At 44.3% G+C, this 144179-nt stretch overlaps 1 protein-coding gene across 1 annotated transcript; it reads left to right on the top strand.

Moving 5' to 3' along the window:
• Positions 1-37698: 37698 nt before the first annotated feature.
• PRR5L (proline rich 5 like) lies at positions 37699-136225 on the top strand. The gene is made up of 9 exons (XM_054971731.1): positions 37699-38033; positions 66643-66908; positions 68006-68086; positions 75631-75679; positions 88627-88684; positions 103343-103434; positions 108618-108758; positions 110596-110722; positions 134360-136225. The coding sequence occupies exons 2-9, from the start codon at positions 66745-66747 to the stop codon at positions 134734-134736; spliced, it is 1089 nt and encodes a 362-aa protein (XP_054827706.1). The 5' UTR covers positions 37699-38033; positions 66643-66744; the 3' UTR covers positions 134737-136225.
• The last annotated feature ends 7954 nt before the right edge of the window (positions 136226-144179 follow it).

Genomic DNA, 144179 nt, shown 5'->3' with positions numbered 1-144179 from the left:
GTATTGTTTTGAGGCTGCCTGAATAAACAGAATTATTGTCAAAATCGCCACCACACTGACAGTCTGTGATTTGGGAAGATAGTTTCAGCTGGGTAGCCATGTTTGTCTGCAGTAGAAGACCAAAGTCTGGGTCCAATAGCACTTAAAGGCCAACTAGATTTCCAAGGCATGAGCCTTTGAGAGTCAAAGCTCCCTTTGTCAGATATGAGGACTGGAAAACGGAAGGAGTCATTATACTCCAGGCAGAAGGTGGGAGGGGTATTGAACCGGGATCTTTCTCTGTGATTTGAGAAGGTATACCTTATGCTCACAGATGTTTGAGAGTGAGAGTGGTCCCATAGAGATGTTATGCTGGGGAAACATAGTCATAGAGCTATTTCAGATCGGGAAAATCACATGCATGTGTGGGTCAGACTAACCCTGATGAACACTCTCACTCTCAAATGCTTATGCTGAGATAAATGTTGCTAGTCTTTAAGGTATCACTGGACTCCTCTATAATTTTGCCGCAAAGAAACTAACACAGCTACTCCTCTCTCTGGCATGTTACATATTAAAGGATTGATGGGCAGGGTTTTGTTTCCTTTGGATCACTGGAGGCTTAACTTATCTTTTGTGATGCCTGCTTCATTTATAAACATACAAGCAGAGCAAACTGCATTCCTATGGACGATACCCTAATAGGCAACACAGAACCCAAGTCTGAATCCCAAGTTTTTGCTCATTCCAGCCAGAAATTCTCAGCTTGTTTGGTCTCATCAGTTTCCCAGATGTTCTGGTGATTATTTTCTGTTCAATAGATATCTGCGGTCATTAAAAGGCATTAATAATCTTTTGTCCACCATAGCAATCAGAGCAGTAAAACAGCAGCATTTTAAAAAAGCAATGTTATCTTCCTTTGGATGTTTTCAGTCAACCAAACCTATTTGTTAGCTTGTCAGACCCAGCCTTTGCCACTAGATGTCACTAGTCTGCCCCCATATGGGCCACACATGCGCCTGTAAATAATCTAAATTCAGAATAAACACCTGGAATTTTTTTTAAAAAGGGGAACTGGGAAATTGTTGATCATGAGCTATGAGGAATCAAATACCAGACACCATCAATTTTCATCTCTCCCCCCACCCCCAAGATAGTTTAAAATGAATTAGCTTAAGCACAGGGCCATACTTCAAAAATCGACATATCTCTGTGGTCAGAGACTTTCTCCCCATAATAACCGCTGAAGTTTTCAGTTGACTCTGTTTCCTCTCCCACTTAGCATTCTAACATTCTCTTCCTCCTGACTGAATGATTGAATGTTGCTATGTCTCTGCACCATCAGAACTAGCTGACAGGGACTGGTACATGACTCAAAGAAGGGCAGGTTTTGTTAGCCTGTCAATCCCAGCTTTTCCCAGCAGTGGCCCACATGCTATGAAAGGGTCTTCCTGAGAATGAAGGATCTTCATATCCTTCAGGAGTCTCCATACGAGCAACCTGGTTAGGATGGAATTTGAGGCAGTTAATAGTTACAGTGGCTTTTAGTTTTAACAACAAGGAAACCCTCAAGGACTTATGGGGATTGTCTCAATTTTCCTCCCCCACAATTTCCTTTTTCACATTGCCTGAAAGCTCCCTTAACTTTCCCCCTTTTCCTGCATTCTTCTCTTCTTTCCATCTGCCAGCCAGCCTACCTTTATCTGCCCCCGTGTCTTCAGCTCCCCCACAGCTGCCTCTGCCTGGGAAAACTATGGCCAGTTATGTGGCGCTGGCTGCCAAGCTCAGTTGCATGTTGGGGGACCCACAAGGACTTGTAGGAGTAGGTTTGCCATCCTCCAAGGCCTGGAGATCTCATGGAATTACAACTGATCTCCAGATGACAGAGATTAGTTCCTCTGGAGAAAATGCCTGCTCTGGATGGTGGCCTTTATGGCATTATGCCCTGCTGAGGACTCCCCATCTCCCAAATCACCAGGAATTTTCCATGGCAGAATTAGCAACCCTAGTGGAGGGGGACCTCATTTCCCCCTCTATCCCCTTCCTCACACTTTCTCCTCTTTTCTTCCTCCTGTCAGCCTGCATATTCTCACTTTTCCCCACTCCCTTCTCTCCTCCCCACCTACCTAATCTACCTTTTTACCTGCCACATCTTCACCTATATTTAATATTGATTTACTTCATTTATACACCTACAGTTCTCCATAATGGGAGAACATCATTTTCTTCTTCTCTATTTTATTCTCACAACCACTTTGTGAGGCAAGTTAGGCTGAGAGTATGTGACTGGCACCAGGTCACCCTGTCAGTTTTTGTGGCAGAATAGGGATTTGGACCTGGATCTTCCATATCCTTGTTTGAAACTCTAAGCACACCACCACACTGGCTTTTGTGGGGTGGCTACTATTGAACAGTAACAAGCAACCGGGTAAGTCATGCAAGCCAATTGGCAGCAAGTTGCATGGTGGTTGCTGCTGGACATAAGCCTGATGAGTCCTTTGTCAAAGGTCAAAATACCCCTGGAAATGGCCTGCCCCTCCCCCTGCATTTTACTGAGAGAAAGCAAGAATTGAAGGCTGGCAGTATTGTAGTGGTCGCTTAGCAACAGCCTCTAAAGCCGTTCATTTATTCAAGTACAGGTGCTGCTTCCATGGAGTGGCGGGGGGGGGGGGAGAGATTTTAAATCCCTCAATATATTATTTTTTTTTTACTAGACTTCAAATTTTTCTGCAAACCTGAAGCATTTTTCAGGTTTCTAGAAAGTGCTTGTCTGTCTATAGTTCCAATATCTGGATTTAAATATCCACAAACAGCACAATATTGAGAATTAGATATGTTGATTTTCTGGGTTTATGGCTTTTCTAGTTTTTTTTTCTGTGAGGGTTTTGGAAGAAAGACAAGCTACAATTTTTTTAATCAATAAAAATAAAGTGCTTATCTTTGACTGAATTTTAACGTCTGCATATTGTTGGGGAGGTATATAAATTGTGTCTGTGAATAAATACATTTGCTAGAAGACTTTTCTGCACCACTGCAATTGTTATGGAGCTAGTTAGACTTTACCTTTCAAAGACTACAATGTTTCCTAAACAGTTTATTACCCAAAGGAGCTGGTTCATTCCAGAGCAATGGCTAAAGTGTGCACATCTCTTCACCTTGTAACACAGAGAACTAATTATTTCTACAAAGGATTTAGCTTGTGTTAACATTAGGAAACTTTAGGAAACAGGCAGACAAAATCCATCTTCCAAATCTCTCCTGGCCTCTGACCAAACAGACACATTTGAAATATGACACCTGATGAAACAATTCCCTCTTTTTTTCAAAGGAAGCTCCTCTATGGATTACACCAGATGTTCTCGAGGATGTTGCATCCCTGACTGAACAGTCTATTACATAGCAAATGAAGCTTGCTTAGCAAAAATCAATACAATCATTTTCTTTAGAATGGATAGTAGTAACCACAGCATATCCATTCATTATCTATCCAAATCACGACTACTATCATAATGAGCAACAGCAGCTGCCTGTGTTCTTACAGAAAGCCAGTGATGATTCAGGGACACCAGGAATGTACATCAGCATGGTATAGCTGTAGGAAGTTATGGAAGGTGTGTCTACTTCCTCGCCCTAGCCCCTCAGCAAGACCCTTTCTCACACAGGCACACAGCCCCTTGCAGACAGATGCTAATGTTTTGTATTTCACACCTTTGCTCTATCAAGCTGATTACAATATGTATTATATCTAGCTTCTACCCTTCCCACCCTCTGTCTGGATTACAAAGACTCCTACCTTCCCCCCCCCATCATATATCTTATGAAAGAAGCTTTGACTCAAAACTCATACGTGGGAAATCTAGTTGGTCTTTAAGGTGCTGCTGGACTTGAATCGTGCTCTTCTACTACATACCAATACTGCTATTCACCTGAAAGCCCTTACTGGAACACTGAGTTTGGAAGTGCTTGCTTCTAATGCTTTTTAGAGATGGGATGCAGGGGTCTCTCTTTGTTACTTACCATCATCCCTGGATACTTGCTCCCCCCCTTCCATTGTGGCTGAGAACTGCCCAGAGGTACAGCTGTTTCCAAGGGGTACGTAGTAGCACAGTTGGAGTATGCAAGACAAATCAAGGCAATGTTCTTTAACTAATGTAGCTTTATTACTACCAAACCATAACTCTATGGTATTGCAAGGCTAAAGTACAGGCTTAAGGAAAACAAAGATACAAGGAATAGTTACTAGCTAAGAGGAACTTACAGCTTCTGAGCATCAGTGCCAGAGTGGAAACTGATGGGCGAATGCATTGTAGCCACCTGCAAGTCCATGCAGTCATGTCACACATACACCAAAGACAAAGGGATACCCCTTCATCAGAGGGCACCTATGTGGACCCCAAGATCAATTAAGCAACCTCCAGAGCCTGCCATTCCACTGGTCCAATAGAAAACCCTTAACAAATCAAAGGGGTGGTAATGTTTCCACACTAGTCTGTAAAGAGCAGCTATCCAGAGTTGCAGGTTGGTTCCCAGGCTGCCTGGCTCCAAGTGGATCCTTTGTCACCATAAACTGACAGTTCTGTCTCCCCCCCCCCCCCGCCATTTCCCTCAGCTGGCCTGGCTGCCTTGGCTCATACATGACAGTATGTGATAGAGGCCAGAATGGTGGGGTGAGGTCAGGTTGGATAGGAATTGAGGAACCATTTAAGTTAGTTCTGCAATTTTTGACTCATGGAGGAGGGAAAGGGTGGTGAAAATGAGTAGAGGTGCTGGAGAGGAGTGGCAGAGAAAGATGACGGCTTTGTTTGCAAACTTCGTTTGTAATATTGCACTGAGTCCAAGACTTGTAGATAAGGTGAATACCAAAATGTTTACAACTGGCCAGGCCTTAGATCTTTGGGCAGGTATCTGTATATTCTGGCCAGTAAAGATCAAGAGAAAAGATAAAAACATTGAAAAATGCTTGTAACATTCTTGGAATGTTACAAGTTATACTTTATGCCTTTGCTATCCCCAAAGAACAAATTGTTTCATTGCCTTCACAAAACTCACAAAGAAAATCAGTGTCAGAACAATTAACTGCCTTGGTCATTGGTATTATCTTTTGTATATCTGTCTGGAAATCCTGCATTTAAGGCAGGACTTTGAAAGAGCATAGTGTTTTGAATGGAAGAGTCTTGCAACACCTTGAAGGCAAATTAATTTATTGTGACGTAAACCGGCATGAGCAGCGCCACTTCATAGATGCATGAAGTGTTATGTAAAACTGGGCATTTGATGATGAGAGCTCTGACGCAAAAAAAAGTATGCCATAGTAAGTGTTTAAGGTGACATAAAATACTTTGCTGTTTGGGCTGCAACAGCAGATTAACAGCCCCTCGCTCGTCTCCCTTGTTTTGATCTCTCAGTATGAGGAGGTTCCTTGGGATGTTGCATTTTTGTTTTTTCTCTGGCTGGTACGTTCAGCAAAGAAGCTGATTTTGTTCCTAGTTCTCACAATGAGGGTATTATACTCTGGATGTTGATTCAAAACAGTATTCAACAAAGAGAATCTTGTCATACAGGGCCATGGCTTGAATTGAGGGTGATCTCAAGGCGCAATCAGCCATGTACGTATCTCTAGGTACAGAGGGTTTCTTTGCCCCCCCTGCCCCCTTCCCTGTTGAGGCTCCCATTCTTGTAATGGGAGACTGTATTTTTGCTGCACCTTCTAAATTATATCAAGGGTTCCTGTGTATGTTGCATTTTCAGTGCAACCTTCCATCCAGCATTTGCAACACTAGTGACTGACAAGGGTTCCTGTGTCAAGTGAATTTTTCACGTGGCATACAAATGAACCTCTTTAGCCCAGTCCTCTTTGATTTCGCTTCTCTAGACAGTAAGGCAAATTAGAAAGAATACATTCTAAGTGAGTGAAGAAAAGATGTTTAAAGTGATAAGTAAAAGACTATGTGTGAAGGAAGTGCTGTGTCCATTGAGGGCTATATGCATTCCAACACATACATACCATATAAACTTTTTTTTTTTTTGGCTGATGCAGGCATTTCAGTGAGCACAAACCTTATGGATAAATGTCACATGTTGTTTCATTTAGCTCAGGAAAGCTGAGTCTGTAGTCATTTTTCCCTTTCTTTCTTCCTGCTAGGAAATGTAAAAATAGCAATGGTGTCACCCTATTTTCTATAACTAAAAGTGAGCAAACATATGCAGCCATCTCTCTCCCAACCAAATATACTAGTCACACCCACACACAAATGACAGAGTTGCAGCATGCAAGAGAAAGCTAACTTGGAGTAGTGATTAGGATCTGGAAGACCCAGGCTTGAATCCCCACTGAGTCACGGAAGGTTGCAGGGTGAACTTGTGCTAGTTACAACATCTCAGCCTAATTTACCTTACAGGGTTGTTGTTGTGAAGATAAAAATGGAGGAGAGGAGAATGATGTAAGCTGTTTTGGGTTCTCATTGGGGAGACAGGTGAGGTGTACATAAAAAAATAAAAAATAAAAAAAAATAAGGCAAGCTAATGAGAATAAGATAACACATGTTATTCAAACGGGTATGTATGTGAGTTATTAGGCCATATTAGACTGTCCACTGGACCAAGTTTCAAGTCATGTGCATTATTTTAATACATTTTTTTATCCATTTTATGACATGCAAATATTTTCCATGTATAAAACATGAATTTACTGTAACATGAAAGGAAGAGTCATGGCTCAGTGGTAAAGCACATCTTTGCATGCAGAAGGTCTCACCTAAGATAACATTAAATATTAAAACAAATACACTGCACAATCAAAAATGGGGGCTGTAGGATCAATACTCCAGACCATGTTAGTTACAAAGAGCAAAGCATAGAAAGATCTGGAGACCCTGGAGAGCTGCTGCCAATGAAGCAAGAGACTGTATCAGTTTAAGGTGCCTTCAACATCTTGCAGTGTTTAATTCTGTATATGAAATGCTGGTCTTTGAGTTTCTCCTTCCTCTTTCAAACCATGTAGAAAAATCTTTTAAGGAACATTTCCCAACGTAACTCTGCCTACTATCTGCAGCCTGCAACATCTGCAGGAAACCATGGCTTGTATGATTAGCTGGAACTGAATCAGTGCCCTCAGAGAGAGGACAGGATACAGGAGGACTATATTACAACTTGGGTTTCCTGGATGGAAGTCTGGTCAAATGAGGTGGTGTGCATTTTTCCGGGGCTATTGTTCATTCCCAGACTTGAGCCTGGCCTTTCTTATTTACTTATCCAGACTGACCATCTGCTTGCATACTAATTTTTGTTTGTTCCATAAACAATGGCATTTCATTGTGATGGTACTGCATGCACTCTAGCTGTGCACTTCCTTAACTTTTCCCATTTATCTGGATTTCTTTTACCATTGCTCTCTTAGTTATCAGGCTTCCAAGATTAATATGAATACCACATAACTGGAATGTTTTAAATAACTATAAATAAGAATGTTCACTAGCAGGAAGAGCATTTGGGTTGTAGATAATAATAACTGTACTTAAATACTGTTTTTCTAGGCATATTAGTGCTTCACCCAGAGCAGTGAACAATTTAGCATTATTATTATCCCCACAATACAGCTGGGGAGCTGGGGCTGAGAGGAGTGGCTTACCTAAGGCCACCTGCTGAACTCATGACAGTGCTGGGATTTGAACCAGTAGAGTGCTAATTCACAGCTGAACCACTTAACCACTGTGCTACAGCAGCTCAGATGGATGGATCCCAACATGATCCCACAAGAATACAGTACTGAACTTCAACTTAGGATATCTATGTACAAATTCTTGTTCAGTCAGGAACCGAATGGCTAGACATCTCTGCTTCAGGTCTACACTACACATAACTGTGTATTTAAATCTGGGTATGCCCCTGTCATATGGAGCAAATGGAAGAATATGATTTTCAAAGCATAAAGAGTACATAGTCCAAGACTAGTACTACAGGGAAGTAAGTGTAGGAGGATCGAAGATTCATCACCTCTTACTTGCTTTCTTCTTTTGATTAAATTATGTCTCCATCTCTGCTTTCTTAGTGATGGGGCAGATTTGGGTTTAAACACATGAGGTTGGATCGCTAGGAGGGTTTCCATTGATGGAGTATGACTTCCATCCATGCACTCACTGGTTCCCAAAATACCATGCCCCAAATGCTGCTCCTTAGCGGGAATTGTTGAAAATTATCCCTTACATCCACAGAATTTAGTTAGGCCTACAGTTCTTCTCTCAAAACAGGAATGAGGGTCCTTAGGGTCGAACTGAGTTGCCATCAACCCAGAATAGGAGGTTTACATTTCCAATTTTAAGAATGTATCAGTGGGCATTTATGATTTTGAAAGTAACTTGAATAAGGCTGTTGTTCCATTTCTTACCATTAGAAATAGTTATAACATTTGGATATAATGTCCTGACTAACTGCAGTTTGATCCCTATCATCATTTATTGTCCCCTGAAGACCATTTATTGACAAGAACTGGGCTGAAGTTGGTATATTCATTTTACAGAACCCTGTAAAAGAAGATGATAAAACTTTATTAATGTTTGAAGTACCAAAGAGTAAATATAATTTAATGAATTTTAAAGGAGTTATTTCCAGTTGATTCAAAATAGTTGTCATGCAAAAATTTGGTCCTAATCATATAAGTAATTGAAACATTTCAGTTAACCACTATACCAGAATCAGATCAGAAATGCTCTGGCCAAAAATATTTCGCAATCATTAGTATTAAAGGACAGTCTAAGCAGTTTCCTTAGATGGGTCGAATCCACATTTACCCATTACCCGCATATTTATCGGATATCTTCTGTCTGCCTCCAATCCGCGATTTTTTCCTCTTCGTACACATTCCTGCTTCCAATCCGTCTTTCTCGCGCGTCCCTCCAGTCACACGGCCACTTGAAAACCGCTTTTTTGGGCGGGACCTTTTTTTCCCGCCCATTTTTTAAAAAAAATTTTGAGCGCACTTTTCCGTTATTTCGATCTTGCCTTATAAAGAAACATCATTGAAGATAATGATGCCTCTCTTTCCCCCACTGACAGCACTGATGGTTCTCTCCCGTTGGAAATTTGGAAGCATGTGGGAAGCTTTCGTGGGCATTTCCTATGCAGGACAGTTCAGTGCCTGAATTTTACTGAAGTTTCACTTCCTTGGAGTGTCATTATTTTGATATTTCGTAATTTCGATATTACAGTAATATAAAATAAAAAAAATAAAAAACAGTTAAAAAGGAAGTTTTGCGAGTCCGTTCTGAGGATGGATTCACCCCAAAATGATTTTTCAAACTACCAGATTTGATTCAGAAACAGCATAATCAATAAATCCAATGCTATGAAGTCAAAAACAGTCTTTTGCAGACTACGAAGCACTTGCAAGTTGAATCAGCCAATAGGAACTCTCGGAACGACCGGAGAGACAGGAAGGGGGGTGGTTTTTTAAAAAAACGCGTAAATTGCACATTGGCCCATTCACGGCCACCGTGAAACTCCCGTTGAAAACCTGTGACCACATATTCGGGAGAAATGCAAATGAAATGTGTCTGTTTAATGAGGTAATGTGACCGGCACTCGGGATTGCGTGGGGAATGCGGGGAACATGCGACTTAGAATGAGTAATGTGGATTCGACCATGGATAGCATGAAATCTGAACAAACGATTCTGTAACACAGATGCTATTGAACAATAAAGACACAAATTTAGATTAATTCATTTTTCATATACAGATACAAGACTAATATTTAGTCAATAAAATATGATAATCTATGTTTATCAGACTCCATTGCAATCAGAGCGTAGAATCCTGGGTAATTCAGATACATGTTGATGCTACAATACACTCATGGTCCAATTAACACTTATGCTGTGGAGTTGTCCTTTTATTATAGTATTATACTGGAAAGAGCTTCTTGATGCTCCAACTTTATTGTTTATTTTATTATTACTTTTATTTATGTTATTTATGGTCTGCCTTTCTCACTGAGACTTAAGGCGGATTACACAGTGTGAGATTAGTACAATCATTATCAAGGGCATTTCCATAAACAGTGCCATAGGGTAAATAAATACAAGTTTACAAAGACATAGCATTAACAAGAATCCAATATAGAGTTGAAGAAATGCTGAAACAGAACATAATCAGTTCTAGGACTGACATTAGATAACATGAAGCATAGGTAGTACATAGAAGTACATATTTAAAGCAACATAATACGTAAGGCAACATAGTGGTGAGGTCTATAATCCCTAACTCATTAGCAAAGTACCTGAGACTCTCTCCCTACAATACAGCCCTCCTATCTGAGTAAAAAAGCCTTTTTGAATAATTTGGTTTTTACCTTGAGTACCAGATACTCTTTTCTCTAATGCAAGTCATCTTGGGGGAATTTGCTGCAAAATTAGAATTATCAAATGAACACCAATTATGACTACTATGGAATTCCCTACCAGGTCATTTGGAAAAATTAGAAATCTAGAAATATGCCCAGTACTCAATTCTGGATTACTGAAATGTTAGGTTTAGATAGCTTTCTTTAAGCATGATGTCAGAGGTTTTTTGATTAATAAAGCCATGAAGTTCAAAAGAATTATTCACATTTATACATGCATATGTAGTTGCAGGTACACATTCTTTGTGTGCCTATTTTTAAGGGCAAGCATATTCTGTCATGAATCATAAAGGGGCATCATGTTCCTGTGGGGTGTGTAGTAACAGTGGTGTAGAAATGGCATCTTGAGGTTCTTAGGGCAGACATATTTTGTGTAACACCTTTTTAAAAAAGGATCCCAGCTTTTCAATTTTTGTAAAAATTCCTTTCTACAGTCTTTGTGTGCCTAATTGTATATAAAATTGATGCAGCAAATATTACAGGCTGTTCAGGAACTGGCTTAATGGGAACTTATTTAGTGGCAACAAACAAGTCTGTGAAGTGGCTATGCTATGGAGATAAGTGTGATGGACAAGGCAGAGTTTGCCTCTTCCAGGTATAGCCAATCACTTTTTAGTGTGGGTAGGAGGAACTGTGGTGTGGAATGTAAGGAAAAACAGTTTAACTGCTGAGCAACTGGGGAATTGGCTGAAGACTGGGTTTTGAGGGAGAGAAGTTAGGAGGTGTCTGGAATAGTCAGAGAGTCTGGTGGGGGCTTTAGCAGTTTATTACATAGTCAGGGTTTGCGCGTGTTTCTCTCTAGAACAGTTAAAACAAAACTATGTTTCTACTGTGATATTCATGAGCCTCTCAAAAATTTTAAACTATAAAGGTGTAAGCTTTTCAGATCCAACCTACAATTACTTTGTTATGTTAACCAGTTAACTAAACTTGTTCTTTTGTTTCATTCTCTGAGTCTCCAGTGAATAATATAAGCAGTAAAATAAATGCATGGGTAATAGATAAACAAAGGATCCTGGGCCGTTTCCACACTACTTACTTTCATCCAGAACGCTGCGGAACATCGCAAAAAAAAAAAGCGGAAGATAGCGCAAAACTCACGCAAGAAGACGCTATCATCTGCGGGCTTTTTGCAATGTTCCGCGGTGTTCCAGATGAAGGTAAGTGGTGTGGAAACAGCCCTGGTCAGTGATAAATCTGTCCAATGAAGATTTGTCTATCTAGAGAATATGACTTTTCTTCATATCTGAACATCTTGGTTCAGGTGAAGGGAAGGGTGTGGGTGGTGAAATGTAACAGCTGGATTCAGCCTGTGGGACTTTAGTATATAAAAAGATAAAAGATTTGAATAAAGGGGGAAGGGGTTGTTATAACAGTTATGAATGATCTTCCAAACCTGCCTGCCTGCCTGGCCACACAAAGCATACAGAGTTGGAAGCTAGGCAGCTGGGGAAGACATTTCAAAAATTATCTTGGATACCTGGACCAGAGGTCAGGAAGGATCAGCCTTGGGGGAATTTGAGTTTGCTGGCTGTGGGGCTTGTATTCGTCCTTCTTTGAGACTAGCAATGCCACCACGCCTACGAAGGTGAATTGAACAGATTTTCACACACGCAAAAATCTCAAGACTCTGGTACTCTATTCTCTTTGACCTGTATTGTCTACCATGAACTTTTTACTTCTCAGGGAAGAGAAGGAAACACAATATTGTCCTAAGGAGTGGATGTTTTGACAATTAACAGGAAAGGTTAAAAACAACAGAGATGACACCCATCTGAATTCTTTGGATTTAGCATTAATCCGCACTGTGAGATGAACCCAAATGAGAACCGTGGGTGATGCCATATGAAAGGGAAACTATACAGTCTAGTCAGGAAAAGGAATGAGACAAAAGCAAGTGGGAAGTTCCTGCAATAGTGTGTCCCCCCCCCAACTTTAACACGGCTTATTAGAAAAGTTGTGAACAGCAGGGAAGTTGTTTCTGACAACTCCCCTAACGTCATAAAATATAAAGGAATGTTCCCAAACTGTAAATTCTCTACTACAGGCAGGGTTGTGGATTTAAACAAACAAACAAACAAAACATATACACATCATCAAACAAGCAACAACCAACACTTGTAACAAAACGAACTCACCCCCTTAATTCTTATCACAAGGGATGTTTCAGAACTTTTCAGTCTAGCACATATGTACTTCTGTTGAACTAGGTATTCTTCCCCAGCACATGCAATAATTGTCCCCTGTGTTTCCCCTTTGGAGTTGCATGTTTATAAGGTGTGACAGTTTCATTCAGTGGATTACCTCTCATACTTTTCAACAGCCATTGCTCTGGTGATTCTATCCTTTCAGTGGCCTAGCATAATGGTTCCAGCTATTTGTAGAAGATTTGTAGACTTTTGTGTAAGTGGCAAGCATTTTTAGGTGCTTTTCTAAATAATAATCTTATGCTCTCAGCACAGGATTTTTCTACCTTCATTGAAAAACATTTATATAATCAAATTATTCATTTAAGGGATTAACCCACCCCCAAAATAGAAGCAGCACCCATACTATTAAGAAATGAATGTCCTCTGAAATCTCAGTGGTAATTGGGTTGCCAGCTTTCAAAACTTTGTAAAAGGCAGCCAGCAGGCCTCTTTTAAAGGCTGTTTTGGCTTTCCAGACTACCCATGCTCCATCTGTTCTGCGCTGAGGGGAGGACTCATTGGGTTCATGCCCAGCAGCAAATACTGGGCAACTTGCTACCTTGCTTACCAAGATGCAGCAGTGGCTATGACTTGATGCCATACAACTCACCTCATCTCTGCAACAGTTTCTGCACAGCTGGTCCTGGCAGGTGCTGCCACACACCTTACTGTTTGCAACTTGACCAGACTTTTCTGAGGGAGAGGCTTCTGGCAGGAAAGGAGGAGCAAAAACTGAGAGTCAGTTTTAGGGTTGCCATCTGGGTTGGGAAATTCCTAGAGATTTGGGGATGGAGCTTGGGGACAGCAGGGTTTGGGAGGGGAGGGATCTCATTTGGATTTCACCAACCATTCATTTTCTCCAGGGGAACTGATATCCATAGTCTCAAAATCAGTGGTAGTTTCAGATCTCCAAGCTCCACCTGGAGGCTGGCAACCTTAAGTGTGTTATACTGATAAAAGTGTTAGACTAGGATCTGGGAGAGACAGGTTTGAATGCTGCCATGGAAACTTGCTGGGTGACCTTGGGCCAGTCATTTTTTTCTCAGCCAAATCTATCTCCCAGAGTTATTGTAAGGATAAAATGGGGGAGATGGGAATGGTATAAGCTTCATTGGCTCCCCTTTGGGGAGAAAAGTGGAGTATAAATGAAGTAAATAAATAATATGTAAAGCTGAAGACTGGGGAACAGATAAAAGAAAAGTTGGTTGGTGAGTGGGAAGGAGAGGGAAAGGGGAGAGGATATGGGGGCTGCCTGGAAGAGAGAAAGAAGAAATAGTTTAGGGAAGATGATATATGGGGAAATGAAGTGATCCCTTAAAGTCCTTGTGGGTTCCCCATTTGTTATACTTAACAACCAATCCAGAACCGTGTTTAAGAAACAACAGTTACAGGTGTTTATCACTGTATGATGGTGATATATAATGTGTGCAGCAGGATGGTGAAAACTGTGAATTGGTACTCTGGTACTAAAGAAGAATAGATTATTAGATATGGCAAGTCATTTGTCAGGCTAAGGTACCAATATTGCAACATAGACAAAAAGATCATTAGGAAGTGAGGAATGCTTAAAATGATCACTGAGGAACTGTTGAACATCAACCTGTGTCATTGCAATAGTTTTCAAGAAAGTTATCCCTCCTTTGGCTAAAGAGCTCAGGAATACATGGTTTTCCTGTCCTCCATGTTGTGATGTGGCTGAGGAAGAGTGAATGGTCCAAGTTCACCTAATGAGCTTCATAGCTTGATTGGAGCCATCTAAATAAGACACTCTTCCAAACTGCAGAGCAAAGGACATGAAGTTGTTTCTGCTGTGCAATCATTTCATATCTCTATGTCAGCTTCTATGTCAAAGAAAACCAAATAGTATTGTCATCTGTGCTGAGAATTTATTTTTTGAGGCAAGCCAGGCTGAAACAGGAAACAGCCACTCTGTTCCTTATAACCAGAAAGCTTAATTTAACATGCATGAGCTATGGGAGTCTCTTGCTGCAGAGGCACAGAGTAAATAATCTCATAACTTTTTATACCTTTTTGAGACAAAAATAGTGGGAACAAGGAACCAATAGAAAAGTTACAATGTAACTATCTCTTTATATGGGATAATTGACAGTTGTCTCAATGTTGCCAGTTTTACCCTTGAGCCTGGAATCTGTGCCCTGCTTGCTTCAAGCTTGTGGCTCCACATCAGGGCCTCAGTTAAATTTCCCACAAAAATTCCCCTTTTTGTTGCAGTGAAGCCTCTGCCTCATTGCAACACCTCATTGCAGTAGTTGCTTAATTGCAACGACACCTTAAGGGACTGTCTTTGCAAGACTGGAATACTGCTGCAGCAAGTGTATTTTTTCTTCACAAGAGATGACATCTGGGCGAAGTTGTAGAGGCATTTGTTGGACAGGTTTGGGAGGTACATGGCACCAAGAGAATAAGGAAACACCATACTGCAGGCAACAAGAGAAAGCAATCAAACATACAATAATAACTATACTCATCAGGAGATTTTTCAACCAAGTAGCAGAGGGGAGCCAAGACCAGAGGGAATCCCACCTGCTCATTGAAGTATCATGACAGAGGTAGGCAGCTTGGGCAATATGATTAGTATGAGATTCAATGGCATCAAAAGGATCAGGCATATACATACAACACTGGGTTCCTACCAATGCACAAGTGCCTCGTTGAGCAGCAGAGAACATATCTAATGCCATATGGTTTTGTAAAACCATGGCTTGAGTCTGGCAGAGTTCTTTAGCAGTATGTAACTGAGCAGTAGCAGTCTCATTTGCTAAAATCTTAACCACTGCCTGTAGACAGGAGGAGAGCAGCACCTACTCTGCCAGAACCAGGGGAAACATAGCACTTTCAAAACGTTGGGCATCAGTAAAGAGTGTACTCTTTAACAATGGTGTGAAATAGGGCAAGATCTTGGTAATTCCAAACCTTTCCTGCTGGAAGCTGGCTATGAACTAGCAGAAGGAGAGAAGAGGGAGAAGATAGGCAAGGAAGCAAGAACCATACCCATTTCTAGGCAACCTATTGTAGGCTTGGTGGCCACAAACAAAATAACGGCCCACCAACTCTTCCCTTGTACAAACATTCCATGGTAGGACTGAAATTAGAGCTTGAAGGCCAGTCAGAAGAACCAGAGGAGATTAACCAGAGAATTAACCAGAGGAGAAGGACCGTTCACGGTAAGTATCCAATGGTCCTGAGGTGGAGGACATCTTGGTGGGATCTCCCAAAACAGTGTCCTAATTTTCTGGGTGCAAAAAATTTTGTAACTTGCATCAGCTGAGTTGCAGATGTTCATCTTGTAGTGCCCTACATTGTAGTACCTTACAAATATGAATATTGATAACCAGATAGACGCCCTGCAGATCTCTTCAACTGCAGTATGTCTGTTGAAGGCTGTGTGGGTTGTGGCACTGTGAACTGAATGGGTGGTAATCCCAGCTGATATGTCTAATTTTGAACTTCATAAGCTTTAATAATGCAAGCCTCAGGGGTAATGCTGATGGTCAATTTTGATGTCCTCATTTCTTTATTTGGTAGAGAGGTGGAAATGAATAAGGAAATAGATTTCCTAATATGTTCTGTTCAGCAGATGATGGTTTTTAGTGCATGTCTTTAGTGCATCTAATATATGCCACAACCTTTTCTTAAGATGAGTGGGATTCATGAGAAATGATAGAAGACAGATTTCATGAGGATTATGGAAAGATGAATTCACCTTTGGTTTAAAGGTTCGGTCTGTTCTCATGTCCTTATGGAAAACTCACAATTCAGGATTGACCAACAGCGTGCCTAGCTCTGATACACTACTTGCTGATGTGATTTGATAAGAAACAGTGTTTTCATCCTCAGCTACTTAAGAAGGATTTCTTTATTAGGTTCAAAAAGATATCTGGTAAAGGCCTATAGCACGGTGTGCAATTTCCTTGTTGGAAATATGTGGGTTCGTGGTGGCTCTTTTAGAATAGTACCCTTGAGAAAGCGACATATGTAGGGGTGTCTGGATAGGTTCAGTTCCTGGAATCACAGTAACACCATCATCAGAGCTGCTACCTGTTGTCTTAGTGTAGAAGAACTGAATCTGTTAACAGCTGTCTTGCATAAAAGATAGAATAGATTTGATCTTAGGTTTCAAGGGTCGACATCTTTTCTTCTCCTCCACATGATGAAGGCCTTCCATGATGATGATGTGTTGTATATTCTGTTAATAGAATGTTTCCTAGAAACTAGTAAGGTGTCGGCCATCTCCCCAGAATAGCCTAGTCAGAAGAAGTTGTTCTGCTCAGTCTCCAGACAGTTAAATGTAGCCACTCTGGATGTTGATGTCAAACTGGGTCTTGTTGAAGCATGTCTGGAGATACTGGAAGGGTTAGAGGTGACTGTGTTGACAGCTACTGAAGAGTAGAAAACCACTACCGCTGAGGCCAATATGGTGCTACTACTATGATGTCTGCCTTCTGTTCTTTGGTCTTCCTGATCAATTTTGGAAGAACCAGGATGGGAGGATAGGTGAACAGAAGATCACTTGGCTATTGGGATGTGAAGGTTTCAGTTACTTTGGCCTTGGGATGGTAATACCTAGTGAAGTACCTGTTCACTTGATGGTAGGTTGGTGGTGTGAATAGATCCAGCAGGGAAAGACTGAGGTTAGTCGTGATTAGCTGCAACAGATTTTTTTCAGGAACCATTCCCCCTTCTGAATGGTCTACTTGATGAGCCAATCTGCCTGGATATTCATCGATCCCTTGAAGTGTTCTACCTTGATTAATGCCAGGTTGAAAGCCTTAGCAACTGAACCTGTCAAAACATTTCCTTTAGCTTCCATAGAATCAGCAGTAGCATAAGCAGAATATTTAATAATAGCCAAGGAACGAGGTAAAAGATCAGTATATGGAAATGCAGCAACGTAAGGACTATTTTAATAGAAAAACCAAATGACGTAAGAAAACTGCACTGTTACCAGAGGGTGCCAAAATTATGAACAACCCCAAAGGCATAGAAGGAATCGGTATAGACAGTAAATCTTCAGGTAGAAAAATGAATGTGAGTGAGAGCAATGAGCTCTACAATTTATGCAGAGCCAACACTTGACAGAAGGGCACTTTCAAGTACCATGTGCAGAGAGAAGATGACAATCTGAAACGAATATATCATCAGAGAAACAGAAACAAAGCCATCAGCAAATAACATGAGATCAGGTTTTGTGAGAGGAGAATCAGATAAATTAGGATAAAGAATGGAGGCTAAGAAACAGTAGCCATTCAGTCATGAAACTGGCCCAAAACAGTTAGTGTAAATGATCGATTGAATGGGAAAGGAATAGTTCTCAGAGTTAAAGGCTAGGCTAGAAGAGAAGGAATGTATAAGATCTCAGGGCCTCTAATTACCTTTTTTTGTTGTTGTTTAAATTCATCCCAAAGGCTTCAATTCACACTGAGAACTTACTTGATTAATCATAGAATCTGCTCAGGAATAGCAATTTTCCACATAACAATACCAGAACTCATCTAAGGCCATTATTCTAGGGTTCAGGCAATTAGTAAATCTTTCCTTTCTCACATTCATTCTCATCCTTACTCTGCAAGTCAGGTTCTCTAATACCCATTTCACAGAATGGAAAACTGAGTCCAAGAGTTAATATTTAGTAGTGCTTCAATCAAAACAAAAGTTCAGCAGAATTAGAGAATGAGAGGCTCAGAGACCTCAACAAGGCATGCTGCTCCAACCAGGATAAAGGTAAGCAGGAAAGCTAGTGCAACAGAGTCAAGCAAAGTTGAATACTAAGACTGTTCATGACAGCAGGGAAGGTTTAAAATAATCAGGAGACCAAGAATTGGATTCAGAAGTTAAGAGCTTGTTTAAAGAAGCAGTTTCTGGAGGCCAAGAGTAAAAGCACGCATAAGATCTTGCAGTGGTTTGCCAACTGAGCAAAATTAGGAATCCATTGATGACTGTAACAAGCAGAGCCAAGAAACTTATGAACTTGCTTTTGCCTAGCAGGAAAAGGAAAAGAAAAAATGACTTGAGCACAAGAAGTAGAAAGAGTTTCTTTTCTCTTAGAAAGAGTAAACCCCAGATAGGCAACAGATGCTTGACAGAGCTGGAATTTAGATCAAAACTTCTTTATAACCCTTGGTAGCAAGGGCTGTAAAGAAACAGAAGAGTCAGTCATGAAAGCCTCAATAAACCACAAAAAAATCATCAAATCATTCACATCACATCAAGACATAACCAGCAAGAACGGTTGTCAATTAAATAATGCCAATGAGCTTGAAAGATTTAGCATTGCCTTGTAAACAGAGATATCCACAAACTCTTCACACAGTAAATCCTGTTGAAGCAAAGAGGAAGTAGGCAATCACAATTTCAATTCAGAATTTTAAAAATATCATGGAATATGAGGTAAAGGTTCCACATGATCAACAATAATAGTGACAGGAACTATAGAAATGCTTCAGAAGAATGTATAAGCCATAATTAAAATACCATCTTAGCTCTTCTAAATAGAAAGGAACACAATAGAGACATTAACAGATTGGATTAAGAAGCAAAGAGATCTAAAGCTTCCAGATAGATAGACTGAGGTATATTAAGATATACACCATCTGGGGAGCAGTATGTAGTATAGCCAAAGTTACAAAGAAGATCACACCTTAGGACAAGTGTCAGACAATAAGAAAGCATATTCAGATTGAAGGGGACTCAGTGCAATCAAGCTTATAGAGAGGGTTGCAACATAACAGATAGAGCTAGTATTTAGAAACAGGAGAGCATCCTCAGACAGAAAGTCTGAGTTTTGTCAGAAATTTTTTTTGTCAGAAAAATCAAAAGCAGATCATGAAAGGTTTCTTTAGAGCAGCAATTATCATAGAATCATAGAGTTGGAAGGGGCCATACAGACCTTCTAGTCCAACCCCCTGCCCAGTGCAGGATCAGCCTAAAGCATCTCTGACAAATATTCATCCAGCCTCTTCTTGAAAACTGCCAGTGAGGGGCAGCTCACCACCTCCCTAGGCAGCTGATTCCACTTTTGAACTACTCTGACTGTGAAAAAGTTCTTCCTAATATTCAGCCGGTACCTTTGTGCATGTAATTTAAGCCCATTGTTTTGGGTCCTACCCTCTGCCTATAGTAAGGGTCTCATTGTTGCTGTTTGAAACTAAAGAGTGTTTATGCTTAAGCCTGGGGTATGTGCCCTGCTTGCTTCGAGCGTATAGATCCACATTTGACTTATGTCAGGGCCTTAGTTAAATTTCCCATGACACTTATTACAGTTGCCAACTCCCTGGAGGAAAAAATAGCCCTAGTTTTTTAACTGAAACTCAATGGTATGTTCTTTATCAGGTTATGTTACTTATCTCCATGTCATCAAAAGCTTCAGTTGCCCGTTTCCACACACTATGTCTGTGTTACAGAGACAGGACATTTTCCTCCAGGCCTGTTAGCAACCATTGGTCTTCCATTGCAGGAAAAAATAGGGCAGGGAGAGTTGCAGATGAAAAGACCTTGGAAGACAGGGAAATGGTATGTTTGATGGTTTTCAAATAATTCTATATCACGAACAAGAGGAGGCACTTTAAAACCAAATAGTATCACAGCATCTGGTAAAAGTTTAAAAAATAACTTGTTCAGACCTGTGGCCAGATGAGAAAAATAAGTGATTTCTGGTAAGTAACAAAATGAGCCAGGGAAGATGCGTCAAGAAAAGGGTGTAATAAAGGAGTCTGTGTTTCAAATTTTCCTAGTTGATATTTATGTATTAATCAAAATCATTTTATTTCTAGTGATTCACTTGTGACACTCAACTGCAAAGAAAAGTACTATTGTATTCAAGATACACTTTCTTTCTTGTAAAATGAGTCAAGGTTTTTAGTACCACTGTGTTAATTGGCCAGCTGCCTACAGCCAAAATGGGCACCACAAGACAAAAGAAGCAAAAGTTAGTTTGTAGTCCGGTGTAGACATTTATTTTTGTCTTACTCTTTCATAGTAACCTCAGTTTCACATGGGTAGGGGTTTGTGTATGTACCCACTATTTGTAGTGATGCCAACAGCCTGGAGAAAGGCTATGGTCCCTTTAACAGACTTAATGGGACTTAAGTCTGTTAAATTTGGGTCTTAATAACATCCCATTAAGTCTCTGTTAGTTATTTTACAGGTGATGAAGAGCTCCATGGCATAAAAAGCTTCAACATATTAAAGGAGCAGGACATTTTTCTCCAGGCCTGTTGGCAACCCTAACTACATGACAGAAATTAGTGCATCACAGCAAATAACAGTTTTCAAGCATTTCTTTACAGAAGTATCCTACCCTTCCTCTATGAAAATTCCTCTAAACTTGGAGGCAGAGGAGGAATTTCTACAAATGAAAGGGAGAGACAATTTTCACTGATTCCCCGTCCTGGTTCAACCCTCCAATTCCCCTCTCCCACGCTGTTCTCAAGGATCCACTTTTCCCCCAGAAGCAGCATTTGAGTGGTTGGGGGATTTGGGGCTGCAGCAGGAAGGGAGAGACGGAAAGTCCCATTCTGTCAACTGTCTACAGAAATCTCTGGTAGATCCAAGCCGATACCAGAAACCATATGACAACAATAAAACAAGGTAAAACCCTAGTAGTTTGAGAAGCTGTATAAAGAGTCAGAACAAAGTGAATACTATTTGGTATTTAAAGGCAAGAAGAAGAACGAAGACACCAAGAAAATATGTCTAGAGAAGTCATTCTTCAACTGGCATATCACCTCAGAAAAGGTCCTCTCACTCATCGTGGACCTCCACCTGACATTAGATAGGGCTTCAGCTGGAGAAAAGTCTCAAAAGATCATCTTAATTGGTCCAAAATCTCATATAGGCCTTTAAAAAAATTAAACATTTACAGTATATTTTGAATGATGTGTGAAAGGGGTTGGCCTAAAATCCAGATTATCAGATCAGTGACATTTTAGAAGTACCTTTGAGTAGACATGGGCACGATCCAAAAAATAATCCCGATTTAGCTGATCGTGATTCCGCGGCGGCGCCGAACCCAGGTACCCAAACCTCACCAATCAAGTCCCGTTTCCGATACAGAATCGGGAATTGGGAATCAGGAATCGGGAATCGGGAAGGCCGACGCAGGAGGGCGCCCCGCAGTTTCCAGCGCTAAAGGAATGGTGGGTCAGGAGGCTGGCGGCCGCCGGGCCCGGCAGGCCTGTGGAGGCGGTGGTGAGCCGCCTCCCTTCAGGGGGCGGGGGGGTCTGTCCCCACGGGAGTGTGCCAATACTGTCACGGGGGGGGGGGGGGCAGAGGAGATAGCTCCCTATTCCCTAATTTCCTATCCGCTGAAGCCCAAAGCTAAAGCTCCCTCTCTCTCTTTCTCTTGCACTTTCTCTCTCCAAAAGCGGCAAGTGAGAGCTCGCCTCTGTCCCACTCCACCCGCGAGCGGAAAGTGAAACTTTGTTGCGCAGCACATGGCTATTTATAAAGCCTGGGTCTGCTACACAGGAGGGCTGTGTTTGGCCGTAAGAGCTGCCTCTCAGGCTTTGCAGGGATGAGATTCGAGTGCCCATGGCTACAGAAAAACAACCCCTTCCCCCGCCCTCCCCTCTCTTCTCCCAAATGGATGAGACGGGAGAGTGCTTTTCTGGCTGCTTCATGGTTGGAAGGAAGCCCTGCTGATCAAGGAAAGCTGGGCTTCCATTCGCGTTTCCAGGGCAACAGAAGGAGGGCAAACAGCTCCGGCATTCCCCAGGCTCTGTTTCCACGGGGCTCCGTTCCCTCGGGAACAGATGGCTGGCGCCAGACTGTCTGCAGACTGCAATCCCAAACGTAAACCGATCGATCCGATTGAGGCCCGATAGAGCGCCCCACCCGAGCGCTGAACCGGGAGCCGTGCACGGAACCGATCAGCCCGGTCCCGATGGCGCAAATGCCAAAATCGGGGCAATTTTCAGTCCATAATTCCGATCGTGCCCATGTCTACCTTTGAGAGCAAAACAGGAGAGGACAGTATATCTGAAGAGCAAAGGAAGAAAGAAATTGTCCTGCTATGCACAACTCCTCCCCCTGGAGTTGGTAATCTCCTAATCTCTCACCCATTTTGGATGATCAGTATGAGTACTCACCATTTGTGACATAGTTCCACTGAAAAACAATTTATCTATGCTCATTGCTGGGGAGAGAAAGTAAATTATTTGGGAGTATAAATAAAACTTAAGAAGAGATATATGGTTTGTTGTACGCTTGCATGCCTGAGCCTGAGCAGTTTTGTTAATGCACAAGTTTGTCTCATTTATGATTAGTTCTAGAATTATTCCAGTACTGTTTTGATTATTAATCTTGAAATTGCTTTAAGATTATGACTGTGTGAAGATGTGTGGTTTAAGTCACTGGTTTTGGCAAGCTGTCCTGCTTGATGACCCATTATGTGTTACTTCTTGTGTAGCAGCTGCTCAGGAACTAGTTTCCAAGAACAGAGGAGGAAAGTTAAAATGAGTTCTACCTGGTTCTCAAGAACTCTTGGCAAAAAGATTATTGCATTATGTAACCAAAGACCTGCAGAATCCAGCTGATGAACTTCCCCTGCTTAAGGATACAAATTCACATTCTTTTCGTGTGGTTATTCAGTTTCTTTTTTTTTTTTTTTAGAAAATTTTTATTGGTGAGTATACTTTTCAAATTCAATACATACATTCCCTCAATATCTAATTAACCCTATCCCCCACCCTTTTCCTCCCCCCTCTCTATCGACTTCCAACAGCTTCCCCCTCTCTATCGACTTCCAACAGCTTTCCCACCCTTACCCCCTCTTATTACTTGATAATTCCCTTAGTCTAAGCACATTCTAATTTTTTTCCAGGTATTCTATCATATATATCAAATATCCTATCAATATAGCATGCTTCTATCAATTATACTAACAAATATTCTATCAGTATAATATACATCTATCAATTATACTATCAATATAGTATAAATCTTATACCCCTCAATATAGACCAGTATAATATAATATAATATAATATAATATAATATAATATAATATAATATAATATAATATAATATAATATAATATAATATAATATAATATAATATAATATAATATAATATAATATAATATAATATATAACAAAAGTCTTAGTTTAAACATATTCTATTTCTTTTAAACATATATTCTATCAAATATACTATTGTCATTATAATATGTATTAACACCCCTATTGTGCACCCTGCCACCAATGTGGCACCGCACACAGCACCATACTGCACATTCATTATATAATATACAATCTAATCTACCAACATAATAGTATATATAGTATGCCCCATCAGTATATTTGTTTAACTATTCCCTTATTCATATACTCTGATAAAGGTATTACTTATCATAACCTCCCTATCTTATTCTTTAAAAAATCAGTTCTAAATTTCATCCCTCTTCTGCTATATTATAATCCAATCTTAGATTAAAATAGATATAAATTCTTAATGGTAAAGTCACTTCTCTCTTCTGTTTAAAATGTCTTATTTCAAAAGTTTTCAAACTGCCACAGTTCTCCTTTCACATCCCATTTTTTTCCCAAAAATTGTTTCAGTTTCGCCCAGTCCGCCAAATACTGTCCCGGATCTAGGTCTTTAAGTTTTCTTGTCATTTTATCCATCTCTGCCATGTACAGCAATTTGTAAATCCAGTCCTCTACAGTAGGTACTTCTTGCACTTTCCATTTCTGCGCATACAGTAATCTTGCTGCAGCTGTCATGTAAAATAACAATGTTCTATTTTGCACTGGAACATTCTCCATTCCCAAGTTTAGTAGCAGCAGTTCTGGGTTCTTATTTATTTGGGTTTGTAACACCTCATTAATTACTTCTATTATATCTCCCCAGTACTTCTTCGCTACTTCACAAGTCCACCACATGTGGTATAATGATCCTTCGTGCTTTTTACATTTCCAGCACTTATCTGACATATTAGCGTTCCCCAGCGCAATTTTCTTTGGTGTTAGGTACCATCTGTATATCATCTTGTATACATTTTCTCTAATATTCGTACACGTTGTAATCTTAATTGTATTCTTCCACAAGTGCTCCCATGCCTTCATTGCTATTTCTTTATGAAAATTTATTGCCCACTTCACCATCTGTACTTTCACTGTTTCATCCTCAGTGTACCGTTTTAGAAGTATCTTATAGATCTTTGAGATTTGTTTCTTGCCTTCTTGTAGCATTACTTCTTCCAATTCTGTATTTTCCATTCTTATTCCTCCCCTTGAACAGTCCGATTTATAAAGATCCCTTATTTGTCTGTATTGAAACCAACTATAGCAAGGAGACAATTCTTCTTGTGACTTTATTCTTAATGTTGAATATTGTATTTGTGTTATCTCCTTATAAGTTAAACGTTGCTGTTCGTTCTCGACAATTCTCGGGTCTATTACTTCATACGGGACCACCCAAGAGGGGATTTGATCTTCCAGATACATCTTATATTTCTTCCAGATTGTGAAGAGGCTTCTTCTAATATAGTGATGAAGAAACAGAGATTCCGCTTTTATTTTATCGTACCATAGGTATGCATGCCATCCAAATATTTTCTTATAACCTTCCAATGCCAGAAGTTTGCGATTTTTCAACGTTATCCAGTCCTTTATCCATGTCAAACAAATTGCTTCATAATACAGTCTTAAGTTGGGCAGTTGCAAGCCACCTCTTTCTTTCGCATCCTGTAACACTTTCATTTTAACACGTGGTTTCTTGCCTGCCCACACAAAATTCGAAATTTTTCTTTGCCATTTTTCAAATTGTTTAGAGTCTCGAATAATCAGAATTGTTTGTAACAGAAACATCACACGAGGTAGAACATTCATTTTTATTGTCGTGATTCTGCCCAGCCATGATAAATTCAACTTGTTCCACTTTATCAAATCTCTCTCTATTTGTATCCACAATTTCTCATAGTTGTTCTTAAATAAGTCTATATTTTTTGTGGTTAGTTCAATTCCCAAATATTTTACTTTGTTTGTTACCTCGCAGTCCGTTAATTCCATCAGTTCTTGTTGTTTCTGTTTGGTCATATTTTTGCATAGTATCTTCGACTTCTTTTTATTTACAAAAAACCCAGCCAGATCTCCAAATTCCTTTATCTTCTTTATTACCTTTGGCATATTGTCAATTGGATCCTCTACAATCAACATTATGTCGTCCGCAAATGCTCTGACCTTGTAGGTAAACTCTCTTATCTTTATACCTCGAATTGTGTCGTCCTCTCGTATCTGAATCATCAATATCTCCAAAATCAATATGAACAGCAATGGAGACAATGGGCAGCCTTGCCTTGTGCCTTTGCTTATTTTCAGTTTTTCTGTCAAATCGCCATTCACTACAATCGCTGCACTTTGGTTCTTTATAAATTCCTTTAACTGCTTGTATGAACTTTTCTCCCATTTGCAGCTTTTCCATGGTGGCGAACATAAAGTCCCAGTTCAGATTGTCAAATGCTTTTTCTGCGTCTACGAAAAAGAAACCAACCTCCTTATCACAATGCTTATCATAATATTCAATAGCATTTATTACTGTTCTCAGATTGTCTTTAATTTGTCTATTAGGTAAAAATCCTGCTTGTTCATCTGCAATGAATTCCGACATCCATCCTTTAATTCTTTCCGCCAACACCTTTGCAAATATTTTATAATCATTGTTCAACAATGAACAGCGCAATCCTATGGCCGGCCCCAACGCCGACGCGGCTGCACTGGTGGTGTGGCGGCGGCGCCGGGCCGGATCCTGTGCCAGCAAAGTGTGGCCGCAGCGGCGCCCGCAGCGGCGCAGAGATGCAATTTTGGAGAACCAGAAAGTGTTGTGGGCGGGTCTGATCCACGGCCGCCGCCAGGCGCAGCCAAAGGGCGCTGTTCCTGACAAGTGTCAGGGGGAGGGGCCAGGAAAGGCGCAGCCTATGGGCAGCACGCGATCCCGGCCAGGCCCCAGAGCAGCAGGCAAACCGCGCCCATGCTGGCAGACTGCCTCGGCTCGTGTGTCGGGCGGGGCTCGCAGTCGGGAAGGAGAGGGGTGGGCGTAGTCTGAGAAGCCTTTCCCCCGTTTGCCCAATGTAGCACCAAGTCCCTGGCGGCCGCGTCCAGAGAGGTTGGCATGGGACTGGCAGGCGCCCTGCCATGAGGAATCCAGGGCAGCAGCCAGTCTCTGGCAGCAGGGGACAGCCCCCAAGTGGCGCCGAAGGGGAGGGCTGGCCTGAGGCCGCCACCAAGAGGCAGACACAGCGGGCCTGCCCCCTCGTCCCCATCCCAAGGCAAAGAACACAGACACCCATTGCACAGAAATCAGCCTTTATTATTATATCATCCCACCTCCCCCAGCAGACGTGAGGAAGGGGAGGCGTGTAGGAGAGCCGTCTGTGCAGCAAAACACCCCACCCCACCCCCAAGGCGGCAGCAGCGGTCACCGGCGAGGCCGGCGGCCGGACCCCCTTGGCCGTCCACGGGCCCGGCCTCTCGCACGCAACTGGGCCCGAGGGAGGGGTGCCTCTGGGGCGGGTGGAGCTGCTGCAGCGGGTGGGGCCGGAGGGTCGAGGATGGCGACGAGCCGCCCGAGCAGGGCTTCGGCACGGACTTGAGAGGCACAGACCCCTTCCCCCGCTTCCAGTACCGCAGCCATGAACTCCCGGCCGCGGTTGTTCGCCTCCTCCCATGCAGCGTGCACCTCTAGCCGCTCCCTCTCGATCGCCGCCCACATTGCGGCTAGTGTCGGGGGAAGCCGCTGGGCAGGGCGGGGGCCGCGAGCCCGTGCGCCTGGAAGGATCCCCTCCATGGGCCCCTCCCCCTCAGAGGCGGAGCCAGGTCCTTCCCGCACACGGCCCATGGCACCCGGGGGCAGGGGGGCTGGAGGGGATGGTGCTGCAGGCTGGGACAGCTCCTCGAGCGGCTCTGTCGATGAGGTGTCCTGAACCGGCGGAGTCCCAGGGCCACCTTCACCCTCCACCGACACAGGGAAGCCAAGCGACTGCAGGAGAGCCGCTCCGGCAGCAGAGGTCCTCCGGGAGGGTGGCAGCTCGCGCAGCTGGGCAATCACCTCCCCGCCTATCTCCAGGCGCATGGTCCCTGCTGGAGCGAGACATGGGTGGGAAGAGGCCCCAGGGAGGGAAGAGCAGCGGCCCAACATGGGCTGCCACAGGCCACCGAGCCGGGCCAAGCACACCCATTCCAACTGCGGCCGCAGCCCCTCGTCTTGAGACCGGTCGGCGCCATGAGTGGCCTTGGATGTGTGGCCGAGGCCGGCGGCCGAGCCGGTCCCTGGCCCCACCAGCAGCAGGGCCACAGATACATACCGTGCTCCGGATCCATGCCCCCCGACGGGCCCGGTTGAGGCTCCTCGTCGCTGGCAGCAGGGGCTTGCTGTGGCGGTGGAAGGGCTGCCGGTTCCTGGACCCCGCTCTCTGCCAGGGGGGGCACAGACTCCGCTGCCTCTGCCTCCGCCTGGCTTGGGTCTGGACCCTCAGGGGCCGTGCCTACTCACGGGAGAGGCCCTGTCACACATGTGCCACGATCCATACGTCCCCCCCCTCGCCTCCCTGAATCCACAAATACTAACCGGGCAGGACCTCAATGCCCAGGCCGCCCACCACCGCCTCCGGGATGACCGCTCGCATGACCGCCTCTGGGCCTGGGAGCCCCTTGTCAAGGGCCCGCTCATAAGGAACCCCCTGAGACATGAGGAGGCGCACTCGTTTGCGCGCGGGCCCGAAAGAATCATTCCAGCGCTTCATTGCCGAGTGAGCAGTGCGGGGCGCATTGCCCACAGCCGAGACCCTGTCAGCTGCCATCTGCCAGAATGCCCGTCGTCGAGACCGGGACGAGGCGCCCCTGTGCGTGCTCAGGGCGACCTCCGCATTCTCCACCACGAGCCCAAAAAGCAGCACTCTCTCGGCCTCTGTCCAGTTTGCCTGGCGCTGGCTTCCGCCGCCACTAGTGCTCTCAGCAGACATGGGGGTAGTGCCCGCTGGAATGTCCGGTCCCCGAGATAAGTGGTGGGAACCAGCCACCTAGTCATGTGCTCACCCATCCCCTCGGCAAGATGGAGGAGGGCACAGGGGGTGCAGGACCGGGAAGGGTGGCTGGGACGGCCCATGCAGCGGACAGAGGACCTGCTCCTGAGCACCACTTGCAACGGGCCGCTGAGACCAGTAGGCCTGCTGCTGTGCGTGGGGGGGGGGGTTCAGGGTGCTGGAACTCAACCTGCGTTCCTTCCAGGCAGGACCTTGATCATCCCCGCCTGGTGCCCGCCACTGCCGCCGCGGCTCCCAGCCATCCGGACCAGCCACCTCCTGCCAGCCGTGTTTGTCCGAGTGGCCCTCAGGCGGCGCCGCCTCAGACGCCGCCGCCGGTTCCAGGCCAGGGTGCCATCCCTGCTCCTGGGCGACATGACTTGCCTGGACCACTTCCGCCTGGACAGGGCAGCCATACAGGCTCTGTGCGAGGAGCTCGCGCCCGCCCTTCAGGGGCAAGCTGCGGCTCCCCGGGGCATCCCCGTCCTCCAGAGGGTCCTGCTGTCCCTCCGCTACCTTGCGACCGGCTCCTTCCAGGGAGTCATGGCTGAGGCCTTGGAGGTCTCCCAGTCATCCGCCAGCCGCTGCCTGCATGCCTTCCTGGACGCCCTAGTTGGTCGGATCCGCGAGCACATCCACTTTCCCACCTCGGAGGCAGAGTTGGCACCCATCCGGGCTGGCTTCTCCTCCTTTGCAGGCTTCCCCAATGCGATTGGAGCAGTCGACTGCACGCATGTGGCCATATGCGCTCCCAGAGAGGAGCCGCAGGTCTACAGGAATCGGCACCGGTTCTACAGTATCAACGTCCAGGCAGCCTGTGACCACCAGGGGATCTTCACGGACCTCGTTGCCAAGTTCCCGGGAAGCATCCACGACGCACAGATCTTCACCACCTCCGGCCTGAACAGGGTCCTGTCATCATGGCCTGAGGGGAGAGGCTGGCTCCTAGGTCAGGAGTTGGTGGGGGAGCTGTGAGGGGACGGGGATGGGAAGGGAGATCCTAACTCCGTCTCCCCTTGCAGGTGACCGTGGCTATCCATTGCTGCCTTACCTCCTGACGCCATACCCTGCGGATGAGCCCGCCGACAGAGCCAACTACAACCAGGCCCACCGGCGCACGAGGATGGTGATCGAACGTGCTTTCGGTCAGCTGAAAATGCGCTTCAGATGCCTCCATCACACGGGCGGCCGCCTGGCCATGCAGCCGTTCACCGTCGCCAAGCTCGTGGCTGCCTGTGTCATGCTGCACAATATTGCCGTGCGCCAGCAGCTCCCCTTGCCAGCCACAGAGGGCCCAGGCGAGGACCCCTGGCTGCCGCCCGCCGGTCGCCTTTCTCCTGACGCCCCTGCAGAGCCCCAGGAGCATGACCGAGCTGTGCGAGACAGGGTCGCGGAGCACCTGTGGCATGCTGCGCGCTGAGGGCCATGCCTGGCCATGGGGGGCTCGGCCGGCCAAACACTCGCCCTTTACGCCCCTATGGTGTCCCAGGCGGCCCCTCCGAGTCCCCGCTCCCTCAACCCCTGCATGTAGAGAGCATGGGAAAGCCGCCCCGGCCAGCAGCCACCGCCCCCCATGGACGGGCTGCACGGGAAAAGTGGTTAACGAACTTGGCTTTATTCCCAATAGATTCCAGGGCCGCATCAGGCGCCCAGAGAGCAGCTTGCCAACCCAGAACCCCGGCCTCAGCAGCCAGGAGGGTGAGGGCTAGGTAGCGCATCGGAGCAGGGGGAGGCCAGCGGCCCCGCCACGGCATCCCCGTTACAGAGCAGGGGCCCGGCTGGGGTCCAAGATGCCTGTGCCTGGGATGGCATATCGGCAGCTGCCCAGCCGTCTGCGGGGACGGGCTCCAGCTTCGGCCGCTTCCTGCCAGGCCCCTCCACTGGGTCACCCTCTGGGTCTTCAGCGGGTGGCGGGTAGCGGGGTGGAGACCAGGCGGTGAAGCCCCTCCCAAGTTCCTCCTCATCTGGCGAGGGGCTCCGGGCGGGCGCCGCTGTGGGGGCAAGAGGTGGGGGATGGGAGCGTCAGGGCCCCTGTGGGCTCTGGGGTTGTTGTCGCGGCCGCAGGCCGCCCCACCCCACATGCCCGTGCCCCTCCTGTTGGCGAGACTCACATGGTGCCGCTGCCCGCGCCTGCTGGAATGCCCCGTGAACCCGGTCCATGGCAGCCATCCACCTGTCATTGATGGTCCCTGCAGAGGGGGGAGAGAGGGAGGGGGGCACCCGTTGGTGGCAGCCCGGCATCTGCTGCAAGCACCTGCAACCTGCGCCTCGACGGAAGTGGCTGGGACGCCTCCGGGCCCTTATGGCCTGCCCTCTGTGGCAGCGGAGGAGGCTCCCTGGATGGCGCCGAGGACCCTGACTTACTGCGCGCAGGGCCCGCAGCCACCTCCTCTTCCAGGAGGTCATGCTCCACCTCACACAGCGCCGTGTCTAGCCACGCTCGTATGAGGTGGGCCTCCTCCGCACGGCCAGGGAAGAGCTCCTCCAGGTAAACTGGCCGCGCAGTCATCGCACCCTCATCTGCCAGGAGGTCATTCCCGGCTGCCTTGGCAATGAGCTGGGCCCCGAGCCTGGCCGCCCACTGCTCCCGCCACCCGTCGCCCTCCATGCAGCCGGGACCGCTGTGGGTATAGTGTTTCTGTGCTGCCCACCGAACTACACCGCCCGCCGGCATGACCTTGGAGGGTCTGAGACGTAACAATTCCCTATCTTCTGTCTGGCAGCTGCATAGTTCATGGATAGGTTCAGCACAGGCCCCCCCCCCGTCTCAGACCTGTGGGTTGGAGGGGAGGGGGCCGTGGTGGTTGGCTTCCTATGGCCCCAGGGCCCTCTTCCCTTGCGGGGATGCTGTGCTGCTCAAGTGCATCCTTGCGGGACGTGAACCCTTGGGCCTGGCTGTACGTTGCGCCGTGGGACTGGGAATAAAGCTCATCTACACATGGACCCGTGTCTGCCTGCGATACTTTGGTGAACTGCCAGCCATATCCTGCCCTGGCACCATGAGCGCATGACCAGGCCCGCGGTGACAGCACATCCCTTCCAAGGGGGGGGCTTAGGATGCACAAGGACTGGCCAGGGGCCGCTCTGGCATGTCTTCCATATTGCCCTAACGCACCTGCCCTGCCTGGCATGCCGCCCTGAGCTGGGGCAGTCACGCAACCTGCCATCGGGGGGCCCTCCCGGGCCTGGGGTGGCCACCCAGCCTGCATGGCCCGGCCGGGGAAGGGGCACGCTGTGGCAGCCAGCCGGGAGGCCTCGGGATCCCGCATTTTAGCCACTTTGCGCAGCTGATGCGCTCTTCCACTGCCCCTGTGGGAGGGGCCAGCGGCCTTCCCTGCAGGATTGGCGGGGCTGGCAGCCTCGGAGTGGTTCCCCCCCCCGGCAGGGCAACGCGAGTGGCCACAATTGCTGAACGCAGGAGACGGCGCCGAGCCAGGGCGGAGCCACATGCAGCCTCGGACACATCCCACCCCTCCCAACAACCATGGCCTGTTGGCGTGGGAGGCTGGCAACTGCTCCACGGGATTGGATGCCCTGGGGTGGAAGGTGTTGGAATGACCAATGGGGCTGCTGCAGATGCCCGAGGGGCTGGACCCACTCTGGGAGGCGGCCGCTCATGGGACTGTGTTGCTGGGGCTGCGGCTGCGATGGGGGCGACCCTCCCCAGGCGCGCGAGACCTCCTGCCCGGGATATGGCATCCGCCTGCCACCACCCTGGATTCTCCATTGGTGGGGGCTAGGGTTCCCGCGAGTGGACCGTTTCCCCTGCCATCTCCCACCCCCTTGCAGCGGCAGCTCGCACCACCCTCTCCCTTGCTTATCGGGTGCCAGCTACTCTCCCCACCGGGGATTGATCCCCCTCCCCGCTCACATGCCCCGCCCCAACCCTCTACCTGGCCATAGATGCAGGGGGGTTAGCCATGTTAGCCTGTGGTAGCGAATTCAAAAAGGGTCCCATAGCACCTTTAAAACTATCCAATTTTATTGTGGCATAGGCTTCTGAGAATCAAGTTCTCTTCGGCAGATGGGTGGTACAGACACTGGTCAAATACAGAGGAGGGGGGGGGAGGAGGAGGGCGGGAGGGGGCGGGGAGGCAAGACGGGGTGTGTCGGATACATTTGTGGCAATGTGCAGGTGGGGAGATGTGACGGGAGTGTTGGGGGAGGGGCGGAGGACGAAGTCAGACTCGCAGACACAGAAAACAGTTGTTGTACATCTCGTTTTATTGCACTGGAAAGAGCGGGCTTGCGTTTAGGCTGGCGAGGGAGCCGGAGCATTCCACACAGCCCTCTTTCCCGCTTGGAGGGGCGGGGCTGGGATGCAGGCCGCGGCGCGACGGTGCTTCCTGGGCTGCAGCCAACCATCCGTCAGAGATGTTTGGGGAGGGCGAGGCGCGGGGGAGCAGCCATGCCCTGGACGTGCCTGTGGGGGAAAAAGACACGTGTGGGCTTTGCCTCATTCCACTGGCAAGGCAAGCCCCACACTCCGCCATCCGGGGGGGGGGTTGCACATGGTCGAGGGCAGCAGCTGATGCATGACGGTCTGGTGAGGATGCACTCGGCCTTGGCAAGCCTTTACCTTTAAGGGAGAGAATGAGCTGGTCACAACAAACACCTGGCCACATGTGGTTTTCGAGGCGCCTGCCTCTGAGGCAGCCAGGGGCGGCCATGGTTGCCCCCCACCCCTGCTGGGCCTCACCCAAAGCGGCAAGTGAGCGGGTGGGTTCAGGTGAATGGGCGGTTTGCACTAATCTGCGGAATGCCCCCCCACCTCCTCCTTACCTGTCAGCGCTCCGTCGGTCATCACCAGGTGGGAGCGCCAGAGTCAGGGCACCTGCAAGGAAACGGGAGAGCATGCGGTTAATTTGCAAAGTGTCATTCCCTTCTGCCACGGAAGGGTTAGTTTGTTTGTGCTTAGTTAGAAGCAACTAGCATGCATCAGTTAGCTGTGGAGTCATTCTTTCTATCACGGTAGAAAGAGAGTTAGGCAGACATTTGCACCTCTTCCCCTTTATGCGAAGTTCCCCCAGTTTTTCGCAAAGTCCCCCGAGTGCATTCTGCGCCTGCCAATGTGAATGCCCTCAGCCCGTTTCGGTTTTCAAAGGGGCAATGCCACTCAGCAGACGGGCAGAGCCTCCGGCCGAGTGCTCACTTACCTGGGGGTTTGGGCGGCGCTGGCCGGATGTTTTGTAGGGCGCGGTCGCAGGTGATTGGGTGCAGAGAGGGGGGCTCGTCCACGCCGGGCGCGCACGCTGATTGGTCCCCGGGATAGTTCTCATCCTATGCTCCTTCGGGCCATAGGGGCGGGGCGAGGCGCTCAGAGAGGGGGCTGATTTTTCGCCGTTCCATGGACGCCTATGGGCTACGCCTTCTTTTTCCGTGGCGTAGCTTTTTTGCGCCGCTGTGGGCGTTCCCGCTTCTGGAGGAGCTTAGGGAGCGGACTAACTCCGACCCCGCCTTGCTCCCCGCCCCCCCCTGCGTCGGCGTAGGGCTCTACGCCACTTCTGCGCCGCCGCCCAGGCGCCTGTGGCTTGCACCGGTGCTGGCCCGCCGGCGGGCCAGCGCCGCGTCCCAGCGCGGGCGGAAGGCCACTTACGCGGGCGTACGGGCTAGATGCGCCCTCGCAAGCCTTAGTTCGGTTCCTGTTCACTTTCCGTGCCCTTCTTAGGATTGGGCTGCCAATTTGTCTATAATTTTTAACATTAGTCAAATCTTGTGTGTGGTTATTCAGTTTCTGATGCCTCTGTTGTGAGCAAGTCATGATCAGATGGTTGAATGCAAATTCAGCACATTTTTGATACATTTTGAAGGGATAGAATTGAGTGAGAGACCATAAAATCTCTGGCAAGATGAAGCAAATACTGATAAAAAATTGAGCAGATCATGATTTATATTCTGGCAGGCCAATTTATGCATATTTACTTGGATTAAATCCCACTGAGAGCCCAACTGGACTTGTACAGAAACAGGGGTGAAAGCCAAACACACCATACAGTGTTCCTGCTTCAAATATGTTTTGCTCATCAGTTCCTTTCCCATTCATTGCTCACATCCAATTTTTGCGGGGAGGGACATGTTGTAACATTGATTGACATGGTGAAGTACAGTGTAAGAGAACTGAAAGGAACGAGCTTCAGATTGCTGCATCTTTTTGTCCATCTCACTCTTTCCTTTTTGGTCCAAGAATTTAAACGCTTCCTGAAAACGTTTCTTTGAAAAAGTTTATCTTGCATCTAGATTAGAATACTGTAATGCAGTCTATGTGAGGCTGCCCATGAAAAGTGTTTGCAAATTTCAAATGCTGCAGCCAGGATGCTAACTAGAGTGGATTGTAGGGAAACCAGCCTTGGCCTATCTACTCTGGCTCTGGGCACAATTTCTCTGCTTTCTGGGCACAATTCGAGTTGCTGGTGTTGGCCTTTAAAGCACTATATGGCTTGGGACCAACATACCTGAAGGTCCGGCTACTCCCTTATGAACCTGACCACTCCAGGTATTTCCAGAGGCTCTGCTTTGGGTGCCCCTACCTTCTAAGATTAGGTGAGTGGGAACCCAGGAGAGGGCCTTGGCAGTTATGGCACACAAACTCATACTCTCTCCCCAGGGAGACTCATCTGTTCCCCTCTGTTGTTATCTTCTATCATGGGTTAAGAAGACAGTGCTGTTTTAGCATTCCCTCAGTTATTACCTCTTTCCTGCCTAATGCTTTAATTGTTATGTTTTTGTATATATTAGCTATGGTTTTATGATTTTGTTATGGTTATGTTATGGTTTTATGTTTTTGTATATATATTAGCTATGGTTTTAATAGTTTTAATGATTTCTTTTGGTGGGTTTGATGGCTTTTAAGATGCCGCTATCAATCTCCCCTCAATTAATTTACCCCCATTGATTTCCCATCTAGATTCCCACAAATCAATACATTTTCAACAAACCTCTCAAAACACGCAGTTCCCCTCTGACCCAGCCACAAAAGAAATAAAGAAAAAATAGCCTTCTTTTTCCTGCCTGGCTCTGCCCTTTCTTCTTGCTTAGTGGTAGTGTGGCCATTTAATTTACAGGGTAAATTTCTGGTGTGCCGCTGCTTTGGAGATCGGCTAGTGAGGAAACAGTGCCAAATCCCAGTAGCTTTGCCAGCACTACTGCAACCGCTCAGCTCACATCTGACCAGTCATGCCCACAATGGATGTTGGCTCATCTTTTACCTCCTGCCACATTGCTACCGTCACTGGCACTGCAGGCCAGTTCTGAGCTGTGTAGTCCCTGCAGATCTAGATTGGGGACTATTTTGAGGACATATAAACTTCCCAGAAAGCTCCTGTCTTTGCATCTCCTCAGAGGACGGAATCAAGTCCTAGACAACAGATGCATGGGAAATGCACCATCTACCCAGTCAGTGCCCTTAACAATACCTTTATGGTGTTCTCATACAAGTACCCATTTAACACTTCATACTGCTGTATAGAGACTGCATGGGCTGGACACCAAAGCATATTTTTTTCTGGGCCTGGTCCAAATTTGTCAAAAAGCAACTCTGTACTCCCCCCCCCCCCACACCAAATCCCGTACAGAGTCACAAATGAAAAAAGTCTATTTATGTCTGAAACGAAATAAACAGACACAGAAGCTTTCAATTTAAACTGCCTCCCCCTGCCCCAAATCTGTCTCTGCAGCAAAGTGCATCTGTTTCTTGCCCCATGCTTGGACTCTGAGCAGAGCACAGTTTTTTTGAATGTATATCTGAATTAGTTATGAATAGAGCTCAAAATAATGTTAAAAACCCCTTGAGATATCCTCGCAGGTTGTCTGCAAACATTGATGGCCAGTCAGATTATTTGCTTCCAATCTGGGAGATTTAGGGTCAGAACCCTAGTCTGCCACGAAGCTCACTGGGTGACCTTGGGCCCTTCACACTCTCTTTCATAGGCTGGTTGTTGTGAGGATAGAATATGGGAGAGAGAACCGTATGTGCTGCTCTGGAATGGTGGAATAAAAAGGATAAGATATATAGATGATGTTTGGGGTGTTTTTGCCCTTTGCAAGAAGTGTATATGTCAGCAGTTCAATTGAACTATTTATTTTATGTGTATCCCATCCTTTCTTCTCAGAGCATACATTGCAACTGCAAGAAGTGGTTGATTGCAAATGAAAACATTATCTTAGTCAAGTCCTGATTATTTCATGTGCTATTGTTATTCATGCAACAGCAGGTGGAATGGGGTACTGTAATAGTTGACAGAAGCAAAACATCTTGGCATGCTACTGAAGTAAATGTATCCTTGCCGGGGACAAACGGCACAATCATCTGTGTGTTAACTTGACAGCACTCTTCTCTGAAGTCTACTTTCCAATATATATCTGTGGGTTTGGAAGCACAGTCTCGCTGAAATCCACAAGGCTTACTTCTGAGTAACAATCATTTATTTATTTATTAATGTCATTTATAGTCCGCCTTTCTCACTGAGACTCAAGGCGGATTACACAGTATGAAGTTAATACAATCAAGTACATTTCAATACAATACCATAAGGTAAACAGATACAAGTTTAAAAGACATAGCATTAGCAAGGATCCAAGATAGAGCAGAAAAAATAGTGGAGCAAAACAATCAATTCTAGGGCTAACATTAGACAACATGGAGTGCTGGTTGTACATAGGAATACATATTTAAAGCAGCAGATAATACATAAGGCAAAAATAGTGATGAAGTCTATGATCCCCAACTTGTTAGTGAAGCATCTGAGACCCCATCCCTACAAAACAGCCCTCCCATTTGAGTAAAAAATAGCTAGGCTGTTTGACAGTTTGGGAAAGAAATGTCCACAGGATCAGCTTCCCCTCCATAGTTTTCGAAGTTTGTCCCCCTCCACCCTTTTAGGGAGATGGCAACAAAACTTGTGCTGAAGCCAGTGAAACGCTATATAATTGGTGCTCAAGATCCCCACCGATCCGGGAAGCAAGAATCCCCCTAAAATCTCGTAAGAAAGGAGGGCGGGCGGGAGGTGGGACCTGCCTTCCCCAACTGCAACTTCCTATTTCCCACTCTTCCAAAAGCGGCGCTGCAGCTCTTCTTTTAAAAGGGTGAACGGACCTTCCACTGACATGGACGTTTTAGTCAGAAAAGTAAACGGGTGGGATGCCTGGTAATAACTTCCCTAAAGTTGAAAGGGAGTGGGAGGGGTTTGGGGGCCTTGTGAGATGTGGGAGCCGCGCTGTATCCACGGCAACGGCTGTCGATTGATTCCAAATCAGGCTGTCAGCTTTCGTCTCGTTGGAAAGAGGAGATAATTGCAAGGTTGGCGCTTTGCAAACGGCTTCTTTTGGCTGCGCTAACAAGATGTTGATCTCGAGCAACGAGTGATTTGCACAAAAGGAGAAGAGTGCCTGCTGCGGTAGGAAAAAGAGACACTAGAGGGGACAGAATCCTTTTGTAGGTAAAAGCTGTTTTCGTTTCTGTGTATTGTGGCGAGAGCCTTAGGCACGCTTCGGCTGTTCAGTCAAAACAAAACAGGAGCACCTTCTCTATTCCTTTGTGTAGCCCCAGCCTAGGAGCAGGTTTCCTCGGAAGTAAGCCCTTAAGTGAGGGAGACTCCTTCCTAAGAGTGCCCAGGATTGCAGCCCAGTTCCGTGCTCATTTTGTCAATAATGCACTATTAACTTCGGTAGCATGGATGTTTACAGCCTTGCAAGACCCCAACCGGGATCGTTGTTTCTGCTCCTCTTTCTTCTGCCTGAGCCATCCGCAAACACGCTTCAGTTTTAGCTTTGCCCTCAGGGAGCTTCTGCATTTCGAAACTAGGGTGGGTGGGGAGACGCCGGAGAGAGAACTTTTTCTCTTTTTCATTTTCTAAATGATTTTAATTACGAGCGCGGCCGGCTGTGCTGAGACTGCAGCTAGCAGACGAGCCTGGCAGGCTTTCCCCGCTTTTAAAAAAGTCCTTTCCTCGCTAGCTGTGGTGTGAATTTGCTTGGCTGCTGAATGGAAAGTTGGACGTTTTTGTTAGCTAATGAACTGCTCCGGGTCTCGGTGCTCGGGAGGATATTAGGCTCTTTTTAAAAATGATACTTCAATCAATCTCTAGCCTTGGTTTCTTGGATTTCCCTTTTCAGCATTTGTCTGTTGCAGCTTTGTCGGCGGCAGGCAGAAATGCAAAGCAATCTATGCAGATTCTGCGGCTGGTGTCTCTAGAAGGGGCCTCGGCGAGAGGCTGGTGAAACTTGGTGGGTTTTCCCCTTGCGCGGCTGCGAGTCCTGGACTGACTAAACGCGAGAAGCCCTTCCTCTGCTTATGTGTTTGTGTTTATCAGCAACAAGCGAGAAGCGTATTTATAGTCAACTCTGTAATTTTGTGGCGGGGAAGGTTTCAGTTTTGTTCAGCGAGTAACTCACCACCGTTTTGGTTAGATTATCTCTTCAGAGCTTGCAGAGGAGACGTTTCACAGAACCAACAGTAGAGCGAAGCCAATGCGGCGCTGATCCAGAGAAGCTCCGGGGGATGCTCGTGTGTCAAATTCAGAGGCAAGGGCGGCGCTTTAAGGGCCACCTTCATGCGCTCCCGGTGCCAGCCGGCCTGCACAGCCCTCATTTCTCTTTCAGTCGCGGGCACCAAGAGGAAAAACGCTGCCCGGTCTGCTGCAGGTGTCCTGCTCTCGGGGTGGGTGCTTTGCATCTGCAGTACCCAGGAGGCAAGCTGTCCTTAGGCCACCTGATGCAGGCGTTGAGGCCTTGTAGGGGCTGATGCTGTTCCAGGGCATACTTGTTTCCTCCGTTGCCAACTGACCAGAAAAAAAAAAGGAATTCGCTTGGTTGATCTTTTTTTTTTTAATAAAAAAAAAAATCCAGGAATCCGCAGGTGCAGCGTTTTGCAGCATGGCAAAAAGTATAATTGCCTACTGATGGCCGTGTATCCAGCTGTTCTTAAAAACATAGTTATAGTGACCAGTTGAAAATCTGGCAACACAATAGGTTCATCCGTTGTTATGCTTCATTAGGTGGACTTCCTTGTTTGCCACCCAGCAGCAGGGAAGAAGGGTGTGCAAGCCATCCATCTGCTCCAGCGGTCTCCTCATAACTAGCTTGCCTCCACCATTAACTCCAGTATTACCTGCCATGGACTTCCCTTTTTTTCTCCCCAGGAAAAAGGGTGACTTGCAGTAGGAAGGCAGAAAACAGTCAGTGGCTGGCAGGGAGCTTTAAAAAGGGCTTGGTCTTTTTGTGTTTTTACAGAATTCTTGGGAAAAGTCCAAACATCACCTGCTAATTCTAGATAGGTCTAGGGCTTTTTTTTCTGGAAAAAGAGGTGGTGGAACTCTATATTATCACATGCGCGTGTGCAAAGTGTGTGCGTGCTCCTGGAAATGGATGATGACATCACTCCCGGAAGTGACAGCGCTTCCCAGAAGTGACGCCGCTTCCCGGAACCCAGCACACTGCATTATGATGAGATAAATGTTAGTAAGCTTGGAAAATTGCACTGTTATGAGAAAGGGTTTTTCCCCTTTCTGTATCCTCTACAAAAAGTGAAATCTTCCATTCTCTTTCCCAAACATTTCATTTCTTTGGAATAATATTTTAAAATATGCAAGAAAGAGGGGCCTCTTAAAATCCAAAACCCATCTCACAGATCTAAATTCTCACAGATTCCCTTTGCGAGTGTAGAAAAAAATAATCCAAAATTCTTTCTCAAAATTCCACAGTCCAAAATTCGTAATCTAATGAATATTGAATTATCAAATTTTCAGGGAGGGTTTTGCTTTTCTGGAGCAATTCAAAATTAGATACTCAACTTTAGCTACATTAGATTTATACTTAGTTTAAAATGGCTTTTTTTTGTTGCCTGCCAACTCTACCTTACCAATGGCTAAGCTGTTGTGACATTGTGAAAGGCTCATAAATATTCCAATGTCCCAGACAAACAATATTCGTAAAAATGTCCTTAACACCCATATGTCCACTGCAATTTCAGTGATGTTAATCAGTGGAGGGTGGGGAGAACCATTTCAGTTACAGCTATTAAGACATAAGAACACCTATATGCTGAAGAATTTATTGATGAAAGCCTTCTGTGACTTGGACACAGCTATACATTTTTAGCATAAGACTAAAATAACTATAACTGATATCTTAATAAATACAAATAACCATAGCTGATATATTTAACTAACACAGAACCAATCTGCATTCAAAAGCTGTGGGAACCATAACAATGTCAAATTCAGTCAACAAAAGAATGAAAGTAACACACCCACACCCACACTCCCCCACACCCACACCCATGCAAAGAAAGCAGAATGAACTCAAAGCAGCACACACACACAACCCCCCACAGCCCCATGAAAAGAAAGCAGAATGAACTCAAAGCAGCACACACACACACTGCTCCCACCCCACCCCCATGAAAAGAAAGCAGAATGAACTCAAACCAGCTTAGCCTCCTCTGGAGAACCGGCCCCAGCAGCTCTGCTTGTACTCTCCCTCTCTCTCCTCGCTCCTTCTCTCTCACTCACAGAGAAATGGAAAAAAGCAGAATGAACTCAAAGCAGCTAAACCTCTGCAGAGCCTGTGCTGGGCCCCAGCGCGCTCTCTCTCTCTCTCCCCCCTCCCCTCCCCTCCCCCTTGGAGAGCCCACACGAGGCCCAAGCATCATGTGCTCTCTCTCACTCTCTCTCTCACTCAAGAAAGCAGAATGAACTCAAAGCAACCTAGCCTCCTCTGCAGAGCTCGCAGGGCCGAAGGAATCACGTGGGCAGATTCTAGAGCTGCTGGAACACCGTTCCGGAGCGTTCCCCCTCAAAAAAAGCCCTGAATAGGTCTATAGTTAGTTTATAGAATCAAGACACAACAAGAGTTCAGTGGTTCTTTGAACACTAACAGCATTTATTCCAGCATAAACTTTTTTTTATGAACCAGAGGCTGACACATGAAAGGTTATACTGTAATAAATGTTGTGATTCTTTAAAGTATCGTTAGACTCGGGCTTTGTTTTCATCAGTTCAACTGTTAATGTCTGCTGATAAGTTAATAACTTTCAAGAAAGGTTCCAGTAGCACCTTTTAGACTAACCAACTTTACTGTGGCATAAGCTTTCAAGAACCACAGTTCTCTTTGTCAGATGCAGGAAAGCTTGTTAGCAGTACAGTCCTAAGCAGACTTACACTCTTCCAAGCCCACTGATTTCAATGGACCAAGTATAACTTTGGTTAGGATTGCTCTGTAAATCATAAATGTTGGGTGTGTGTGAATTTTAACCCCATAAACTACATTCTTGCCATCATGGGACAACCGTGTATCCCACTGCACATACACAACCAGAGACCAATAACAATATTATTAATTTTAAAAACCTGTTTATCAAACATTAATATTACTGGTTAAAAGACTACTTCTGATGTGCTGGACTTAAAAGCTCTTTATAACAGCCGTCTTGAAACATATTTTCAAACTTTTCAGAACTTTAAAGAACAATTGACTAAGTCTTGAGTTCAAAATGATACAACCTTTCTGACCACATTTCCCAAATTATTTTTAGATTGTTTTAATAGTTGAGAAATTCCTCACTTTGTTAATCAGACAATAGGTTTGTGGGTTTAGGTCAGCTGAACTTGGGCAGAAATGACAATGTCCAATCATCTTTGCCACATTATCTACTGAGATAAGATTAGGGATTTGATATTATAGACTTGTTGATAGAAATCCAGCATGCTTCATTTTATTTATCTCTTTATTAGCTGTTCTCCAGTCACAGCCACAAATAAGCTCCATGTTTTTGTAGGTGATTTATGCCTTCATGTAGGGCTAGCCCAAACAAACAATAAAACTGGCAATAGCAGTAACATCAAACATTTTGAAGAACAGCCTCATTGCCACCAGTTAATTTTATGCCTGCAGGTTACCATATGAAGTAAGTGATCACAGTTATCTATCCTGTCTTTTGTGTTTACTGTTTTTAAGAAGGATAGCTGTTTATCTATGTTTTCCATCTACTGATAGGGCATGATAGATAGCAGTAGCTCTACTTTTTAACTCTTGGGCAAATAGGAAATCCACGAAACCCTGTAATGGATGCCATGTTGGGCCAGTATGCTCATGGATGGTGTCTTTTGCTGTTCTAATTGGCTGTGGGTTTATCTGCCATGTTCTGCTAGTCTTGTTGCTTATGATGTTTGTAGTATTTTCTGGGCCTGATGCGTAAAGCTCTGTTGACAGTCCAGCTCTAGGTTTCCTGCTTCGTCCATAGTGGCTGTGATATACAAAACCGCTGTTGTTGGCAACAAGTCCTCTTCATGAGTGACAGATGAACAATCTATGGTCTTTCTTTTCAGAACAACTTACCTTTTCTGGAATACAATCAACTAACTTACCTAAAGGCAATCAAGAAAACGATTGCATTCCAGAACACCTTATTGTTTCTGGAATACACCAACTTGATTGCCTTTAGATGAATTGTCATCATCAGCTAGGTCTCTTTCATCTTGGGTCAGCAGTGCAACCTTCAGCAGTAAATCACATCTTTGTCATTGTGCACCCACAGAATAATAATTACAGCCCTGATTTTGAGTGAACATATACAGAGAAAATAGAAAAACTGTATTCCCTCTGGTCCCTAAGAGGCTGACTAGCCCAACTTTCCCAGTGAGCTTTATGGCAGAATGGAGATCTGAGAGTTTCCCCAGTTTTCCACCAAACAGTAAAAAGGCCTCCTACATTGAAACCCACCCATGCATGGACTTACTGAGACAGCTGCGAGAGGGAAGAAAGTTAAGTGTGTATGCTCCTGAGTGTCTGTTCTGCTGTGCTGATTCTGATGTTCTTCTGTTCTGCTGTTCCTTCTACTTTTATCAAGAGGAGAAAGATGCTTATTATTTATTTGTTTGTGTGTGGGGTGGTCAGGCCGGGGTGGTGACCTTGTAGCCTGGAGGAAAAAGTTGTCCAAGCTACCTTAGAGATACCTTGTAAAAGCAAAATGTGTAAGCGGTTCACCAATTTATTACCAAAGAAATCTGAACAAACTGAATAAACTCTGCTAGCTATCTCCGTGGGGTAATTCATTACTTCAGTCATTAACATGAGCATGAGGTAAGTTGTTACCCCGTATGGGAAAATCTATTTATATCGGAATAGCCTATTACCCTGGTAGTTTTTCATCTACAGAGAGCAAATTGTGTACAGAGACTGTTCTATGAGGATACTGTGTACTGGGATGCCAGTGACGGTGTCCTGAAAGGACAAAATTATAAAGCAACTATCCTCCAAGTTTCTGCACAAGATGTGCATTTGGGGTTACAAACTACCACAAACCAATATACTACTTAAAAGCACAAGAACATGTTGGACCACTTCCCCACCCCCCAGACACTTGGCAACCCTGGCAGTTCAGAGGACTGGCCTGAACACTGGAGAAATGTTTTGTCTGGGTATGGGTAATATCACATTTGGTAAAATACCCCAGTTGCAAGCTTTGCAGCAAATGTTAAACTCACATCTTCTATAAAACATCACACTATGGCCAGTCCATGGATCACTAACAGGTTTAAAATACAGGGTCCATATATCCCTCTGAATAGAGTAGGTTTCATTTGTTTGGATTGGGCTTTGGATGTAAATTTAAAGAACATGGTTTTTAAAGCAATAAATAGCACAGTTCTTGTAGATTCCTTATCTCTGCTGGTATCTTTTCAAAATGATCTTTGCTTAACTTTATCTTAAAATAAGGTCTAAAGAAATCATTTACTTTTCACTGTATCCTAATAGAAAAACCAGATGCACATAAAATTAAACTGTAGTTGTTTCCTTTTCTCCCCCAATGGTGATTTTTTTTTTGCAATAGATGATTTCTTTTATTGACCCTGACTTGTTGATTAGTTGAGCACTTGCTGTGGGTCTTTTGAAAATCTTTTAAATAAATTTCCTCTATCTGCTCTGAAAAATTAATCTTCTTCTCAATCAATCCTTGAGTTTCAAGCACCCTATCCTGTAGGAACCAGCAAACATATGAACCTTTTGATTCTTCCCTATTCCTGCTATGTCCCTGCAAAAGCATTGGCACTAAAGAATGAAATGTGAAGCCCAAATGATACATCAACAGTTTCTACCAATGTGTGGTGTTGTTGTTTTCATTAAATTGTAGGGACAGTGTTGTTACTCTTGAGCCAGTTTGGTGTTTGTGTGTGTGACTAATGTTTCACTTTATTTTTAGGCTGAATCAGTAAACACATACTCTGTTTTAACATTTTGTACCATATTATCTGATATTAGAGAAATTGATGGGAGTATAGTAATAAAGATATGTCACAATATATTTTGCCATTAGATCTAGGGACTTTCGTATACATGATGTATTAAGGATATTCTTGGATGTTCGGTATAGACATTATTTATGATCTTTATAGAATCATAGAATTATATTATTTCTCCCCAAGGGAACCAGACTGGCTCACAACCTCCCCTCAATTACAATGTAATAAAACAACAAAAGGAAGCAGATCCCTGGCTGGTACTGATAAGGATCTTCCCACACAGGCTGAGAGCCAGGGATCAAGAGCCTTGTGGTTCATGCCTCTGGCCCTGCCCAGGTTTTAAGTACCTGAAACTCAGTAAGTCCAGCCCTAGGTGAGCTGCCAGGAAGGGGGCGGGGTGTATTCCATAGCTGAGATGAGCCTGCATCTTACCACTGTCAGTGTGGAATCTGTAGTGGTTAGAAGAAGATTAGGGCCTTTGGTCTTAGGCTATAGATAGAAGTTATCCACCATAGTATTTAATACTATATGAAGCTGCTGGGATGTTTTGGCTGCAGTGTCACTAATATGTAGATGATATCCATCTAATTCTGAGGATGCTGTTGATGATTTGAACCAGCTCTTGGAGTTGGTAATTGGCTGGATGAAGGTGAACAAGCTGAAAATGAATCCTGACAAGGCAGTGGTTCTCTGGATTAGTAGAAATGTGGACCGAAACTTGAGATCTCATTTGTCTTGGACTTGGTTTACTTGGAAAGCCAGGTTTGCCGTTTGAGAGTGTTGTTTGATGCAGAATGATGTCATTCCCAGCACAACAAGGGAGCAATCCCGAGTGTGCCAGAGAATGCTCAACCCGTAGCTGCCAGGCAGGTGAGAAGTGGAAGAGGGCAGAGGATGGGTTCAGGGGATCCCCTGGGATGGGTTCAGGGGATCCCCTGCCCCCACCTGGGTAATAGGTCCCTAGCTCAGTTGGATCTAGCGACAGTTATCTTACCTTAGTTACGTCTAGACTGGACTATTGCAATGCGCTCTACTTGAAGCTGCCCTTGAAGAGAATTCAGAAGCTGCTGGTAATGCAGAATGCTGTGGCTAAACTGCTGGTTGGAACCAGCTATTGGGATCATGTGAGCCCTGTATTACAGCAACTACACTGTCTACCAATCTGCTCCCAAGCACAATTCAAGGTGTTGATTTTGTCCTTTCAAGTCTTACATGGCTTTGGAACAGGGTGTCACAAGGGCCTTCTTCTCCCATATGCTTGAGAATTAAGACCAGAGCAAAAAGGCCCTCCTCTTCAGCTAAAGAAGCTCACCTGCTGAGTATATGAGAGAGGCCTTTTTGGTGGCAGTCTCACGATTATGGACTAGCATCGCCAGGAAGGTGCTGACCTTCAGGAGGCAGCTGAAGAAGTTTTATCAGGCTCTCCCTGGCTGAGCCTGGGGTGTCAGGTGCCTTCATTCTGGGCCTCTTTTAAAGAGCTGGGAGGAACTTGTCTTAGAAATAGAGAGTGGGGTTGTCCTTCACTCTGGTCCCTCTCTCGCCTGCCAGGTACCTCTCCCTATGCTGCTTTGCCAAGGTCTGGTGATCCTCCATGCTGCCTTTTAAAGGCCTGGCTGGGGCCTGACCCCTGGATGAGGGGCAGACTCATCCTCCAATAGGGAAGCTTGCTTTGCTAGTTTCCCCATGCTCTGCTCTGCTTCCCCCAATAGAGCCCTTTGCTCATGTGGAGGTCCATGTAGCTAGGTAGCTGGCCTCTGCTTGGGCCCCCATGTGGGAGGGCTCAGAAGTGCAGGTTAGCTGATCAGTGCGGCCCCACCCATCTTTTCTGTCAGCGGCCGTGACTCTGGCTACACCGCGATGACTCTGGCTACACAGACCAGCTGATCAGTGTGGTCCTGCCCATCTTTCCCAGCAGTGGCGGCAACCTTGCACTCTCCTGTGATGACTGGCAGCAGCTCCCAACTGACAGGCATGCCCTAGGCTCCTTTCTCCTCCGCAGGGATGCAGGAGACCACTGAGGCTTCCTCCAAATTCAACATGGCGGAAGGAAAGTGTGGGTCCGTTGTGACCAGCTCCTGACAAATTTTTATTTAGGACCGCTTTTAATTAACTTCATTTCTTTGTTTCTATGTTTATTGGCAGTCTTAAACTATGCCTTTCAACTTTGCTTTTGTTTTATGATTTTAGAAATTTGTATTGTAACCCACCTTGAGTTTCTATAAGGTAGAAACGCAACTAAATGAACGTTTTAAATAATGGTCAGTGACAAAGCTACCTGAAGAGTCAGCCTGCCCTGCAGGGGATTGCCCTCCCCAACGGTAGCAGTTTCATAGCTTGGGGTGCTGCTGGATCCTCACCTACAGTTGGAGGCTCAGATCTCTGTGGCATGTAGTGTCTTTTATCCGCTTTGGATAATATGCCAGCTATGGCCATACCTTGAAAAGTGTGATCTGGCCACAGTGATCCATGCTCTAATTACTGTAATGTGTTCTACGTGGAACTGCCTTGAGTGAGGTTTAATTTAAACATGGCCTTTTAAAGGTATACATGATTACTTGGAAAGAGGTTTCATTGAAACCTATTGGGTCTACTTCAAGCACAACCGTGATTAGAATTGTAAGGGGATGATGCTGGTAGATCCCAAATGCCACTCGTTTAAGAGGCATGTGAGTGCTTTTCTGTGGTTTCAGTTTGTATACGTTTCCTTTTTGCACCTTAATTTGGTCACAGCAACTCAAAGCAAAAATAGCTTGATACCAGTGAAATAGGATGAACATTTTTAATCTGCTGGCTTCTGATTATGAGCTTGTTTGAGAGATGTTTTATGAGCCCGTTTGAGAGATACTTTACCATCTGTTTTGCTGAGTTTATAATTCCCACAGAGATCAGTGAGAATTGGTAAACGGGACCATAAAAGCTACAAACTACTCCCACAGATTTTTCTGAAGGAATATTTGCTTATAATAAGTTATGGCACTTTGTTCCACATGAACCAAATCTCTTTCACAATCTTTCTACATCAGACCAAGCACTGTCCCTTCACATGGAATTATGCCAGAGCCAACTTGGGCAATGCTGTGACTGCCATGCAACTGCTGCTGATGACACACTTGGCCTGATACTGTTTTTAAAAAGGGACATAACTGGTGACATGCTATAAGATACATGTTTTCCTACTCTGTTCTCCCAAACCAGCTATATTTTGGAGTTTCAAATCAGTAAGAGCAAGAATACTAGTCCTCAACTTTTAACAATATATGGAGAAGCTGCAACCCAGCATGTGTGTCTCCAGTGACAGACAAGGATAATCTGAAGGAAAAGCTATCATATATCATATAGTTGTTGATTCAGAATAATGACACTCTGGTCTTGAAGACCCTCTGAAAACCTTTCTATTGCTCATTGTATTATGACTCTCTTTCACAATCTTCTTAAATGTTTGCTGTTTAATTACAGTCCCTGTGCCTTGTCCAAGTCATGGCATGTGTAACATTATGTTTCTTGGCTGCCTATTCCAGTCTTCTTCTGCTCTGATCTTCTCATCTTGTCCTCTAACTGGCAGACTGGAATAGCTGTGGGCAATATGGAGCCAATGAAACAGTGAGATAGAAAGTCCAGGCTGCCTGTTATGGGCAGCTGAGGGGAGGAGCTGTGGAGAGAGGCATCTTACTTTGTCCTTTCTCGGATATGTTGCAGTTTTTGCTCTGATTGCTTGAGACGCAGGTGACAACTCTTTAATGTCGTCTAAAGGTAACACAACTACATGAGCCTGGTTTAACTGAATGTAGTAGGAATACAATTTCTTTTGGCTTATGCATCCTTCCCCTTCAGATCTTTTTGGAGGATTTTTCTTTTTAACTAGTGAGTAGCATCATCAGAAGCATTGACTTTAACTGATGTTTGTTGTATTTCTTGTATTCCTTCTCTTTTGCTTGGATGTAGTTAGGGGTGAAAGCAACTTAAATTTCTTACCAGTACTTATTTTTTCACGGGATGGTTAATAGCGTTGGCTTGAAGCAAAAGACTTGTGGCTACTTTATCAGCACTTTACTTTTTTGGGATGTACGTTCTGATTGTGTTTTTGATTGTGTCTATTTTTATTACTTTACTTACAAATGTTGTGGTTTATGGGGATTCATTAGGCTTTCCTCAGGCATTGAAGCAATGTGTTTAGGTGGTGGAGTCTGTAGAGGTTATGTTTTTATGCTCTTTAGATGGGAAAGTCTTTTTACTAATGGTCATTAAAGATACAGCTGTGGGTTTACAGTTGTTCAGTGACAATACTGGGGCATCACTGATGTACACTATAAATTAATGAAATGTAATGGACTAAATTATAACAGTTTCATATTTTTGTGCTTCCTTTAGCTGGATCCTGCATATAATAATAATAATAATAATAATAATAATAATAATAATAATAATAATAATAATAATAATAATAATGTGCTGTCAAGTTACAATCAATTCATGGCAACCCAAGATCTTGGTGTTTTTACAAGAATAGATGAGCAGGAGTGGTTTGCCATTGTTTTTCTCTGTGAGTTAACCTCACTCTTCCTTGGTGGTCTCCCATCCAAGTACTAACCAGGGCCAACCCTGCTTAGCTTCCAAGCTCTGGTGAGATCAGGCTATTCAGGCTCCTACAAGTATTTAAGCTAAATATACATCAATGAGATGGAATACAAACCAGAGTAACTTTAAAATAGTCTTTAGTGTTGTGTATATACAAAGTAAAGAGATTTGTGTGCTATTTACCAAAAGTTTTGGTTTGCAAAATAAAATATAGAATGTGCCTGTTTCTCTAGCTCCTCTTGGGATTATATTTAAATGGCAGTTACTGCCTCTAGCTTTGTTTGAGTGGTTTCTTCATGTTTTGAGACTATCTGGAGTAAGAGAATATCAAGAACAGTATTATTCACTTCAGGCCTCTGCAGTTCCGTTTCTTCCCCTTGTGGCCAAAGAAGCTATGGCTGTTTGAACTGAAATACCCATGTGAGGGAGAGGAAAGCAACTGGAATTATTCTCTGGCTTCCTCTGAAGAATACCTGGTAATATGTGTGTTCTAGGTTTACAATATATGTGATTGCACATAAATACGGATAGAGGAGATCAATAGGGATATTTTTGTGAGGTGTATCTGCTGGGTGGAGCCATGGGAGAGAAAATCAGCTAGAAGAAAGATGTGCATTTAGAAAATGAACTTGTGTCTGGACTCTATCATCTGACCTTGGATGGAGGATTCCACTAATAATATACTTTGTTAAAAATTTACTTCGTATGTGAGGGAAATTGTGATTACTGAAATTGCATACAAAGGGGAGGGATTGTGTCTCAGTAGCAGAGCATCTGCTTTGTGTGCAAAAGATCCCAGGTTTGATCCCCAGCATCTCTGGTAGGTACATAATTGAAAGACTTCTACCTAAGACCCTGGAGCACTTCTGCCACTTAAAGTAGACAATGCTATGCTTGATAGACAATCATTGGAGCACCCTACCTGTGAAGAAAGATTGAATACTTTGAGGCCTTGTAGTTTTGGGGGGGGAGCTAATGAGGAACATGATAAAGGTTTATAAAAATATGCATAGGGTGGATAAAGTGGGTAGAGGGAGTTTTTTCCCTGCTCTCATACTACTAGCTCAGGGTGCTGAAGGAAGTCAGTGAGCAATAGATACATGGCAAAGGAAGCACTTCTTTTCTCACTGACGAATTAAACTGTGTCATTCACTGCCACTGGAGATACTGACGGCTATGAGCGTAGATGGCTTTAAAAGGGAGTTAGAGAGATTCATGAAGGATAGGCTACTTGCCAGGGTGATGTAAGGCAACCTCCATACACAGAGGCAGCAAACCTGTGAATACCAGTGCTAGGAGGCAGTATCAGGGGAAGGCCTTGGCCTCTGTTTCCTGTTTGTTGTACCTCCAAGACAACAAGTTGGCCACTGTGTGAAAGCGGATGCTGGGCTAGATGGACCACCAGTTTGATCCAGTGGTGTCATTTTATGTTCTAGTGATCTGATGGTATAAGGCAGCTTCATGCATGTTGAAGTAAACCGAACTTTATATTCCAGGCTAGCTCTTTCTCTATCAGTGCAATCCACAGGGCTCATTTGGAGGGGGAACACACTGGAACACCATTCCGGTAGTTCCCCCCACAGTCAGGTGACCCCACCCACCTGGCTTTGAAACATTTTCAGCTGTTTAGGCCTCAATTGGGGCCAAAACAGCCCAGATTGGGGCCGAAACAGCCTGAATCGGGTTGGTGCTGGGTGGGGAAACGCTACCCTGCCTGGCACCAACACAATCCCAGCTGTTTAGGCCCCAATCTGGGCCAAAACGGGCTCAAAATGGCCATTTTGGGCCCGTTTTGGCCTGGATAGCGGCTGAAACAGCCCAGATTGCAGCCGAAACCATCAGGATCAGGTAGGTGCTGGGTGGGGGAAGCCTCTCCCACCCAGCACCGACCCGGTCCCGGCCGTTTAGGCCCCGATCTGTGCCAAAACGGGCCCAAAATGGCCATTTCTGGCCATTTTTGTCCTGTTTTGGCCAGGATTGGGGCCAAAACCATCTGGATCGGGTCAGTGCCAGGTGGGGGAAGCCTTCTCCAAATGGCATTGACCCAATCCCAGCCATTTAGGCCCCAATCCAGGCCGAAACAGACCCAAAACGTCCATTTTCGGCTGTTTTGGGCCCATTTTGGCCTGGATTGGGCAAAACTATCCTGATCGGGTCAGTGCCAGGTGGGGGAAGCCTCCCCCGCCGGTACTGACCCAGTTCCGGCCATTTCAGCCCCGATCCGGGCCCAAAATGGCCATTTTTTGCCATCTTGGCCCCCTTTTCCACTGGGACCGGGGCTGGAATGGCCGAGATCGGGTCAGTGCCAGGCGGGGGAACCCTCCCCTGCACGGCACCGACTTGGTCTGGGCTATTTCAGCCCTGATCCATGCTGGGATCAGGACAAAACCCACCAGGACTGGGTTGGTGCTTGGTGGGGAACCCCCTCCCCTGCCCAGCACCAACCCAATCTGGGCCGTTTGGGGCCTAATCCAGGCCAAAATGTGCTCAAAATGGCCTTTTTGAGCCATTTTGGGCCCCTTTCGCCTGGATTGGGACCAAAACGGTCCTGATCGGGCCACTGCCAGGTGGGGGAACACTCCCCCCTTTGGCAGCAGCTGAATCGTGACCATTTCAGCCTGGTCAAGGGGTGTGGCATATGCTAATGAGTTATGTTAATAAGTTCCTGCAGCTCCTTTTCTATGAAATGACCCCTGACAGTCCATATGGATGAAGAGGAAGTGTGTGATATTTTAGAAACTTAAATAGTTCATAATGATTCTGTTCTTGGTTGCCTTGACAAAAATATCTGAATATTTTGGGCACATACTTATTTGTGGAACACCTAAGACTAACAAAGCAATGATAGCAGTTTGACTTAGATCAAATATCTGTTTGCTGCAGGAGAAGAATCACCTGTGGGTAAACAGTCTTTTAAAGGCTATGTGCCACAAATATCCAAGGACCAGTTCCTCCGAGATAGCCTTGATGGTCTGCTGCAGCCAAGGTTACAGAGTATTGTGGCACTATAAAGACCAACACGTTTAATGTGGTATAAACTATCACGAGATGCTCAATTTGTCTGATGAATTTATGAAAGCTTATGTGGCAATCAATTCATTAAACAATAAGGAGCCACAAGACTATTTAAGAAAGAGTCTAGTGGTGCATTAAACACTAAGTAGATTTTATTTTGGCATGAGCTTTCACAGGCTAGTACCTAGTTCTTCAAAAGCATCTGAAGAAGTGAGCCCTACTCCATGAAAGTTTATATTAGAATAAAATCTTGTTAGTCTTTAAGGTTCCACTAGACCTATGTTTGTTTTACCACATACTAACATTGCTGCATTTCTTGATTGATTAAATAAGGCTTGTGATTAGAAATATCTATGTGATTCGGTTTCGTTTTCTCCGCCATGTCGGACGCTCCTCTTCGCTGGCTCGAGAGGAAGCGGCCGAGCACCCTGTCCGGGCGGCTGATCTGCGAAGATTAGCCCCCAAAACTCCCAGTGAGGGAGGCTGGGTCCGGGACGCTGCGGGAAGAGCCCCCTGGAATCAATGCGGGGGGTTAATTGCCCGTTTGTCCCTACGGAGGCCGGCGGACGTGCGTGGCGCCTCGAGTGCTGCCGGGCCATGAGAAACGGCAAAGAGCAGAATTAGGCGAGAGCCTACAAGTAAGCGAATTCCTTCTGTTATTACAAGCGTACGTGAAGGAGAGGTGAGATCTGAAGCCGAGAAGGCTCACTCTTCCCCTTTGCTGAGTCTCAAAATTTGGTTGGCGCCCCCCCCCCCCAAATGGCAACAAAGAAACAAAGTCCTGCCCTTGGCAAGTCAGTTTCGGCTGCCTTAAAGGGAGAATCGTTGGAGGAAATTGTACGGAGGGCGGTTGGTGAAGCTATAAAACCCTTTGTTGACAAGCTGAATGAAACAGATCAAAGGGTCGGCTTAATTGAGAGCGAAGTGAAAACCATCAAGGAAGCAGCGGGGGGGGCAGAGAAGTCTGCTCAGGAAAGTGCGTCACTCGTGAAGGCTACGAATAAAGAGCTTAAACTGGTGGAGAATCAGTTGATCGGGCTACAAGTGGAACGAACACAGACAATTTTGCGCCTCCAGAATGTGAAAGAGGAGGAAAACGAGGACTTACGGGGTCTTGTCTCGGAACTATTGGCGACACCCGCGAGGGCAACTAAAGAAGAAGTTAAAAGCGCCATTTTGGAAGCCCGTCGGGCTACTTCAAAGTATGCAATGAAGCGTCAGTTGCCGCGCGAGATCATCATCGATTTTTCATCTAAGAGGATCCGGGACACTATCCTATACAATTCATACAATGCGGATTTGGACTTCTTGGGCAACAAAATTAAGATATTGAAAGACGTCCCATTTCTAGTCCGGAAAAGACGTTTTAAGTATAAAAAGTTCGCAGCTCTTCTGAGAGAACGTGGAATAAAGTACAAATGGTTATTTCCGGAAGGAATCTGGTTCACCCATAAAGATCAAGCCTTTAAGATATTATCAGAAGATCAACTAAGGGATTTTGAGGACAGGAACCCAGAATTCCAGTGCACCAAGCAAGACGAAAAGGAGAAGTCTGAGGGGGAGGGGGAGGAAACGAGCAATGCGGCTGCAGTTGCGCAGAGAGAACTCCGTCCGGGACCCAGGAGGGGAAGAAAAATTTAACTTGAAATTAAATTGTAATTTGCATTTAGTAAGGTCAACCACTCCATCAATATAATATAAAGCTTTAACTTTTGAATAATGGCAGTATGAAGGGAAAACAGAAATGTAGTGTTTAGTGTTTAGTGTTTGTAGGGTACCTTCCCCTTTTTTCCACCCCTCCCTCCCTCTCTCTTTTTTCTTTCCTCTTTCCTATCCCTTGTGTTATTGTAGTCTTTTGTAGTTACTGTTTTGTAGGGTATGTATGTATGTAGCAGTTGTATGTTAGATATTGAAAATAAAAAATTATATAAAAAAAAAAAAGAAATATCTATGTACATTTAGCTCAAAACACAACTACGACTGCATTTCTGTGCACACTTACCTGGGAGTAAAACTTAGTAAGTACATTAGAGCTGAGTAAACAGACTTGAGATTGTTTTCTAAAGGTATGTGTGGTCAAGCACTCTGTTAAAATGTTTGTGGAGCATTTATTTGCATTGTTGTTGCAGATGTATCAGTTCTTCTGTAGCCACTTTTAAAAGCAGGGTTTCACAATTATTCTTTTATTTTAACTACCGGGGGTTGGTATGTGTGATGTTTTAGTTCCCTATGGGACATTAGGGCCTTTAAATTTCTAGTTTGCCGAAGGTAGTCTGTGAGAGAGGCCAAGTTCTATAAGCTGAATTTTTTTTGCCCCCCGCCCCCCTCAACAGGAGCTCCCATTGCCATACTAGAATATATTATCAAAAGTCATATTATTTTAAAAAATGGCCTGCCGTGTGGCATAAGAGCCTGTCATTCAATGCAGATCAAGTCTGAACTCATGAATCTGCACAATTCTATGGATGGCTGTTTTTGATCTCTCTTTGCTTTTCTGCATGTCATGTTACAATTGCCTGGCTTTTTCAAGTTAAGCATCTAAATACTTGCAAGATCTATCAGCTTCAGTTTCTTTGTATTGAAGGGTAATCTAGATCAGATCATGGTCTCACAGTATGCTAAAGTTGAATGCAAAAGAAAGAAAGGATTGGTAAATTGTTAACAAGAAGAGGAAGTGGAATATCATACTGAGATTGTAAGAATGCTGCTACTTCTGATGTGCAGAGAAATAAAACCCTGGCTTTGCTTAGTCCAGTTTTGGGCTGCCTCCAGAAATTCCTAGTCTATGTGACAAATTTTGTGATGATCTGTGAAATTTTCTTTGGCACCTTGTTTGGTACTACATCTGATTTTAAAAAATAGCTTTCAGTTTAAGAATGCAAGCCTATTCACTCTTACCTGGGAGTAACTTGAGTTGACCTTGGTGGGAATTTCTTTTAAATGAACTTGAATAGGAGTGAGCTGTGCAGCTTCTTGGTGTGTACTCACTCTAGTTCTGTAGTTTTCACTGGCTGCCCTCCCAGTTCCCATGCTTCTTTTTGTAAAGAGACTAGTGTTTGTTCCCCCCATACTTTGCAAAAAGATTGAGACTAATTTTTTGGGGTGTGGGAAGAGAAACGTTCTCTTGATTTGAACATAATATATACTTCATGCATTACAAGAAGCTCTTTGATTCTTTAAAAGGGGAAGCTCTAAAGAATAGCTAAGAAGATGGACAATTTGTTGATTAAATGCTTAACCGAATGAGCAGGCATTGTAAACCGTAAGCTCTTTGCCTATGAAATTGTGCTGATGCCATGTGTACTGATGCTACTGTGGGGGGCGGGGGAGGAAGGAAGGCAGAACTATAACAAGACGTGAGAGTTAAAAAAACAAAAACAAACCCAACCCCAGGAAGTGAGATTGTTTATAAATCTGGTATGTATTTTTTTTGTGAGAAGAACTTTCACTCTCCCACCTAGTTCCTCACAGTTTAGCCGAACCCTCTTCCAATAGTTCCCTTTCATTGATCAGGATTGTAAGAGATCTAGTGGCTATTCCTTTCGGCCTTCTGCACCAATTCAGGATCCTTTACATCCCAGTTTCCATTACAGATGGGGCTGTATGATCACATTAAAAGCACAAAAAGAGAGACAGTCATGCCAGAATTTCTGATATGAGAGGAGCAACAGTGAAGGAAAGTCATGGATCTTCCTGCTCTCACATGTTGGCACTTTGGTGCAAATCCCCAAGAAGTAAGAAGGAACATATCAACTCCCTTTCTGCCAAGGCATTGTGTTTACATGCATTTGTGTTAGTGAATTTCACATCCTTTCTTTGTATGAACAGTGCGACCCCTGCTGTGCAGCTTCAGTGACCTGAATAAATTTGCTCTGTGATGGGTATTATAAAAAAATAATAATCCCCTTTTTATCATAACCACTCTCTCATCTGGTGTTCAAATGTACAACAGCAGAAGCAGCTGGAGTGAGTGAGGCCATGGAGCATGTTCAGTATATTGGCCAGTTAAATTTTAATCTTGAAGGGTTTTTTGCCCTTGGATGTGGCCTCACAGCACTGAATAATGTGCTAGTTAGTGAAACTGCTGCCACTGCCATAACTAGTCTTCACTGTAGTTTCTGTCCTGCAACTAACAGACTTCAGGCTCCATTGCTTGACTGTTTTCATTAGTGCTGTTGTGGTTGTAGAATACATTTCAGCGCAATGAGGGAACACTGGAAAATATCAAATGGTGGAAATTACTTTTCGGCTAATGTGTGTGAGGATATGTGTTTTAAAAACATTGGTTCCTTGTGTTTTTACAGCAAACAGTTAACTACCTATTGCTTCTGTGATGTGACTTGTACATTTTTGGTAGCAAAAGGTACCAGAATGCTAAGAAGGCTCCTAAAAGTCCCATTACTCTACTAATAACCACAAGGATAAGATCTAGCTCTCGTTAAAGAGTATGTGGCATGGGTGTGCCCAGCAAATGACTAAAAGCACCCGGCTCCCGAACTTACCGGGGCCGGCGTTTGCGGGGACGCTGGGCCGGGAGGAAGCAGGATCGTCTTCCCGGGGCTGGCTCCGGGGCTAAGTGCAAGGCTGCAAAGCCGCGCACTTTGCAGGCTTTGAATCCCCGGCAGCCAATCAGGAGGCTAGCCGGGGTTTTCAGGAAGGTGGGAGCCGTTGATGGACCTGAGAAGCGTAGGCTTCAGTCAGGTCCTCCCACCTTCCATATATTGGAGCCGGCCCCGGGATTCCTGCAGTTGGCTCCGGTGTGGCGATCAGGCAGGAGAGGCTGACGCTGCTTCGGAGCATTCGTGGGAGGGGGTTCCCGGGCTTGTTGTTGGCCGAGCAGCACATACGGTGCCTTGGCTCTTGGCGCGCAGCTTGCCCTCCTGGGGATACGAGGGGCGCGCCGGCCTTGCGGGGAAGGAGAGCTCCCCCTCCCCCTCCCCCTTTTTTGTTCAGCAGCTGCTTGATTTCGGGCGGCTGTAGAGGCGGTTCTGGGTTAGCTGACCCGTCGGCCCCTTCGGAAGGAACAAGGGAGCAGTAAGAGATCTTGCCCAAGGGAACTCGGCATGCCCCCTCAGAGGGTGAGTCGCCCCAGCAGGGGTTCAAATCGACCCAGAAAGGGGGGAAGGGCCCACAAGGGGCAAGAGGCCGCTGCTCGTAGTGGGGCACAGGGGGCCACAGGCCGTACGGCCCCCCGAGGATCAGCAGCCAGTTCTGCTCCTTCTGGTTCCAGAGGGAGGCCAGGCACCAGATTAGCTTCTGGGGCCCTAAAGCGCAAACATGTGCATGGGAATAGGGCACAGGCAAGACCTGGCACAGGGGACAGGGGCTCCTCTCCCGAGGCTCTGCCATCTGGGGGTGTTAACGACGTGGGGCAAGGGCCCTCTTTGCAAGGCTTGTCTAGGGCATTACAGCGGCTTTCAGAAAGAGTGGATCAGCTTGGTGGCCCTGAGGTGTTGGAAGAGGAGGGGCCAACAGCCCCCAGGAGTGGGGTCTCTCCATCCAGAACTGGGCGGAGGGGTGAGGCGCACTCGCGGACATCGCGTCGAGGCCGGGGGGCCAGGTCCCCGAGCAGTGATGAGTCTTCCAGCCCAGAGGTCAGACGGCGTCCCGCGGCAAAGAAGAAACGGACGGCACGTAAGACAAAGAGGTCATCGAGGCGCGGGGACGAGTCTGACTCCTCAGAGTCTTCGAGTGAGTCATCCTCTGGGGGGGAGGAGAGGGGCTCCGATGGGGAATTTTGGGCGGCTGCAGCGCAGGTACCGCCAATCCCATCCTGGGCAGCCAGGAGGCGATCTGGAGTTAGGGGGAAAAAATCTGGTCCTGGGACGGTTTGGGGGGAGGATGCTTCTGAGGAGGCTGCCCCTGCCACGGTTGGCCATAGGGAGGACGAGGACGCCCCTGGGGGCCACTTGTCACGTAAGATGAGACGGCGCATATTGGATGGTTATTATGTTGATGTTTTTTCTCTCATGCGTCCTGAAGCTGAGGATGGCCTCTCTCGCCCTCCTTCTCGGAGGCGGAAAGAGAAAGAAAGGAAGGCAGAGGTTGATAGGACTTTCACCAACTGGCTGGAGGGTTTTACTGTGTTTATGGGAGTGGTTCAGCTGGCTTACCCGGAGAGGGGGTGGCATATTTCCAACCATTTGGCCAATGTCCTCCGAGCACGGGCCTTAGCGGGGGAAGGGGCGGCGATAGACTATGATGAGGCTTTCCGCAAGCGGGCCTCCCATAATGCTTGGAGGCGCTGGGATGTTATTAATCAAAAATTATGGTTGTGGCTGGTAGGCCCTCACATGCGGGGTAGGAGTGATCCTCTTCGCCAGGGAAGGTGGGGGTCTAGGAGGGATAGACGGATGGTTTGTTGGGAGTACAACCAAGGGAAGTGCCAGCGGACGCGCTGCAAGTTTGACCATTTTTGCGAAGCTTGCTATGGTCCTCATCCACGTTCCGCATGCTCGCGCCAAGGGGCCAACCAGCAGCCCTTTCGCGGGGGCCGGCCCTCCACTGCAGGTGCCCGAAAAGAAGGAGGTTCTGCCGGCCCCATCGGCGCCAGTCAGCCCACGGGTGGGGGCAAGCAGTGAGATGTCACGATCCTTGACCCTTGCGCCTTCCCCCATTCGTTTGGATGTCCTACGTTCTCTTTTGGATGGCTACCCCAACAAGAGGGCGGCGGAGTATCTGTGGACAGGGTTTAAAGCGGGTTTTCGCATTCCTTTTGAGGGCCCCAGGGTGCCCACGACATCGGGCAATTTGAAGTCAGCTCGAGACTTGCCTGATGTGGTAGCCAAAAAGCTGGACAAAGAAATCTCGGCAGGTAGGATAGCAGGTCCTTTTGATGCCCCCCCGATGCCTAATCTCCGGGTTTCCCCTTTGGGGGTAGTCCCCAAAAAGGTGGCTGGTGAATTCCGCCTTATTCATCACCTTTCCTACCCAAGGGGCTCCTCTGTCAATGATGCCATCCCCCCGGAGTTGTGTTCCGTACGTTATGCATCCCTAGACCATGCTGTCCGTTTAGTGCGTTCCTGCGGCCATGGTGCCCTTATGGCAAAGTGCGATGTCCAATCTGCATTCCGGCTGTTGCCTGTACACCCCGACGACTTCTGCCTGTTGGGATTTAAGTTCCAGGGTGCCTGGTATGTGGATAAGGCTATGCCCATGGGCTGCTCGGTGGCCTGTGCCGCATTCGAGACATTCAGCACTTTTATCGAGTGGGCAGCGAAGGGCCGCCTGTGTTGCCCTCAAGTCACGCACTACCTGGATGATTTTTTCCTCGTTGGGCCAGCAGGGGGCTCGGCTTGTGCTGAGAGGCTGGCCGGCTTCCAGGCGCTTGCGTTAGAACTGGGGGTCCCTTTGGCCTCTGAGAAGACGGAGGGTCCTGTGTCTCGGATTACATACTTGGGCATAGAATTGGACTCGGTGGCCGGCTGCTCTAGGCTTCCCTTAGGTAAACTTCAGGCCTTGCAGGAGCTAATTTCATCTATACTGGGCCGGCAAAAGGCCACGCTCAAGGAGCTCCAGTCTCTGCTAGGTCATCTTAACTTTGCCTGCAGGGTTGTTTCTCCGGGACGCCCGTTCAGTGCGAGGTTGGCCAGGGCCACTGCGGGGGTCCCCTCCCCCCGGCATCATGTCAGGGTTACCAAAGGTATGAAGGAGGATCTCCAGGTCTGGCTGCAATTTCTATCCAAATACAATGGGGTATCATTCTGGCAGGAACCCTTGGATATGGCCTCTGATTTGCAGGTCCATTCAGACGCCGCTGGCTCGGGCGGCTTTGGAGTTTTCATGAGGGGTCGCTGGTGCGCTCAGCCCTGGCCTTCCCGGTGGCACGCATCTGGTTTGACAAGAGACCTCACCTTTTTGGAATTTTTTCCGATTTTGGTGGCGGTCACCATATGGTCCGACCACTTCAGGAATAAGAGAGTGGTGTTCTGGTGCGATAACATGGCGGTGGTCAAGGTCTTGGGCAGACAATCGTCGCGCTCTGAGCGGGTCATGCGTTTGGTACGCAGGTTTGTCCTGGTTTGCTTGGATAATAACATCTCTTTCTTTGCTAAGCATATAGCGGGCGCAGATAACAGCATCGCCGACGCATTGTCTCGCTTCCAGACCGAGCGATTCTTCGCCCTGGCACCAGAGGCGCGGAGGGACCCGGATCAATTCCCGGAGGATCTTTGGAGCCTTGGGAGCACAGCATAATCCAGGGAGTATTATCTTCGGTTGCTCCGTCTTCGTTGAACTCTTACCGTAGGGCCCTGTCTAGTTTTTTGTCTCAGTCGTTGCATTGGGGTGGGTCAGGCCGGTTGCCGACCACTGGGGCATTGGTCCTCCGTTATTTGGCTCATCTTAGAGAGAGGGGCTTTGCCCCGCGGACCATGAAATCCCATTTGGCGGCCATTTCCTTTTTTAGTAAGGCCGGGGGTTACCCTGATCCATGTGCAATGTTTGCTGCGCGGAGAGCAATTGAGGGTTGGAGGCGTTTGTCCCCTCCTCCTCCAGATTTTCGTCGCCCCATCACCTATGCCATCCTTGTTCGAATGTTGGGCCGTTTGCCGAGTGTTTGTCACTCGGCCTTTGAGGCACAGCTTTTCGAGGCGGCCTTCACGTTGGCATTCTTTGGGGCTTTTAGGGTGGGCGAGTTGGTTGCCAACTCCCGTCTAGAGGTGGGGGGCCGAGCTTTGGCCGTGGGGGACGTTACCCTTCATGGGGCTGGGGTCACCATTTTTCTTCGGCAGTCTAAGACTGACCAGAGAGGGCGGGGGTCTCGGATTGAGCTAGGCACTTCTGACTCCGGTCCATGCCCTCTCCAAGCACTGTCGGCATATATGGATATTCGCCCCGCAGTTGAAGGTTTCCTGTTGGTTCACCGGGATGGCACCCCCCTTTCTCGTTACCAATTTGTGAGCGTATTACGCTCTGCCCTGGCAGCTGAGGGCTTCCCGGCTGACGAGTTTGGGGGTCATTCTTTTCGCATTGGGGCTGCCACCACGGCGTCTGAATTGGGATTGCCGTCCGGCAGGGTTCAAGCAATCGGACGATGGAATTCCACCTGTTTTAAGTCTTATGTTAGGCCACATTTGGTCATTAACCCTTCATCTTTTCAGTCTCGCTAGGTCGCCCCAAACCAGTGTGGGTCGTGGGCCACAGCATTGTGTACTGGGCTGCACGTTACGCGAAGGCTTCTGGCTGGGGACGCAATCTGGGTCTCGAGGATGCTGTTACGATATCGTGGTTTGGTTCCAGGGGAATGACTTGGGATGCTATGTTGCCTCGTTTTCTCCGGCTGGTGCGGCGGATCGGCCCTCCTGATGCAGTGGTTCTTCAACTTGGCGAAAACGACCTTCCAAAGAGGACCAAGCTGGACATTTTGCAGGACATACTTAGGGACTTGGGAGTTTTGCATGAAAGTTACCAGGGCATGACCATTTTATGGTCAGAGTTGTTGCAACGCCGGGTCTGGCGAGGAGCCAGGCGCAATGATAGAGTGGATCTGGCACGGCGGCGGCTGACGAAAGTGGTGGGGCGTGCGGTATTGGAGTACGGGGGTTTGGTTATAAGCCATCCCGATGTCTCTTTTCGGTTGGAAGCCCTGTTTCAGGCTGACGGCGTACATCTGTCCAGCTGGGGACAAGACATCTGGTTACAAGACATACGGGATGGTTTACTTAGTTGGTTACGGCGTTAGGAGCTTTGGCGGGGAGCCACTTTGGCTCCTGTGGCGGTTTGGCGTTGGGCACCGATCCCTTGGGGGGAAGCAATGCCTGCGTGGCATTGTTTTCCCCATAGATGGGGATCCCCATAAGGGATCTTGGACCAGGCATGACAGCGGTAAGCCCAGCTCGGGGGCGGACGGAGCATGCCTGTGCCCAGGTGACGGGGAACTACGCAGAGGCTACCGCCCAGTGTGGCTCCGTTAACCGTCATCCCGCGGTTTTCCCCTTTTCAGCAGGCGGGCTAAAAGGGTGAGGTGTCATCGACTGGCAGGCGGGTCAGCCGATGCTGGGATCCGTGCCCTACGCGGCCATCGCTCCTTTCTGTTATGTAATCAATAAAGTTGTGGCCTGTTTTCATCCATCATCAAGCGTCAGCGTATTTCTGCACTCACGACCCAGGCCCATAGAGCTGGCACCGCAAGCACCCGGCTCCCGAACTTACCGGGGCCGGCGTTTGCGGGGACGCTGGGCCGGGAGGAAGCAGGATCGTCTTCCCGGGGCTGGCTCCGGGGCTAAGTGCAAGGCTGCAAAGCCGCGCACTTTGCAGGCTTTGAATCCCCGGCAGCCAATCAGGAGGCTAGCCGGGGTTTTCAGGAAGGTGGGAGCCGTTGATGGACCTGAGAAGCGTAGGCTTCAGTCAGGTCCTCCCACCTTCCATATATTGGAGCCGGCCCCGGGATTCCTGCAGTTGGCTCCGGTGTGGCGATCCCCTCCCTCCCTCCCTTTATGGTTAGAGTTTGGAGCCTGAGCGTCTTGGGGGAACCTGTTATAAGAACTGAGTTGTTTCTGTTTGTTTTGCACGACGTTCGGCTTCGGTGCATTTACCTGGAATGTTGGGGGAGTGTGGTCCATGTTCTGTTCAATGTCGCAACTTTTGGGCTGGCGGTTTGGCGTTGGGCACCGATCCCTTGGGGGGAAGCAATGCCTGCGTGGCATTGTTTTCCCCATAGATGGGGATCCCCATAAGGGATCTTGGACCAGGCATGACAGCGGTAAGCCCAGCTCGGGGGCGGACGGAGCATGCCTGTGCCCAGGTGACGGGGAACTACGCAGAGGCTACCGCCCAGTGTGGCTCCGTTAACCGTCATCCCGCGGTTTTCCCCTTTTCAGCAGGCGGGCTAAAAGGGTGAGGTGTCATCGACTGGCAGGCGGGTCAGCCGATGCTGGGATCCGTGCCCTACGCGGCCATCGCTCCTTTCTGTTATGTAATCAATAAAGTTGTGGCCTGTTTTCATCCATCATCAAGCGTCAGCGTATTTCTGCACTCACGACCCAGGCCCATAGAGCTGGCACCGCAAGCTGCCTTTGTAGATGCAGCAGCATTCAAAAGGAAGCCTGGGAACTTTGGAACTGTGTAAGTAAACATTGTTGTCATTCAAGTGTGGAAATGAAACTTTCTGGAACTGGGTCTGCTTTAGGTACTTCAGAGCATCTTTGTAGTCTTCTGCAGTTTTCTAAATGATGCCAGGCTAAGCATACGCTAAATGTTCCCTTAAGATCAGGAGATTATTGTGGCTGCTCTTGCAACTGGGATTTATGGGGAGATGTCATAAGAACAGTGCTTAGGCCTTATTTATACCCTTAGCAAACCAGCATTGCAAAGCTGGTTATTTCTCAGATGCAAACTTCAGTTTAGAGGTGTTTTCATACATGATACTAAATTGCCCTTTGAGCTTCAATTGCACTGTTTTTATTTGAGGGGAACACATACCATTCTTTACACAGGGAAGAATGAAAAGGGCAGCCATTTTTTAGATCGAATATGCATCACAACAAACGTAGTGGTTTTTCAAATTTCAAAATGTGGGTAATAGCAAAAACAAAATTGTCAAGTATCACTTGAGAAAACAGTGAGTGCTTGGAAGCTTTCTGCACTTAAACCTCCCTTCGGAACTTACCAGACATGGTTGCAGTTGTAGAAAAATGGCACTGTGATGAATTCCTTTAGTGAAGTCACAACAGTGTTTACAGTAGCGTATTTCACGTAAAGTTGTAGTATTCTCTTCACAAACTCACTTGAATAGGTTAGACTGAGAGGTGGTGCCCGCTGCAGCTTTTAGTGCGAGTTTGAAAATAGCTCTCCCATATTTAAACTTGGTGGTCAGTATGCTGATCTATTTTATTAATTGTTTTAAAATATTTACATTACACTCAGTCTATAAAAATGTGTTTGAGGAGGCTTACAGAGTTAAGTTAAAACAAGTAAAAACTATATGAGAGCCATCAAATAAAAAGAAATAGGAGTTAAACTCTTAAAAGCAGCATCAAGCTTGAAAATCTTGAAAACTGAAAAACCTGTGCCTAAAAGCCATAACCAGTTACAGTCAACTTAAAACCACCAGTAAGCCAGAGATAAAAGATACAACTTCAATTGAAAAGTTTACTGTGGGGGGATAATCATGAAAAATTCCTCTATAAACTGAAAAATGTTTGCTGGGTGCCTAAAAGACTGCAACAACAACAACAACAACAACAACAACATTTGATTTATATACTGCCCTTCAGGACAACTTAACACCTACTCAGAGCGGTTTACAAAGTATGTCATTATTATCCCCACAACAATCACCCTGTGAGGTGGGTGGGGCTGAGAGAGCTCCTAGGAGCTGTGACTAGTCCAAGGTCACCCAGCTGTCTTCAAGTGGAGGAGTGGGGAATCAAACCCGCTTCTCCAGATTAGAGTCCCACACTCTTAACCACTACACCAAACTGGCTCTTGTGCAAATGTGGTGCCAGGCAAGCCTCTGAAGGAGGTGCCAGGGTTTCTGTTGTGTCACAACAGAAAAGGTTCTGTCTGTACTGCTCATCCACCCTGCTTCTGACAGGGGAAGCAAGGCAGTATGACAGAAGGCAAGATTTCAGGTATCCTAGTTCCAAGCTGGGTCTTAAGTAGATGTGTGTTGAATCAGTTTTCTGAATGGTTCAACACGTTCTTGTCACTACAGAAGGCTGAAGTAGATTGTATTCACATGTTTAAAGAAAACAGTGGTGTAGGTCTCTCTTGGCAGCAGATTAGTTTTTGCAGGATTTGACTTTTGGAAGCTGCCAACTTACCCCTTTGTATTCAGCATATACAATGTCTGGTGGTGATGCAGTTCTGGTCTCCACAAGAATATCAGTGAATGAAATAGTAGTAATAACAACACAGATTCAAAATGCTATGTGAATATTGTTATAAACAGTAATACTGACAACAAACATATAAGGTAGGCTAGTATTATTTCCAGTTAACAGATCTATGCAGAGGTGGGCCTGAGGCTTAGAGAGGTGGCTTGCTTAAGGCCTCAGCATTTTCTTTAATGCGCTCTCATCTCTGCCCCGACACGCTAACAATTTTGGTCTGTCCTCAAAAGAGAACTTGGACAAGAGCACCCGCTAAACAGCACAGAGAAAATAATACTTTTTTTTACGCCCCCCCCAAACAAATCTAGTAAAGATCTTTTTCTAATCTCTTCCTGTTTTCTAGGGGATGCACAGGCTTCTCTGCCTGCCTGCAAGCTACCGGTTGGAGACCCCTGGCCTAAGGTCATGTTATGTTTAGGGCTGAGCTGAGATATGGTCCATTGATTTTAGTGTGAATTCTTAATCATATAACAAATGAAAATGTGAGCGAGCTTGCTGCCTATTAGGTACAACTTGACACTACTGATTTTTAAATAAAAAGGGTATATATAATTCCATAGTGCCTATTTGTCTAATCCTGACTCAGAACTAAAAGAAAAGGCTGGGTGACAAAATAATTTCCCTCTGGCCTAGTAACAATCCTAGGCCTGAGGCTTGTGTCTGAACTTGAAAGGAAATTTCCACTGACAAATAACAGTGAGACAGAGCCTTGATATACTGCGAGGCTGAGGCATTCTGCTTGGTCGTGACTCGTGAAGGGTTGTTTTTTTACACAGGTTCAGGTTGTAAAATTACTTGGAAATTGAACATGAAACAATGCACTTTTCTTACATGCTCAACCAGCTATCAGAAGTACCCAGTTTTAAACAGGGGTTTGTTTGAATAAATGGCTTTTATTCATATTTTATGGCTGCATATATATTGAAAGAGTCTTTTTGATTTGAAGAGGTAAGTGGTTTCTGTAGCCATTCTAAATAAAAAATTTCTTTTCAAGCAAAGTATATTGAATACTTAAGCGTGTGTGAAATTTATATCTCTGAATCTTCTTTACATGTTTTTCCTTTCATTGTATAAACAAGTTATTGAAGACAAAAGCAGTGATATTTTTTCTACAGTGGTCATATATTTCTTAATTTCTATAAGCAACCTCTTCAAACTGAAACAATATTTTAATGGAAATAACTGTTTGGCTTGGCTCTTGGTGAACGGTCAGGCAGAAGTACGCATAACAGTTCTGACAAGGGTGGTCAGTTAATTGTATTATGGCAGGAGGTTGTTCCTTGCAATAGAATCCAGGTGCTCTAGAACTAGCTTTTAAGCATTTCATATATACTATGTGTTTGTCAAGCCCCTTTTTAACTCGCTCCCTGTCTCTGTTGCTACAGGTTTTATTCTGACTTTGAAGAAAAGAAAAAAGACATCTCTGCCCGTTCACTTGTGTCTTTTTGGCCTCTTTCAAGAAACCATTTCCTGGCTCTTCTTCATCTATGACTAAAGGCTCTACCATAGCTCTTGCCTTCCAGTTTCAGAAGATGGGCTCATTCCGGAGACCCCGGCCACGCTTCATGAGTTCCCCAGTGCTGACTGACTTGCCACGTTTTCTGGCAGCTCGGCAATCTCTGAATATTAGTTCTAATTCTGCATGGAACAGGTGAACAGAGTTTTATGCAATTGCCTTACCCTGAGTCTCATACTGGCCAGTTTATTCTCCTATAATGGTCCCTTTCCTTTCTAGTCCCCATTTGTTTGGAGAAAGCAGAAATTGAATGTAATCACCTCTTCCATCCTCGTGATATGCATGGGCCTAGCCAGCATCTCTGACCATCTTATTGCGATTGTTGTGTAGATAGATGTTCAAGTAACTGGAATGGATCTAATAAGTCTAGTATTCCACCCCCTATGCACACGCACACATACTATGATGCTGCACATGTCAAAATATCCTTTCTTGGGGAATAAAAATGTCAATATGGTGTAGTTGTTGGGAGTGTTGAACTAGGATCTGGGAGACTCAAGTTTAAGACCCCCCCCCCCACGGGCCAGTCACTGTCTCAGCCTAAGCTACCCCATAGTGTGGTTGTTGTGGAGATAAAATGGAAGGATGGAGAACAGGGTCATAAGCCGCTTTGGGTCCCCATTAGGGTGATAATGGGGCATAAATGAAGAATAACCTAATAGGTTGGGGAGCCTTTACTTTTCACCATGGTTGGCATGTCATTTTTGACTGGCTGTGCAATACAACAGGGATGGAAAACATGGTGACCTTTTTTGTAATGCTCAGCTCTTGATTTCCTCCTTTTATTTTTCTTGTGATCGATTGTCCTCTAAGCTATATATTCGCCAGCCCTCATAATTGCTGGGATTAACTTGTATTTTGAGGGGAAAAAATTAAAATGAAATTCCTGCTGATGAATAGGCTTATTATCCCGGCAGTGCAATGGTCATGTAAAGGCAAACATAATAATGGCGTACATGCTGTGATGTCATAGGTCTTGCTCCTGTGTGTGTGTGTGTGTGTGTGTATAGTCCCTTGGTATGTGTATTAGTTGGTATTCTCTGCTTTGCTACTGATTGGCACATCGGCAAACAAATCTAATGCAAGGGAAGGGGGGGCAATTTAAGGACAATTAATCTTCTCTCTTTACTGATATATTTACATGACTCTTAACAGCAGTTTCATTATTCAGTGTAAATCACACTGACATGCATTGTTTATTGCTACCCTAACTGTCTGTTTTCATTTGGCAGTGTTCAGACAGCAGTGATCAATGTGTTCAAAGGGGGAGGCTTGCAAAACAATGAACTCTACACCCTCAATGAACATGTCAGGTAGGTTGCTTGGACTCTGCTCTATGGAATGGCCTGACTGTTGCAGAACAGGTGGTGCAACTAAAAGCTGGTCCTTGCTGTTGTTTATTACATTTATATGCCGCATTTTTATTGGCTTGCTCTCTGCCACTGACATGCTAACTCTTAGTTGCACTGAATCAAAACAAAAATGTAGCGAACGTATAATCATTTTGTTTTGGAATGCTGCTGAAGCATTATCCATCTGGCGAATCATCAACCCACATACTGTAGCATTTAGGACTAGACTGTTGAATGTGAAGTCAGAGGAGGACTTCATCAGGCCCTCAGTATTGTAAGGACAACAAAAACGGGGGAAAACCAACAACCTTGCAAACCAAGGGTAACCAAGGAGGTTGAAACACAAATATAGCTAAAATTATGAAATCACTGCTATAAAATTTAATAAATCAATAAAAATACAAAAGTTAGATTAAAAACATTTTGAGAACCTAGTAGCCACTAATGCCACCGGGCCTTCTAAGGGTGTTTGGTGAAGCGTTTTGTGATCTCTTCATGGTCAGAGATACTGTTCTGTAGTATTGTTTTTGTATGATTCAGGGCAGAGGTTGAAGATGGGACGGATTCTCACTTGGGTTTCTATTTTGATGGTGGGGTTTTGGTGGGGATGGTTATTTTTAAGCTCTCCTTTCACTTTCTGTCTCTGAGAAGTTGCATGAAATTTCTTGGGTTGATCAATTTATTAATTATTCTGTTGTCTCTCACCAAAACATACATCTATATGACTTGTAGAATCATAAAAACAACAAAAAATATCACCAGCATGTCAGTCTCAATAAGTGGATAAAAACATAACTAGTTGCAATTATGCCTTTTCCTTTTTAAAAAAATAATAGTTTTATTTTACTATTAGTTTATACAAGAAGAAACAAATTATATGGTAACAAACTAACCAAAAGTTACAGAATACCATTCTTCAAACATACAGTTTGATACAAGTTGTCCAAATAGACTAGTTTGTTTCATAGTGAGTTAAATTCTTTCCTCTTTTTAAAAATTTATTTATTTATTTACTTAGATTTATAGTCCGCCCTCCCCAACCAAGTGGGCTCAAGGTTAATTTAATTATAGGTGCAATTGTGATTGCTTTATATAAAGCAAGGAGGAGGAGAAGCTTGAACTTATGGTCATCTTCTGTTTTTCTGCAATTGTAATTTTTGGTGGTATCTCGTGAAAGGTGCTTGATTTAATTGCTAGCGATTTGTGATAGGTGCTTGCTCTTAGAAGTTTAACTGATGTGGATTTAACAGTTTGATGATAAACACAGGTCTGCAGTTGGTGAAAATTTGATAGATATGACTGCTGGGCATAGTGTGTCTTATTTGCTTTTGTCATCTATAGTTTGAAAGACCTTGCTTCACTGGTGCAGACAAGCCATAGTTGAACATTACTGAATGAACTTGAGGCTTGCCTCTTCTCTCACACTTGTAGGAAGCTTAGAAGTTGCTTCCTTGGTTTTTAATTACTTTTCAAACTAACACAACGTATGTACCCTGGAAGTCACAACATGTTCTTGATTCTCAAAGAAAGTCATGCCATAGTTTGAGAGCTTGGTATATAATTGCAAACTATGGTTTGTCAAAAAAAGTATGTAAATAGCTCATGATGAGAGTGCACAAACCTAGAGCTTGCTCAGATTCACTTAACTAACACCAAACTGATTTACAGTGAAATCCTAAGCAGAGTTACTCCAGTCTACGCCCATTGATTTCACTGTTAGTAATCTAAACCATGCCGATATTGATTATAATACAAGTGTCTAGCTTGGTACTGATGATTGCCCCCCATATGATGACTGAACACTTAGGGAGGGGAAGCAGGCATGAGCTTCTGCTTGATTGTCTGGTCATCTGCAGGGTGTGACTGCATAGAGGGAAGTGGCTATGTGTATGCCCTTTCTCTATGATCAGCTACACTGCTTTCCAAATGTGCAGTCACACCCTGAAGATGACCCGGTGATGGCTGGGGCTAGTATGCTTATGTCCACTCTCCCTCCCTGTGCAGTTAGTGAGCATGCTGACGGGTCAACTGTACTGGGCTAATGTCTCTCTGGTGGGATGCTTGTAGTATGAGGAAACACTGGGAGTAATGGTAAACTAGTTACATAAGTTAACAGACATATTTGTGTAACAAGATTGATGCCTTAGTATAGATACTGAAGGGGGAATACTTTGCTCTGGATAATGGAAACAAATCAGTTTAGCTGTTGGTGGAAATTATGCTTTTAAACTAACCCCCAGCCCATTCAAGTTTAGATAACAATAAAAGATTATCTCATTTTTCTTTTCCTTCTCCACGGTCTTTCTCCTCCACTCCATGAAACTTGGCTTGAATAGTGTCACTAAAGGGTAAGCCAAGCTGTTTCAACAAAAGGTTATCAGTGTCTTGCAAGTGGCTGCTAGAGGTATGCAAGACGAGATGTTCTAACAATCTCTACTTTTTTTTACTTAGAAACAAACCTGTAAGGCATGAAATTCCTCCCACAAAAACAAAGTGTTGTAAAATTCTCTTCACAGTTTTTTTTAATATCAATTGCATAAGAAACTTCTGTGTGCTTTGACAAACTGTTTCATAAGCTGTCTCTGGCATTGGGACTCCCACAAAGGGTTTTTTAATGCATGCTTCAGATTTAGAATTAGAAAGGAAAATTTTGATCTATGAGGGTAAATAGTGGTGCTTTTTGTAGCTATCAACATTAGAACATAATATCTATTTTCCAATTAAATTGGTGCATATGTACATAAATTTCCAGGCCAAATTAAACCATATAATTGAAATAATCAAAACAAAATGCATGCATACTAGGCAGGTAGGCTTTGGTAGGCTGGATACTATAGATCCCAGGTTGTTAGCCATGAGCTGCTTAGCACATGTCCAAGGGCTCACACCTGTGGCCCAATCATTATATATCTGCAAGTTGGAAGAAGAATTCAGCTGAGATGCTACGCAGCTTTCAAGGCATTTTCCCCAACACTTTTGGTGAGTTTGCCAAGCAGGTTTTCTAGTAATGGGGATTAAAAAAAAGGGAAGGGCCGAGGGGGGGGGTAGAAAATGTAGACCCATAGGCTTCTTCAAGAATGGGCAAGAGAATAGCCATACATGGACTCTGCATTATAGACCTAGTGAGTTGGTAACCAGCTATGCCAAACAGAATAGGGTTGACTGTTGGTCAGAGTTGACTGCTTATCATTTGTCAAGCTCTTGCAGTGTTCAGATTTAGCTCCAGAAAGAATTCCATCCTTTTTTTTGTGTATTGGATCAACCTCATTTTATTTATTCATTTATTTATTTATTTTTTTAATAAAATTTTATTGGTGAGCGAATAAACAAAATAATTTTTTTCCAAGTTTGACACATATAATCTCATTATTCCCCCTGCTCTATCCCCCCACCCTTTTCCTCCCCCCTCCCTATTGACTTCCAACAGCTTTCCAACCCTTAACCCTTCTTATTGCTTAAATCTAATTCATTTATATTTTCCTACTGCCTCTAGATCATAATATCTCTTACTCTAAGCACATTCTTATTTTTTTACATTAATTCTAATTTAATTTAATTTAATTTAATTTATTATATTTATATTCCGCCCTCCCCGCTTTCGCAGGCTCAGGGCGGATAACAAATACAAACATGTTTAAAAACATTTAAAAACATTAAATAATACATTTAAAAACATTTAAAAACATTAAATATAACAATTCATGCTGCATAGTGGTTCATACATGCCTCTGTGTTTGCATAGGGGTGATGGTTTAACCCCCCCTTCACGGGGGCGGGCGGGCACTGCCCGGCGTTAGCCATATGCCTGGCGGAATAGCTCTGTCTTACAGGCCTGGCGAAATGCAAGCAAATCTTGCCGGGCCCTTGTCTCGCAAGACAGAGCATTCCACCAGGTCGGGGCCAGGGCTGAAAAGGCCCTGGCCCTGGTCGACGCCAGGCGGGCCTCCCTAGGGCCAGGGACACTTAAAAGATGTTTTCCGCCAGAGCGGAGAGTCCTCCGGGGCTCATATGGTGAGAGACGGTCCCTCAGATACGTCGGTCCCAGTCCGCGTAGGGTTTTGTAGGTTAACACCAAAACTTTGAACCTGATTCGGTACTCCACTGGCAGCCAATGCAGCTGGCGTAGCACTGGTGTAATATGCTCCCACACCGGTGCTGCAGCAATGACCCGCGCTGCTGCATTCTGTACCAGCTGTAACCGCCGGATCAGGCCCATGGGAAGCCCAGCGTAGAGCGCGTTACAGTAATCCAACCTAGAGGTGACCATTGCTTGGACCACTGTAGTCAAGTCACGGGGAGACAAATAAGGGGCAAGCTGCCTGGCCTGCCGAAGATAATAAAAGGAAGACCTGGCAACTGCAGTGATCTGGTCCTCCATCTTCAAGGAGGAATCCAGAATCACCCCCAGGTTCCTAACCCTCGGGGCCAGTGTAAGTGCTGCCCCATCAAGTGTAGGAAGCCGAGGTCCCAAAGCCATCTCCCCACGACCCACATACAGGACCTCCGTCTTCGTGGGATTCAATTTCAGCCGACTTTGTCTCAACCAACCAGCCACAGCCTCAAAAGCATGCTCCAGGGCATCAGGGGCCGATCCAGGCTGCCCGTCCAACAACAGATAAAGCTGGGTGTCATCCGCGTATTGGTGACACCCAAGCCCGAAACTCCGCACCAGCTGGGCGAGGGGGCGCATATAGATATTAAATAATAATGGAGAGAGTATCGCTCCCTGTGGCACACCACAAACCAGTGGCCTACGAGATGACACCCTCTCCCCGAGCGCCACCCTCTGTCCCCGATCATGGAGAAAGGAGACCAGCCACTGCAGTGCTGTCCCCTGAATCCCCACATCGGCAAGGCGGTGGGTCAAAAGCTCATGATCGACCGTATCAAACGCTGCTGACAGATCCAGCAAAATCAGCAGTACTGATCCGCCCTGATCCAGATGTCTGCGGAGATCGTCTGTGAAGATGGCTACAGAAGGCCCATCTCCCCCCATGCGCAATTTTCTTTGGCGTTAAATACCATCTGTAAATCATTTTGTACACATTTTCTTTAATGTTCGTACAAGTTGAAATCTTCACTGTATTTTTCCATAAGTACTCCCATGCCTCCATTGTTATTTCTTTATGAAAATTTATTGCCCACTTCACCATCTGGACTTTTACTGTTTCGTCCACCGTAAACCATTTAAAAAGTAATTTGTAAATCTTAGATATTTCTTTCTTGCCTTCTTGTAATATCACTTCCTCTAACTCCAAATTTTCCAGTCTTATACCTCCTGTCAGGCAGTCCGCATTGTAAAGATCTCTGATCTGTCTATACTGAAACCATCCATAACAAGGAGACAATTCTTCTTCTGTCTTTATTCTCAGCTTTGAATATTGTATTTGTGTAATCTCCTTGTAAGTTAGGCATTGCTGTTCATTATCAACAGTTCTCGGATCTATTACTTCATACGGAACCACCCATGAAGGAATTCCATCTTCCATGTACACCTTATATTTCTTCCAGACCGTGAAGAGGCTTCTCCGAATATAATGATGCAAGAACATAGAGTCCGCTTTCACTTTGTCATACCACATGTATGCATGCCATCCAAATATTTTTTTTATGTCCCTCCAGAGCCAGCAACTTGCGATTTTTTAACGTTATCCAATCTTTCAGCCATACAAGACATACTGCCTCATGGTACAGTCTTATATTGGGCAGTTGCAAGCCTCCTCTTTCTTTAGCATCTTGTAAAACCTTCATTTTCACCTGTGGTTTCTTGCCTGCCCACACAAAATCTGAGATTTTCCTTTGCCATTTATCAAATTGTTTGGAGTCTTGAATAATTGGTATAGTTTGCAACAAGAACATCACACGTGGTAAGACATTCATTTTTACTGCTGCAATTCTTCCCAGCCATGATAAGTTCAGTTTGTTCCATTTTATTAAGTCTCTCTCTATTTGTATCCACAATTTCTCATAGTTATTTTTAAACAAATCTATATTTTTCGCCGTCAATTCTATGCCAAGATATTTTACTTTATTAGTCACCTCACAGTCTGTTATCTCCATTAGCTCTTGCTGTTTCTGTTTGGTCATGTTCTTACATAAAATCTTTGACTTCTTTTTGTTCACATAAAATCCAGCCAGATCTCCAAACACTTTTATTTTCTCTATTACCTTTGGCATATTTTCAATTGGATCCTCTACTATTAACATTATGTCATCCGCAAAAGCTCTGACCTTGTAAGAAAACTCTTTTATATTCATACCTCGGATTGTGTCGTCCTCACGTATTTGGATCATCAATATTTCCAAAATCAAAATGAACAGCAATGGAGACAAAGGGCAACCCTGTCTAGTTCCTTTGTTAATTTTCAATTTCTTTGACAAAGAAATTTATTTTAATTTATTTATACCTTTTTATTAAAAGAAAACTCAAGGTAGCTAGCAAATATAAACATCCTATAAAATACAAACCTTAATTAAGCAACCATTAATTAAACAAATCAGTACTAGCCTTTCTGTTACAGGTGGCAACTAGGGGGGAAGACACTTTGCCTTCTCAGACAAAAGGCAGAAATGAGTTGCAGTCCCTTTGCAAGCCTTGAGTAGCCAGGGGTGGGGCTGGCAGGTGGAAATGCTCAGTCTCAAGGGCAGGTTCTCCCCAGGCAGGAAGGCAGCTATGGGTTGCAGTCCCTTTGGAAGGCTTGAACAGTTCTTTTCAGTCTAAATTACTGTGAGTCTTGAGAAAATAAAAGTGATGTTTGAGTGTGATCTCAGCATCACAACAGATTGTAATAGACAGTTTTATGGCTCAGATAAAACATTGCAGAGTTATGTTCATTGATTGTCAAGTCTTGGATGAGGCTATGTATATATGTTGCTGGTTATCTCATTATATGCTAAGATTTCTTGGTGATAGAAGATCAGATCATCATGTTTTGCAATCCTCTAATATTATAGTGTTCCTTACGCCCTTCCTAGCATTTTTGCTAATTCAATACAAATTAAAGGTGGGACATACTTGATTCTATTCAGAGTGTTTTTTGAAGGTGTTGTGGAAATGCCAGTATTTAAGATAAGAGTGATGATTCTTCAACCCTAGAGGCTCCTCTGCATGATTGGTCCCTGTCTTACAAGCTGAATGCAAAAACTTTAAGTAGCACTTTTAGCTACTATAAGTGCAATCCAGTTAACATGGAAGTTGCTTCAGGTGACAGACTGATTAAAGTGATTAAAGCCAAGTATCAGCTTTGAATAGCTGTTCTCTTGTGCATCTGTAAGAAAAGCTGATTGAGCTGAAGCAGTGATCCACCTAATCTATCTTTATTCTCCTACCGATCTCCACTACCAGACACATGAGGAAACAAGTAGCCAATGGGGAAAACTACGATCACTATGATTTTTTATTGTTATACCTCTCTCTCGATGTGTTTTGTTGAGTTAAGTTATCATGAAAAGGCCTATGAAGACTTTGTCAGTAGTTCCATAACATGTGATCCATTTCTTTTCAGGCGGCTGTTGAAGAGTGAACTTGGATCCTTCATCACAGACTACTTCCAGGTAACACCTCTTCTTTTCAGTGGATAGTTACACTAAATTAACTTTGAATATTATGTTATATGTCTGTTAAGTTCTCACTCTGTAAGAGAAGTGAATAGATTCCTTCTTACAAGTCACCGTAGCTTAGTCTTTGGTCCATACAAATAACTGCTGGCTTTTGAAAAGGCACCTCACTGAAGACTCCCAAGTAAGCTTAGAAGTCATGGCACAAAATAATAATCCATAATCCATAAAACGGTGGGTCCTCTTATGGATTAAAATTGTTTAAATGACAGGAAGCAGAGAGTAGGAATAAATCTACAATTCTCTCAGTGAAGGGAAGTAAGCAGTGGAGTCCCATAAGGATCAGTACTGCTATTTTATCTATATTCATATATGATCTGAGACTGGAGGTCAGAAGTATAGTGGCCAAGTTTGCAGATGACACAAAGCTATTCAGGATGGTGAAAACCTAAACTGTCTGTGAAGGGCTCTGGGAAGTATTCCACAAATTGGGGGAGTAAGCAACAATGTATCCAATGAAGTTCAGAGTAGGTAAGTGTAAGGTGATGCATGCTGGAACAAAAAAAATCCCAACTTTAAGTATATGCTAATAGGGTCTGAACTTGCTGAGACTGAGAGGGAAAGAGACCTTGGGATCATAGTGGATAGCTCAATGAAAATTTTATTTATTTAAAACATTCATATGCTGCCTTTCCACCCAAAATAGGGTCACCAAGGTGAAAAAAATCAATCCAGTGTGTCACAGCAGTGACAAAGGCATACTCTATACTGGGGATTATTAGGAAGTGGATTGAAAATAAAATAGCCAATATTATAATCCCTCTATATAGATTTATGGCACAGCCTCATTTGGAATCTTGTGTGCAGTTTTGGTCACCATGTCTCAAAAAAGATATTGCAGAACCAAAAAAAGCATAAAAGAAGCAACTAAGATGATTAAGGAGTTGAAGCATCTTTCCTTTGAGAAAAGGCAGAAGAGTTGAGTCTTTTCATTTTAAAAAAGGTGAACTAAGTTGCCCAAGATATAAGTTTATAAAATTATGCATGAGGTAGAGAGAGTGCACAATGTTAATATTTTTCCCTCTCCAAAAATACTAGAACTTAAGGGCATCCAGTGAAGTTGGTAGATTCAGAATGTACAAAAGGGAAATACTTCCTTATTCAATGAGTGATTAAAATGTGGAATTCATTACCGGGGGATGTAGTGACGGACACAGGCACAGATGCTTTTAAAAGGGGGTTAGACAGATTCATGGAGAATACGCTCATCTGAGGCTGGTAGCCATGATGTCTTAAGGGAACCTCCATATATACATTAAACCTGTGAATACCAGTGCCATGAGGCAACACCAGAGGAAGGCCTTGTTGTTGGCTCTTCTCAATAACTGGTATACTGGACTACACGGACTGCTGGTCTAATCCAGCAGGAATCTTTTTATGTAGTAGTAATTAGACATGGGCATGAATCGAAACATGAATCAAATTTTGAGACAAATTGGGCTGATTCGTGTATTGTGAAAACACATTTCGTGGGGCTGCATTTTTCATGAAATCTATGACTTTTTGGGCTAATTGGTGAATGCTTCATGATGCCAGACAGGCTGGCACCGATCCATTGATTCCCTAGGCAGCATAGGCCCAGAATATTTGCAGACCTTTGGTTGCCATGGAAACCCCAATCTTAGCCCACATAACCTTGGCCGTTTCCAGATGGCTTACCTGCCTCCGGAACATCGCGCCATGTTGCGGGGAAAACGCAAAATATCGCGTTTTCTCGCGTGAGTTTTGCGCGACATCATGCAACGTTGCACAAAACTCGCGCGAGAAAACGCGATATTTCGCGTTTTCCCCACAACATGGCGCGACGTTCCGGAGGCAGGTAAGCCATCTGGAAACGGCCCTTGATAAGCAGTTCTCCCTACCAACCTGAGATCTCCCATTCTGTTCTATAAGAGCAACGAGCAGGGGGGAGATGGGCCTTCTGTAGCCATGGGAACACCAATCTCATCCCTCCAAACCCTGTTAGGCAGGTCTGTCTGCCAACCAGACAGTTCCTGTTCTGCTGTACATGAGCATTTCTTATATAAGGCACACCTCTGTGCCTCCTGCTTCCAGTTCCAGTATACAGAGGGGGAGGAGCTCTTGCTGGGATTTGGAGTGAGAGAGAGTGGATTTGGGAGCTTTTGGCTGGATTTGCTGCTGCTTCAAAAGAGACTGAAAAGCCTCTTTCTTATTTTCTGCTCTTGTCCTTGCTTGGAACGTTGTTGGGTGAGGGTGCCTTTTTTCCTCCACCCCACCCCAGTCTCAGGGCATTGCCTGGCTCTGGAGCCTAGCTTGACTGAGGCCTCCCTATTTTTTCCTTTGATTTTCTTTGTTTCTTCTTATTGCAATCTTCACCAAACTTGGAGGGTGGTGGGAGGAGAGCCTGCTGAAGTCTTCCTGCGAGTTTGGCATCTCTGGGTATGAAGGGGGCTGTTGTAGGGACCCGGGATCTGATGAATCACGAACCTAATTTCGTGAAAGTTCGTAGTTTGTGGAATGCAATGAATCACAAAACTCGGTTCGTTTTTTTCCTGTTTAGTGCCCATCTTTAGTAGTAATCATGATGTAATAATTGCTAAAATGGACAATTCTATTTCATTCAGATCTGTTTGAATAGTAGTTTATTGTGCTGTTGTACCCAATCTTTAAAACAACCTTACTGGCTGATTGAATAATGGTAATTAAATAAAGAGGAAAGATCTTTTCATCTTCTTGCTTTATATATTTCAGGGTGCCAGCTCTGGAACTGAAAATTGCTCTCAGAGTTAAGCTCTGGATTGCATTGGTTAATGCTTCAGGCCAGTTTCTGGTAATCTCCACAACAGTAGAATTAGCATGAATAGTACAACTTAAATGGTGTCAAAATAGTGGTTCTTAAAAGGGACAGAGTTCCTCTGCAAAAGGTATATCTCCTTTTAGGTGTGGTCTGTTCCATGCTTAGGTATCTGAGGAGCCCTCCCCTGCCTGGCACCGACCCAATCCGGGCCATTTTGGGCATGATCCAGGCCAAAATGTTCCCCAAATGGCAATTTTGGGCCTGTTTTGGGCTGGGTTAGGGGCAAAATGGCCCTGATTGGGCCACTGCCAGGTGGGGGAACTCTCCCCTGTCTGGCAGCAGCTGAATCCTGGCCATTTTGGCCCGATCAAGGGATGTGGTATATGCTAATGAGTTCCTGCAGTTCTTTTTCTACAAAATGACCCCTGAGTGTGATAGACAGGTATCCGTACTGCTGCTTCTTTTTCTCTATAGGAGCAAAAAGATTTTTTTTATCCCAGAAATGATATTGTGTAGATGTGCATGCACATGCTGGTGGTGAAACAAACCTCCCTTTCTGTGACACAATGGCTCTGTCCATATCCCATGGCAGCTTTTTGTGACTTCACTTCATTTATTGCATTGTCCTTGGGCCATAGTAAAGAAAACAGTGCAGCAGATAAAAAACAATATATGAAATTGTAAAGTAGAAACTGGATATCTGATCCCCAATGTAATGTATAGGTTGGCCCTAAGAAGGGTGAGAGAGGAAGAACCATCTTCTGGGAATGTCCTGCAAGACGAGTGCATTCCTTTGAAAGGATTTCCGTTGACTAGACTTTATAGTCAGGAAATCATGTTATGATGATGATACTTGCTCACTGTACAGTATTGAAATGCTATGAAAAAATAAATTCGTGGCATTTATATGTGGAATACGTTAGGTAAACTGTTATCCCTTCATAGTATTAGCATGCATGTGTGCAAATGCATGTTCTGTTTTGTTGGCTTGAAACAGTGAATGGAGACCTTATTAAATAAAGGTCATTTCAAGAACTGACATCATTTCTTTCTGGAATTTAAATTTAGTCTGTAGAGGAACAATAATATGGAAACTGGAAGACTGGAAGAAAAGAGTCAGGGTGTGTAAAATGATACTCAGTTTTTAGTTAACTGGAAGAATGTTGTGGCTCTTCTTAGTTATACAAGTCCAAAAGGATGCAGTTAGATCTTGATCTTGCAAATCCTCAGTGTAGTACTACTTTTGTTGCAGATGTTACTTTTGCAGCCTGTCTTCTGTGACAAATATATAAAAATGCAAGTAAAATTGTATGCATATTTTTTTTATAAATTTTTTTATTTTTCATAACTACAAAACACTACACAGCACTACACAAGACTAGCACAAGGAAAGGGGAGAGGGAAGGGACAAAGGGGGGTGGAAAAAGAAAAAGAAGAAAAAAGGGGGGGAATGAACTACAAACACTAAACACTACACTTCAATGTTTCCCTTCATACTGTCATAATACAAAAATAGCTCCATAGGATAATGATGGAGTGGTTAATCATACAGAGAATAAACATTTCAAATTCTGATTAAACTTTCCTCCCCCTTCTAGGTCCCGGACGCAGTTCTCTCTGTGCAACCGCTGTTGCGGTACTCTCCTCCTCCTCCCCCCCCTCCGGCTCCTCCTTTTCTTCGTTCTCGGTGCAGCAGAGTTCTGGGTTTTTATTCTCAAAATCCTTTAGTTGATCTTCTGATAATATCTTATAGGCCTGATCGTTATATCTGAACCATATTCCTTCCGGGAATAACCATTTGTACTTTATTCCATGGTCCCTCAGAAGAGCTGCAAACTTTTTATATTTAAAACGCCGTTTCCGGACGAGAAATGGAATGTCCTTCAAAATCTTGACTTTCAAACCCATAAAGTCCAAATCCGCATTGTATGAGTTATATAGGATGGTGTCCCGAATCTTTTTAGATGAAAAGTCAATAATGATCTCACGAGGCAACTGTCGCTTTGTTGCATATTTTGAAGAAGCCCGACGGACCTCCAAAATGGCGCTTTTAACCTCTTCTTTAGTCGTCCTCGCGGGTATCGCCAATAGTTCCGAGACCACCTCCCACAGATCCTCTTTTTCCTCCTCTTTCACGTTTTGGAGACGCAAAATTGTCTGCGTTCGTTCCATCTGTAGCCCGATCAGCTGGTTCTCAACCAGCTTCAGCTCCTTTTTTGTAGCCTTCACAAGTGACGCACTTTCCAGAGCAGACTTTTCTGCCCCCCCCGCTGCTGCCTTAATGGTTTTCACCTCGCTTTCAATTAAGCCCACCCTTTGATCAGTTTCGTTCAGCTTGTCAACAAAGGGTTTTATGACTTCCACCACCGCCCTGCGCACCAACTCTTCGAGCGACTCCCCCTTCAAGGTGGCCGAGATTGACTTACCGAGAGCGGGACTTTGCTTCTTTGCTGCCATTTGGGGGGGGGGCGCCAACAAAATTCTGGAACTCAACGAAGGGGAAGAACGAGTCTTCTTCAGATCAACCTCTCCTTCACAAACGCTTGTAGAACAGAAGGGATTCGCTTGTTTACGGGCTTCCGCCTGTTTCTTTTATTTGCCGTTTCTCGTTGCCCGCGGCACTCGAGGCGCCGCGCACGTCTGCCGGCCTCCATAGGGACAAACGGGCAATCCCCCCCCCGCATTGATTTCGGGGAGTTCTTCCCGCCGCGTCCCGGACCCTGGCTCCCTCCCTGGGAGTCCTGGGGGCTAATCCTTGCGGATCAGCCGCCCGGTCAGGGTGCCCGGTCATTTCCTCCTGGACCAGCCGAGAGGAGCGTCCGGCATGGCTGAGAAAACGAAACCGAGAAATTGTATGCATATTTAATATCATGAACATGAATCTGGGATAATTGTGTATGTATATCTTATTTCCACATTTTATATGTGTACTGCTGAAAACACCAGTGTCTCCTGCAACAGCCAGAAAGGGAAACAAGACATACCAATATGACTTAAGTGGATTTTATTCTCTTATGGTTAAAAAAAAGAGAGGAAATGAAAGCTGTAAAAGTTCTAAAGTTGACCAAACCTGCCCATGTGTTGTTCCAGCAATATAAAAATAACTGGTTGTGATAGTTTCCTGTAGATATTTTACTTCATGACCTTTTTAAAAAGGCGTTTTTAGTTCAAATGCCTTTTTAAAAAGGCATTTTTAGTTCAAATTTGAAACTGGAGGCAGGGATATTATACCAGTAAATGGATTAATTGGGGAAGACCCATTGATCTGTGAGTTGAGATCTTTTAAAACATATTTATGTTTTGGTATGTTACTGTATTAGGAAACTATTATATAAGAAACTATCCTTCTAACAATGACTTTCTCTGTTAAATTTGTAAGTTCATTTATACTTTCCAAAGCACTTGAAAAGGCATACATTTTTGAGCTCTGGGTAATGTGTATTTATTTATGAATTTATGCATTTATTTATGTATTTAAGATATTTCTGTACTGCCTCTTCAGACTGCTGCTCAATGAGGCTTGCAATTAAAATAAGCCATTAAAAGCAAGCCATTGGACATATACAGTATGATAAAACTATCCATAAAACCATTAAAAAGCCACTAAGATAAAAACCCTAATTAAAAGCCTGGATAAAAAGATGTGTTTTGGCTGGGCATGTAGAAGAAGGAATAGTAGGTACCAGGCGAGCCTCATGGGGGAGGCATTCGGAATGTGAAGTGCCACTGGCCCACCACAGAAAATGCCCTGTCTTTAGTCACCACTCACTTGACTTCTAAAGGGGGAGGCACAGAAAGCAGGGCCTGAAAGTAGGGTTGCCATCCCCCGCCTGGGGCAGGGAATTCCCCGATCCCACCCTTTCCCCCCGTGCCCACTTACCTGGTTGGCGGGGGGTGCTCCCTGGGGTGCCCCCTTCCCAGGTGGCGCAGCGTGCCCCTGGATGTGGGGCGTGCTCCCACGTCATGAGAGTGGGCAGCAGCGGCAGCAGCAGAGAGAGAGCAGGCGGCGTTGGCAAGAGCAGGCTGCTCTCACTGCTGTTGCCGCCGCCGCCACTGCTCCTGTGCAGCCCATGCTGGCAGGGACAAGGGGCGCGGTGGTGGCAGCGGTAGCGAGAGAGCGAGCTGTGGTGGCTGCGGCCCGTGCTCTCACCACGGCAGCCGCTGTTCCTTTGCAGCCCACGCCAGCAGGGACAAGAGGTGCGGTGGTAGCGAGAGAGCGAGCTGCTCACTTTCTCTGCCCTTTCCCGGCATGCGCGATATTGTCACGCAGGGCGCCCTTTGACCCTGCGTGATGATGTCACTCCCAGAAGTGACATCATTATGTACGGTGACAGCGTGCGCGCCCCCGTGCAAACCGCACATGCACTCACACCATCCTGAGCCCTGACAGGGTAAGAGCAAGCGTCCCAGTCTCCCGCTGGGAGACTTGAGGGACCTGGCAACCCTACTTGAAAGGCAGATCTTAACTGACATATTATGGGATATTATGGGACAGATGGTCCTTCAGGTACCCTGCCCCAAAATATTTAGGCCATTAAAGGTAAGAACCAGCATTTTGAATTGTGCTTGGAAACAGATGGGTGACTGGTGCAGATCTTTCAGCACAAGGGCAATGTGCTCTCTGTAACAACTTTCTGACAAGAGCCTGGTCACCACATTTCAGACCAGCTGAAGTTTCCGGACCATTTTCAAAGGCAGCCTCATGGCAAGTGCATTACAGAAATCTAACTTGGATGTGATCACAGTGTTGATCATTGTGGCCAGATCACCCTTTGTTGAGGAATGGTCATAGCTGGAGAACTGGCTGGAGCTGAAAAAAGGCTCTGTGTCATGGATGAGACCCAAGCCTCCAATTGTACACCAGGATCCAGTAACACCCCCAGCGATGAACGTGCTCCTTCAGGGGGAGTGCAACACCTTCAAGGACAAGCTGCACTTCCCTAGCAGCCTTTTCATTAAACAACAGCATCTATGTCTTGTCTGGACTGAGCTTCAGTTTATTGCATCTCATCCATCATGTTACCTTCTCCAGGCACTTGTTCAGGATTTCCATAGACCCACCTTGCTTTGCTGTTAAGGAGAACAGATCTGGGTTCCATCTATACTTTCTCTGTTCTTCATCTTATTTTGCTTTAAATACCTCTGAAGAAATAGTTTTTAAATCTTATGTGTAACGCAGATTAAACTGGCAAAGGTCTTCAACTTTATTAAGCCTCCAGATACTTTTGGAGTTTTGAGTATGGATAGTAGGCATCACCGCATGACTGGCCTCAATCCACTTGACAATTAAAGTATAGGAGGTTCCAAATCAGGCATCCTGTTATGGTGGAGACAGCTGTTTCTAAATAAGTGCTACCCTCCTGGGTTCTTCTGAAGCACATCCTGCTCCAATGAGGTAAAGGAAAGCCAGGATTAGTGTTTTGCTTTGTCAAAGAAGGGCATGGGTTCCAGGAAATACATTGGTGTCCACCATGATGCCTATTGTTGCCAGGTTTGGGGATCACTGAGTTAAAGGTATCCTTTCATGTTTTCATTTTCTTTTGGTCATACTTAGCACTTCCCTTCTGGGACATGAATTTACTTCCCATCTCAAAGTGAGATATTTTCCCAAGATCTGTTTTGATGCCAGTCTTGAATTCAGGCAGAAGAGCTGTGCAGTGCATCTTCCTGCTCCCACATGCTAGCTAGAAGGAAAAAATAGAGAGGTAGGATCAGAAGGCAATAAGCTGTAGTTGCTTGTAGAACTGGTTGTGTTGAATCATGCCCACCCTCCCCAGAAGATGACTTTTATCCTACCTTGATCTGAAATGAAGACTCTTAATGATATTTTTCTCTGTGTGTGAGTGTGTGAATGTCTCACATGCTAACTAATGTTGTTTCTAATGCAGCTGATTGATTATTATCCTTGTCTATGGGTCTTGCATACAGCAGGAGGTTGAATATATGCAAACAAGATCCTGGACCATTTTTCTGCAGACAGGTAGTAGTGGAGCAGTTAGGAAAGGAAGCCTTCTAAAATCAAACAAGCCACAGTTCTCAAGTATACATGTCATTGAATAGATGGTGGCAATATGATTTGAAGGCTGGGGACTTGCTCCCTTTTCAAGGTTGTGAACTGACCTATTAACTTTTCTGGAATGAAATTTCCCTCTACAATGCTGTTTTTAATTAAATGCGTTGTGAGGAGCTAGATTTACAAAAAAAAGGCCAGATTGTGCTTTACAGGAACATTTAATGTGTAATGGTTAAGCTCCCCCTTTTAAGAACTTTGCTAACAGCCAGCATGGAAAGTATGCGTGTGTGTTGGTAGAGAATGATCAGAACACTGAAAAATGGAAACTAGAGTAGCAACAGCAGGAGAGGATGGAAAAAGGAAAACTACTTTATAATTTGTGTAACTCTTGAGGATCAGATAAAGTTTATTACTCCTGAAAATACTTGATTAATAATAAAAATAATAATGTGTCATCAAGTCGCAGCCAACTCATGGTGACCCCCAATGGGGTTTTCAAGGCAAGAGATGAGGAGCAGTCCAGGTCTTCCCTTGATGGTCTCCCATCCAAGTACTAACCATGGCCAATCCTGCTTGGCTTCCTAGCTCAAGCTGGTCTGGGCTTTTGTGCAACTTTAAAAAAAATACTTAAACTACTCACTTTTATAGAAGATAATAATACATTAGTAGAAAAAATCCAGGAAGATACTCTTATTGTTATAATTTTTTTATGGTAAATGTTGAGAAGAGGTTCATTCTAAACAATTTTAAAAACAATTGATATTTAAATGTATAATTCCATAAATAATTTTGTTATACTTACTTGTAGAACATAGCTCAATCCTACTGGTGCTCAGATTTTTTTCCCTTGGAGCATGGGGAAATCATAATATAGCTCAATTCATGACATTTTGACCCTCAAATCTAAGAGTTCTGGCAGATGAAGAAACAGGCACTTGGCATCCTAAGAAGGCGAAACAGTCTTTTCTTCCATTCTCCAGCAGGTTGAAAGGTATCACCATGGATTTTTTTCAGCTGGAATGTGGTGGAACAGAGTTCCGGAACCTCTTAAAAATGGTCACATGGCTGGTGGCCCCGCCCCCTGATCTCCAGACAGAGGGGAGTTTAGATTGCCCTCCGCGCCGTTCAGCGGCGCGGAGGGCAATCTCAACTCCCCTCTGTTTGGAGATCAGGGGGCGGGGCCACCAGCCATGTGACCATTTTCTCCGAGGGCAACCCACTGAGTTCCTCCACCTCTTTTCCCAGAAAAAAAGCCCTGGGTATCACCCAAATATTTTTATACATTTCACTTATTAATGTCTTCCAGGAATGTAGGTTGATTGATAAGAGTCTTTTGCAAGGTTGATTGTCTTGCCTTTTCTGTGTCTTCCCCTAGTCAGAACATTCTAGAACTATATGTACATACATGTTAGAAGCTTCTATAATCTTCCAGCCTAAGACTGAGTGCTGTATGTATGCATGTACATGCACCCTCAACTGTTGTTTGCTATTGTTACAGTGATTTTTTTTCTAGCGGATTCTTGCCTACACTTTAGATTGCATTGCTGTTTTACTCTTTGACACAGATTTTCATCCAAACCAGTGTATGATATTGCCTTACTGAATTATGAAGTAATTTTGGGAACAAATGCTTTTTCAAAACCATGCTTATTTTTATGAGCATTCCAAAATGGTTGTTATTACCTGGACACAGTGGAAAATATGAAGGATTTTTTCCCTATAAATTGTAGTAATAGGTTTATTAATTTTATATATTTTCTTAAAAAATATGTGAAGTGTCTTATTTTATTGCTATTTTTGAAATCAGCTTTAATGAAGTCCTTGTCACTGAAAAGAGACAAAGACTTCTATGTGGTGATAAAAAAATGATTTTAAATGAATACTGTCTAACTTCCAGCAGTTTCTTTCTTTTGTCCTCAATATTGTTTCCTTTAATTTGGAATCTCTAATTAGCTTTCTGACATTTCAGCATAAATGTAGATTTTTGAAAAGATGGCTATTGCAAACAAACAAATGTGTTTTTCACTGGGAATAGCTTCTCTTCCATTGAGGCTGGTCATTTAGTGTGTCAGTCTATTTTTTTCTCCTTACTCCATTCCTTTCTGCTGGCTTGTTCTAAAAATATAGGCTAGTGGTTGTTTGGGTAGTCAGATGTGTGTGTCGCTCCTTGATAAAAATATTGTTGGATTTTTCAGACAAAACTTCATCTCATATACGGTTCATACGCTTGCTTACAAAAAAAGATCATCAATTTTTTCAGATTAGCTCTGATTAGTTTTGAAACCATGATAGATGTGCAGACATCTCAGGCAAAGGAGGGAATCCATCTCTCTCTGACTGTGGTGTAAGTGCTCAGCATAAATGACAAAAGGAGTTGATATCACTCTTGTAATCCATCTGCATTCTTTTCATAGTGGGTGGATTGCTTACATTGTATAACCTACTAGTCTGGGCTGTGTGTGAAGTCTAAAGTTAAAATGAAAAAAAAATCTGCCTCAATTACTAATAAATTGAGAAATTGGTAACAAATTGTACATTTACTCATAAAGATATAGTAGATCAAGTGATTCCACAGTAATCTGTGTGTCCGTATATAAGATCTTCCAATTGTGTGTTTCTTGTAGTAAGGAATGAGTGCAGTACTCTAGCCAGGAGTTTAAACTTCCCACCCCAGCTAGGCTTTGTAGATCAAGCAGAGAAATAAGTTGTTATGCTGACATAAATTTGATAACGCTGCAGGTCAGTCCACAATATGGTGATTGACTTTGTGAATTGTTCTCAGGAACTTGTGAAACTTGCTACCTAAACCAGCACGACTTGGCCTAATTACAAAATTAGGGTCATTGCCTGTATTGCTTTAGGCCTGGTCCATTTGAGTTGATGGTCATGAAATTGAATCTAGGTTTCACAGTAAAAATATGCAATATGGCTGAGTAGATCTGTAATTTACCATCAGCTTTTGCAATGGATTGTTTTATCTGTACCTCATTAAAGCTTTCATACAATCCAGTTCTGAGATTTATATCCCAGTTCTGAACAGCTTGGAAGGCTTTAGATAGTAAGACCTAAAAACAGAGATCTTTCTTTGAAGAACTTATTTAGTACAAATAATTTGTATGGGTTCTCCCTGTTTTATCTCTTTCCATCAAGGCACACAGAGACTTCTCTTAGAGTTTAATGTTTATTCATTATTGAAATAAAACTCTAACCTATTTTAATTAAGCAAGATACTAAAATATAAAGGATTATTAAAATGAAACCTATAAGTAATGAACAAGTGCATGCAACAAGGATTAGCTCTCCTAACATCTTTCAAATTAATCTAAGATTGATTTAGAATCAGATCTACTATGAAACGCATTGAATTTTCAATAAGAAGACAGATCAATATATTTCTTACCTAGATCTTCATGAGATTTCCTTCATCCAAACCTCTTATCTGGGTGGCATCTTTTATACTAGATTTCTACGAAGAAATCTAAGCTCTTTGACATGTGACAACAATATAAAAATATGATTGGTTTTAGATTTATCAGATTCTTCAGATTTTCAGTCATGACATTCTATCAAGCCAAAAGTGATGCCACAGTATAGGTGCAAGATAAGCTTCAAAATCTCTAAAAGTTGATACAAAGGTTAAGAGAGCAGATCATGATTGGTCCATTCTAGTACATAAAGAATCATTCATCTACCACTGTCCACTACTTTGAATTGGTTGTTAGAGATAAAAGGAACAGCTGTGTGGTTATACAACTTGTTGACCAACTACATTGAAGTTCATACACAGTTCACTAGAGTATATTGTGATTTAATCCATATTCCTGTATCCTGTTACACTTTGAAGCCACATGCTTCAATAGGTTAATGACTGATTACCTGAATGTGATTCCCAAATAATTTCCTGCTGCTGTCATTGATGGCATGGCTGCATGAAATTCATATTGTAAATGTTTGCTTTGTCATATAAATAAACTAATGGTTGGTCAAAATGGTTACTGGGATATGATAAACATATTGCAGAGTGCATCCTTTACAAATAGTGTTCTTAAGTATGAAATCTTCAAATATATGTTTGGCTTTTCCTATAATCTCAGATCCTTTTCTCTTTGGCAGAATCAACTCCTTGCAAAAGGCTTGCTGTTCATTGAGGAGAAGATCAATCATTGTGAAGGCAAGTATGGAGGGACTGTTTGGGGGAGAACTCTGGGCTCCCAGAATGCCTTGTGAATCATCTTTTTTGAAGCTTGAGTGACTGAGGTGAATTTATAGAAAAATCATCAACTCTGAATGATTCATATGGTTGAATGTTCCAAGATTCTGCCATGTATTAGCAACAGAACTAAATTCTGATGATGACACAGAATAGAAATAATTTAGTACAGGGAGGAAGTGACTCCTTTTTTCAAAAAAGTGACTACATGCATATGTTATCAATTTTGATTTTTTTCTCTGGAGAAACAGAAGAGAATGCCTTAAACAAATAATAGCATGAAATTACTTGTTGGTAAATGGTGATTTCTAATTCTTAGATGAACTGTTGGCCCTTTTTGAAGGGCCAAATTAGATGGCTGGGAAACTCATGAATTTCCTGCTGCAGATTTATGATTAACAGCAACTGTGTAAAGAGCCAGTTTGGTGTAGTGGTTAAGAGCGCGGGACTCTAATCTGGAGAGCTGGGTTTGATTCCTCACTCCTCTACTTGAAGCCAGCTGGATGACCTTGGGTCAGTCACAGCTTCTAGCTCTCTCAGCCCCACCCACCTCACAGGGTGTTTTGTTGTGGGGATAATAATGGCATACTTTGTAAACCGCTCTGAGTGGGAATTAAGTTGTCCTGAAGGGTGGTATATAAATCAAATATTATTATTATTAAAATGGGCCAGTTCATAACCAGGGCAGAATATTGCAATGTAGGATGTTAATCCTTCTCCCTAATGAGTATTGTGTTCCAGAACTGCTGTGTTCCACTGGGTAAATATATAAAGTGATTCTACAAGTGACAACTGTTTTGCTGTATGGGTTACATAGGTAGGATGTAGGAGTGTGTGTATAGTTTATATCAGACAAAAAGACCATGGGGAAAGTATCTATTTTCACCTCTGCTAGTTTCAGCAGCTCTTAAATTTTAAATAACCCTTGAAAAATTTGTGAATCTATGTTCTACCATCGTGTCCACTGCAGGCATGCCTACTGCTATCATGTCTTCTTATACTGTTCTACTAATGACTGCTGACCCGAATAAACTGAAGCTCAGTCCAGATAAGACTGAGGTGTTGTCACTGAAAAAACTGCTCAAAGCTTGAGGAGCCAGCTTGTCCTGGAGAGGGTTGCACCCTCTCTGAAGGGGCAGGTTCATAGCTTGGGAGTGCTGATCCCTGTGGTTGGAGGCTTAGGTCTTCATGGCACATAGTGCCTCTTGTTAGCTTCATCTATTGCAAAAAGTCTGATTTCATCATAGTGATTCAGTATTGGATGATATCTAGGTTAAATTACTGGTAATGCCCTATAAGCAGGGCTGCCATTATAAATAGTTCAGAAATTCCAATTGGTCCAGAATGTGGCAGCCAGGTAATTGACAGCGACTGGATATAGGGATTGTATCACTCCTGTGCTGTAAGGTATACATTGGCTGTCTGTTTCTGGGCACAATTCAAAATGCTTATAAGGCCCTACATGGCTTGGGGTCAGGTACTTGAAGGACTGCCTCTTCCTATATTATCCAGCCCGCCAGGTAAGAGCCTCTTCTCCTTGAGACTTTCCTAGCGCATACCTAACTTTCCTTGAGTTGCAAGTCCAAAAATGTGTCTCTTCACCCAGGCTTTTAACGAAGGAGTTCAGTCTTCCTTCATTGTTCTATAGTCAACTCCTAGCCTGAGGACTGTTTGATCAATATCATTTTAGACTGCTCTGTTTTTGTGTGTGTTTATGTCCTGGTTTGTTTTTATTTACTTATTGTATTGACTTGGCAAGTTTTATTGAATTGGTTGATTGAGTGGAGGTTCTTGGTATGATTTGTTTTTAGTGATGTGTTTTTATTGTCTTGGCTAGTTTTGTTATTTTTAGTTTTGAGCTGTCTTGAGCAGGAACGGACAGGTGGCACACAGATTTTTGAAGTAAATGTGCCAGTATCTCTGTATTGAACCACTGGATAAAAAGAACTTCTACAAAAGTTTTGTTTTATTTATATATTTTTCTTCTGCTCAAAGTGGTCTTTAGATAAATGCAGGCCTGTAAGAGAAGAAGCATTGCTTCCAGTGACTTCTCATATCTCCACAGGGAAGCATGCCTTGTCTCTTGAGTTGGTTGAACTCTAGATTTAGAACAGTTACAGTACACTTTTCTGTTGAGCTAGAAGGTCATTAAGAAGCGTTAATAAATTTCACTGATTCAGTCCTAAGTGGTTTCAAATTAGCACTAATGGTAGAAATGTGAGAAGAAGCAGAAAACAGTGTATGCATCTTCTTTGTTTTCCTCAGATTTGCTACGTAAGTTCAGATTCTGATAAGGTGCAGAATTTGCTATGTTGCTTTTAATAGCTTTTCTGATTATGAAGAAAAGTTTGGAAATTTATACTCAGTCTTGTTGGGGTCTATGTCCTGTTTTGTCTCATAGCTTAATTTCCTATAACTTGGTTTATTGGGTTCCAGTTCCTAAATAAGTGGGTAGTATAAAAATGCAGCACCATAGCTGCCTCTTGCAGCAGTGTACTATGTATGCTGGTCCATATTTTAAACTAAAAGAGGATCTAGACCCTCATAGCTAGTGATCACCAATGATCATGATATAACAGCTGTAGGAGATGACCAGTACCTTTTATTACAGGCCTACTTCTATATCTAATGCTTGTGGACTTCGATCTGAAGAGCACAAACTTCCTTCAAGGGTGAATTTCACAATCCGTTAATTTTGAAGGCAATGTGACTGTGTTGAAAACTAATGGGATACAGTTCATTAAGTCTGCAGTCCTAAGCATACATTATTGGAAGCTTGCTCCACTGAAATATATGGTTTGGATCCTAAATAGAGGTGGGCACGAACAGCAATACGAACTAAAAAAACCCACGAACAACCCGATCGGCTGTTCACGAACAAGCTGTTAGTGAGGCGCCATTATAAACGAACAAGTGGTCATCGCAAGCTTCGTTTGTTGCGTTCGTCCGCTGTTCGTGAAGCCAGACAGTCAGGTGCCTTCAATCAATTCCCTTGGCAATGGATGGAGGGACTGCCTGAACTCTGTCTGCACTCCTTCTGTTGCCCTGGAAACCCCAATCAAAGCCAAACTTAGCTTGATAGGCTCCTTCCAAGTGTGGAGCTCCAAATTGGTTACAATTGGTTACATGGGAGCAGAGACCAGGGGGGAGGGAGGGGGAGGGGAGGTCTTCTGTAGCCATGGGCACTCCAATCTCATCCCTGCAAACCCTGTTAGGCAGTTCTGACTGCCAACCACAGACCTGCTGCTTTTCTTTATGGGACCTCTGGTTATAAAAGGAAGCGTGCTTCAAGCTCTGGCTTTCAGTTTCAGCAAGCAGTGGAGTGGGAGAAAGCTGTTGCTAGCGTTTTGGGAGAGAGACAGGGAGAGACCATTGGAGCTTGATTTTTTGTGTGTGGTGGGATAGGGATCTATCTCCTCTGGTTCCAGGGCTGCTGCCAGGCCCTGGGGCCAAGCTCAGTGGGCACCTCGGATGAGGGCTCACACTGATTACTATCAGTGCCTGATCTGGTCAGGTTTCTGGGAGTGCCGGGCTAGGGCTCTACCCCCTCCCTCTGGTTCCAGGGCTGCTGCCTGGTTCTGAGGCCAAGCTATGTGGGCACCTTGGCTGAGGGCTCATACTGATTACTATCAGTGCCTGATCTGGTCAGGTTTCTGGGAGTGCTGGGCTAGGGCTCTACCCCCTCCCTCTGGTTCCAGGGCTGCTGCCTGGCCCTGGGGCCAAGCTCAGTGGGTACCTCAGCTGAGGGCTCACACTGATTACTATCTGTGCCTGATCTGGTCAGGTTTCTGGGAGTGCCGGGCTAGGGCTCTACTCCCTCCCTCTGATTCCAGGGCTGCTGCCTGGCTCTGGGGCCAAGCTCAGTGGGCACCTCAGCTGAGGGCTCACAATGTTCTGTCATTCTCATTCCTCCTTAATTCTTGTTTGCTGGCACAATGAGGCTTCGGGCGGGGGTGAAGGATGGTTGTGGGGGGAAGTGCAAAGATTGTCCTGATTGCCACATGGAAAGCAGTACTGGGTGGGGCTCAGGGGCAGCAGAACCTCCTGCTCCCCAAGATTCAGCTGTGGGGGCTGTGGAGGAGGCCAAAGAGCTCTTGCCGCCGGGGGAAGAGGATCTCCTTAAATTTTTTGAGGAGGAGGGCCAGGGGTCCATGGAGGAATGGTTGGGGTTCGATGAAACATCCATCCCGTCTCCATCCCAAAATCTCAGTGCTGTCCCTGCCTGCAGTCCACCCCTCACTCCGTCTTCTAGTGCCAGCTCTGCAGCACAGCCTGTAACCCTTCGTCCTCCTTCCCCTGGAACAGTTAGTGGGCCACATTTCAAGCTCTCCATATGGAGGCACTTTCAGGCCCTTCCGAATGACCCCCGTGTGGTACAGTGTCGTGCCTGCGATGGCCTGGTGCTCAGAGGCAATGACCTGAAGCACCTGTCATCGACAGTCCTAGGTAGGCACCTGGAGACGCACCACCCAAGCCTGTGGTCTCCGTCCCTGGCCAGCGAAACATCCAGCGGGGGGAGAAAGAGGACTACCAGCTCTTCTGACCAGGGATCAGTGGGAGGGTCACTGGGATCCTCCCCAAGCAAGAAGCCTTGCCCCGAGGCTGCTGGTGGTGGGAGAGGAACAATCATGCAGGCCGCCCTTGTGGAGGTTGTTCCCTCAGGGTCGGGGACAGTGCCGCTGAAAAGGGTGAGGTTATGGGCTCACAAGCCGGGCATTCGCATTGTGGCAAAGACGATTGCCCTACAAGCATTCTCCCTATCTGTCGTGGAGGGCGTGGGCGTCTGCAGGCTGCTTCAGCATTTCTCCCCATGGTTCTCTATGATGTCACGGTGCACCGTTGGATGTTGAGTCCTGCCTGTCCTCTACCAGTCTGTGTGAGACATGGTGCTTAGGGAGGTGTTGGCTGCCAAAGGCAGTGCCGTACACTTCACCTCCGCCGGCACTCAACTGGCACTCAAAAACAGGTGCCATGCTTGACACCGGGATACAGGGTAGTTCTCCAGGCCCGGCAGATGGACGATGTTCATACTGGGAAGAACATTGCCACCACCATAAAGGCAGCTCTGAGGGAGTGGACAGCCGGTGGGGAAGGGTTTGTCTGTTGCGTCATGGTGAAAGACGCAGGAAGCAACATGTTGGCAGCCCTGAAAGAGATATCCCTCCCGGGCCTGGTGTGCATGGCGCACAAGGTGCACTTGGTGATGAGGGATGTTCTCGGGCTAGGGAGCAAGCCGAGGGACAGCTGGGACAAAGGAACAACCTGCTGGACAGCTGCCAGTGCATCGCTTCCCACTTCTCCTGCAGCATCAACTCTTCCCGTGAGATGCTCCAGAGGCAGGGGGAGAGGGGGGACCCTGAGCACCACCTCTGTCAAGACCTGCCCACCCGCTGGAACTCCACCTACGACATGATAAGTCATCTGGTGGAGCAGAAGGGCTCGTTGCAGGACATCCTGTAATCGCCGGACGTTCTGAGGAAGGGAGAGGAGCTCAGCCCCAGCTCCATCGAATGGAGAGTCCTTGAAAAGATGTCCCAGTTGTTGAAACCCTTTAAGGAGGCCACCGAGCTCTTGTGCTCGTACGAGGCCAGCCTGGGTCAGGTCATCCCCCTGATCCACGGGCTCGACCAGTTCCTGGCCAAGGAGCTCAAGCACGAGCTGCTCCCCAGGATCAGGGACTTTGTGAGGAGGATGCAGGCATATGTGGCTGAGTGCTTGCATCCTCTGCATCATGAGGTGCCGTACCAAATGGCCTCTGTCTGTGACCCCCGTATCAAGGGCAACATCGCCATGCCGGGGGTGGGGCGAGATGCAGTGCTGGAAAAAGGAGCTCCGCAGAGCGGTGCTCCGTTTCCAGGCAGAGAAGGCAGGACGGAGTAAACCGGGCAGGGGTGAGGGGCAGGCGGTGGAGAAGGAGGAGGAGGTGGGATGAGAGCCATGGCAGGAGAGACCCACCGAAATGGGCCCACTCAATCTCTGATCCTCTTCAGTGGGCTGTGTGGTTGGCCGCAGCACAGAGGGCGTCTCTCGCAGTGGAGGACTCGGAGGGCGCCATGGTGTGCGAGTACTTTGCGGAGCTCACCAAGCCCCCGCATTCCAACCTCTTGGAGTATTGGGTGAGTAAATCTGTCATATGGCTGGACCTGTCCATCGTGGCAACCAACATCCTGTCCTGGCCTCCCACCAACGTGCAGAACGAGCGGGTGTTCTCCCACCTGGGAGACCTCCATCCCTGCCACGCTCATGTGCGCCTTCACCTTGTGGACATGCTGACCTTCGTTAAGGTCATCCTCAACCTGCTGGGATATCTCTTCGTGGATCTTGACCTAGCTGGGCTCTGAGCTACCCTGGTCTACTGTGGTTCTAGGCCAAGCCCCTCTGGAGCGTGCTCAAGATCTCTGGCCTGCTGCCTGGCTCCGGGGTCTGAAGGTACTTACTGATATCATCTGTCCTGCGGCAGCTCAGGTCAGGTTTTTGTGAGTGGTGGGATACTGGTCTTCCCCCTTCAGTTCTTGGGGCCGCTTCTAAAGTCCGGTGACAAGCACTGTGGGTTTCTCAGCTCATGACTTGCAAATGAAGAGGTCTTCCCTGACCTGCTCCTCAATGTGGCCGGTAACCCTTTGTCCTCCTCTCCCTGACAAGTTCCTGGTCCCTCTTTCAACCTCTCCCTCTCCAGAACTGCTTAGACGCCTCCCAACCTCTCCTGTCCTGCCCATCCCGTCCTTTCCACGAAGGCAGGCAGGTGGGTCATGTCTGCAGCTGCCGCTGTCGGGCATGAGGGATTACCACGGCACTGCCGCCACCTTTGGGTCTTCCCGGTCCTGCTCCGCAATATGACTGGTAACCCTTTGTCCTCCTCTCCCAGACAAATTCCTGGACGGTCCCTCTTTCAACCTCTCCCTCTCTGGATGGAACCACTATGACCCTTCCCAACCTCTCCTGTCCTGCCCATCCTGCCCTTTCTGTGAAGGCAGGAAGGTGGGTCGTGTCTGCAGCCCCTGCTTTTGAGCACGAGGTACAGCTCAAAAGCTGTTGCAGATACAGTTGTGCCACATGGTGCCCCCTATCTAGTGCACCTGCTTCCCCCTCTGAGCAGGGGGGAACAGGTCCCAGCCATGACTCCCGTCCTTTCCATGAAGGCAAGAAGGTGAGCGATGCTGGCGGCATCCTACACTATTTATTAGTAGTGCCTGTACTGCCTGCACAGGTAAGGTGTGTCTGAGTAGTGTGGATTCTGTAGGGTGCTGAATAGACTGCCACGTCTGTGACGGCAGGCTGGTGGGTGATGCAGGGTCAGCCCACACTTCCCCATGTGGGCACCTACCTGTCTGCCCACAATCCCCTTTCCTCGAGGAACCGATTTCTCCCCCACGACTGGTGGGAAGGCATCCTCCACTGCCTTGATGGCCAGCATGTGAGCCTACGATTCAACATGTTAGAGGTGGGCCCCACTTCCCACTCTTGGTTCTTTCCTTCCAACTTTCTAATGATGAGATAACCCAGATATTTATGCAATCCACCTGTCTCTCTAATATCCCTGCACATAGTATCTGTCTCTCTTGTCAATCCAATACAGGTATTCAATGTATTCATGCATCCCTCTATCCTATACACCTGTCTCATACAGCTATGCACCTATCCCATACAGCTATGCACCTGTCTATCGAGAAACCTATCTATCCCATATATCTAACTGTCCAATGCTCCATGTCCAGCTGGTGTGTTTCGGCAGCAACAGCCTCAGCACCATGTGAGGTGTGGACAACAGCATTGGACCCGATGCCATGATGTTCCCATCTGGTGGACGTATGTTCGTGTCTCTGACCCACCAGGGTGTGTGTTTGTATGTGAAAGGCCTCCGCGTACGCCATCATGTCTTGCTGGAGGATTTTTTTTTGCAGACTGTTGCTGGGTCATTTGGTTATACGGCGGCTGCCGACATGACCCACCTTCCGGTCATGCAGCAAGTAGCCTCTGGGAGGCCTGGCGGGCGGGCACATGGGGGGTGCCGCCAGCAAGCGGCCAAACCCCCTGCCCCCTAGAGGGTAGGTGGCCTGCCACTGCCTCCCCAAGCCCGCCAGGCCTGGTGGCCACCGCCAAAACCCACATTAATGCCTTGGTGGAAAGTAGCCTCTGGGAGGCCTGGTGGATGGGCACATGGGGGGTGCTGCTGGTGAGCAGCCAACCTCCCCCCTAGAGGGGAGGTGGCCCGCCACCACCTCCTCAAGCCTGCCAGGCCCGGCGGCCACCGACCTGACCCACCTTCTGGCCGTGCGGAAAGTAGCCTCTCTGGGGCCTGGTGGGCAGGCACATTGGGGGTGCTGCTGGCAAGTGGCCAAACCACCCGCCCCCTAGAGGGGAGGCGGCCTGCCACCATCTCCCGAGCTTGCCAGGCCTGGTAGCCACCAACATCACCCATCTCCCTGGCGTCCGGAAAGTAGCCTCTGGGAGGCCTGGCGGGCAGGCACATGGCAGGTGCCACTGGCAAGCGGCCAAACCTCCCACCTCCTAGAGAGGAGGTGGCCCGCCACTGTCTCCCTGAGCCCGCCAGGCTTGGTGGCCACCAACGTGACCCACTTTATTACCTTGGCGGAAAGTAGCTTCTGGAAGGCCTGGCGGGTGGGCACATGGAGTTGTCGCTGGCAAGTGGCCAACCCCCCCACCCCCTAGAGGGGAGGCGGCCCGCATTCAAGTCCACTGCTTGTACACAGGGCCAAAGTCAACTGGTGGCTCCAATTGTATCGAATGGGAGTTTCCTGGCGGCATCAGATTTGGGAATGGAGAACTTCAAGATCCGTATTGAAATCTTGACCAAACTTGGGTGATGGCTGGAGGAGAGCCTGCTGAACACTCCTTGTGAAAATGGGCTTTCTAAGTCCGAAGGGGACCGTTCTGGCCCTCACAAACAACGAATACCGAACATGTTCATTAACGGTTCATGTTCATTACTGTTCGTCCGTTCATGTTTGTCGACGGCAACGAACAATGAACAGCGTGTTCGTTTTTTTCCTCGTTCGTGCCCATGTCTAATTCTAAATCACTTCTCTCTTAGCCCACCACACTGATCCTGCGGTCCACAGATTTGTAGGGTCACTGTTTAGACCTCCTTCCAAACTTAAGTAGATTTTTAAAAAGTGTCCACACAACCTTGCCCTCTAATTTTTCAGTTTCCAGGTTTTCCCCATCCTTGGTATAGACTTTTTCAAATCTGGTTTTTATTTATTAATTAATTTAAAACATCTGTATGCTGCCTTTCTACCCAAATAGGGTCCTCAAGGTCTGTGAAAATTAAATAATTTAAAACATTTTAAATAATTTAAATTTAAAACGTCATCTAAACTAGTATGGAAATAATTCAATACAAACACACACACAACACCAAGAACAGAGAGGAGGGCCAGTAACAGTTATTAGGGTATGCCAAGGAAAACAAAAAAGCCTTCATCTGGTTGGTTTGGTATGATCTTTCCAGAAAAAATGAAGTCCAAATGCATCGGTAAGTAAGGTGCAGATTTTGGAAAGCCCCAACGACATCATTGACACTTCTTTTCCATCAGCTCCTCACAGTTGTTATTTTCCCTGTTGTACCACAGGAGGGCTTTTTGAGTTTTTAAAAAATTGTTAATTGCTATAGTGCAATAATGTTATACTGATTTGTTGCTAGAATCCACTAGTTCTTCTGAATTCCCAGCATCTTTTTTAAAAAAAGTAATTCTCCTAGCCCTTTTGGTTGTGGAGATATAAGTGGGAAGGAATATCTCTGCAACAAAAAGACTTAGAGATTTTTTTTAACTGTTCCATTATTTCACTATGGAGCTCTAGCAATTACTCATTTAAAAAAAATGCTCCAGGTAAGAATGTAGAGCTCCTGTGTAGATGTTCCATTGCCATTGTGAATGTCTCTGCATTCACACCAGCAATGACTGGTAAATGGAGAATCCTTGCCAGGTAGATGTACCTTATGTAGCCTTTTTGGAATAAATAGTATAAGTATAGTCTTAAATCACCAGTACCCCAGATCTGCAGTGACCATTTGAGGGCTGCAGTGTAACTTGCACGGTCACCTTTGAGAAATGTATTCATCTGTGTTTCATTAAGCACTTCTCTGGAATGGCAGCAAATAAATAACTTAAATAAAAAACATGTTTTAGGCCAGGGCATTGTTCAGTCTGTATGCCCGATAGCCTCTTAAAGAACTTCAAGCAACTGGAAACTGGTGGTTCCTAATTGAAAAATAAAAGCTCAATTTGGCAGCTTCTGAGTTGCAAGTTTCTGAATTATTCAACTTTGTGCCAGTTTGTGGCTGCTGAAATTATTCTGGTGGGAAAATGAGTGATTCGTTTGTTCCATAGTTACAGCAAAGATCCTGCAGATGCCTTTTTCATTTTGCTTGAGCATGCAGAAAGAAAAGTGTTTGTATAGCTTGTGACCACAGGAGTTAAAGTTATGATCTCTCTGATGCAGAGCAGAGCTGCTTGATAAATATGCTGTGGAATTGTTGCTTTCCTCATTCTATATGACGAATTCAAACAATAAGAGGGAGAGTGATTGAACAGGTCAAACGCTTTAGATACCTAAGAGTCTATTTCCACCATAGAGCTAGTTGGGTAACTCGCAAAAAAAAGTGATAAAATCTGTGAACAGCAACATAGTAGCGATTACTTGCTTTTTCTACACTAAGAGAAATCAGTATATCCCGGCAGCCCTTAAAGTGTTTAAGCATAAAATTAGTGCTAAACTGCTCTATGGCATTCCAATATGGATCACAGCCTTTAATAAAGAAGTCAAATGAATACAATCTAATTTTCTAAGGAAAATTTTAGGGCTGCCATCATGTGTTCCCTATGCAGCTATATGTTTGGAGACCAACCAAAGACGCCTAGAGACAAAAGCCTGAATTCTAACAATTAAATTCTGGCTGTGTTTGCACTTCAGGAGCAGCCCCGGATTCGGTTTAGTTTTCTCGGCCATGTCAGACGCTCATCTCCGCAGGTCCGGGAGGAAGCGCCTGAGCAGCCTGACCGGGCGGCTGATCTGCAAAGATTAGCTCCCAGGACTCCCAGTGAGGGAGGCTGGGTCCAGAGCGCTGCGGGAAGAGCCCCCTGAAACTGATGCAGGGGGTAAATTGCCCGTTTGCTCCTATGGAGGCTGGCAGACGTGCGCGGCACCTCGAGTGCTGCCGGGCCATAGAAAACGGCAAAGAGCAGAACTAGGCGAAAGCCTGTAAGTAAGCGAATCCCTTCTGTTATTACAAGCGTACGTGAAGGATTGGTGGGATCTGAAGCTAAGAAGGCTCGGGTTTCTTCCCCCTCACTGAGTTTCAGAACTTGGTCGGCGGTCTCCCCCCCCCTAAAATGGTGACGAAAAAGCAGAGTCCCACTTTGGGCAAGTCAATCTCGGCTACCCTGCAGGGAAAAGGAGAGTCTCTTGAGGACTTAGTGAAGAGGTCGGTTATCGAAGCCATAAAGCCCTTTGTTGACAAGTTAAACAAAACGGATCAAAGGGTGGGCTTAATTGAGAGTGAAGTGAAAACCATTAAGGAAGTAGTGGGGGGGGCAGAGAAGTCTGCTCGGGAAAATGCGTCACTCGTGAGGGCAACGAACAAAGAATTAAAGCTGGTGGAGAACCAGCTGATTGGGCTACAAGTGGAACGAACACAGACAATTTTGTGCCTCCAGAACGTGGAAGAGGAGGAAAATGAGGATTTAAAGGATCTTGCCTCGGAATTATTGGCGACACCCGCGAGGGCAACTAAAGAAGAGGTAAAACGCCATTTTGGAGGTCTGTAGGGCTTCTTCAAAATATGCAACGAAGCGTCAGCTGCCTCGCGAGATCATCATTGATTTTTCATCTAAGAGGATCCAGGACACTATCCTATATAACTCATACAATGCGGATCTGGACTTTTTGGGGAACAAGGTCAAGATACTGAAGGACGTTCCATTTTTAGTTCGGAAAAGAAGATTTAAGTATAAAAGGTTTGCAGCTCTTCTGAGGGAACGTGGAATAAAGTATAAATGGCTATTTCCGGAAGGTATCTGGTTTAGTTACAAAGATCAAGCTTACAAGATAATATCAGAAGATCAGCTAAGGGACTTTGAGGGCAAAAACCAAGAATTTCAGCAAGAGGCCAAGCAAGAAGAAAAGGACTTGAAGTCTGAAGGGGGAGGGGAGGAGGGAACGAGCACGGCGGTTGCAGCTGTTCAGAGAGAACTGCGTCCGAGGCCCAGGGGGGGGGGGGGAGGAAGATTTAATTTGGATTGTAATTTGTATTTTGCAAGGTCAACCATTCCATCAGTATTTTACAAAGTTTTAATACTAAACAATGGCAGTATGAAGGGAAAGCATTATTTGTAGTGTAGTGTTGTTATATGGTGTTGGTTTTTTTCTTCCCTCTGCCCCCCTTCCTTCCCTTTGTATTGTAAAAAAAATAATAATAATAAAAAAAGGAGCAGCCCCAATAATCTTATTGCATACATGTTAACTGAATCCCAGTCTTCTGCATGGTTAGCTGATATAGGGAAAAAAATCTCTGTAATCGGGCTTTGCCTTGTCGAATTAGTTTTTCTTTCTGAGAGGTCTGCATTTGCTTTGATTAAACAAAGACTTGTAGATACTGAGATGCAAGAACTTAGGAGCCTCTCCTCTGGTAGATGCTCCCCTCTGAGATGGGGGATTTCCTCTAATGGTTTGTTGGCAGAGTACTTTTCTGGTTTGACTTTCCTTTACCTCCGGAGAGCATTTATGTTAGCGCACTTTAATGTTCTTCCTTCTGTGGTACTGCATAGAAGGTTTAAGAAAATTCCTTACTCCACAAGGTATTGTGCCTGTGGCTTGAGGGATATAGAAAGTACTGAACATGTTCTCCTGTACTGCTCATTGTATTGTGATATTTGCGCTGTTTATCTAGAACCTTTGCTTCAAAATCAGGAAGGTCAATCGGATGACAGTAAGACACGCCTTTTACTATCCACACATAACCCTGAGATCATGGAGTCTGTGGCTAAATTTCTTTGTCGTGCATTGAAGAGGAGAGGAATGGTTTAAGTGATGGGGCAAGGGATGTTTCTTTTTGTCTCCTTGCTGACTGTGCATATGTATGTCCTGTTATGCCAATAAAGGGATTCAATTCGATTCAATTTGAGTTTTTGTCAATACAGCTTGTCTTTGATATATGACAAATTCATTCCCTTTTCCCCCAGAAGATATGCTGTTCCAGTGGTAAATAATGCTATAAATGAGATTCCTGAAGAATAGTCCCCAAATATATATCTTTAATTATTAGGCTTTCCAGTTGCCTGCCAGTGGTGGACAATTCCTCTGGGGGTTTGCCCCAATGTGATCAGCGGGAAGTGGTAAAGCCTCCGGCGATCGCTCACCACTGGCAGGCAATCTGGGAAAGCATGCACCTGGTGTGCTACTGGCCGGGCACAACAACATCACTTCCTGAAGTGATGTCATTGCACTGGCTACGGCTTTGCTCCCACGCTTTGCTGGGACCAGATGGACCAGAATTGGACCCATGTGAAGCACAAGAGCATGCCCGTGGCCAGTGTGATGATGTCCTGGTTACTGACTCAAGCTGCAGGCAGGGGGAAGCTCCCTAGTTGGGAAGGCAAGACGAACCACAGTTCCAAGCTTCAGACTCAGATGAGATGACAATCACAGCTTCTAGTCCAAAGGGGGTATTTCAGAGTTGAATCCACAGTAACAGGCCAGGGTCATAGACAAGGGAATCAGTTCCAAACAGCAGGGTCAGTAACAAGCGGACGCATTGCTTCCACACAGCCATTCCCTTTTCGGCTGCTTTTAACCCTCATGGTGCTCAGCTGCTTGTGCTATAGCATGCACCTGCCGGCTGTTTCAGTCCTGCTCCTGCAAGCACTCATCATCACTAATGATGCTGGGCCGGTGCTGTGCTGCTAACCTGGCACTGCGCCTTCTGGCTTGGAGGGCTCTCCTAGCCCTCCTCTGACGACGCTCCCGAGGCTGTGGTGATGAAGGGGGAGAGCTGGCGTGCACCTAGCTTTGCCAGCCCAGGGCTGGGAAGCTGAGGGGGAGAGCTGGCTGGTGCCTGGCTCTCTGCTGCTGGCCCAGGGCTGGGAAGCTGAGGAACCGATGTGCTGGGACCTCGCTGTGGACATGTGGAGAATGGTCACCATCGGAGACTGGTTCCAGGAAAAAGACTGAGAAACCTGCTATGTGGAAGTTACATTTCCATTCTGCTCTATCAGCAGTCACGCAGCAGCAGGGAAGCCACACAATCCCGTCTTTGTGTGGAAATCACCACTTTAAGCCTGTTGTGGATTCTAATTCTCTCTTAACTAGATTTTGCATAATTGTTTCCAAAGTAACGGACGGACCTTTTACTTTGTACCAAGAAAGTGATATTCAGTAATTCAGTTTAATTGCTCTCTTTTGACCGAAAATAAGTCTGAATTTATATGACTAGCTTAGTAGATAATAGCAAAATAATTTAATTGCTCATGGAATTATTTAATTGCTCATGGAAAATAAGACTGTATTTATATGAATTGCTTAGTAGATATAGCTAAATAATGTTTCTAGCTAATTAACAGTGACAATTTCTAAAAGTCTCCCATTTCCTGTATATTTTAGGAGAGAGTCGCATCTATGTATTATCTGAAATTTGGGATCACTTCTTCACAGAGACACTTCCCACACTCCAGGCTATATTTTATCCTGTTCAGGTAAGTCTAGTTAAAGCTTTCTGTTAGTACTTTTGTATAAAGCAGTTGAGTTGCCCAGTTTTTAAATTAAAAGAGGAGTGGGGGGAGAGAATTCAGCTTTTAAATCTGATAAGCTTTTTGAATCTTGTCTAGCAAATTTAGGTAGAGGAGAGAGTAGGCCTGCTGTCATAATCAGATAAGAATGTTTTACAGCTATATTAGAATTTAATCTGTGTTTTATCATCATGAGTAGTGTTACTTGGAATAGGGTCTTCAAGTCAGAGGGGAGAAGAAACAGGAGGAAATGGCTATAAATCTACACTACCATGATGCCCTGCAGCTAGCATTTTAACGATGAGTCTGATATTATATGCAAAATTAAATGTCTAGTTGTTGGTGAGAACAGATTTGAAAATTTATGAACTGCTGTAGGGGCATCCAAGCCAGTGCCTCATTAAAACTGTTTGCTAAAGCATGGACAAGTAATAGGACATTCTGTTAAGCAGAAGAGGAGACAAAGTTTGAAGCTTCTTGGTCAAACTTCTGTACTTTTTAATAATGTGGAGTTCCCCTAGGATGCCACACAGAGCTCAAAGCACGGAATTCCTTTCTGGGCCAACACCTTTGTGCTTTGTACATTTTCCACTGCCTCATTTTCTTTTATAGTATTTGTTGTGCCCTATGAAGCCTACCACTGTAGTGCCTATAAATGTGTAAAATACTCTGCAAAGGGTCATATTTTGCAAGACAAAGTTATGCCCAAGAAGGTAGGGGACAGGAGTTTTATACTCAAGGCTGGCTCTGCTTTCCAAATGATAGTTTTGAAGGATCCAGAGATCCAGCCTAAGTAGGTGTATTTGCAGCAGTTAAACTTTCATATTTCTGGTTTCAAGACTGTATTCTCCAGTAGCAAAGGAATAGGCAAGCAGTCAATTGTTTTCAGTAAATGGGCAACAGTCATAAGTATTTTTGTTACTACTAGAGCTAGCAGTCTTAACTGTTGAGTAAATTTTTAAGTGGCCATTGCAAAAGAACTATATCCTTATCTGCCGAATCATCAGGAAGAAGGCACAGAACTTCTAAGACTGTTTCTATGTTGATTATTTAAAAAGACACTCAGTGACTTGGTCATTGTTCAGCATGATATAATTGTTATATTGTTGGGACTGGGATCTGGGAGACCCACTTTTGAATTCTTGCTCTGCCAAGGAAGCTTGCAGGGTGACCTTGTGCCAGTCATACATGCTCAGCCTAATCCACCTCACAGGGCTGTTGTGGGGATAAAATAGAGTATGTTGTAAGCCACTTTGGTCCCCATTAAGAGAAAAGTAGAATATAAATGAAGTAAACAATTAAATAGTTCTAGGATCCATTGTGCTAGGCTCTGCAAAACCTATGGATAATATCCCCCGTTTCCCCAGAGCTGAGAAATAAGAAACCGCATATTTGAACATCAAGGAAATAATATTATCTGGCTGGAGGGGAGCACCAATTGCTCACAAAAACATATTTTGGAGGAAGTTACTTGCTTCCTCACTTGTTTTGTATCGCCACTTGGCTGCTTAGGATTGATGGCCTAACTTTTTCTTTCCATTTCCAAATGCTAAGGTGAACTGTACTGTTGTTCTCCTGTGACCTGTTTTCACATTAGTATGTTCCAATGGGCCTATAAGAATGGAAATGAAAACTTGCATCTTGCTACATTATACTAATCTTCTGTGACATGCTTTTTTCCCTTTCTCTTGGCATCCCTTTGCCTCATTCTTCTGTCTCTTCTCTGTATTTGCTGCAGATGCTAGAAGGTATGTCTGAAAATGCAAGCAGGCAAAAACCATTGTAGTAAACTTTAAATCGGCCACATACCCATCAGGTTTTACACTCTAAACCTAATATGTGACTTTACATAAGTTTTTAAAAAACTATTATTATTTACTGGTATATACTGCCATATAGCCCTGAGCCAGATAGCCCAAGAGAGCCTGATCTTATCAGATCTCAGAAGCTAAGCAGAATCAGCCTTGGTGAGTAATTGGATTGGGAGACCTCCAGTGAAGACCAGGATTGCAGAGGCAGGCAATGGCAAATCACCTCTGTTAATCTCTTCCCATGAAAACCCTGCCAGGTGTCGCCAAAAGTCAGCTATGACTTGAGGGCACTCTCTACTACCACTGCCATACAACTGGTTCGATTGAGTCCCTCTGCTCACCTAAGGGTGCAACCTCTTTTTTTGCTAGAAGATTCATTGTGCTGGAGGAAGCCTCCATAGCTGAGCAGAACGCTGATATCAAACCTGATGTTTTCTGGGTTGGGCTGCACATCTGGCAACAATTTAATTGTCCTGTGTATCTATTCTATATTGTGGGTTCCCAAATAGTGGACTGGGATCTACTTGTGTGGTGCTGGAAAGTGTGAGGGTGACAGGCTACTGAAAATGGATGGTGCTGAGGACAGAGCAAAGCTGAGGAAGTTCCCCTTCCTGGCCAGGAGCTGGAGCCAGCAGGTACGCCAGATGAACAGAATTCTACTGAAAGACCTACTAGGTCATACATCTGGAAATTACAAAGGCATGTAAGGAACACACATGAAAGTACAGTGATGGAGCAAGTGCCATATATGTACTGGAATGCAAGTTATTGATTTGGGAGGGATGTGTGCACAGACAAAATTATAGTGTTGTATTGCAGTGCATGCTGGTACTTCCGTACCAATGGCAGCTGCTTAAAGAGTGAAAGTGAGGTATGGCTGCTTAATAACCAGGTAGGTTCTTCTACTTTGGGAACCAATGGCTGTAATTGCATGTCAGAGTTGCTTTCTTTTAAACAATAAATCTGCAGAAATAAGGCAGAATATACACATACTTTTAAAAGGGCGTCTTTTTGCATCTCTCAAGCACAAGATGATTTGGGTTTTCTTCAGATGTCACTGCTGAAATGACAGATATGTTTACCAAACAAAATCAAAAGCAAGTGCTGGCTCTGTTCCTGATCTTGCCTGTCTACCATGCAACAAGTGGGCTGTTTGCTTTTATTTTTTCAAATATGTATGTTTCTTCATTTTATCCGTTCTTTCATCTCCTTAATTTTTTTAAAAACCCTAAGCTTTTATAATACAAAGTGTAGAACTTCTCTGATGAAGAAGAGAAGGCCTACTGATGTCACGTACCAGCCACTTAAATCATGACACTCATCTTTTCTTTAACTGTGATGCTATGCTCATTAGTACCACTTTTTTGTATATAAAGAACCCCAATGAGAATGTTTATAGGTGTTTTTTTCATTGACAGTCTTCAGTATGTTTCTGCAATGTGGATGCTGGATGATAGGCTTAATGTAGCACTTTACATATGATCCTATCTATATATTCTTTTGTGTTGCAAAGATAAATGGAAAATTATACAGCAACGCGTTGACCCTAAGCTCAGTCTGCATATTTAAATCCTGTTAATTTTGAGAGATTTCCTGCTTTACAATTCATTTGGGATAAGATTTTAATTTACTGTGCAGCTAGTCAACATAAAACTTGGCATAGGATTATGATATTTACATAATCTTGAAAAGGGAATTAGTCTTTAATCTATCTTTGGGAAATTGTTTTACTCCCCCCAAAATTCATATAAAGAGTGACATTTGCTGCTGTCATTTTTTTTCAAACTCAGTGTCAGAAAACTCAGAAGAAGCAAGACTGATCTTTTTTTGGTGTCTCAAAGGTTATTCTGGGTTAGATATGTTGTTAAGGTTGTTAAAGTTTAGAAACTTTGCAAATCAAGAAAGGTGGTAGCAAGCACAGCCATGCAATTTTTATTTTCGTTAGCCAAGTAAAAATGGTTCTGGAAGACTTACTGGGAAACTGTTGCCTAAACTATATGATACGAGGAACTAAATTTTATTAAGGGATTATGGGATGGTGAACTCCACATTTTCCTTGTAACACAAATTCCTACCCTTTCTGCCACCTAGTAATTCTTTCCCAAGTAGTTTTTTAAGTTGCTGCTCTTCAGACAGATTCTACAAATGTAAATAAAGAATGGCTTGTGAGAAAAAGGTGTTTGCAAACAAGAATTGTTTATGTGGGAGGAGTCATGCTTACCTCTGATCCCACACTCCCACTTGCAGTCATCCCCAGAGAATTATTCAGCAATCATGGGATTGGGGCCATACCCTTGACTAGGTGATAATGTCTAGCCTGATTAAAGCCCATTCCTTTAATTTTCATGGTACTAAAGCTTTCATTTTTCCAAGTAAAGCAACCAAAGCTATATCCAACGAAGCTATTGCCCAGGTCCTGCAGAAATTCCATCCTACACCTTCTTCTGCTTTTGTTCTGACTTCCTTTCTGTCTTTTAAAACACCCTGTGATGCTTTTTGCCATAGGAGGCCCTTCTTCAGAATCCTGGGTTTTCACTATTTGCATTTTGATGAAGCTGTTAATTGCAGCATTAACCCCATTATGAATTGATGATTAACAAACATTTATTCCCTCCAGTTAGAGATTTGCACCACTGCTTGTGGCATGGTTAATTTTATGATTATTCCCATGGAGAGTATAGGGCACAGTTTAACTTGGTTGTGAAATAAGGAGGTTAAAAAGAAGTATTGGGGGGAGAGGTAGAGGAAAGTTTGGGCTGCTACATCTTGGTATGAGCTGATTTAATGCAATAGTAGATTCCAATGAAATTGGGTAATTAAATACTGGATCTCTTTCAACTATGGGCAAATGTGTTGAAAGATTGTAAACTCTTTGTGTTATAATAGTCTTGAAATGGAACAAAAAGGGGCTGATCATTAATGAAATGTTATGGCATCCCCATATTGTGTTTTGATGAGGTTCAGAGTTTTCAGTGAGCCTTCATAGGTATCCTTCCCAGTTTCCAGTGCAGAGCTTGCCTCCCTCTCTAGATGCCTCTCACTGAGCATTCTTCCACTGGTTGCTATAAATATCTCCCTCCCTGCATAATAGTAGCCTGGTTTAGGATTCCTCGATAGGGTCAAGTTAGACAGCTGCAATTTCTTTTTAATTTGTAACTAGTCATCTGCTATATGCTGCCTTCTATTCCATGTGCCCCTTTGTTCTTCTACAATATCATGCATTAACCTATGACATTACTTTACAGTTGTCCCCAAAGATCTTGCAGTTTCTAAAGGCAGTTGAGTATTTCTTAATGCAACGCGATGCATGCTATTTTTCATACTGTCTTGTGTGTTTAGGGCCAAGAATTAACTATTCGCCAAATTGCCCTGCTTGGCTTCAGAGACTTGGTCTTATTAAGAGTGAAGCTGGATGAGATTCTTCCTCTGGTTCAAACCAAGCTCCCTTCTTCCATTGTCCAGATGCTGCTAATCTTACAGGTGGGAAGCGACCCATTTCCTCTTCTCTTGTACTTGGGTTGTTTAGTACTCAGCGAATGGATGAGAAGGCTTAGAGGTGTGTATGTATACTTGAGGAAGCAAAAAGACCTGTGCAAACCAGAAAGGTGTATCCTGAGAGTGCAGTTGAAGACATACAGACAAAAGCATTGGTTGCCAAGCAGCTTAGATGGATAAAACTACAAAGCAAATGTTACTTTTGATTAGGTACCACCAAGTTCTGTTTCTAAACCATCCTCCTACTTAAGTCCACAAGGCTCCAGGGAGTTTTATGGATCAGAAATGAGCTTTGTTACATAAAAGGTATGCTTCAGTATATCTTCATTAGCCTTTACACTAACACGGGGTTCCTATGTATGTATTTGTGTCTGTCCCATCTTCATATCAGTGAGTAGGTATGACTGAATGTGCTTCTTGTTCCTATTTGGTAGATACCTTTTCTGTCATCTCTTCAATTCGCTGCTCCTAAGGCTCACAACATCAGCATCCAAGCCCATAATTGACACAGAACCATGTGTTATCCTGTACAGTGGTAGCAGCTGGAAAGGACCTGCTTTTTATCCTACTGCCCATACCTTGGACCTTCTTTTTTAAGGGGCCTAACTTGCCTTGAGCACAGTTGTCATTGGGACCTCCCCCACCCTTAACATCCATTTCCAAGGGAGTTCCATTAAAATTCCAGCTGCACACCTGTTCCAATTCTCCTGGCTCCCTTATGTGGAATACTTTGTTTTGGCAAGTAAAGTCTTTTGAGCTGTTAGGACTTGGCTAATCCAGGCTCTGTTGTTTCTCTAATGTGACTACATAGTGCTGTGGTAGGGTGGTTCTGATTGCAGTGACTAATTTAGTTGATTACCAATGCTGAGTTTATTGAATGATTACAATATATTTATTTTGTTGTAAGCGGCTTAAAGTATCTAATATAAACAGTGAACTTAAACAAATTATGCTTTGGCAAAAGCTCTGGTTTGTTCACTTCTCACATGAAGTAGCAAGTGAGTAGCTTACTTGTAACTGGCACAGACCGTAAAGGATATCGTCAATCTCATGTAAAGGATTCCTAAGGTATTTTTAATTCCTGTAAGTCGCAGTAGTACAGCACTGTTTATGCATTCCAAATGCCCAGTCAAATATGGTAGGTTACTATATATTAAGCTTCCCATTTTTCAGTTGCGAGCCATGCAGTGTAGTGTTTAGAGTGTCGGGCTAGGATCTGGATGACCCTAGTTCCTTTCCCTGTAACTTAACAGCCCACAAGTTATACGTCAAGTATTTTATAAATAATTTATGACTCCATGGCTAAATATGGCTAGATCACATGAGCATTTTCTTATCTTGCCTGACAGCAAGTTCTTTAATTTCTGTTGTTCAGAAATATTCTGTAGACGGTCAGTCCAGTAAGTAATATATTAGTTGCAAAGTAAATTGTAACGGGGTCGATTAAAAAGGATATGGGCGGTTGAATCAACTTGATCCGTACAATAGATACAATAGCGCTTCTCAGAAGGGATTTTACTAAAACAGATGGCTCTAGTTCAAGTCCCAACACTACCACAGAAACTCACTTCATGACTTTGGGCCAGTCACTCTGTCTCGGTGTAACCTAACAGCATTCTTGTGAGGATTAAACAGAGGAAGAGAGAATGATGATGGGGGCCACTTTGGGTCCCCATTGGGGAGAAAAGTGGGATATAAATACTAAATAAAACAAAATTCTTCAAATTTTCTTCTAAAAAGCTGAATAACTCTTCTGAAACAAGCAGAGTAACAAATGTCTATGTTACATATGTGTGTGTGTGTTTTGATATTTTTGTTCTAGGGAGTCCATGAGCCCACAGGTCCCAGTAAGGCCTTCATGCAGTTGGAGGAGCTTGTTAAGCAGGTGGTCTCCCCGTACCTTGGCTTGTGTGAAGAACACTGCTTTCCTGGCAGCACCTGTGCCCTGGGTAAGATGCACCATGCTGGTGGTCATCCTGTCACTCAAGCACTTCTTCTAATCAATATTATTTGAAAATGTGTTCCACCCAAATAATGGGAATGGAGGCTGGAGGTAGACAGTAGATGTTTGTTTTGGAGTGTTACAAGTGAATCTGTGTGCATAGTTATCCCAGTACTGTCTCTGATAATGAGGTTGTACAGAGTTTTGTATTGTTGGAAAACCAGTTCGACCAGAGGCAGCCCAGCACGTATGTGTTCTGCTCCCCAATGATGCCTCATCTCTTGTTTTATAGTTTGACTGCAGCCAAGAAAGTAATCAATATTCAGCTTTGTGCCAGAGAAACACTGAGAATCAGAGCTTAAAGTGTCCCTGAGTGTATTCCAATCAATTCCTCTTTAAACATAATTTCTGTGTATGGAAATAACCTTCATTTCTTTTCTCAGGTCTTATTGATTAGTAATGAGATACTCACTGATTGCAAGCTGCTTTGTTAGCAGTTGGTTAAAATCTGATTTAAAAAAATACTTCTCATTTATTTTTCAACGTCTGCACTGTTTGCTTGGTTTACTTTTCTTCAGTGTGTAAGGAAAGAACTTTCCTGCCCTAAGCCCACATTCTTTCCTGTTTCTTGTCTCCACCTTGTTTTGACTGCTTCAACAGACCCCCAGCAGATCACTAAGTTAGCTGGTTGTTTGCAGTGATTGTTTAAGTCACCATTGCTGAAGAACTCTTTCATGCTATGCTGTGGGCAAGGAAACATCAATAAGGAATATCAATTGCCCAAGTACCCCAGTATCATCTACTCTGCTTAGCAACAGCTCTCCAGGGTCACTGGTGGAGGTGTTTTCTAGGCTTGCTATTTAACTGGAATGTTTGGACCCGAAATCCTTTGTACACCAAGCATGTGTGCTCTAACAGAACTGGGCCATGTTACCCCTCTTCAGATCCAATGCTCCTGTGAGAGTGCCGGTGCTCAAGATTTTGTGCCTTCAGCAGTAGTCCTAAGCACATCTTTTTTTTTTTTTTCTGGCCACCATCTTGTCTCCTTGCCAGTCTTTTAGGCCTCCTTTAAAAAAAAATGATACTACTAGCTTAAAAGTGTACCAACACCAATTTACATAGAACCTGTCTTGAGCTATCCATATAGCATAAGAGTGCCAGGAATCCATGGTTTAGGTCTATATCATTTGTTTGTTAATGCTATACACATATGAGTCATCAGCAGATCTAAATTTGATTTCTGTGTATAACTCATATGGGTAATGTGTCACTTTGAAGGTGAGCCTGTACTGTGGCAAAAAGAGGAAATGGAAGCATGCCCTAAAAAAAAACTTTTGGAAGGTTTGGATTTAGGAGTTACCCTGGATGTTGACAATTTTTTTGTCTATGTAATTAAATTTAAAGGGGTTTTTTTGTGATAAATATTACATTATTTTAAAATTATTTGTTTGTTGTTGTATTTAGTGTGGCATTGCTCAAGGCCTGTTGACCAAATGAGCAGTATTAAAATAAAGTTTGTCCAAATTAGGGACTTCCTTTTCCCATGCTAGCTGCCTTACCTTTCTTGAGGTACTTTTTCTTCTACTTGTGGCATTTTTCTAAATCATTTGTGCTGGACACTAAATGCAGCCACACACTCATCATATTTACTTGGAAACAAGCTCTACTGAATTCAAAAATAAACTTACTTGTAAGTAAACACTCTTACAGCTGAAGTCTTTGCAGCTGTAATTCATAATTGTTGCCTTGAGAAATGCTGGTTCGAAGCTACAAACAAGTCTCTTATCCATTTGCTGCACCTTCATGAATGTCACCTTCTGGGTCTCCTGCTTTCTGCCTAACTTCTAAAAAAGCAGAATGGTAATAGATTTTAAGATGTCAATAAATGTCTCAAACCAACTAGGTGTACTTTTCATAGAGGAAACATAATCAGTGCACAGCTTGCAGTTCATAGTCAATAAAATCATGCCCCTTTCCCTGTAGAAGGAAAATAATACAAAGGGTACAGGGACTGGCATGATGCTAAAATTGTTTGTTTGAAATTTAGCCATGTGATTCTTGTGAAACTCTCCAGCTATCTTCTTGTCTGCCAATAAAGCAAGGGCTGGTGTCATAAAGCACAGTTTTATGTACTCTATGGCCTTGAAAGGGTTTGTTTGTTCAAAATAATTACATCAGCCTTCCATGCAGAAGACCTATGCGCCTCCCAGTGCTAAATGTATAGCACTTAGGACATACAAAGTGGTTGTTTCCAGTAGTGTTCTTAGTGGGATGGGACCATGCTGTGAAGCTGGATTTTGGTAGTTTGGCCTCACTGACTATGATACTGTCTGGAAACTGCCTGAAATGACCCCTTTTGAAATCTCTGTGCATGTTGAGGGGCCAGCATGCATACACAAGCCCAACAGACTAAATGATAGTGTGAATTAATCCTTAATGTGTGCTGTGCTGTCTTGGCCCCAAGAACAGTCTGTTCTAGTAACTTGGGAGATGGAAGAAATCTATCCTTTTTTCATTGGTAAATCATTAATCCAAGCATCATGTTTCTCCACTTAATCATAAAACTTTATGAGGACAACTAAATGTTTGGACTCATGTGATTTTTTTTTTTTTACAGTTTATCATTTGGAGGTACCTTGGCAAGTGACCATAGATTCATCGTCTTTGCTCGCGCTTACTGATAAGCATGTAGTTCTTGTGTTTCCTAGTGCAGTGGCTGCTGCCAAGCATGCTCATAGCTTTGTCCAAATGTGATCTTGCTTCTCCTTCCTGTCATGTCTGGGTTAAATGAGCCAGTGAGATGAGCTAGCTCAACTCACCCAGAGTGGTTCTCCACTTTGGGATTAAAATGCGTGCAATGAAAATGAGATGTATTTAGGACACGATATTGCCATGTGTCACAAACCCTCGTCTAACTCAGGCTTGGGCTGATCTTCCCCTACCCTGAGGTAAAATTTCTCCTCTCTAAGCCTATACTGGGCTGAGAAGCCTTTAGTAGCGTGGTTGATGTTTAGCTTCAACTTTCTTTCTTGTTCCTCTCTTAGGAACATATAAGTGGAATGGTTACCCAGCCAAGTTCAAGTAGGGGAAAGATCAGGGGTTTGCGCTAGAGATGGGCACAAACAGGGAAAAAAAGTCCAAACACAATGTTCATTTTCATTTCCATCCACGAACAGGGATTCACGAACATTGACGGACATGACATGTTCACGAACATGTTCGTAGTTGGAGGTTCATGGGAGCCAGAATGGGCCCCTTGGGACTTAGCTGAACTTGAGCCGGGGAAAGGAGAGTCCATGGGTCTCCCCCTTTCATGTCTTTTTCTCTTCACAGTGGCAAAAACTGGACTGTCTGCTGGAAGCTAATTGAGGAGTTACAAACTGACCTTCCCATTGTCCAATACCCACCAGATTTGCAGGGGACATAGTCCTCACTGTCCTCTGAAGACTCCCAAGTTTCAGAGAGATTGCACCCCGAGAAAGGCATGATCCATGGGTCCCTCCCTTTCATGTCATTTTCTTTTCACAGTGGAAAAAACTGGACTGTCTGCTGGAAGCTACTTTGAGGGGTTACAAGCCAGAAGGAATTCAGACAGAGTTCAGACAGCCCATGCCTATGTTGCCAGGGGAATTGATTGAAAGGCGCCAGACTGTCTGGCTTTATGAACGGCTGACGAACACCACGAAGAGGGCTTGGAATGAACACGTTTGCTGGGAACGGGGCCTCACAAACAGCTTGCTCGCGAACAGCGGATTGGGTTGTTCGTGGCTTTTTTTTGTTCGTAATGCTGTTCGTGCCCATCTCTAGTTTCTGCTTCCCATAAACAGAAACTGGCACACAAGGCTTGGGGAGATTCAAAATGAAACAAAGTTTATTTACAAGTTGGTAAAATAAGAAGGCATGTAGGCAGGTGTTTAAAACTGAAGTAACTTATATGTTTATTAACTGAATACTTCACTGGTGTGAGGCACAAAACACTTGGTATCATTCTAAGCTGCTGGCTTGTATGAGAGAGGTTGGTTTTATTAGACTTAAAGTTGTTACAATATGTTCTTTCTGAGGTTGACATTCCTTCACAAGTTAGGTGCGCCTCTTTTAATACACACACACAGCACGACTTCCCCTCTTCTCTAGACCTTAGGGTATTCCACTGAGTCAAACTCTTTTTAGATACTGGGCAGGTGTTATAGTTATGCCCCAGCTAGAACCCTGTTCCTGTGCCGAAGGGGAGACTCCTTTCTACATACTTCCTTGGCACGCTACAATTCCCAGATCTCTTGTATCTATGCAGAAGTTAATGCTGTCTTTCCCACTTTAGTCCAAGGACTACAAGTGCTTCATGAACATAATGATTTTTCCTTAAAGGGTAAACCTTCCCCTTCCTTCCTCACACAGAGGACTCTCTGGCTGACCCTCTTTAGTCAGAAACCAGACCCTTCACTCTTTAGTTTACTCCAACTGTCACCTCAACATTCCATCACCAACTGCCATTTCAGGCTAGCCACAATGGAGGGGGGGGGCTGTCAATCATCCTCCCCTCTTTACTGTCTGGCAATCCCAGCATTTGAAGCTGAGTCCGTCATACCATGCTATAAAATGAAAAAGGGGCTTGGATCATAAATAACAAGTAGCTGCTTTATACTGTGTCAGACCCTTGATCTGTGATAGCCAGTATTATCTACTTGGATTGGCAGCAGCTCTTCAGGGTCCTAGGTATAGGTCCTTCACACCCCCTACCACCTGCTCCTTTGAAGTGGAGTTTCTGGGGATTGAATGTGGGACTTGCAGCATGCAAAGCCGGTGCTCTGCCATTAAGCCATGGTCCATCCCTAAGGCCTTATACATAGAAAGCATGAAAGTTTGGAATTTGTCATCCTTGTCATTTCAGCACAAAAACCTCTTTTCAATTTTGCTTCTCCCTTGTGTGAATCAGACCCATGATTATCTATTTTTGCTCCATTTTGTCTCCTCACACCACATTTTTTCTTTAAAACATATGCAGTTTTCATTGTGATTAATAAATCAGGATTTGCACATTGTACATATGAATTATGTACCTGTGTATATAAATTGCATACAAAAACCATATGGTATGCACACTCAATGCAAAGAAATCTAGAATAGTGGCACATGGAAATGAGTGATGAGAAGAAACACAAAAAGAAACAAAACCGCAAATATTGGTTCATCCATAATGCAAAGTAAAAAAAGTGATAAAATGGATTGCTGCTTTTGAATTGTTTTGTATGCATGTATGTTACAGACAGAAGGCATCTGGTTAACAGGTCCACCCACTGAAATGGATTGTAGGGCTCCCTGCACTTTTCTAGTCAGCTGTTATAAGATGTGTGGGTGCTGCTTATTTGCATTTACCGCAGCATGTCCCTAATTTACTTTAAAAAGCACACAATGCTACTTCATTGCGTTTAACGTTTCCTTACCCCTTGTAAGTAGCAACCAGAGAACTGGATCAGGGACATTTCGACTGTCACATTACATTTCTTTCATTAGATGTTATTAGGGAAGATATTGAGTCTTCAGAGCCATTGGTATTTCTCTTCTTTTAACTGCATCATTCTTAACTGCAGAGCTGAGCAATATTTCCACCTACTGGCAATCTGAATACAAATATGAAATACACTTCAGTGCTGTGAATATGAAGGGATTTTGAATAAAGCCATCAACACTAGTTCAGTCTCTGCTGATCAAGTATTTCTTATTAAAGCAGACTGCAAGTTTGACTTCAGTCTCAACTCTTGAAGGAATGTTTGGGCTGAAAGTCAAGTTGTTATTCCTATGGTGGCTGTGAATGACTAGCAGATGCTGAAGGCCCAACCCAAAGGAACCTTTCACATGTCTTGTTGATGAGAGTCTAACCCTAGAACTGGAATTCCCACCTGTTCTTCATCTGGTGGGCATTTTATAAGATTATGAGATTCATAATCTAAAGTTTTTTTCAACATTATCAATTTCATTTTGTCCTCTGTTAAGTTGCTGATTCTACTATCTATATGTATTCTTTACACAACTTTCCTGACCACATTTGCAAAGTTCTGTCTCCCTACCAGTCTTTTTGACCTGTTGTCCTGTAACTAATAAATCTGCAGTTATCTCTGATCACTTTATTGCTCTTGTAGCTCCTTTTTGCTTATCCAGTCTTTTTCATTTTCTTTTAATAGTTCCACCATTTTTTTTGTCAGTCTTCTGAAGTTCATCTTTTTGCTTGCCTTTCTGATCTATATTATCTTGCTAGACCTTCTTGTTTTCCTTGTTTCCAGTGTTGATCCTCAGTCCTTCTTCAGTCCTCATTATCTGTACGTTTGTGTTTACACTGAGTCTTCTAATGCTGCTGTTTCATGTCCTGTTAGCATTTTATTATTTTGAGTATTTTTATATTTATCAAAACTTTTGATTCCTCTGCTTTTCTGTGAGCATTTTTTGTCTCTCATCTATTCTTCCTAGAGTTGGTTCCTGGATTAGGCCAATAGCTCACTTGCAAATTGTTTCTTATGTAACTTGCAATTCTCCAGTCCATGGAACTGCAACTGTAGTCTTGCATGAATTTGTAGCTGTGTGTGTACACTATTCTTATGAGCAAGGATGTGTGGAAGAGAACTAGAGGTAAAACATGGGAACCAGCTCTCAGTCAACAGTTACTCTGCTTGCTTCTTCTATTCTTTTTTTTCCTGCTCATCTTTCCATTTTGTTAATGTCAATCTTGGCTTAATTTTATTAGAACCCCTGGATCTCTTAGGAGGGGGTTGCTATCAGTTGCTGTATCTGCTGAATGGCCCTATTAGGGGCGTGTGATCTGGCATTTGTATACTGGTTAATTAGTTGGATTTATGCCAATCTGGCAAAATTCAGGTATGGCAGTTCAAAATAGAGGATCCCAGATAATCCGGGAAGCAGGATACTAATGGGCCAGATTAAACCGTGTTTATTTGGTTTAATCTGGCTAATTCTGCAGGCTGGCTTTTTTTTCTTTCCAGGGATAGGGGGGAGGCAAAAGCATCTCCTTCAGCCCGTGCCCTCATGGTTGCCCGTTTTCCCAGCTAGCTCCTCTCCCAGCCTCTCTGCCTGCTTCCTCCTGCCCCCACCGGTCTTGCGCTACTCTCCTGCCATGGAGCTTGCCTTGGCAATGCTTCAAGCCACTTTACACCGTTGCCCTTTCACTTGCTGCTGCTCCTCTACTGCTGCCTGCTTTTCTTTGCAATGTGAAGGCTGTGGATTCCCTACCATCCCACCTCCATCTGAGCTCCAAAAGAGCTCTTCTATTGCCGGCTATCTTTTAAACTCCATGGCTTGTATGGTGAGTCTCACCTCCCCTTGCTTCAGTTTGGAATTCTCTGGTTTGACATTGGAATTCTCTGGTTTGACATTGGAATTCTCTGGTTTGACATTGGTTCCTTTGCTGTAGTTTGGTTCTGTTGCTTTTGTTGACTCAGCTTGCATTGGGAGTGGGACTTCCACTGGAACTCACTTTTGCTCAGGAATTGCCTTTGCTTAAGGTTTCTTTTTGCCTGGAAAGCCTTGGAACATTTCCCCCCATAGGAAACAGTGACGAGTGGCTGGGGGCACCTTGTTCAGGGACCCATAGAACTGGACCCCTAGATCGCACCTTCCTGAAACTTGAGGGTCTTTAGTGGACAGAAGGTCTTTTACTCAGATAGGAGGGTGGTATTGTCGGGAGGGGGTCTCAGATGCTTTGCAAATGAGTTAGGGACCATAGACTTCACCATATGTTGCCTTATATAATATTATTTGTTGCTTTAAATATGTACTCCTATGTACAACCTATGCTTCATGTTATCTAATGTCAGTCCTAGAACTGATTATGTTCTGTTTCAGCAATTCTGCAGCTTTGTATTGGATCCTTGCTAATGCGATGTCTTTGTAAACTTGTATATATTTACCCGATGGCATTGTTTATGGAAATATCCTTGATACTGTATGGAAATGTCCTTGCCACTGATTGTACTAATCTCACACTATTTAATCTGCCTTGAGTCTCAGAGAGAGAGGCTAATTATAAATGGCATACATACATACATACGTTCCCTGCAAATTTGGTGGATTTTGATTGAAAAATACCCTCCCAGCCCCCTGGATAGTTTTCCTCATAGGGAATAATGGCCGGATAAATTTGGGATTCTTTAATCCTTCCGAACTGGATTAGAGAATCTGACCTGGATTTCAGAGACACTGAATTTGTATGGTATCCCTGGTACCTGGTTCCAGATGGGTACAAATTTTTTTGAGTTCACATCTCTAGTCTTTGTGTGGTTATCAATGGCTCACCATATGGATTAAAAGCTTTTTCTACATGCTAATGTTCCTTTTAGCTGGCTCAAATGTCACACTGTGGTAGAAAAATAGGATATAAATTTTTGTAATAAATATCTAAATTTATTTACTTTGTTTACACTTTACCTTTCTTCCCAATATGGATCAAAGGTGGCTAACATTATTCTCCTGTCCTCCATTTTATCCTCACAGCAAACCTGTAAGATAGGTCAGGCTGAGTGTGTATGAATGATCCAAGGTCTCCCAGCAAGCTTGTATGGCAGAGTGGGGATTCAGGCCAGGTTCTCCCAGATCTTTGTCCAGCATTCTAACCACCACATCACTCTGGCTCTCAGTGGCCAAATGTGGAGGAAGGTGAAGTTTGGGATTTGACTATTACTCAGGTGACATTTAGTTTGATGCAATAGCTTAAGGGGAGTGGAGAGAGGCTGGTCTTGGCATGACCCTGGGGTCAAAAGTCAGAATAGTTTTTCCATCTGCCAGAGTTGTGGTTCCTGACTCCAGCCTGCTATCTATTCTTAGTCTGCCCTTATCTGATGAACCTGTTCTCCTTCACTGATTGTTCCTCTCAGAATGCCACTATTTGCTGAATGTCTGTTTGTGGCAGAATATTGTAGGCTGAAGGCCAGACTAGTGCAGGGCTATGGAACAAAGCTTTCAATGTTTTGCTTTCTCCAGGCTCTGTCACTTGGATTTGGCCATTACAGAGTTTTGGAAGAGATCTTCCTGGAATGCATAACCTTCAAGATAATGCTTTTCCAGCTGGTTTTTGTTACATAAGCTCCAAGTTGGAAAGAACTGTTGGAATCACTGAGTTGAGACCTCTGAACAAATGATATACATGAGAAACCATTGCAAAATCTTAATTTTGAAAAGTAGGATCATATGCTGGCTTAGCAGAATATAGCTATTGAGCTCTCTCCTCATTTTATTTGATTGAAAAAAAATAAATCTGGCAATTTAAATGGGCTGTGACCCAGAAAACCATAATAGCACAAGAGAACCTAATTACCCATGTTGGAAGCTCCTGTTTTCTCTCTGTTTCTCAGGCCCACATAGTTTCTGGCAACCTGCATTTTTCATACAGCATCCACATTCCATTGCCACAATCAGCCTAATCCTATGAGCTGTTGTGCTGGTTCCTATTATTAGGAGGTTGGCACATAATGCTTGGACAACTGCAGCTTGTTCAACCATCCATTAAGTATTCCTGGTGTATTGTCAATGGGAGTCTGATGGGATTGGAGAGTGGCAGAACAAAACCTTTCTGGTGCCTTGCTCATCATTCTGCAGGCCTTTTTTGCCCACGAATAGTGCAGCCCCATTCACAGATGCATCACATCCATCTCTCTCTCTCTATATAAAGACAAGTGTCCTGACTGACTCAACAACATCCAGCCCAAACCCCTGGACTGAGAAACATAGAATTTGAAGAGAACATTCCTTTCATGATGTAAACACCCACTAAGAAGGAATTTTAAGAAATTCACCCCCTAGGGGGGTAAAAATGGGTAAATTGTATTTTCCCAAAGGGATACAGCTTCCTTGTGTGGCTGGCAGGCTGCTGCCTGCTTGTGCTCCCGCCCACTGCCAGCTTGGCCACTCTTCCCTAATTGGGCCAGCCTTTTGAGGTCATTTGCATATGCAGGCTGATTGGGGCTCACAACATTCCACACCTCTCCCCCCCTCCCTGACAGTTGGAACAAAGGGGTCATTTGCATGTGCGGCCTGATTGGTCCTCACCCCCACATTCAAAACAGTATGCAGTTGCTATTGGGAGTCATTGAATGTGTTGTGAGGTAAAATGTACCTCTCAGTCTTCCCCTCAGAGTTCACTAGGGCTACCAATCTCTCTGTGGCTGGCTGGCTCCTGCCTGCTTACAACCTGGCTTTCCTAAGTGGCTGGCAGGATCCTGCCTGCTTGCAACCCCATCTCTCTGATTGGTAAACTGTGGAATTCTGTGTTTTGAGGTAAAAATTAGATCAATTAAACTGCAGACATTTGGAGAAAAGCCGTACAAGGCTCCTGGATAATATGCTTTGCTTTATTCAAACACTTTTGTGAAGCTATGCTATTATACTACAAAATCAAATAACTCCCCCCAGCCCCAAACAAACCAAAAAATGTTACTTACCCATAAGTATTTTGCCTAATTGAGGCTTACTCATGCCCTGAGTTCTCTCATCCCTTATTTCTTAACATTTCCTGCATTGTCTTCTGCTTCATTAATTCAATTAGTTAAAATATCTGAAGTGAGATAAAATATAGATAATTTTGCTGCTCCAGCAATAGTTTGTTACTGTTCTTAGTATGAACAATAAGCATATAATGTTAATCAACTGCCCAGGAGCACAGCACTGCAACTCCTATAGGAATGCCTTTCATTTGCTATTCAAAATGTGATGGCAAAAGACCTATTGTTTGGAATGCATTCTATCTACCTGACTGTCAAGTAACAATGGGGAACTTCTGACTTTGTGTGTGAAGACATAGTTCATAGAGTCTTGCCTGTGATAACAGCAAGTCTGAAACAACTCTGGAAAAGCTTGGTCTCAGGAGAATTTCACTTTATAATCTTTAGCAGCAAGACTTTTCCTGTGATGTCCTGTTTGCAAGCTTGCTCGCTCTCTGTATTCTCTGCTTCACTAACAAATGCCTAAGCAGGTCTGATTTTGCCAAGTGATCATATTTGATGGAAGCAGGGGTAAGCTTGATATGTTAGAAGCTAATCATTTCTCTTTGCTTGGTGGCATTATACATTGGAAATATGGAAGTTGTCTAGTTGCTGTGCAGCTGGTCTCTTAGTAAGACCTTTTTTTACTGTTCATTCACATTAGCTGGAGATATTAACAAACAACAGATGTGTTCATCACCGTCAGACAGACTTTGAAATCCTGGTTTTATACCCAAACGTACCCATTAACATGTAAGTGCGGAGGGAGTATGTATGTATGATACTCTGCATTTAAGAATCTCGGGTCTCTGCCTGGGATCCTTGAGAGAGCCATACTTGAGGCCTTCCGCTTTAAAGGGCTGACATAATGAGTTTGGCCCGCTGTCTCTCTCTTTGTCTCTAATGTTATGCTACTGTTTATTAGTGTGTTACGTAACAACTGTAAGTGATGAAGAGAAGCTACTTGTCTTGAGAGGCATAGTTCATAATTTCCTACAATCCACACATCACACTGCTAAGTAGTAACGCTTACAAATATTTATCCTCTGCTTCCACATTAAACATCATATTGCAGAGTCTGTTAGTAATTCCAGTGCAGCTTTTTAGTACCCAGAGTAGAATATCTGGAATATAGCTTGTTACCATAATAAGAAAAAAATCAGTATGGCTTTTGCAGCTGTGATTAGGAATCTGCTTACATGTTTTGTACCCTGATAAGCATTTATTATGTATATTCCAAAGCTTCAAACCAAACCACCCATATTGTTAACATCCATAAGAGTGCTTATTTAAAATTCAAGTAGAAATGAAATCCCCCCCCACACACTATTAAGCATTTGACAAATTTAAATTATGCTGTTCAGAATGATGTAAAAGTTTGACTTCAGTTTTCACTGTTAAATTTTAGAATCAAAATGTAAAAACCTTCTGGATTTTTGCCTGTTTTCTGATTGACTGGCTTGAATGAAATTTAATGCAAAATTTATTCAATGGTTACTTCAAAGTTAAATATTGACTATCAAATAGTTGGCATTAAATTGTTCGAAAAACGTTGAGCGTTTTTTATCATAGAATCATAGAGTTGGAAGGGGCCATACAGACCATCTAGTCCAACCCCCTGCCCAGTGCAGGATCAGCCTAAAGCATCTCTGACAAGTATTCTTCCAGCCTCTTCTTCAAAACTGCCAGTGAGGGGGAGCTCACCACCTCCCTAGGCAGCTGATTCCACTTTTGAACTACTCTGACCGTGAAAAAGTTTTTCCTAATATCCAGCCGGTACCTTTGTGCATGTAGTTTTAGCCCATTGCTTCACGTCCTACCCGCTGCTGCCAACTGGAACAACTCCTTGCCCTCCTCCAAATGACAGCCTTTCAAATATTTAAAGAGAGCAATCATGTCCCCCCTCAACCTCCTCTTCTCCAAACTAAACATTCCCAAGGCCCTCAGCCTTTCCTCGTAGGGCTCAGTCCCCAGACCCCTGATCATCCTCGTTGCTCTCCTCTGCACCTTCTCAATTTTGTCCACATCCTTTTTGAAGTGAGGCCTCCAGAACTGCACACAATACTCCAGGTGTGGCCTGACCAAGGCAGTATAGAGAGGGGCTATGACCGCCTGCGATTTCGACGCCATGGCTCCTTTGATACAACCCAAGATTGAATTAGCCTTTTTTGCCACCGCATCACACTGAATGCTCATATTTAGTTTACAGTCCACTCTTACCCCAAGATCCCTTTCACACATACTACTGCCCAGAAGTATATCCCCCATCCAGTATTTGTGCTTCCCATTTTTGTGGCCCAGATGTAATACTGTGCACTTGTCTTTGTGACAAATTCAGTTTCAGGGCTACAAAGATCAGTTCACTTAGTGCTTTTTCACTAGTATTTTGCATTCATAATCATGCTGGTTTAAATAATGGCAAAAGGCCCAAATTTCCCCCCTCTCTATAATACAGACTAATGTGTTGTGCCTGATTCTGCACAATGATAGCAATTGTGATTGCAGAGCAAGGGACTGACCGTTTAGTAGTTAATACAGAGTTAAAGGTGACCACAATTTGCACTGTATGATAAGATTAAAGTGGAAAGGTAAAATAACTAAAATAAAGCCCTCTGTAATTGTTTGGTGCCACTGTTCAAAACTAGGTATGGATGAGTTCAGAATTTGACTTGTATAGGCCACAAATTCCCAGCCCATTAGGAGCTCAACTTGTACCTCCTGTGACGTTTGGGCTTTGCTGGACAGGGGCTCAGCCCTTCCCCAGCATACCTACCTGATTTCCTTTCCCATCCAAATTTTCCTGGCAGCTGCAGAGGATCCTGATGACCCTGGCATGTCTGAATCCATTCAGACTTCTTTTTTCTTGGATCTGTGCTGCTGGGATACTCAGCACTCTCTACCTAGCTGAGCCAATCCCCAGGATTAACCTGCCTCTGCTTCCAAGGATGTGATAAAATGCAGCCCAACAGCCCCATTGCTTCTTATATCCTTGATCCAAGGCACACCCTTGTTCCTGGGGAGGAAAGAGAAGAGTCAAAAAGGTCTGCAGTCCCTGGAGGCTCTTCAGGAAACTCTTTCGGAATGTAGAGAGTGGCTGTCAGTCAGACGTCACACTTTGTGGCTGTATCTCTATAAAGCCCTATAATTTAGTGTACTAGAAGTTACACTCTAAAAAAAACCCAGGCCTCTTGGCTGGAATGTGGAATATGAGCTAGATCTAGCTGTCACTGTTTTTTTAAGCTTTTACCTCATGGTCCTAAGGAGAGGCTTCTGAATATATGGGCAGTTACGATGTTTATATGCTAAAGGATCCTTCGGAATACAGGGGGAGATGTGCTCTCTGCCCTTTCAAGTCTTGGGCAAGGTAAGTCTGTGAACCACTTAGAGTGAGCTGCTGCTATGCTGAAGCTCACACTGTGATAATGAGCTGGGATTTTTTCCCCCAAGGGCAATTCAGATACACGTTAATAGCAACATATCACTGACAGCCAATTCAGTGGCAGCCTCAGCAACCCAGTCACTACCCACCAAATACAGAGTCACATTAACCATCCATTGAGGGTGCTATTCAACAAGAGATGATGATGGGAACTCTGTGATGATGTCACAGAACACAGTACCTCTCTTTTCTGTTGCCCAGTGCAGAAGCATGCAGCCTTGAAATGTGTGTCCCCGTGGGTCAGTGATTAGAGGGCAGCCTGCAGTCACTAACTTTGGGGAAGGGCCCCAGCTCAATGGTAGAGCACCCACTTTGCATGCAGAAAGTTCCAGGTTGGAAAGCTGTTGCTGGTCAGGGTGGACAATACTCATCTTGATAGACCACCGATTTGACTTGATATAAAGAAGTTTTGTGTGTTCAAGTCTCCCTTAGATAGTAGTTCAAATTCTTTGGGAGACCAAACACAGCAGGAAGATGTACTCTGTAAGACACTGAGAGATCTCTGTCTTTTGGTGCTACACCTCTGAAGATGCCAGCCACAGCTGCTGGCGAAACGTCAGGAACTACAATGCCAAGACCACGGCAATACAGCCCGGAAAACCCACAACAACCATCGTTCTCCGGCCGTGAAAGCCTTCGACAATACACAGCAGAAAGACTTTTTGCCTGAGAAATAAGCAGGGCCAAATAGGGAAGGAAGGCATCCAGTTCCCACTGCAACGTAGCTCAGTGAATAGAGGCCTCCCAGAGGAGGGGCTGAGGCCAACTGTACTACAAGAGCTGCAGAATAGCCTGAAATGCACAAAATTCATTTATATTGGTTTTAACTATGGGAGCAAGCACTCAGGAGGCAGTGGTATGGGCTGTTACCTGAATGGGAAAAACCATGCCAGTAAGAAACACAAGTTGTGAGTATGAGTCCCCCGAGGGTGGGTGTGGGTGGGATGAACATTAAACCTCAATACAGCAAAGCATAACTTTTGGAGGATTCTGCTCCCAACAATAATTTTAGATGGAAAGAGCAAATTAAAGGGCCTGGAACATCCCCAGACCAACACTCTAATCACACAACCAAAATGTAAAAAACCACACACAGGGGCCTTTGTAGCTTCTCAGAGACCTAGCCTGTAACACTTGCCCAGTTTAGTCCCTTGCATCGCTTCCAGTAGGTAAACTCAGTCTTCTCATAGAAGAAACTCCCGGTTTGATGCCTGTTAGGAAGAAAAGGCTGGGAATAGCTACATGTAGCTGTTCTGATACAGTATGAAAGCCATTTGCAGTGATTAGTACATGGACCAGCAGCACTTGAAATTGTGTGACATGTCAGTTCTTTGGGCAACTTTTGTTTTGACCTGTTTGCTTCATCTTGTCAAGCTACGTGGCCCTGACATGCATCTGTGTGATTGCCAGTATGCGCTGGTTATTTATCCAACATACCACCTTTTCAACCTTTCTCTCCTCCTGCTTCAGAGCAGCAAATATGATGGGATCTCCAGAACCACCAATATTTTGCGGTGTTAGGTATACAGACTGTTGGACCCTTTCCCCTCACATGTTACTGGAGCTCCAGTGGGAAGTTACATACCTTGGAGAGAGGAGACCCACTGCATCGCCCTTCTATTGTGAAGACCATGAAGACGATTAACGTCTAAGTGTGTGTGGAAGAGACACCTGCTAACTGTTTGGCGCATGATCAGAGCTGTCACTGAACAGATGTCAGAGGAATGGGATTGAAAAAAACTTTTTCCTCCTAAGGGCCTTTGTGTTTTTGAGTGATGTGTGGCAGACAGCAGGTGACGAATTCCTGCTGTCCACCAATCACACTATGCTGCCATGCTGGGTAATACCATACTAGTTACATATGTCCTGCTTTCTGGAAGAGCACAAGAGCCCCGTTGGAACAAAAAAGTTAGCAACACCCCCAAATGATCTGTAGTTTCCTGCTGGTGGTGGTCTGCATGTATGGGGAAAGGGGCAACACTGAATATCCCTGCTTCTTTATGTGCTGAATGGTTGCTGAGACAGGAGAGTGCTTATAAGAGATCCAACTGTAATATAGCTGCCTCATGGTAAAGGACTTGTTAGAGGTTGCTGAATGAGTCTGGGATGCCACTACTAGGTGATCTTCTGTTCTGTATGGCTAGCTTCCCATTCTCATTGGTAGTCTCTAGTTTTTATATCATGAGGGGAGAGCAACATAATCATTAAGACAAAGCTCAGACATCCAGTGTAGGAACTGGAGTGGCACACTGTCTCCCAGTTTTAATTTGTTCTGCCAGGTGTACTTGTAATCTAATCTCTCAGTGGGCAGATGAAAATAAAAGGGCAAGTGTTTTGGACTCTCCACTGAGTCCTATTACTGGATATTAAATTATGTTAGCTATTTTACAGTTACAAGTTTACCAGCTGTGGTGGTGGTGGTGGTGGTGGTGGTGGTGGTGAAGGTGAGGAACCTTATCTTCAGAGAAGATAGATTTTTTTGACTGAACCTTCTGCTGTTCCCCCACCATGCTTCCAAGTCCACTTCTTTTCACTTTTATGTGTCCGGTATAACCACAGGGTCACACAGATGTAATGGCTTGATGGCATAACAGTTATGTGGAATTATACCAGTACAGCTGATTTAACTCAAGTCCTATCTTTGGGTGTGCACTAAAAATAAAAATGAGTATTATTCAGATCCAGATATCCAAATGCCATATATATTCAGTATTCTGCATTTTAGGCCCTTCAAATACCGATTTATTATTATTATGTATGGTGAAGCCTATCTGATGGACTGGGAGACTGTTTTTTGAGCAAACTCCACCAGGCCTGGACATAGTACGGAAACGGCATTGGTCGCATTGGTTGATGATCTCTGGAGGGCTCGGGACAGGGGTTGCTCCTCTGTCCTGGTCCTATTAGACCTCTCAACGGCTTTTGACACCATCGACCATGGTGTCATGCTGCGGCGGTTGGAGGGGCTGGGAGTGGGGGCACTGTGTTGCGATGGTTCTCCTTCTTCCTCTCCGACCGCTCGCAGTTTGTGCTGACAGGGGGGCAGAGGTCGACCCGGAGGCACCTCACTTGTGGGGTGCCGCAGGGGTCGGTCCTCTCGCCCCTTCTGTTTAACATCTATGTGAAGCCGCTGGGTGAGATCATCCGTGGTTTTGGGGTAAAGTACCATCAGTATGCTGATGATACTCAGTTGTACATCTCTATCCTGGATCACCCCAATGATGCCCTTAACGTGATGTCCCGGTGCCTGGAGGCCGTGCGGATCTGGATGGGGAGAAGCAGGCTCAGACTCAACCCTTCCAAGACTGAGTGGCTTTGGTTTCCGGCGCCCCGTTATAGCCAGCTGGTTCCATCGCTGTCTATTGGGGGCGAGATTTTGGCCCCCACAGAGAGGGTTCGCAACTTGGGTGTCCTCCTGGATGCACGGCTGTCATTAGAAGATCATGTGTCGGCCGTGGCCAGGGGGGCTTTTTATCAGGTTCGCCTGGTTCACCAGTTGCGTCCTTTTCTGGATCGGGACGCCTTGCGCACAGTCACCCATGCCCTCGTTTCCTCCCGTCTGGACTACTGTAATGCTCTCTATATGGGGCTCCCCCTGAGGACCTCCCGGAGGCTGCAATTAGTGCAGAATGCGGCCGCGCGGGTGATTATGGGAGCGACACGGCGTGCCCATGTAACACCTCTCCTGCGCGAGCTACACTTCCAGGTGCGCTTCAAGGTGCTGGTTACCATCTTCAGAGCGTTCCATGGCTTAGGGCCTAGGTATTTGCGAGACCGCTTGCTGCTACCGATAGCCTCCCACAGGCCGGTACGCTCCCACAGAGAGGGCCTCCCCAGGGTGCCGTCAGTCAAACAATGTCGGCTGGTGACCCCCAGGGGGAGAGCCTTCTTTGTCGGGGCACCTGCCCCCTGGAATGAATTGCCCCCGGATATACGTATGGTCCCTGACCCACACACCTTTTGCCGTGCCCTTAAGACGTTATTATTCCAACAAGCGGGGCTGGCCTAAATGTGTTTTAACTGAACTGTCCTGTTTTGAGTTAAATTATTTAATATGTTTATTTTATATTCTTAGTGTTTTATATTTGTATGTTTTACTTTTGCTGTACACCGCCCTGAGTCCTTCGGGAGATGGGCGGTATAAAAATTCAATTAAAGTCAATTAAAGTCAATTAAAGTCAAAGTTGCAGGGAATCTAGTCCTTGTCCATTAGACGCTGCCCCTCCCCCAAGTTTCAAGAAGATTGGACCAAGGGGTCCAATTCTATGGGCTCATGAACAAGCTGTCCCCAGCCACTCCATTGTCATCAATGGGAGAAAAAATTCCAAGCTGGCTTTTGAACAAAGAAAGCTTAACCAAACGCATGGGGGCAACCACTGGTCCTATATGTTCTATATCTAATAGTACGATAGTTACACACAAAGTATAATAAGGTCTGTAACAATTTAAAGCAAATAACTTGGAAATTCCAGCTTCAACATAAATTGCCTTCAGTCTTGAACCTGTTCAAAGGCACACAACAGTATCAACTGAAATTCAAATACATTGTTGCCAAAAGGAAAAATTGAAGGACTTCGTCCAATGGAAAATGGTGTTAATGGCTAATATGGTTTAGAAGTGTATTTGAATTCTTTGTGTGTGGCTATTGTAATATTGGATATAGGTAAAGGTGCAAGCACCCTGTGCAAGCACCAAGTCATTACTGACCCATGGGGGACGTCGCATCACGTTTTCTTGGCAGATTTCTGTTACAGGGTGGTTTGCCATTGCCTTCCCCAGTCATCTACACTTTACCCCCAGGAAACTGGGTACTTATTTTACCGACCTCGGAAGGGTGGAAGGTTGAGTCAACCTTAAGCTGGTTATCTGAACATGGCTTCCCTCAGGATCGAACTCAGGTAGGTTGTGAGCAGAGCTTGGGCTGCAGTACTGCAGTATATCACTCTGTGCCATGGGGCTTGTTTTAATACTGGCTATAGAACACTTTATATTTAATTGTAAATATTTTGTCAATGTATCCTTATATTGTGATAATTATATGCTTATGTAGGAGATATGGTATAAAACACTTAGTTGAAAGTTTGGTTCTAATTAGCCTGTTTTCACAGTGGGTTGTTTATTTTGCAAGTATTACACTCTGTATCCTGTTGGTTATGATCAGTGTTTTACAACTAGCAGATGCAAACCCAAAGAAGTAACAGAACAGGTGCTGTGTATGCTGTTGTGTTAACTTTCTTCTTTACAGTGGTGGGAGGGACCAGCAATTAAGGGCAGCTTCTGCAATTCTGTCACTAAGCTCCTCTGAGCCAATGAACTACAGTGTAGAATGCAGACTGCAGTGAGAAGAGAAGAAAGTGCTCATTTCAGTCACTCTCATTCCAGAGCTGAGTAATTGAAAAGCAGCAAATTGACCTTGTGGGAAACCAACTGCTCAACTCTCCAGGTAGCAGGCGAGTGCAATGAGGGCTGTAGCCCCTCCTGCACTAGGAACATAACTCCTCACTATCCCAGAAGTCAAGCCGAAATGCATAGAGACGGCTTGTCTAGACCCTTTTGCGCTTCTCATGTTTGGTCAGTGTGATGCCATTCTTTTTAGTCAGCTTCATGTCAAAATACATCGGGATTGATGAGTGCTGGTGCTTTCATCACCAATGCCATCATCGGTGACATCACAGTGCCAGGCCTTTTTTTTTTTGTACAAGTGATGAATTGATGCATCGCTAGAACGCTGGCTCAGTCTATTTTATCCACCTCTTTCTTGGCCCAGCGGCTTAGAGGATAGGAGGTATTCAACTCACAGGGCTCCCTGTGAGTCCCTGACTATTGCCTCTGCCAAATCCTGGCTGATGCACCTCATGTTCCCAGAGGGGCTGAGTGCCTCCCTGATGGTCACAGTCTCTATGAACATCTTGTGAGTGGCCATGAGGAGGACCCTGTCCAGAAGGGGAGGTGCGAGGATCAACAACAGGACTGGTCTTCCCCCACCTCTGCTGCCCCACCTCTGCTGCCTGGGTGCCCCTCTTGGCCTGTGTATTCAGAACCCACTGAAAGCTCTTGTCTTTCAAGCTTGTGAACTTCCTGGCTTGCTCAGCAATGTTGTCCTTGATATGTGGGTTATGCATAGTTGCCAACATGTACACCTTGTTCTTGGCAAGAAGTTGCAGACAAACTCAGTGCCTTCTTGCAGCCTTCTCATGTGCATGTGCACTGCTGAAACAAAGTCTGCACATCCTGTGCCTGTATCAAGGCATTTGGATCAAAGAAATAACCAGACTCAGGGTTGATGTGTAAGATGAGATAATCACAGTGAAGTCCTTAAAGGGCTTAAGGATCTTCAGCATCTAGGAGATGGTCAGCCAGTCTTCTCGGCTGAACTGACTCCCCACCCCCCATGTTGCTCTCTGAAATTCATATTGTGAGGGCAGCCTGCTGCTCCACCAAATGTTCAAGTATGGTGTGGGTGGAGTTGCAGAGAGTACTTACATTGCTGATCAGGCAGTGCTCTGGCACGCCTGCCTGGACCTGCTTCTAATGCAGCTGATAGCTAACCTTTGCACTGTGCAAAAAGTGACTTGTGATGCAATGGCATTCTGTGACACTGGAAGTCATGAGCCGCAGCATCCAGTCTGTGATTTTCAGGATTTAGACCCAGACCCCGTGGTGCCCTTCACTGTGAAGAGAAGTTTGTGGATCACACTGTAAATGCACTTGAGGCCCTCTTGCAATGCTGTTGCCCGGATGTTTTTGCCACCATCCGTTACTGTGTATCTGGTAGTGAAGCCCCTGCCTCCTCCTCTCTATTCATTTATTTTATTTTATTTAAGTTATACCCTGCCTTTCCTGTGAGTGGGCTCCCAATAAAAAACATTAAACCTACTTGACCCAGATGACATGAAAAAAATGTTCAGGCACCACTGATCAAATCAGGCTACTATAAAATCACTTTAGACCACGGGCACTGCCATGATGTAAATCTGGGGCAGCTGCAGAAGGAGGGCATTGTGGTCAGAAAGGGGGACACAAAGCTGCCTCCTAATCTAAGTCCTGGCGGAACAACTCCATCTTGCAGGCCCTGTAGAACTGTAATCTAATTGACTCTTGATTGTGACACAGATGTTGTTTGCTGCGTGTGCCTCATCAAGAACCTTAGTGTGGAGTCAAGACTGGTAATCGCTGGCCTAGCAGCCTCCCATCTCACCCTACCTGACACTGGTTGTTCCATATTCACCTGCTCAGCATGGTGCAAGCAGGGAGCGTGTACCAAGGACAGACTTCTTGGAGAATTCTGCAGAAGCCAACATCCTTGACAACAGAAAATCTAGAGCAATTATCTTTCCAGTGAGGCAAGCGAATCCCCTCTCTTGGCACACTAGTGCCATCCCCACCAAACTTCCCTGTCAGAGATTCTTGGCATCCCTTCCCTGGTGGGGGAGAGTGCTGAAGGTAGTTGTGGGACGACCCCCCCCCCCCACTTGTGTGGCACCAGTCTGTCTCTTCTTGTGAAGAAGCACCACCTGGTAGTGCTCCTTCAAATGGTTTCTGAGCTAGGCCTTCTGCTGATTTGGGACCTACACAGCTGGCACTGTGCATAGTGGGGATCCTCCATCTCCTGGAAGTGATCCCAGATGGCGGAGATGTAGGGGGACCCATGCTACCCTGCCACTATAAACATGCTAGGAGCTGCCTCCTATGAGGTGCTTGGGGGCAGACGCACCATGTCTAGCAGTGGCAGAAAGAGATGGCTGATGGCAAAAAGGTTTAGGATAGCAGCACCCTACATCTCTTCTGCCACCTCCATGTTCTCCTACCTCTCCCTGAAAGGCCTGCTGTTGGCCTTAAGAAACCAGGGAAGGCTCACCAGTAGCAATTCTCTCCTCGTTTCTCCAGCACTCTGATTCCCTAGGGTGAACTTGGGGACCAAAAGATTCCTATCCCCAAGTCCATCCCAAAGAACATCTCATGCTGCTCCTCCTCCCAGTACGGGTCACAGTAGCTGGAGTAGAGGGAGCCTCAAAAGGTGCTCCTTGCCCAGTGCCAGCTCCTGCCTCAGACACCTGTGGGGGCAGCACTCTTGCAGTGGCCTCAGCAAAGAGAACCTTGCGAAGCGTCTTGCTGTCTCCAGCCAAGGTAGAGGCTGGGCTGGTTGAAGACAGCTGTGGGGCAGGTGTCTGCACGTGTGAGAGGAAAGCCACAGCCCTCCCCCCGTTACTCTTCTGTTTCACCGTTCCCTCAGGGCCCCTGCGGGGACTCCTGTCCCCCCACTCATTCTGTCCCTGTTGGTACTACTGATACTTTCATAATAAGCCTAGCTGAACTGTGCTATACTAACAAACACAGCACTAACCCACAAAGATTTTCCAGCCCTCCCCCAATTTTTTTTTCGTTTTCAAGAAATCAGTACCTAGCCAGTTATCAGAATTGTTTGTTAAACAAGGTCTGAGTACCTGTTCTAAAAGCTGGCAATTTGATGTGGGGTTAACCTGAAAATCTATACTCTTATTAAAAAGTCTTATTTAGATAATGTTATTATTCTAACTACACCAATAAGAAGCTTAATTCATCTCCCATAATCATACCCCTAATCCAAAAAGAATTTTTTCATAGCATAGAGATCTAATTTTTTTTTTAAATATACCATTTTGGTGAGCACTTTGGTGTAGTGAATGATGACAGTCCCTCCTCCTCTTTCCCTCTTCTTTGTCCTTAAACAGCAGAAATGGCACCAGAGAGGTTTTTAAAATTCAAAAATAACTAACTACTTTATTTATTTTAGAGGGGAAAGGTCAGGTGAAATCAGGGGCTGAAAATTTCTGAGGGAACATAGAAATATCTGAAGTAAAATCAGTACATGCATAGACTTTAGTTCTTATGCTCTTCACAGATACTTAAATTCTTATGTTCAGAGGCTTCTGTTCCCTTGTTTTCCCCCAAACACTCTGGTACACTTTCTTTTAGGATTCTCTTTCTCTTTGGGTTTAAGAATGCTGGTACCCATTTTCTAGTACCCCAAACACCTTCTCTTCAAACACCAGCACTTCCCTTCAGTTTTTGACTAAAGGTCTTCAAAAGGCAGTTTCCAACCACACCTGACTAGGGATATCTCTACTCTCCAGAGCTACTTCCCCCTCCTCTTCTTAGAAGATTTATCCTCTTTCCTTGGCCTGAATGGAAGTCTGCACCTGTCTCCAACTTCCTTGCCAACTTTTCCCCAGTTCTTCTGTCGGTGTTAAACTGTTCTCAGTTACGGCTCCATCTCCCAACTTCTCACACTCGATTTCTCTCAGCTAGGGCTGAAAACTGACTTGCCTCTTTCCCTCTCATGCTACCCAATCAGATTCCTTGGAGTAGCCTGTCACTCAAAGCTGTCTGTGTCTGTGAGGGATTAACCCTTAACAGTCCTTCAGTTGTCTGTCACAGAGCGGCAAGCTTACACATCACAGCTGAAAGCCTTGGCCGTCAGTGGGCAGGTCCCACAAAGGCCAAGCTGTGGTGGCAGGTACCAGGGAAACAGAGTGAAAGCCCCTCCGAGGGTTGGGGGAAGCTGAGAGAGCAGCATAACTTCCAGATAGAGACCTGAGTGGCTGCTGGTGACCAGACATCATGGAGTGAAGGGCAGGACAATGCTTATGGGTCAGTGGGGCTGTTCTGATACGCCCTGAAAAGTTGCAGTTCAGTCTGATTTGTCCACGCCTACTAATCTACTCTCTTCCTTTTTATTTTCCAGAGAGAAGATACTATAGACCCCGTCCCAATGGACTGAGCATCTCTTCTCATACTGTGGCAGCTCGCCAGGCCAGTGAGACTGCCTTGACACCCCTGACGGAGCAAGAGGGAGAGGCATACCTTGAGAAATGTGGAAGCATCCGTCGCCACACTGTTGCCAATGCTCATTCAGATATCCAGCTATTGGCCATGGCTTCTATGATGCACTCAGGGATGGTGGTAGAAGAACCAGACAATGGTGACAAATGCCTTATCCTGCAGCCCAGTTTAAATCACAGGCAATGTTCAAGTGAGCCCAGCATAGCAGATGGCCCAGAAGGACTAGGGACAGCAACTATGCAGGAGCCTACAGAACTCAGCTGCACATCTGTCTGCTAAAATGCAGCACCAAGTGAAACTGGTCTTAAGGGAGAAGAAACAAGTGCACTAAACGAAACAGTGGTTTGCTATGCACTGCTGTGAACAGTGGAGAATTCAAACATTGAGAATCTAATTTACTTGCTGTGTCTTTGGGAATGGCTTATTATGTCTCTTTTGGAAACGTTCTTTTTCAGATCCCCAATGATGTGGTGTATTTTTCAATGATGGTACAAAGCTGCTAAATTCAAGTATTCCAGCGTCTTTACTGTCTCCTTTGTGGGGGTGGGATAGGCTTTTTCAGAGCTTTTCCTCAACTTGATTCCTCAGCCCTGGGCTGCTCTTAACTTTCCTTGACAACTGCATTTCAGGCACTGTGGTATTGTGTAAGTCTAATTTGATGATTAGGACACAAACAGGAACATGAGAAATGTCACAGAAAAATGCAAGCACCCTGTACTACACAGGAAACCGGCTATGAAGCATATAAAGCCCCAAAGGGGTGGCCCTTTTGCCCTGTAGGCATGAGAATCCTCAGTCTCTTAACATAGAATGAGATGGAGTCATCTCATATGATAGTACTTTGCCTCATTTCACAGTGGTCATCAGAGAAGAAGTTGCTACCTGGCCCCCTCCCCTCAATTTGGTTAATCTGTTACTAGATATCAAGAGGTTTTTAATGTTTTGTGTTGAGTGTTGGTTTCCTCAGGGATGATGTCCAGAGAACAGGTTCACAATTAGGGGAAGTCTCTCATTTCAGATATTTTTTTTTATTGCAGTGGTAAACAGATCACCATTCACCAATGATGTGCCATTGAATGGATTGGTTTTTATGAATACATTTCTCTAGCGCAAGCTTTCCTGTGGCACAAGGAACCTTGCTCCCGTGGAAGAGGCTCCAGTGGTGTAAGAGGCAGGAGTAGTTATTTTTGCCTGCTTTGCTGTCCTCTCAGCAGCCATCTGCTGTTGCATACCTCTTTGTCCTCAACCCCTCAAGGCTCCAGCATTGTTTTCTGAGCTTTCACTAGGGGTTCCTGGGGGAAAGTAAAGGTGAGAAAGATCTGCATCTGTAATCATGGTCATGTTATTGTGTCTGCTGCTTTCCTGGACTTCAGGATTTTAATTTCTAGTAGCAAAGTTTGATGTGCTTCCATTTTTATATACATTGGAGTCAGCAGTCCTATTACAGTTCTGTTCTCAAGGTTCTTTGGGTATCTCAAGGTTCTTTGGCTGGAGCCTCTTTCCATTCCTATCCTTGCAATGAAGATGGAGGCAAAAACTAACGATAACTGTACTATGTCAATTTTTATTTTTAAAAATCCAATTTATTTTCCCCTGCTCTATGATATTTGATCTGTAATACTGTTATGGGCATAAACCATAAAGGAAGCTTGTTTATCTTTAATGGGATTTATTCTGAAGGGTAGTGATTCTGAAGATTTGACCTATTACTGCATTAATGGTGGCAGCAGGGGGTGTCAGCCAATGGTAGTTCAGTGTGGCACATAAGACCCAGTTATACAATTAAAATTCAACTTTAAAGCTGTAAAATTGTACCTTTTTATAACTGTTGAAAGAAAATGGTAGTGGTTCTGTGGTCCTTTACTCTTTAGTCCTAGCTAGAAGCCATACTAAAGGATAAACAAATATAGGACAGGTTCTAAGCTTAATGTGCAGATAACTAGCTGGGAACCAACTGGCATTCTCTTATTGAAGTTCCAGACTAATTTTGTCCTCATAATATCTTTTGCCCAGTAGGAAGATTCTGTTGGTAATAGAATAGAATGGGAATAATTTCTGGATTTGACTTGAATGTGTTGAATTTTGAGTGATCTGTTTAAACAATTGCCTGCTGAACAGAGCAGTTATGCACCAATGGTGGGGTGGGTGGAGAACTCAGTCAGGCTGTGTGAGAACCCACTTGTGCAAAAAGCTAGTTGTGATGTACTGCATGGTTAGCAAGAAATACTGTGACTGGAACTGTTGAATACCTACAAACAGACTGATGAACTGTCAAACTGATTGTTGAAATGTGTCTATTTGCAATTGGTGAACAGGACACAAGCTGAACCAGTGGATATTTGTGTATCCCTGGCTAATGAAGGGGGGAGGACTTTTTCAGGTTGGCTTTACACTTTTGTTACACACTTCATCAAACTTTTACAAACATACACAGCACCCTGCTGTAAGTTCCCTCAATTCCAGGACAGCATAAGAGAACTACATGAATAATCTGACCCCCTGTGCTGTCAATAACCCACTCTACTGTTAAGCTTCACAAACTCTCTAATTTTCAATTGACAATTCCTTACATCCTTAAATTGACTTTGTCTGCTTCCCAGCTCCCATTGGTTGTTGGAACTCCATTGGTTTCCCTGTTGCTGGATGGTTTCTCTCTCTATGTCACAGTAAAGTTTTCAGAAATTAGGCAGTGAATGGATCAGTGATAGTATGCCAAATACAACATTTTAGATGTGCCAAGCTGTATTATTTGCTGTCACTTTTTCATAAACATGTGAAACTGCTTGTGTGAATTAGGCAAGGACGCAATTGTCGCTGTGAACAGGAATCCTAACCTGTGTTTTTTCTTCAGCTCCATGGTTCTGCTAGAAAAAGTATCCCTAGAAACAGTATGCTCTAAACATGTCAACTTCGTGTAAGTGGATCAGGTTGGAAGTGCTACATGAGTTTTTGTAGACTGCTATTGGAACAGCACTTTTTCCTCTCTCCCCCAAAGTCAGGCAGCTAAGCTGCCCTAAAGCAGCATGAAGCACTTCTATGCACAACACTTTGTGTGAAACAACAGCCTAATTTTAGAGAGGTAACTCAGTTGACTTACCCCAATTGATGCATATTACAGATTCATCACTGGATCTCTTATCCTTACCAAGTGTTACATCTTAGGAATTTGCTTATTGTTGTGGCTTCTGTTGCAGTCCTGTGCAAGCGCAGTACCCAGTGTAGGCCTGCATAGAAGACTATTCAATGAACAACAGTTACAGGGGAGTGCAACTTTGTTTTAGATAAAAACTAAGTCTGGGATCCATGTATGTGCTTTCTCTCTCTCTGAATCCATCTTAAAAAAAAAATAGCTACCACCAACTCTTGTGATAGCATGTGTTCCTTTAGTATTTAAGTACAGCCAGAGGGTAGCACTAGCATATCCTCCTGAAATTGTAGTGGCTACTTCTCTTCATTCAGACCAGACAGGCCTTGCACCTGAGCTTCTTGTCAGCTGTATGCCATGGTACGTACCTTAGTGGGCAAAGTTCCCTAAAAACTGGGGCTTCAGCAATGAAAAGAGCCAGTTTGGTGTAGTGGTTAAGAGTGATGGGAAGAACCAGGTTTGATTCCTCACTCCTCCACTTGAAGCCAGCTTGGGTGACGTTGGGTCAGTCACAGCTTCTAGGAGCTCTCTCAGCCCCACCCCCCTCACAGGGCGATTATTGTTGTGGGGATAATAATGACATACTTTGTAAACTTCTGTGAGTGGGTGTTAAGTTGTCCTGAAGGGTGGTATATAAATCAAATGTTGTTGTTTTTATTATTAAAAGCAAAAAGATATTAATTCTTAGCTAGGGGGAACAAGTCTTTTAAACAAGAGGCTTCAAATCAAATCAGAAATCTTTTTGCCTATAGCCTACTGAAGTGGAGGGCAGGACCACTGGAAAGGCAGGCACAAGTGTACAGGCATCTGCTTGACGGTCAAGATAAGCATTCTAAATGCAATGAAAGTGGTCTTTGACAAATGTTGAATTCCATGGAAATTATTTCTAAGTCAGAGAACATGTATCAAACCACACCTGGCACATTAAAAATTCATGGCTGCGCTCGCCCTAGTTAGGGCTTCAGGTTCACTGCTCCTGCCCAGTCATGCTCTAAGTATCTATGCCACTTGTGCTGAAGGTTGACTCTTGTTGCGGTCCCAGTTCAAGCTACCTAGAAGTGGCTAGAGGTCAAATTTTGTGCTGCAGAGGGTTTTTTTAAAGGGACATCCACCAAGTTTTTATTTCTCCCCTTCTCTGTAATATGCATGATAGGTGCTATACGTTTATTAAAAACAAATGAATGATCCACTGGTTGAAAAGAACCTGTTTTTAAATTAATTTTTAATGTGAGCAGAGCTCACAACTCTCCTAATTATTGTTGTCTTAGCAGGTACCTCACAGAAGGGATGTGTGGTTAGAATAATTTGGGATGGATTTGTTTCTATCTTCCTTTCAGGCTCATTTCTAGTTGTTTGTTCTTTTTGTGCACATTGGAACTGTGGTTTACACGGTCGAAATATCAGGGGAGCACTGGTTTGTAGACAAAGTTTTGCACCATGGATCAATCACAATGAGACATAGCCCATGTGTACTTTGCATCTAGCACTATGCAATTTAGAATGCTTTCTTAGTTTAAGGGATATAGTGATTGCATGAATGTTCAGGTTTGCTGAAAAAGAGCTTTCCACTTCTCACCCAACCACCTCTAGGTGAGAAATACTCAACTCCAACAAATTGATGGTTCTTATCTTTTACAGATTCTCAGTTTGAATTATTTCCCCTGTGATTGGCTGCCTTAATCCTACCTCCCCACCCCCACTAAAAGGAGATTTGTCAGTCAATCTTATAATTTTTTTTAAAAAAAATAAAAATTATTTTAGTAGTGCAAAACAAAAAATGAAAATCAAACAGAAAAAAACAATGCTGGCCACAAAAATACTATTGGCAAATTTATACATAGATATCTATAAAAGATTTCCAAATATCTAAAAATAAATCAATATGCAGTTGTCTTCTATATGCAATATGTTCAAATGTTGGTAAGTTTATAAGTTCTTCAATCCAGTGACTTACTGGAAGTGGGCTTTCATCTTTCCAGTGTTGAAGTATGAGTCTTTTAGCAACTGTAAGGACAAAGAAGTTTCTTTTGTGTTGACCATCAGTTAGATTCCAAGAGACAGGCAAGTAGTTTAATAGTATAACAGCCTCAAAAATGAATGAGTTTTCTAACACAAAATTAATGTGACTAATAACTTCCTCTCAAACGGGCTGAATGACTGAACTTCTCCAAAGCAAATACTTATGAGGTGCATCTTGTGAATTACCCTGCCAACAGTTAGACATTGTGCTTAAATTTTTAATAAAAAGATACTGTGGTGTCCAATATACCCTAAACATAGTTCTTTGCTAAATAAGTTGCAAACAGGTATATGACTTGAAGCCTTATCCCATTGCTTTTGCAGATTTGGACACACCAGGTTGTAAATCCATTAAACTGTAAGGCTTTGTGTATCATAGTTATTTACTGTCCTCAAATATTTATAACAAATATTGTAGGTTTCGCTTTCTATATTGAATCAATAAGAATCTTCAAAAGTGAAAGAATGCAACTTGATGAAATCTTTTTCTATTTAATGCATTCCCATCAGTGACCAGTCTAGGATAATCAGAACCCTGCCTACCTTGTATAAATCCTACCCTGGTCTACACGTACCAAAGTTCTAATAACCTTTTGAAGTCAGCAAGAATGTCAGTTAATAGCATTCACATTCATCAAAGAAATAGGTTGAAAATGTGCACACTGAGTGTAGTCTTTGCCTGGCTTTGGAATCATAGCAATATAAACATCCTGCAGTACCATTGGTGATACACCAGATTCAAAAATCTCATTATACAATTGATATAATTTTGGAATTAAAAAATCTGAAAAGGTTTTATACCATTCAATAGGGAACCCATCTGGTCCTGGAGATTTGCCAGTGCTCATATTCATTATCACAGCCTTAATTTCATCTATATGCAAAGTTTCAGCAAGAAGCTGTTGCTGAGCAATATCTAAATATGGAAGATCAAGGTGAGAGAAAAATGTTTCCAAATCTTCTCTTGATGGTTATCTTTATTATACAGTTCAGAATAAAATTTGTGAAACTGTAAATTTATTTCAGTAAAGGTAGTATGTATTACATTCTCATCCTTAATCAAAGGAATATAATCCTTAACATTTTGCTGCCTTATATGATGAGCCAATAATCTGCTTGCTTTCTCTCCCCTTTCCCCGTATGACTGGCACAACCACATCAGAGCAGTCAATCTTATAATTTGTGAGGTTGATGTGTGCTTATACCAGGAAAAAGGGCTTGAATAGACAGTACCTCGGCCAGTTATTTGCAAGTTACTAACCAGAAGCTCTATAAATCATACTATAATTACTAGCATAATTATAAATAATTGTTGATCATCAACAGTTGAACATTTATGAGTGCCTAGGTCCAGCCTTATGTTCAAGGTAACATCAAGTTGTGACCTAATGCATGAGAGTAAAGGGTTACGATAGGGTAAATGTAGGCAAGAGGAAGGGGATATACATAATTATATATTTGTTTGATACTTAGCCCACCATCCTCGCAGGCAGGTTCAGGGCAGGTTACAACAACATTAAGTGACATTTTATCAATACTACCAATTAACAATGCTGACACTAAATTCCTGGTGTGTTTCATTGAAATGTAACCGAAAGAACAGTTGATTGATTCCTGTCCTGTGTAGTAAAGCAGGCTAATTATTAAAATTCCCACTATTTCCTTCCTCTAATTGGGAAATATGACAGGATATAATAGAGGGGAAGAAATAAGAGGAATTAAAATTTTAAGCCATCTTGAGTTATGGGACAGCTGGGTTAAAAATATTTGAATAAATAAAATCTAACACATACAAAATATAATAAAATTCTACATAACACTTCTCTCTAAAAGTGCTTGCAGTCATCTCATGAAAATCTGGCAAATAAAACAGCTTTCCATCACCTCCTATGAAACGCTCAAATACAGTGCCCCCCCCACCTCTTCAGAGCCCATTCCTTAAAGTGGAACTATCATGGGAAAAGCACAAGCTCTAGTTGATAAAAATGGGCTACTCTAAATACGGGGACAAACTAACAGGTGGTAACCTGAGCACTACAACTGGCACGTGAAGACAGGGAGAAATGGTCATTTAGGTATGGGAGTTCTAGGCTATAAAGGTCTTCATTCTTAGGTATTCCTATCATACCTGTTATACCTTCTGAACGGTCTCCCTTCCCCCTCTCCTTCTAACCTAAAAATGCATAACTTGAACTGCTCATCTACTATAAGGCAATACAGAAGAGCCAGTGTGCTGTAGTGGTTAGAGTGGCTAACTGGGACAGTCAGCTTCAAATCCCCTACTGGGACCTTGGCCAGGCAGTCTTGTTCAGCCTAACCTCTTTAACAGGGTTAGTGATGATTAAACAGGTGGAGAAGAATAATCTACATCAATGCGAACTCTTCATCATGGCAAAAGTATTTGATAAGTATTTCAGATCAGGTCCTAGAAAAGTGTGTATGTGTATACAATTGCCCATGACTTTGGCACATTTGCTTTCTGAGAAAAATGGTCCTATGAGACCCAGTTTGGTGTAGTGGTTAAGAGCGCGGGACTCTAATCTGGAGAACCAGGTTTGATTCCCTACTCCTCCACTTGAAGCCAGCTGGGTAACCTTGGGTCAGTCACAGCTTCTGGGAGCTCTCTCAGCCCCACCCACCTCACAGGGTGATTGTTGTGGGGATAATAATAGCATACTTTGTAAACTGAGTGAGCATTAAGTTGTCCTGAAGGGTGGTATATAAATCGAATGTTGTTATTACATCACTAGGTTGCCAGTCAAAGTCTTTCAGACACTGGGAGATTGCCACACAACATTTGGGACAAACAATGATGTTTAGAAGCTATTTTGCATTACTTTCCTATCTAAAAATATCAACAGGGCCAATTCAGGGTTGCCTTTGCCAAGTGCTTCAAGACCAGAAGCCAGAGCTCGAGGCACCTGCTTTACTTACTGGAACAGCTCTTTTGGTACTGAGATATAGCTATTTTTGAATATATAAAAGAACTAGCTCTTCCAACAAGTGCCTGCTAACAAGGAGAATAAGTGATGCTACTAATAATAATAAGCGATCCTTGTAGTATTCACTAAACGTATTTAAGGATTGCTTTTCCTCTTGGCTGTAGCACTTACATATATACATCAATAGTTAGATTTTCATTTACCATCTGGCTGTAGGTTAAACATACAATTTTAATATGAAAGGAAAACATTAAAAATCTAACTATAATCTATTGGCCAAGGGCTCCAAGGGAAAATGTCATGTTTTCGGTGAGCATGTATTCTGGTAAACTTAATTTCTGTTGACTACTGAACAGAACCTTAAAACTACTTTCCAGCTGTTAAATCAGCATCATCTCATGTTCTGAGGAAACCCAACACTAATCTGAAAACTGGACTTATACTGCCCCCTGCTGCTAGCCTTATTTTCTGCCAGTAATACAGATTAAGGAAGCAATCCAACTCCACCTTTAAAGAACGCTCAACTAAAAATCCAGCAGATGCTAGAGTTCCACAAATTCGTGAACACACTTTAAGGGTAATGACTCTTTAAGAATTTATTTCTGTTGTCTATAGTAATTGACTTGGATCTGTTACAGTGTTTCTACAGACTGAAGGATTTCTGACCACTGTGAAATAGCAAGATTTGAGTCCAGTGGCATGTTAGGAACCAACAAGATTTTCAGAGTGTAAGCTTTTGGGAGTCAAGAGTTCCTTTTTCAAACATTTTGATTTTTGAAAGCTTACAGCTTGAAAATGTTGGTCTCTAGGTGCTACTGGACTCAAATCCTGTTTTACTGAAGAGCAACATGGCTACCCACCTAAAACTGGCCACAGTGAGAAAGGGGAGGAAAGTTGTATTCTGTGGCTGAAACACCTTCTGACTGTGGACACAAGCCATTACCTTACCTAGCTTATTACTGCTAATTTTTAAAAAGTTGAAATAGGGCCTGTTGTTATGAGTGGAAGAGGAAAGAACCATGAATCGTCCCTATGGGGAAGTGACTCTAGCCTTCGCCAAGTTTTTAAACTGCCATTCAAGTTGATTGTCTGTGGCAGGAAAGAGCCTCATACTACTAGGATGCAAAGATTTTGTGATGTGGTAGAGAATATCCTTTTTCAGGCCATTGATGTGCCACACATGATTGATGCATTTGTGAGGTAGTATATTCTGATCTTATTTGTAAAGCTGGCCTGTATCCATCTTGGTTCACCAATTCATTGATACTGCAAAGACTCAGATGAATGCACGCCAGACAGCTTGCCTATGCCTGGCTTCTTATTCATTTCATATGACAAAAGTAGGGTTTTTTGTACACTAATTCCTAAAACTGTTGAGACTATACATGCCGATGCAAAAACAAATTGCTCACACTTGTTTCACAAATTCCTCCTTCCTCCCAGATCCTAGGATACTTGATGCACAGTATATTCTATCAATAGTTTGTAAGTAGCCTTTTGATTCATAGAAAAACTCCAAACACAAAAAGTTTGAAAATACCTTTATTAGTCATAATGAAAATACAAACATGTATACTGCTTTTTCTGATTTTCCCCCCTCTCCCCATCCTTTTTTG

The sequence above is a fragment of the Eublepharis macularius genome, chromosome 2, assembly GCF_028583425.1.
Source record: "Eublepharis macularius isolate TG4126 chromosome 2, MPM_Emac_v1.0, whole genome shotgun sequence".
In the NCBI taxonomy this organism is placed as follows: domain Eukaryota; kingdom Metazoa; phylum Chordata; class Lepidosauria; order Squamata; family Eublepharidae; genus Eublepharis; species Eublepharis macularius.
This window is presented reverse-complemented; position numbering and strand designations above follow the sequence as displayed.

Bases quoted from the DNA above. Each gene is read 5' to 3' on its own strand.
- PRR5L (XM_054971731.1), top strand. From the start codon at position 66,745: ATGACTAAAGGCTCTACCATAGCTCTTGCCTTCCAGTTTCAGAAGATG. The intron at 75,680-88,626 runs GTAACACCTCTT...TCTCTTTGGCAG, and splicing joins TCATCACAGACTACTTCCAG to AATCAACTCCTTGCAAAAGG. The intron at 110,723-134,359 runs GTAAGATGCACC...TTTATTTTCCAG, and splicing joins TGGCAGCACCTGTGCCCTGG to AGAGAAGATACTATAGACCC.